General features: G+C 40.8%; 2 protein-coding genes, 1 long non-coding RNA gene, 1 other non-coding gene and 1 pseudogene across 6 annotated transcripts; 3 read left to right on the forward strand and 2 right to left on the reverse strand.

Annotated features, from left to right (window-relative positions):
* Positions 1-28006: 28006 nt before the first annotated feature.
* KDR (kinase insert domain receptor) lies at positions 28007-71374 on the forward strand. 2 transcript variants are annotated; one of them, XM_031434449.2, is made up of 30 exons: positions 28007-28376; positions 32008-32101; positions 34017-34213; positions 37120-37250; positions 37554-37722; positions 38297-38436; positions 39042-39219; positions 40641-40755; positions 40845-41008; positions 42845-43001; positions 44130-44253; positions 44776-44884; positions 45706-46047; positions 48086-48232; positions 48933-49064; positions 51368-51474; positions 51904-52039; positions 52400-52504; positions 53855-53968; positions 54549-54637; positions 55242-55395; positions 57312-57409; positions 59761-59883; positions 60027-60138; positions 60441-60540; positions 60944-61049; positions 62198-62349; positions 67239-67338; positions 67847-67932; positions 69690-71374. In XM_031434449.2, exons 1-30 carry the CDS (start codon positions 28310-28312, stop codon positions 69910-69912), a joined length of 4071 nt encoding a protein of 1356 aa, XP_031290309.1. In that variant the 5' UTR covers positions 28007-28309; the 3' UTR covers positions 69913-71374. The 2 variants fall into 2 exon arrangements, with proteins under 2 accessions (XP_031290309.1, XP_031290312.1); XM_031434452.2 differs by lacking the exon at positions 67847-67932 and having other exon boundaries at positions 69690-69854.
* Positions 71375-95910: 24536 nt separating this feature from the next.
* LOC135322161 (uncharacterized) lies at positions 95911-116357 on the forward strand. 2 transcript variants are annotated; one of them, XR_010382527.1, is made up of 3 exons: positions 95911-96598; positions 114153-114452; positions 114833-116357. It is a non-coding gene; the product is annotated as an uncharacterized LOC135322161 (long non-coding RNA). The 2 variants fall into 2 exon arrangements; XR_010382529.1 differs by having other exon boundaries at positions 114279-114452.
* LOC116148981 (U6 spliceosomal RNA) lies at positions 103379-103481 on the forward strand. Its single transcript, XR_004132629.1, has one exon. It is a non-coding gene; the product is annotated as a U6 spliceosomal RNA (small nuclear RNA).
* On the reverse strand, positions 108601-110063 carry LOC105091597 (mitochondrial-processing peptidase subunit beta-like; annotated as a pseudogene).
* Positions 116358-116694: 337 nt separating the features above from the next.
* Positions 116695-117598, reverse strand: LOC105091596 (ATP synthase subunit ATP5MJ, mitochondrial-like). The gene is made up of 2 exons (XM_064489319.1): positions 117527-117598; positions 116695-116907 (listed from the first exon to the last, which is right to left on the reverse strand). The coding sequence occupies exons 1-2, from the start codon at positions 117596-117598 to the stop codon at positions 116695-116697; spliced, it is 285 nt and encodes a 94-aa protein (XP_064345389.1).
* Between the last annotated feature and the right edge of the window lie 26581 nt (positions 117599-144179).

Raw genomic sequence — 144179 nt, forward strand, 5'->3', positions numbered from 1 at the left:
ACATGCTGTCTGATTCATTTCGGGATTTAGGGTTTAAATGCTGACAACGCAGAGTTGAATATTCAGCTCAATTTGATAAATATTTTTTGAAGACTCCTGTTGTAAGGAGCTGTCTGTATGATTTGATCAGTGTGGACAGCTGGTCTGAATAACGTGAGCCTCCTTCATGATTTTGTCAATGGCTTTTGGGAGGTTTGGGTGTATATTGCTGACACATCATCTTCAACTGTCCAGTTCATTTTCGCCAGGATTGCCTGTTGATCTTCCATTTTTTTACTGTGGAAAATATCTGTTATGATAAATAACTGGCTTTGTTTCCATGTTATTTCCTACATGTAACTCATTGTTATTTAGAACTTTAATTGAACATCATTAAATAGTTTAATGTGGGGTTTCATATTTCAAGCTAAATCAACTTTGTTCAAGGGGGAAATATAATTTTATTATATACTTTCTTTCAGGTCAGATTATTTTCAAATAATTGAATTAGGTTAAATATATCAAATAGGTACATAAACTTGAGAACTTAAAGGGAGGAAAATCTTTCCCCAAACAACTGCATAACAGTTTGAAGGAGGAAAAAGCCCAACATTGTATTTCAAGATAAAGAAGTAGACTTTAGGATAACTAATAATTTAAAGAACTGATCCTATAGCTTGAACTCTATATTGTAATCTCATTATAATTAACTCCAAAGAACTATTTTCTCCCTGTTGGAAGTCCAACTGCATGTATGATTTCTGCATTGTTCTAAAAGTTTAATCATACACTGCCTCATATTACTTCAATTTATTGCCTAATATTATTCTAACAGAAAAGGCAGTCCTTCAAGGGGTGAGGTTGTATGGCTCATTCTTACACACCTCCACTCATGCACAGCACAGCACAGCACTGAGCCCCAGATAACTGCATAATATATATCTTTGACTTGGTTAATGATGCTTTTGTTGTACTGTGATTTGTTTCTGTTGGGCCAGATACTGTTATCCCTAATTTAGCTAAATACTCCATTGTCAACTTAGACTTTTTATAAATTTCAACCTCTTATAAATTACCTTGGACTGTCAGGCTTCTGTAACAATTTCTAGGAGGTTATGACATCCCTTCTTTAATCTATGTAAGACTAAAAGAATAAAGCCTCTTAGAATAGTTCAGAATGCACTCATTGTGAGCGACTGAAGAAATAAAGCTGGAGAAATGCCTTGCAAGTGATGCCCAGACAACATATCCACTGCCCTTTGCTTTGGGTTTTGGTTTGAGGTTCATCTCCTTAAAGGGAGCCATCTTGAATGATATTTAGCTTCTAGTTTCACTCTAGGGAGGGAGAGGGGGAAGTATGAATGATGCTTCCTCCATCACTGATCACTTTGGTGACATAAAAGGATTAAGGCAAGTGTTTTCTCCTAGGCCTCTCACCTATGTCTCTTGTCCCTTCCTCTTCACTCTCCATAAAGCTTATCTTGGAAGCCAGCCACCATTTGCCATGTGACAGTAAGGTGTGTGTAATCCATGCTTTGATGGGTTTGTGTTTATAACACAATACATGGAGTTGTCACTGAGGCAGGAATTGCTTGCTATCAGGAGGGGCATCCTGAACGGGGATTACCGAGGCTGGCCTGTGGTCAGATTGTCTTCACACAGCGTTCTCTCCCCCTTCATATCTATACCTTCACTTCTGAAAGTCCCACTTAGTTTTTGCTTTTGTTATTTTCTTTTCTACTCTCAACCCTTCTGTGCATAAACTTGTTTCATCCCAAGAAAAAAAAGCTCTTCCAATTTCAGGGGTGGCGGGGTAGAGGTGAAAACAAAATGAAACGGAAAGCTGTTCAGATAACCCAGGAGGATTTTAAGACCCCTTTGTTATAACAGTCCTTTTATGTTTGAAATATTTATTGGGCCTCTTCCTGGTCACGATCGGAAGGGAAACGTGAATTGGTGCCCTCGAAGTTGCTCGGGCAGACAGAAGAGTACATGTTTACAGTCAAGATGGTGCTTGATCTTGGAACGACAGGAAATGATTTTGCAAATCCAGATAAACTATTTTATCCTGGAAAGCATACATGCCAAACACAGTTTAAAGTAAACATAAGAATCCTTGCGTTGTGCCCCATGGGTAAAGTGTTGGGAGAAGCTAACATTTCTCCAGATTAAGGACAGTTTGGTGCAACAGTTGTCTCTAAGTGACTTGTTTTGCCTGTGTAAGCTTTTAGATTTCCATAATGGAGCAATGCATAGCAAAATAGTGGAATTTGTTTGAATGATTGAATGAATGGCATAGCTCCTCCCCTACTCAACAACTTCTGAAATTTGAATCCTTATGCTAAAATTTGTGAGCACCTTCAAGTGCATCACGATAGACTTGATCTCTACTTTAGGTAGTAGTTTTGTACTGGTTTGGTACTGGTTCCCTTCCAGATAGGGTGAAGCTGATATCTTAGCTCCATTCTTCTATCTAAGAAAGTTTTTTTTTTTTTAATTTAAGTTTGTATAGAACTTAAATATAGGACAATATTATTTTAAAGTTTATAAAGATGAATGCTATGGGAAATCATTGAGAAAAGTTTTGAAAAAGAAGATTAGGGAGAGGGAATATCCCACCAGATTTTAAAATTTGCTATAAAACTAACAATAAAGCAATGTAGTATTCATCTGTAGATCAGGGAAATGAAAGAGAATCTGGAACATATCCAAGTGTATATGCTCACTTTATATTGTCAAAAGGGGCATTTTTGACTGAAAAAAAATGTTTAATAAATGGTGTCAGGACTTTTCAACCAGGTCAGTTAACAGCATTTAATGAGAATTTACTATGTGCCAGGTACTGTTCTATGATCTTTTCATGTATTAACTCAATCCTCAATGCAGCCTTTTGAGATATAAACTGTTATTATCCCCATCTGAAGATGAAAAGAACTGAAGCACAGGGAGGTTTAGTAACTGGTCCAAAGTCACACAGCTAAGTGGTAGAGTCAGGATTTGAGCCCAGGCAGTAAAATCAGATCATTACCTGGTCCATGCTATGGTATGAAAACTGAAATTCCAGATGGATTAAAAATCTAAATGTATAAAATAACACCTTTATAATATCATTACACTATAAAAAGATAATCCAGAGGACCGGTTAAATAATGTTGAAATTTGATAGACTTTCTTAAGCAAGACAGAAATTCCAGAAGTAACAAAAAACATTGATCTCACAATATTAAAAACAAAACCAAAAATTTCTATTAAGAGGATACTATGAGCAAAATCAAAAGCCCAATGATTACCCAAGAGGAAATAGATTCGCAATACATTTGACAGAAATAGAGTTTGTATCTCTACTCTACAAAGCACTTTTATAATATGACATTTTAAAAAAAGTCCAATTGCAAAATGGGCAATAGATATGAACTGGCAATTCACAGGAGATAGAATGCAAATAGGCAATAAATAGGTAACAGTGGCAACATGTATGGTGCTAATAGGCTCTTGGGGAAACTCCCAGTTGTTCTGTTTGGTTTGGTTTTGGTCAAGGAGCTAAAGTTTTCCTTCAAGTTCTTCCTCCCCCTCCCCCTTTCTGACACCACCCCACCTTCCACCCCTATCACTTTTCAAGATGTTTAAGTTCCTTGTCCTCTGTTCAGAGAGTCAGGACTGCTGGGTGGAGGCTGTTGGTATCTGGGGAGTGAGGTGTTGAAAGTGCACACTTGAGAGCTACCTGACAGTGGTTTCCTGCTGCTCTGTTTCCTGCTCCTCTTAGCAGAAGACGTTTCTCCTTTCCACGTCGTGACCTGGAATCCTTTCCATCCCTTTCTCTACCCCTAGTTATGATGGATCTTCTGTCTCCAATTTCTGCCTTCAAGCCAGAGTCCTATCTAGCCTTTGGGAGAGGAAAAGCAGGCACTGAGGTCTTCCTGTTCTACACTTGGGCCTGAGGCTTCTTTAAGTCTTTGTTTTAGCTTATACTGGGGTGGTGGGGGGTGGGTGGTAGAAAAATAACTATCAGTGTTCAAAAGTACCCGTGAGAGAACATGGAAAACGTGTAGTATCTCACATTTTGAGATATTATGTTGCCAGAAGTCTATATTTTTAACTTCTCTAGTACTCAAGAAATGCAAATAACAATGAAGTGACCATTGGGTGTTTTTTGGCTCATTAGATTGGTTAAAGTTTAAAATATTGATAACATCCAATATAGGCCAAAGCTGGGTGAAAAGATACCCTTATATATTGTTGGTAGAAGAATTGCTGAAACTTCCTAGGAATCGTTAAAACATGTCTGTAACCATTAAAATTTAAATTGACATAAGCTATGACCTAGCAGTATACATCTACCAATTGAGCCCAAAGAAACAAAAGCACCAGGCACATGGATTTACTTACAAGATTATTTATTGCAGGATTTTTTTTTTAATCAAAGGGCTCTAGGCAATCCAAATGCCTATCAAAGAATAACTGAATAAATTATAGCACATTATGTAATAGAATATCATATAGCTACATACAGCCAAGAATATCTTAACTCTAGCAAATAAAACTTTCACTTTGTAAAAAAAATAGTAAGAGTTTTAAGATTATACTGTACAGCATAGGGAAATATTTACACGATCTTACGGTAGCTCACAGAGGAAAAAATGTGACAATGAATATATATATGTTCATGTATAACTGAAAAATTGTGCTCTGCACTGGAATTTGACACAACATTGTAAAATGATTATAACTCAATAAAAAATGTTAAAAAAAATAGTAAGAGTTTTAAATATGGTAAATATGTTTGTTTTGTAAGTGTAAAAAGTATGAAAGATCTATACACCACACTGTTAATTTAAGGCAAGCGTCATAAAGCTCAGTGACTCTCGGGACCGGGCAGACTGTAAATGAAGCAGAGTGGACACTGAAACGTCTGTAGGAGTAAGAAAGGATTATTATTAGTCTTAGGGTCCTAAGAAAGTGGCAGAGGATGGGTTCCAAAGCACAGAAGAAAGGATTATGTTAGGTTCAGAAGAAACAAAAATAGGACAAGAATGGATGCAGGAAGGTTGACATGATAGTAGGAGATGAGGCATTCCAACCGATGGCTTTCCTTTTCCCCATAATGTTGGAATAAAGGGTTTGAAGGGAGTAAAGAAGTCTTGGAGAAGGTTTTCTAGAGAATGAGAAAGAAAAAAGAAGGATTGCATAGGTCCGTTTAAGGACAGTGAGCATTAATTTGGAGTTGAACCATCATATCCTTTTTTCAGATTGGTATGAGCACCAGAAACTGTATGAAAAAAGAATAAAAATTCCTAGTAAAGTAGAAGGTAAGATTTTTTACTTTTCTAGGAGAAAAACTCAAAAGTACCATATTAGGAAAAATCTCAAGAAATGTAAGGAGTTACTTGCTCTTTCACAGTAGAATTTTTAGTTATGGAATTTTTTAAACAGCTTTTTTGAGGTATGGTTTATATACTATGCAATTCAGCCACCTAAAGCATACAATTCGGTGGAATTTAAGATCTTTGCATATATATGCAACCTTCACCACAATCAGTTTTAGAACATCCTTATCCCCCCCCCCCCCAGGAAATCTATACCCTTTAGCCATCATCCTCCCCTCCCCTCCCCCAACTTTTCCATCTTCCCACTCTCCCCTACTCCCCGCCCCCCACCTTCCCTGCCAGCCCTAGGTAACCTTAAATCTACTTTCTGTCTCTATTGATTTGCCTATTCTGGACATTTCATATAAATGGAATCCTACAACATGTGATTCTTCATGACTGACTTCTTTCATTTTGCATAATGTTTTCAAGGTTCATGCATGTGGTAGCATGTGTCAGTACTTCTTCCCTTCTTATTGCCCAATGATATTCCATCGCACGGACACATCACTTTTGATTTATCCACTCATCAGTCCATGGGCATTTGGGATGTTTCCACTTTCTGGCTGCTATTAATAATGCTGCTAGTAGCATTCTTGTACAAGTTTTTGTGGGGACATATGTTTTCATTTCCCTAGAGTACATACCTAGAGGTGGAATTGCAGGGTCAAAACAGGAACTCTAGGCTTAGCCTTTTGAGGAACTGTCAGAATGTTTCCCCAAACATAGAATTTAGAACTAGATGGGATCATAGAAATTATTAGAGATATTTAAGACATCTCTAACTGTAAGTGATTTAACCACAGTCAAAAAGCAAATTAGTGGTAGATAAGAATCTAAATTCTGATCTTTTTATTTCTGTAACTTTTTATATTAAACATTTTAAATTTCTTTACAATGTACTTACACATATATATTGATTTCCATTAATATGATTTTAAACATGATTAGGTATCAACTTTTGGATTTCCTTTCCTTTTTTTATGTTTATCTTCTTCCTCCCTCCTACATTACCTTTGTGCCCTCCACAAGGTAATTAATACCAACAACCTAAAAAAATGCTCTGTCATAGTTTCTCCATGGTAATATAATCCTACACACACACATATGGAATTTTTGTCACTATTTCATAAAAATGGGATCATGTTATACTATTTTTCTGCACATTGCTTGTGGAATTCCATCCAAGTCAACCAGTATACCTTTATTTTTGTTTTAAGTGCCTGCAGAATACTCGGTGCTGTGGATATGTTATAATTTGTTGAGCCTGTCATTGAGTGTTCACTCACTGTTTCTGGTTTTAATTTGATTTGTGAGTGGACAGTGATGCAGTGAACATCCTTGCTGCTCAGGTGTGGTCCGTGCACCAGCAGCAGTGGCATCACCAGGAGCTTTATAGACAGGCTCTGAGGTTCCAGCCCTGCTCCACTGAATTTGAATTTGGATTTTAACAAGATCCCTGGGAGATTCAGATTCACATTGAAGACTGAAGACTGACCTAGTACATATGACCTTTCAGACGAGTCTATCATTTCTATAGTTAGATTCCAAGGAGTGAAATCTAGGGCAAAAGGATATACCTGCTTTCAATTTTAAAAGATGCTTTAGCTGACCGCTTCCTTTAAAGACTGTAGCACATTCGACTTCTACCAGCAGTGTTTGAGAATTTCCTTTTTCTCATGTTCCCATTAGCAGTGAGTGTTGATGCTGAGATTTCAAAGGGAATTTGCTGTGAGAGGAATATTTAGGTTTTGTTTGACTTTTCCCATGTAATTGAGCAAACTATTCATAAGATAGTATTATTAGAATTGTACCAATTTCAAATGCTGGATTTCTAAGTCAAATGATAGAAGAATCAAAATTTCAAAAATAGTAAAGAATGAGGATGCAACTATTGTAATAGAAAACTTCTCTTCTCTACCCTTCCCTGGTGCTAACATGAGGGAACAGGTACCCAGGAGAGTGATCACCTGACACGCTGGATGTTGTACAGTGCCTTGTTCCCACTTTTTGGCAATGTTTTCAGATAAATGTTTGGGAGAAAGGGTAAAATACAGTAAAGGTTTACACACAGTCTGCTCAATCCCAGAAATAATCAGGGAATTGTAAATTAAAGCACCATGTTTTGCCCATCATATTGGAAGATTTTATTTTATTTTTGGCATATATTAAAATATTAACATTGTTCAATGGGAGTAAAGGTGTGGAAAAACAGACAAGCTCATAAACTGATGAGAGTGTAAGTTGATAATATCCTTATAGGGAATGGTACGGCAGTGTATGCAAGACATTTCAGTGTATGTAGCTTAGGACTCAGCAAGGTAGGAATCTGTCTTAGAGAAATAGTCTTACATGAGAAAAAAGACATATTAAAGGACGTCCATTGAAAATTTGAGACCACTTAAATGCCCATCAATAAGGACATGAATTAACATATTTTGCTGTATTGATAATGTCTATATCTGGTCTGGAAAGTTCTACAAGGTGTATAGCTAAACAAAAAAAAAGTCAAGTGTCTATATGAGATATTTTGTACAATCCACTTTTGGAAGTGATCACAGAAAAGGGGTGTGTGTGTGTGTGTGTGTGTGTGTGTGTGTGTGTATCACATCTACATATATAATAGGAAAACACAAACCAACCTGCTAGCAGTGGTTACCTCTGGGTGTGTGTGTTGGCAGAAGGATTGGTGGTTGGAGTGGTGGTGAAGGAGTAACACGTACTATTTCCTAAACAACAACAATGATAATTGTTACCATTTATGGAGCACTTATTGTATGTCCGGCACTCTGCAAAAAATTTTGCATGAATAATCTTAATCCTGACAACCACCTGATGAGGTATTATTGTTATTATCTGAATTTTGCCACTCAGTTGACTGGTTATAATCAGGTAATTTGCTGAGGTGATGCAGCCAGAAAGTTGTGGTGTTGGAATCGGAACCAAAGTAGTCAGACGCTAGAGACTGCTCAGAACCTCAGTTCTATCTACTCATGTATCCATCCATCCATCTATCTATTACCTACCCACCCATCAGCTATGTTTATCTATCTATCTATCTATCTATCTATCTATCTATCTATCTATCTATCTATCTATCTATCTATCTATCTATCTATCTATCTATCTACCTACCTACCTACCTATCTATCTACCTGTCTGTCTGTCATCTTCCATCTATCTCTTCTGCCACACTAAGGTTCTCAAGCCACCAAAGAGAAAATTAACTCAGTTTTCTATTTACATCATTGAGGTACAATATAATTTATGAAAACACACCGAGTTTTTCAGAAAATAACACAATTGACAGATGATGTCATTGGTTCTGATTCTTTATCAGTGTAAGGGAGCATTGCCTCATTCCAGGACATTTGTGTGATGGCCTGATTGTAGCTTTCTGGATGGAATAGAAAATGAGACCCAGGACAATCCATCCCCCTAGCTGGCCACTGATCCACTGAACCAAATATTTCATAACAAGGAGAAGACATCACTGATCCTCTCCCTTATTTTCCTAATGAAGATGCTCTCCTTTATTTCCACCAGAGTGTCTGAGTAGCAGAATTGGTATTGAAATCAGGTTTTCTGACTTTGGGTTCAGTGTTCTTTCCACTACTTTATGATTTGGGATTTATGACACAGCTCTTAACTTCCTGTAGGATGTAACCCGGCAGATGGATACACAGTGCTGACACATTCCTGTATGTGGAGCCCCCAGATTTGTATATCTTTATCTCAAAGGAAAGAAAGGACTGAACAGCCAGAGTTGAGTGACGTTTTATCACCAACCTTAAAGGTTTGGCCACTATGCTTTCCTTAAAAATTATAGGGGTCCAGCGCAGTTCCTAGGGGTTATGTTTAGCTATGTAAATCAACTACTAGCTGGTTTTTACAGAGACTCCCTCCAAAAATTTTGTTCCTGTTGAACAAGAAAACCAGGCAGTGTGGTTAGGTGATGCAGTGGTCAGACAATGGCTGGACATGAAGCGAGTCATCTGCAGAAGACATGGGCAGCCTGATGAAGCACAGCGTTGGGTCCAGGACATAGAGATGGGCAGGATGTCACTGTCAGCTAAGCTCATGTGCAGGTGACTGCCCCTGGACAGAAAAAAAGGTCAAGGGTCAGGAAACATGTGGACCCTGAGGAGAGCAGAGAAAGTATTGAGTCTAAACCACTTTTCCTGATTTTATTCACGCCAAGAGGAAGGCAAAGGGCTGCGTCAACTAACTTTCCCTGAACTGGTGCATCAGCAGAACCGACTGTGCCTCTCCCACTTACCTCCTGATCCCACACACGGGGTTCGTAGTCATCCAGCTGCCCTGTTCGGAGCTCTAGCAGGCAAAGGAGAAGAAATGCCACTTGGATGTCTGGGACTCCTCCATCCTGCTCAAGGCTGGCAGCTGTCACAGAATGTCAGTAACTAACAGAGCATCGTAGCAACATGTTTCCTGCTTCTTAAACCTTTAGCCTCGCACAGTGTATAATCAGTTCTATGAGCATGTGTTGGTTCAGCTTTAGAATTCAAGCTTCTGAATTTTTTAACCATTCATTAGTACCAAAAAGTCAAAATAGTCGTCCATCTACAGCTTGAGGAAAATTTGATTTTCTGTGAGGGAATGACCAGTAACCATCAATTAAAAAAAAAGTCTGTGTATAGTGACCATTCTTCCTGCCTAATGGTTCCTTTTTATAACCCTTTTGTTAATATCCTGACTCACTTTGAGTGGATATCTCTAGGGCATTTGTTGGCAAAGCAGAGTATCTGAAAAACAAAAATGTCAGTGTTACATATGTACATATAGGTTAAACTATTTTTAAAGTATAAATGTGATATGTATTTTTAAAAACTCCACTGGCACAGAAAATAATAAAGTAAAATATAAAAGTCAGCCACCGATCTCACAGGCATCGTGTTGTTGACAATTTCTCACACTGCCTCCTGGACTTGGTTGGTGTATGAGGTGCATTCAGGGGGTACAGATGTCCTTTCTTGTTTTAACTAAATGGGATCATATGCAACAATGCTGCTAGGTGGGCAGTTTGCTCTTTTCCATTAGCAATATATTTAATTCCTCCTTATTGATGGATATTCAGGTTGTTTCCATTTTTCAAAACCTTTTAATCGTCTAATGAATATCCTTGATATAGGCAACTTTGCAGACTTGTGCATGTATATCTTCAAGTTATTACATTTTGGTGCTTGTTACCAAAAGTTTTCAAAAGCAAAGTTTTGAAAACTGGAAACAGCTCGAAGGCAAAAATAATAAGATGTATCCCTAGGTTTATCCTCTTTAGTCTCTGTCCTCAACCGTGACTGCTAGATCACTGAGAGCTGACGATGGGAAAAGAAGAGAAGCAGAAAAGAAATATACTTAGGAAATACGGACAAGGGTTTTCTTCGGTGTTATTTAGTTCAGCTCTTAGGAGAGATGTGACTTGGTAATATTTATCCTGGTAAAGTATTTAGAAGAAAGTGATTTCAGGTGTCACAAAATAAGTTTTTTTTTCTTCTTCAAGTCTCATCACCTCTGAGGTTTTCCAGTTTTTTCTATCCCTCAGTTCTTGTTTCTTCTAAGGAATTCATATGATACTGCTGGCTCTGTAAATTTGACATGCTGTGCATTTAGCCGTAGAGATTTAGTTTCTAATGTACATAGTGTGACTTGCTAGTCTTCTAAACCCCTTCAAGGCAAGCTCACTCCCTCTCTCCGCCCCTTGTAGCACCTCTGCAGCAGCATCAATGCTTTGCAAATGCTAGTGAGTAGTCAGTCATTTTATAAATTAATTTCTCTAGACTCCAGAGCCCTACCTTATTTTTATTCAACACAATCTGATGAATAAAGGAAGTATTTTTTCCACAGCTCCTTCCTAAGGTGGACCAGTGCTTGGCATCCCATTAGCGTTTCCCAATCTGTGTTTCCAAGGTCTGGGTGGACCACAACACAACATTTTGGTAGACAATGACCATGAACCTTTGTTTTGTTTCCTTTCACAGGTCAGGTGGCCTTGGCTGGCACATAAGTAGAAACAGATGTCGAGAAGGGTAAGGAGGTACGTGGTGCCAATGTCTCAATTCTGGGAAAAGGAAACACTTCACAGAGAATAGGTGCCACCTGTAGGGGTGACAGTCTGCCAAGCGAAACCAGTTTGGCTAAAGATAGCTAGAAATAATTCCCAAGGGTATAAGGTAATGTTTGTTTATACATGAAATTAAATGAGGGTGTGTGTGTGTGTGTGTACGTGTCTCTGTCTGTGTGTGTACCTGGTGCTGCACTCCAGTGATGCCTGTTGACCTATTTATGGATTCCAATTGTTGAAAGAACACTTTTTATTTAATATTTGACCTGTTCTGAAGAACAGAGTTGTTAAATTTGTTTCGAACAGGCATAAAAGAAAGAATTTTAAATTTCCTTGTTTTCAACCATCTCACTGAGCTTTGTTAAGCTATCCAGCGAGGATTTGAGGCTTTGAAGAACTATGCAACTTTACACAATGATTAAATATTACTTAAATTTTCCTCCTAGCAGAATTTAGTTACGTTTGGGGGATTAATTATACACAAGGCCATTGGATGGAATTTACTACAAAAGCCCTGTCTCTTTGGGCAAGTTACTAAATGTCTTTGTGCTTGAGCTTCCTCATCTGTAAAATGGGCAAAATAATTGCACACGTCTCATAGGGTTACTGAGAAGAGTGGATGTTCTAAGAAAGTCACAGTACATGTCACATGAGGTGTCATTGGATACTGCTACACTTTGCTACCACTACTGATGCCATTATGACAACCACCAGTCTCCAGTCTTTCATCTTTTTCTCTCCACCTTTTCTCCTGTAATTCACAAAGACCTTCAATAATTTAATGTAATCACGAGATTCCACTGAAATTTGTGAAATATTTCCTAGATATTCCCATATCCATAATTTTCCTTGATGTTACAATTTAAGTCTTGAGGCCAGATGTCATGGGAAGATCACCATATTTGAAGTGACTTGGATCTCTTTATCACTTACTAGCTTAGTGACCTTGGGAAAGTTGCCACATTCTTCTGGGCTTCTGTTTCCTCAACTGTAAATGCAGGTAGGTCTATGAACGAGATGATTTCTAAGGTCTCTTCTGGGAGAAAGTTGAGAGGACTTGGACTATAAGATCAAGATCTAGAAAAAACACTGTAATATTTGACACTGCCAGCTGAACTCAACTGTTAATTTAATTTACCACAGCAAAGGTAAAAATAATCTGTTACAAATGAAACAGCTTAGATCAAAATTGAACAAAATATCCTATAAAATTAATAAACAGGATTAAAGATAAGGAATCAGACTATAAAGTCTTCAATGGCAGAGACAATGCATTAATATGTATCCTTGTATCTCCAGAGGCTAGCCACCTGGTACATGATAGGTATTCAAACAAAGATTGCCAAAATGAAACAAACAGAAGTTAGAGTCAGTATAGCTTTGAACTAAATAATGTTCTGCTTGGATTGGACCCAGGATTTAATTGTGAGAAAGCCTGAAATTTCTGAATATTGAGTCTTTATATTAAAGCAGAAGTTCTTTTGTGGGTGTTGGACCAACATCATCATTATCACATGGGAAGTTACTAGAAATGCAAATTCTTGGGCTCCCTAAATCTACTGCATGAGAAACTCTAAGGATGGAGTCTAGCAATTTGTTTCTTTGTTAGTGGTTTTTAAATAGACTTTATTTTTTTAGAGCAGTTTTAGTTTCCCAGCAAAACTGGGGAGAAAGTTCAGAGTTCCCATATACCCACTTTCCCTACACATAGCCTCCCCGACTGTCAACATCCCCGACCAGAGTGGTACATGTGTTATAATCCATGAAGCTGCATTGACACATCATTATCACCCCAAATCCCTAATTTACATTAAGTTTATTCTTGGTGGTCTGCATTTTATGGATCTTGACAAATACATGACATGAATTCACCTTTACAGTATCATATAGAATAGTAAGTAATCTGTGTTTTAAGAAGCCCTCCAGGTGATTCTTATGCACATTAAAATTTGACAACCATTGCATTACAGGATAGAATTTTTCAAAGCTAAGTTGAAGACATAGCCAAGAAATTAAGATGGTCTTAAACCCACATCTAAACTGAAGCTGTAATTGATTTATCCTACTCTTCTCTAAATACACATTTGGATGCTAATGATTAGTATGCTCTTTAAAAGGATTTGGAAACTTTCAATGTCTAAACTTCTGCTTCCCTCTTTGCTGAAATTTTAGGGTACCCTTTTCTCTAGCATATTCGTTGGGAAGTAGGATAGAGCTGTGGAAAGGACACATTTATTTTATTATTGAAAGTTTCAAGCATATACAGAAGAGCAGAGAAAAGTTTAGTAAATCCTTACATACCCATTGCAAAACTTCAATAATTATCAACTGCTGGTCTATCTTGTTTTATCTATATTCACATTCATTCCTCTCTTCATTCCAAATTATTTTTAAGCAAATTCAATATAATGGTATCTTTTCATATATATATATGTGTATATATATGAAAATATATATATATATATATATATATATATATATATATATATATATATATATATATATTCATTCCAGAAAAATAGAAGAGAAGGGAACACTTCCCAACTGATTTCATGAAGCTACCACTACTGTGATTTAAAAAGAAAACAGAAAATGATATTACAAGGAAAGTAAACTATAGACCAATGTCCCTTTTAAACATGGATTAAAAAATCCTTATTATCAAATCAAATCTTACTATATATAGGAAAGATAGCACATCATGTCCAAGTGGTGTTTATCTCAGGAATGCATGTTTAGTTCAACATTCAAAAATCAATAAATGTGATTCACCAGAACAACTGCACCATTGTCTCAACAGACTCAGAAAGAGCATTTGACAAAATTCAACACACATTCATAATAACTTCCAGTAAATTAGGACTAGAAGGGACCTTCTTCAGCCTGATAAAAGGAATCTATGAAAAACTTACACTTTCATACTTAATGATGAGGGGCTGCTTCTCAAGCATGGGTATGAGGCAAAGATTTCTGCTCTCATCACTTCTATATGCCATTATATTGGAGATCCTAGCCTGTATGAGAAGACAACAGATGAAAAGTATAGATAAGAAAGGAAGAAATAAAACTGCCTTTATTCACAGAAACATGATTATCTACAAAGAAGACCTCAGAGAAATCTACCAAGAAGCTACTAGAACTTCTATGTAAGTCTAGCAAGGGCATAGGTTACTAGAACAACACAAAAATTGTGTTTTTATATGGTAGCAAAAAACAATTAGAAATTACAGTGACATCAATGAACATGAAATACTTCGGGATAAATCCATCAAAATGTGGTCAAGATTTGGATGCTAAAAATTAGACAACACTAGTAAGAGAAATCACAGTCAAACCCTTGAAAATCCTCAGTGACCCCTGTCTCCTGTATTTAAGCACTGGGTGTTAATGTCCTCCTACAGCGAATAGGGCTGAACTGTGTAATGGCATATTGTGGACATGATCATGTATGACTTCCAATTCTAGGTCATAAAAGACACTGTGGTTTCCATCTTGCTACCTCGGATCTGTAGCTGTAAGGGAGCCAGCTTCCATGTCTGAGGATACAAGTAGTCCTATGGAGAATCCCAGCATTCGGTGAGGATCTGCATCCTTCTGCCAGTAGTCATATGGATGGATCACACTAGGGATGGATTTTTCAGCCCCAACCAAGCCTTCACATGACTGCATCCAGGCCGACATCTTGCCTGTAACCTTATGAGAGACCTGGAGCTAGAACAACCCAGTGAAACTGCTCCCACACTCCTGAACCACACTCTGAACCACAAAAGCTTGGCAATAATGAAAGCTTATTGTTTGAAGCCACTAGGTTTCTGAGTAATTTGTTATGTAATAGAAAACTTAGCACAGGTTTTGGTACCTGGAAATGAGGTGTTGCCACAACAAACATTTAAAAATGTGGGAGTGGAATTCAAATGGGGCGATTGGAAGAGGCTGTCAGAACTTTGAGAAGCTTGTTAGTGAAAACCTAAGGAATATTGAAGAGATGATCATGTGACTTTTATCTTTCTGTTCATGTGCTGTATCACAGTACTTGACTTTCATATGTTGAGCCATCCATGCATCCCAGGAGTAGATCCCATTGGTTGTGATGTATGATCCTTTTAATGTGCTGTTGAATTCAGTTTCCTGGTATTTTCTTGAGGATTTTTGCATCAGTGTTCATCAGGGATATTGGCCTGTGGTTTTCTTTTCTTTGTCTGGCTTTGGTATCAGAGTAATGCTGACTTCATAAAACAAGTTTGGAAATGTTCCCTCCTCTATAGTTTTTTTGGGGAAAGTTTAAGAAGGATTGGTATTAATTCTTAATGTTTGGTTTAATTTTTGGTAGATGTTTGGTAGAATTAAATTTCAGTCATGCAAGATGAATAAACTCTAGAGATCTGATGTACAACGTTGTGCCTGTACATAATAATACTATATTATTACTAAAAACCTATGAAGAAACAACAAAATGGTAATTAAGTGAGGTGAAGGTTGTGTTAACTAATCTTATTGTGGTAAAAATTTTGCAATATATACTTGAATCAAACCATCACACTATATACCTTAAACTTACACAATGTTATATGTCTATTGTTTCCCAATAAAGCTGGGAAATTTTTTTTTTAATCTATGAAGACGATACATCTCATGTTAAATGTTCTTACCACAAGAAATTTCTTAAAAAGTAGAATCAAATCTGAAAAAGAGAAAATTGGGGCTCAGCCCAGTTAAAATGGCCATCGTAGCAGAGCTGAGATTCTAATCTTGGTTCATCTGGCGCCAAAGCTCCCACTCCTCCACTACATCACCACACTTCCCCTTCAAACAAATATGGGAAACTGGAAGAGGAAAATATCTTTAGAATAAGCCATTTGAAACTAAATACAGTATGTTACTCCATAGGAAATTGATTCAAAAAAACACAATGGCAGCCTTTACACGTAAGGTTTTATTTTATCCATATATCTATTTATGTACATACATCTAATATATTATATATATTATTTTCTAGATAGCCTATTATATTTTGAAGATTCTTCCCCCTTCACAGTTATAGGTAATATATTTAGAAGGATTTCCCCCTTTTCAGTCATGGGGTTAGTTATTTAGAAGCTTATTATGAAGAAAGACCTATGCTGAAGAATTGAACAGGCATCAGTGAAAAAAATTGCAATCAATCAATGCAAAATTTTTAAAAAGTAATATGGACCAAACCCTGTATAGTGAACTTCTTCACACAATTTTTTTTACTAAACTATTACAATATGTATGTATGGGAGTAATTATATATATAAAAAGAATATCGATGAGATTGTTAGCAAAAGCACGATGACATTTAAGAAGCCTGCCAGTGAGGGTGTAAAGGAAAGTATTATTGTTCACTGGAGGCAGAAAGTTTAGCAGGAAGATTGAAGGTGTTTTCTCAGAGGATTATTCAGTCAACAATTGAGCTTCTAAGACAGTTGGAGGCCATTGTCCCCTAGCAGAAGTCCAAGGCAGAGAGAAACACGTACCTCAAAGATATTTGCAGCTGTGGGTTTTGACTAACAGAGTAAATCTCAGGGAGAGTTGTAGGAGAACTACAAAGTTTATAGAGGACTCTATCAGCAGAAATATTACCAGCTCAGACTGATATCCACTTACTGTTCAAACTTCCTGATTGTTTCACAAGTTTAATTTCTTCCTATTTGTGGTTTGTGAAGTCAGAAAGATTGAAATCCTGGCTCTTCAATTGACTAACGGTGTATAAATATCTGTTAAAGATATTTACTTTTTCTGAATCTCATAGTATTAAAGAGAAAGTGAGATAATGCAACAAAAACATTTTGTACAGCAGGTTCAGAATACATTTCAGCTTTAAAGATGAATTATTATTGGTTACTTAGGGCTTCTCTGAGGCCACGATCCTGCTTTGGCACTCCCATGAAACCCACGAGGCAGCAGGAGTGTTGCAGAAGATCAACTCTGTGCTCTCTAAGCAGGAGAGAGAAGGGCAAGCACTTGGGTTCATATTCTCTTACCCACCTGGGCAAATGAGATGTTAATAAAGACACCTCCAAATTAGAGAGGATGAGTATGGGCTTTCATTGCTTTCTAAAAATCCAAAATTTATCATAAGTTTATTAATATCTACATTATGACTATAAATTACAAAGTATCAATGAAAATACTAAAAAATATAAAAGAGTATGGAGTAATAAATGAAACCTCTTCTGTCTCCCATTCGCATCCTGGTCCGCAGGAGTAATTATTTTTAAGTTTCATGTGTGTCCTTCAATAATTTTTTTTCTGCCTATGTGTATACAAAGTATCCTGTGATTCTTGAAGAACATTTGTCATCCAGATTTCTCTCACTGAGGAATAATCACTGTTAAATTCTGACGTGTATGTTTTTAGTCTGTCTCCTGTACACAGGCACACACACACAGACATTTCCAAAGTTTTTGAAACGCAAGCTCATAAAGAATTGTAGAGATGTTTGTAGTCTGGGGTCTTCATTTTAGACCCTGGAGAATTCTTGTAACTGGATATAAGAGCTAGCTCTACATACTACTCCAGTTCATTGGAATTTGGCTTTTGACTTTAGCAGCTAGGAAGGACGAAACACGACGTTATGTACTAGCTACATTGCGATCAGCAGTGTTTCTAGATCAGAGAAACTGACTTAGATAATTCATCTTTCTTGAAACTCAATTTTGGTGTCTTCCTCCCTCCCAACCTCCCCTAAGTGGTTCTTTCATTCAGAATAGCCTTTAACAAAAAACATAACTCAGAAAGAATGGGAGAGTTGCCTCAATAAACATAAAAAGCTTATCTTCTGTCTGAAGCTATAATTCTTTCTACCAAAATGAATTGTTGTTGCCAAACTGTTGACTTCAGACTCTTACTTTTTTGACATTTTCTTCAGCAGTAGATAGGAACATTTCATGCTGTAAATATTGAATTGTAATTGAAAACACTCTATGGGGGATGCTTTAAGATCTTTTTATGTTATAGGTGTTCTTACTTTTGGAAGACTCACCCTGAATCATGGCAAACACATTAAAATGCACTGCCATCTCACGTTAAATAGATTTTTTTAGGCTGAAAAATATTTAAAAGTATTTTTAACAATTTTGAGTATGCTAAGAATAATTTTGTTCTTACGAGCTATCCTTTTAAAATTGCTCACATATTTTTGTACTCTTTATGAAGCTCATTGTGACGGTACTATACAATGCATGAGAGAGTCCTGGAGCTGTAATGTTTTCATTTCAGAGTTTCAGTAGGATCTTTTCTGTTCTTATGAACAAGAGTTTAACACAATGTTTCTCTACTCTGGCTGTACATTTGAATCACATTCTAACACACACAAATATCTGTTGGTCAACTTTTCCTCCCAGAGATTCTGATTTAATTAATGTAGGCTGGTGCCAGGTACCATATCCTTTTCAAAGCTCCCAGACCTAGGAGATTCTAATGTGCAGTCAGAATTGAGAACCACTATTTTAACATTAATAGATAAACTCTCTAATAAATAAAAATAAGTCAATAAAATAATTTAATAAATTACAAAATAAAGCTAAAATAATAAATATTCAATAAAGCCTATAGTAAAAATCATGAACAGTATATCCAGTTCATTTGCTTCTAAAAAGTCTGAACTTCTGGTGTTTGCATAGATATGTCATAATTACCTTGCTATTAAAAAGTAAATTAATCATTTGCTGAATGAATAGGGATTGCTCAGAAATCTGCCACTTGTACTCAAGCCTTAGTTAACCTCTTACTTAACTAACCTCTCTGAGCCTTAGTTTCCACACCTATGAAGTGGAGATAATAGCAGTGCCTCAAGGAACAGACCTCTGGTACTGTAGCGAGTTTCTGGGTACAGAGTGTGGTGTTAAGCCTCATGGTGTTAAAATCTTCATAAGACTATGTCATAGCCACATGCTAGAAGGGATTCTGCATTGCCAAGTATGGTTATGGAGAATCTTTTCAGTAATTCTTCAAGGTGCAGATAATCAAGACCTTTCTTGGTGGCTAATGACTTGTTGACTGAAGACAGGAGACTGGGTTGAATAATCTCTTAAGGGATCCTGTAGTTCTATGGGTTCCATCTCATGGGAGGGGCAGCTTCAAGGAGTCAGTTGACATGTTGTCTCATGAGAATTATTGTCAGGAGCAAATCCAAATATGATGCTGTATTGGTTCCTCATGGTATATGATTATGAGATGAAAGACATTAAATATTTGATATTGGAGATCAGGTCAGGAGGAAGAGTATTGAGACAGGAGGACAGTTTTGGGTCAACACATGAGATTGATTGATTTTTCAAATATGCTATTCTAGAAGTTCTAGAAGTTGAGCCAAAAGATGGTCAGAACTTCATGATCAGTTTAATATAAGAATAAGCTGGAAAAAACAAATATGTTAGGAAAGAAGAACAGGCAAGATTGAGGGATAATTGGAATTGGAAGGCTGAAAGACAAGAAGAAGCTTTTTAGTGACTGTTTTATCAAGAGGTGTATTTTATTGAGCAACCATGCTGGCACCCTGATCTCAGACTTCCAGCCCCCAGCACTGTGGGAAATAAATTTCTGTTGTTTGTGTGCCACCCAGTCTGTGGTTTCTTGTTATAGCAGCCCAAAGGGACTAAGACACTATCCCTGGTAATCGGTGTAGGGATGAGCAAATGAGATGCAAGGAGATGCTTGCTGAAGACCAAGAATCCTCCTCATTATTTCTCAAGAGCTTCTGGCAAAGAATTTTCTTTTTCTGTGGACAGTGTGGTGTGAGGATATACGGCCATTTTTTTTTCCTACTATGAGGAGAGCCTGAGGACAGAATTGAGAAAAATCACACAGAAAAATGGCAGGATGACACACTGAGATTCTAGATAAAACTACCTGAAACCAGCCCATAATGTACAGCAACATGATCCTATATGTTTAAGCCAGATTGGTTGGTTTTTCTGTTGCTTACAATCTGAAGAATCCTGGCTATTGCAGGTGGGAAAAGAGTCATTCTGATGGGCAAGGGAGGAGCAGTAAGGATTGAGGAGACTTCTTGGGGCCTGGTTTTGAAGGGAAGCAGATAGGCAGATATTGGGGTAAAGTACATTCTAAGCAAAGAAAACATATTGAACACAAGCCTGGAGATAAGAGGGCATAAAGCATTTTTTGGAAGTGGCTAGTAGACTGTGTATGGCTGGAATATGGAATATATCTACGGTATACTAGAAGATAAGCTGGAAAAACAGGAAGCAGGCAAAGAATGAAGCCTTGAACACCAGGCTTAGGATTTGAGGCTTTATGCTGTGTGCAAATGCCAACTGTCAAAAGATAAAGGACAGATGAACCGTGTGTTTTAGGAAGATAACTTTGGCAGCAGAATGATGGATGGATTGGAAAATTCCAGGACAAAGGCAAAATGGTCATGAATCAGGGCAGTCTGATGAATGAAGATAGGGGATAGATATGAGAGACGTAAAGAATGTAGACAGTATTGGATTTGGGTGGGGGAAAAGGGCAGGGGAATAACACGGCTGTCAGGTATGGTGTATAAGCATTTTGAAGGACTCTGCACTTAAGAAGGCTGCAGGAGGCTGTGTAGGAGTGAAGAGCGAAAGAGTTCAGTTGTGTACACTTTGACTTTAAGAGACCAGGGGAACATACACCCAGAGATGTCCAGGGAGGGCTGGAGTCTGGAGCTAGGGTAGAAATCAGAGCTGGAAAGTGCAACTTTGCATGTTTTCCCCATAAGGAAGATGGTTGAAGGCACAAGGGGGAATGAGATCTCTGAGAAAGTCATGACGAAGAGAAAAAGGGATGATGCCCAAAAATAATTTGGAGATTTCCTACGTTTAGAGTTGAGCAAAGGAGCTTAAGCCAGTGAAGCGCATTGGCTGGATGGGTAGGTGTGTACACTGTAACGAGAATCAAGCAAAGACAGATGGGGCGGACCGTGGGATAGATGTGGTGGAGATGCTGGGCAGAGTCAAGATTAAGAAGAAGCTATTATATTTGAAGACAGAAGATGAGGGATAGCCTCTCTCTTTCCAGAATTTTTATAATGTCTAATATTTTCGATGTGTTGCTTTGTTACTAGACTCATTTTCTCCACATATGGAACTTCTATTTATTTGATGTGGTCAGATGCATGAAATAATTCCCTTATGGTCTTTCATCTGCTTATAACCAGCCTGACCAATTTCTAGATAATTATCAGTTAGATCCGAAGTTGTATTTTTTTAAAATCTTTTAAAAATTTCTCTCTGTGTGAGGTGTTCCTTGGTGAGCTGTTCCGCTTGGTTTTATTATGTACAGCAAAGCAGTGATGTATTGGAAATGAATGTTCAAAAACATACAGAAAGAGAATTTTTATTTGTGCCTCAAGGGACTACTCACCAATGTTTTGGAAACCTTAGGACTAAGTTTATATACAAAGAACATAAAACTTTCCTGCTGTCATTGACTGGCTCTCAATGCTGGTGAAACAACATTATGGGGAAACGCGATCTTGATTCTGTAGAACTGTGAACAGCACTGCAAACTAATACCACTAAATTGGAAGTGGATATATTCCTATCTTGAGGGGTGAGTGAGTTATAACAATTCTCTGGGAAACAAAAGCATTTGTTTTTGCACTACTCAGTTCTTTGAAAACTTGATAATCGTTTAGGAGGGGAGATGGTATTAATTCACTGGAAAATGGTTACAATCTGCAAAAGACATAGAAGTGAAATTCAAATCACCCATTTATTGTATGGCACATGCAAATCTTATAAATGCTCTTTTTCTTTTTCTTGGTTACTCAAAATAAGAAAACAAAATTCCAGTCTTAACTGATTAATACATTAAGAACTTTTTCACTCTGTGTCTATGTTGATGTTGTATAGTTGTATTTATTCCAATAAATTGCTTTCTTTTTTTCTTAATGACTATGATTTTTTAAATGTAAGGATACGTTTTTCTTTTAAAAAATTTTTTAACACTTTTTTGTTGTGTGTGTGTGGGGGGGTAGGCAATTATGTTTGTTTGTTTGTTTGTTTGTTTAATGAAGGTACTGGGGAATGAACCCAGGCAGGACTTTATGCATGCTAAGCATGCACTCTACCACTGAACTATACCCTCCCCTCTCCAATAAATTGCTTTCTGTGAGGATAATTGTGGTGGATATCCAAGAGGCCTGTGGTTCTGAGGGAAAAAACAGTGAAGAAACAAAGAACAGAAGAAAGGGAAATAATAATTCTAACTTCATCAATGTGTTGAGAGGAGAGGAGGCACAGAGACTGTGCCAGGTGCTGAGAATACAAAATACATTTGACTTAATTTCTGCTTTTAGGGAGAAACAGTCACATAAGCATAGTCATATTATTATACATGATGTCGTGTAAGTGCTGTGTGTGTATAGGAGAAGGAAAGTAATTTGCTAGCTCTGTGACTAACAAAATAGTCCATACTAATTTGTCTAGGATAAAGTTTAAATCCAGTATTGTTCTAGATGTATTTATTAAGTGTATGACTATTACTTAAATGTGAATTTAAGAATGATTTGTAAGGTACATTTTACATTTCCAGCACATACGATTTGAAACTTATAGATCTTTGCAATAGCTCTATTTAATTAGATGTGTTATAAGTATGTAAAGTACAGAGTACATTTTTATTAAATAAGTATCAACATCATGCATTTCACCATTCTTATTATACCTTAACAACTATCCTTCTAAACTCAACTACCTGCTCTGGTAAGATTTAACCTCTGCCTGTTTCTTCTGGGAGGGTCTCAGTTCAAGAAAGCAATTGAGTGAAAAACTAAGACATATTACATAGGAAGGACATTTAAGCTGGATAATGAAGGACAGAAAAAAAGTTTTCTAAGAGGCTAAAGGACAAAAAAAAAAAAAAATCTACGGCAGAAAAAAAAATACCCCCAGTGCCCCCATTGCACATGTGATTATGTGTATAGGAGCAGCTGCTTTTCTGTGAAGGGGTAAAGGTGAAGCTCCAGTTGGGCTGGGATTCCTGGGGTGGGGTTGAGGGAGAGGGTGATCTAGTTACCTGCCTTGAATTCTGCCCTGATGGTCCATGGCAGAGTGATTGTCTTAAGTCACTCTTGGCCTTCCATCCACCTAGGACAATGGAAGCGATCATCAAGGAGAAGCTGAGGAAGCCAGTGGCATCAACTGACTCAGCCTCGTCCCTTGAAGGAGACCATCCTCAACAAGAAACCGTAAGTGCCTGGAGGGGTCCGTCTCGGATGTCTCTCTCTCTTCTGTTCGGTCCTGATTCTACTCCTTCTAGTTGTGGGACTTTGGAAAAGTTAACTTAAACCTTCAAATCTCATCCCCACTGTCCTGAGATGAAAGTATTGATAGTACCTTCTCCACTGAGTTATTGTGAACATTAAAATAAGATAATCCAAGGAAAATACCTGGCACATAGTAAGTGCTTCAAAAATCAGTTTATTATTATTATTTTAAAAAGCAAAGAATATCTTGACTTTTAACAAATCATTAACTAATGGTGGGAAAGTATACATCGATCGTTTGCAAACACATAAAACAACTTTTTTTTTTGCAAGACTTTTAGGAAGGCAAAGGAACACTGACGTAAGGATAAACAATTTCTTGTCTTCACCCTTCTTCTTCACTAGGAATCACTAATAGTGCTTGCTGCCCTTATGGGATGTGGTAGGAATGAAGCCAGAGATGCAGTGAAGCATTCAGAACAGTGCCTGCTCACAGTGTGTGCTTAGTGGTGTTAGCTCTTTGATTAGTTTCTAACATCCTTCTCTGGATTTTCAGTTGATTATTTAAATTCTCTGCATGCTTTCCACATTTTAAAATTGTTACATTTACCCCTTATGAGATATAACAAAAAACTGTGTGGGCAAGTTGGGGAGAGCACATAGGCGTATGTATTTATAGTAACCGAGATTTTTCCTGTGCAGGTGGCAAGTAATGAAGGTCTGTTTCATGTATTTTACAAAAAGGATGGGGAGCTTGATTTATATTTATTAGAATATAAGACTTTATGAATGAAACCAAACACTGATAGAAACATCCAAGGCAAGCCTGACTTTGTGGTAACATAGCCTTTTTCCCTTGGACATACAAATATGTAAGTTAAAAAGCAGGCACACAAAGAGTAAAATATACATGGGTGTGAAAGGAAGGTGGATAATGAGAGATAAAAGGTACTCATAATCTCCCAGCGCACGATAGTCATGAGTACAATGGGCTATGAAATCCAGCCAACATCTGGCGAGGTAGTCAGGGCTCTGGTCAGTTAGAGCATAAACAAATGCTGGAAACAAATTAAGTGAAGCAAACAGGAGAAAGTGTCATGCAAATTCATAATCAACAAGTGACAATATCTGAAAATATAACAGCCACTAGAAGAGAGAGTTGCTCTGGATTTGTATTTTTTATTTGTAAAAGTTACACTTTCTTGTTCTGACAGAATGTTATAGAAATAGATGAAGTAAAAAGTGCGAGGTCTCATCCACCTGCCTCTCTGCCTCAGGCTTTTCCCAGAGGTAACATCAAGACACCGACAGTGGATAAGTCAGAGGTGTTTTACAAGATCATGCAATACTTTGACTGTAGTTAATTAAAACAGATTTTTTTTTAAATCATGGAAAATTTTAAATGTGTAAAAGTAGAGAGAATAGTAAAATGAAACTTTATGGTCATCATCTAGCTTCCACAATTATTAATCTTTTGCTAGTCTTCATATTTACTTTTTAAGATATAAAGTCCAAAATACTGGTGGTGATAGACCAAAGCTGGCATTGTGGAGTGTAATTTGTGCAGTGTGCTTGGTGATAGGAACAATTTATATTCTGTGTGCACAAAGCCTGAAGAAGCAGCTGGAGAAACAGAGCTCTGCGATTAACTTAAATATGCCCTGGGTGGAGCTGTTGTGAGGATGCTCATTTCTGCCTACACTGCCTTTTTTCCCACCACTGTAACCCTAGTATCTTGTGTAGTGTCTAGCACATAGTAGGTGATTAGAAACTGCTGCTGAAGAAATGAGCCTTACTTGCCTTTCAGATCTCAGCAGCACGTGCATTGTCATATAACTAACCTTTGCAGATGCTTCCTAATGTGCACTGGGTGCTTACTGTGCGCCAGGCGCTTGTGCTCACCAGGTGTTAGATCATGCTTTATCTGCAGAAACTTGTTTAATTCCTGCCAAATCCCTATGAAGAAGGTATTATTATCATCTTTTGCATTTCATAGATACGCAACCAATAAGTTAGTCAAGATCACGTGGATAGGAAAAGGTAGACTTGGGAGGCAAGCCCAGCCAGTGTGGCCACTGTGTACTTAGCACCACTCTTGGCTGCTTCATCCCCCAAATGTGCCTGAATACCACTTATGGGGCACTGAATACTCTTGCATACTTTGATAGGCGGTGATCTTACCTGTAGTGCCTGATTAAGTCACACGAATCACTCCTTTGCGGCGGTGCCAGATAATGGGAGGCGGTTGCACATGGAATAGACTTAAAAAAAACAACAACAGACTTTGTCATTTTTCATGAACACAAGGCACTTCTAAGTGCTGTGTGGGAGAGAATGTGGTAGACTGATTTCATTGAGACCCTGCCAAATTCTGGTCTTGTGGCCATCAAAGATGCATCATTTCCTCCAAGACTTCTAAAGGGGGCTATTACCACAGGCCTGCAGGTTCTGGTTTGCATTCAGAGGAGACACTATCTTCTTAAGTGAGACGTGGAAGAGGAAGTGTCATGAATTGTAAATAACACTGAGAGAGAATTGTTTGGAGATGGAGATGGAGAAAAATTGCCTTCTCCAAACCAGGTTCCATCTCCCTCCCCCTTATCCAGCTTTGCCAGAGCCCATCCTGTTTTCCTTACTAAGTTTACTTGCAGGAAAAGAAGAGTTTCTTTAAGTGTACTTCTGCCCCTGACAAATAAATACCTTCTAGATTAAATATTAGTGCATCTATACAGCGCAACACCATGCCACTACGAAAAAGTACGAGATGGAGCCCTAAGGGTTGATATAGAATGATCTGCAAGTTATATTTTAAAGTGAAAAAAGTCAGCACTTGAGCAGTATTTATACCAAGGCTACCCTTTGTGGGAAAAGGAGGGTGATATACCCATACCTGTATGTGCATAGAGCTTGCTTGGGGAAAAAAGAAAAGGTAAAAGTGCTTCCCTCTGCTGAAGAAAAGACTTTTTATTCAAAACCTTTTCATATAAAAAAATTAAACCATAAATGTTGTATTTCAGAGTTAAAGTCTTTCAATTGCCAACCTGACAAAATAGAAGAGTAAATACAGTAATATTTTAAAAATACTGGAAGAAAAGCAACACTTTGCATTAATGGTGTATTTCAGGAGGAGGAGTTCGGACTAGATGTAGAAATAAAACATTTCTACGTCTTCATCTCCCTAAAGGATGGTCTTTTAAGTTGTCATTAAGAAGCACCTGGAAAGTAAGAGACTGAGGGATCTGGAAGATCCCATTTAATGAAGTTGAGGGACATCTGCTGTCACTTCCCAGGTGTAGGGAGAAATGGAGAGGAAAAAAGGGCAAATGTGGTTAGAAGGGAATCCAAGTTTTCCTCTAAACAGAGCAACGATTCTGTACCTGCGAAGAGAGTTGGAGGTTTGGTCCATAGTGTTGTGGGAGGCCTGGGTATGGGAGCTTTGCTTCATTGCCTCTCCTGTGAAGCCCGCCGAGTCAGGCTTCTTTCCCCTCGGCCTGAGGGGATCTTGGCTGGGCTCTGAAAAGGCCCAGGAAGCGTCACTTTAGGGAATCCTGGTCGATAACACCGCGGACAAAAGCCCTTTCCCAAGCAGACCCTCTCATACGCCGCGGGTTTGCCAGAGCCCTGGTACCGCCAGCTCTCCGGAGGTTTGAGCTAGGGTTTTGGTGAAAGCCGGTTAGGGGCTCAAATTTAAATGCTTTTGGGGCTAGGCAGGTAACTGAAAAACATTTGAAGGCATCAGGTATAAGAGGAAACAGCGGGAACTTTGGAGAACTGGGCAAGTGCATATGCTAACTAAAGGCATTCAAATTCAAGTTTTTAAACGACCACTGTGCTGGCCAAACAAAACACTCATACTGGCCGGAGTCACTGCCAGTTTGCGATCCTGCCTTCGTCTCGGCTCAGTATCCGCTTCTCCCTCGTTGCTTCAACCTGCAGCAGATCCTCAGTCTGTCCCCCAGCCACTTTGGGCGCGCGGGGCGCCGAAGACTGTCCTAAACTTGGGCGCACCTCCTGAGGGCGCAGTGTCCCTCGCGCGCTCCCGCTGTTGCTCCCCAGTACCTCCGGGTAGGGGGGCAGCAACCGACCGAACCTCTGAGTGGATCAGAACCCCTTACGGGCTACATTTTATTTCCGCCAGCAATGGGGTTGGTGCCCCGGGGACGTTCTCCCTCGGGCGACTCCGGGCCAGACGCAGTCCAGGGCAAAGCAGGGAGATTAGGAGATATAGTGGGTGTGGGAAGCACCGGATCCAGGCACCGTACCCGGCTGAGGGGCGGAGCCGACTGCGAAGGGAAGCCCCGCCCCAGCCCCGACCAGCATAGCCCCGCCCCCGCGCTCTAGAGTTTCGGCCCTGGCTCCCACCCTGCACTGAGTCCCGGGACCCCGGGAGAGCTGGAGGTGTATGGTTGTGTTTCTTCTGCCCGCGCGGGGCATCCTTTGCGCGCTGCAGAAGACAGGGAGCTGCTCCTCAGCCAGGCTATCCTCTCCTTTCGGCACCCGCAGACCCCCCCTGCAGCCGCGGCCGGAGCCGGGGCACCCTTGCCCTGCGCTCCCCGGAGTCCTGCGCTGCGGCGCGGGTTCCACCTCCGCGCCTTTTCCGCGGAGCAAGACCAGGGAGAGAGAACCGGGGCCCGAGTTCTGGGCACAGCGCTTGGCGCGAGGTGCGGGATGGAGAGCAAGGCGCTACTGGCCCTCGCTGTGTGGCTCTGCGTGGAGACCCAGGCTGCCTCTGTGGGTAAGGAGCCCACTCTCTAGAAGGAAGGAGGAGAGGTCGGGTGCAGGCGGAGAGATGGGGATGCGGAGAGGACCTGGAGGCCGGCTCTAACTCGCAGTTAGAGCTGGAGAGGTGAAAGTGACTTGACACTGTGTTCTTTCATTTACCGAAGAGGAAGCTGAGGCTCAGTGACTGACCCAGGATTACCCAGCGAGTTGGTGGTCTTGTGAGCCCAGTTCCATTTCCACGACTCTAGTCTCGGACAGAATCCTGGGCGGGAGCGCGTCTGCAGAGCCGATACACCGCTGGGCTCTCGGGAGGCGGGGATGGGAAGAGTCCCGGAGCTGGCAGGCAGGAGATGCCCCCGCAGGCGGGAACAGGCGGTGATAAAATTGTCCGGCTGCGCGCACCATCCTAGCCCGGTCTCGTGAAAGGAAGCCCTGCAGGAGCCGCGCGACCCAGGTCTTCCCCATGGCACCGTGCGCCTCGCTCTGCCTCTGTAGGAATCGAACGAGGACCCAGGTCTACTGTTCCCTTTAGGTTCGAACTCACACACACACCCACTGTATAAGGTGGGGTCCAGGAGGGAAGGAAACTTTTTCTTATTTCTTGGTGCAGGACACCTCTCTCCTTGCAGAGAGAAAGAGAAATTGGGGCTTGGATCCGGGGTTGTGTGACAGCTTCCCAAAATGTCTCCAGGCAGTAGTCACCTTCGTATTTAAAACAGTTTAACATCTTTCAAAGCTCTTTGGTCCTTTTGAGTAAGTGCATGGTCAGAAGTTCACGTTCTGAAAACCTACTCTGAGGGATTTGGTACCTAAGTTTGGCGCCTCTCGCCACTCTCCTTGAGGTCTAAAATTTCAGTCTCTTTCAAGATCAGGAACACACACGGCCTTGAAGTAAATAAATTCCCTTTCTCTCTCTCCTTCTTTCTCTGTCTCATCTTTCTCACATCTCTTTCTAATCTCTTCTGTAGCCATTGTTTGCTGCTTTCTAGATTTCCACTCTTCAGAGGGTGAGAAATGGGAGGGGGTGAAACAGGCAGAAAAAGTAAAATGGTTCAGGGGAAAATTCCTTGTATCAAAAAAAAAAAAAAAAGAATCACCTGTCTTAAAAGAAAAAAAAAAAGACATGCATATACCGTAACAAGATCATCTGTCTATAGTTACTGAATTTTCTTAATAATGACTTGTTTCATCCAGGCCAGCTCCACCAGGGACAGTCATCTGTCCCTGACAAGACCTCTCTCTCCTCCTTTATGGGAAGAGAAAGAAGGTCTGGAACATGTGGTTTGTTACTGTATCCCACAAAGACATGAGTTGCTTTTGAGCCTGGGGTGTTTCATAGAGCAGCAGTAGTAACCGAAATCGGGTTGCCCTGAATATAACGATGAGGTTGCCCTTTTGGAGTGTGTGACTTGCTTAATTGGATTGGGCTATAATTGATGCCATCAAATTCTAGAGACAGAGGCACTGTTGTTTTTCCTTCCTGTCTTTGAGCTGGAAGGGTAATAGTGCACAAATGAATTAATTTTGGTTATGGGATTTGAACATAGAAGAGCTTTATTGAGTAGCAGCGTATGTACTTCTTAGAGTTATTTCTTTAGAACTTTCTGAAGAGCAGACCTCGAACTTGCCAATGAAAATGAATGAAGCTTATTGGAGCAAAAAAGAAATTGAGTGTTGGTCTACAGATATGAATTTGAAGTTACCATTATTGATAGCCTTGTTGAATAGTTTTTTGTTGGAGACATGTCTCTAGAATAGTATGGTGTTGTTTTGGCTCCCGATGAATGGAGAACTTTTTTTTTTTGAACATAGGAAAGTGTGTCTAGAGTGTGAGATTATCTGTGGCAGTGATTTATGAGAGATCTTCAGGAATCTCTTGTTTTGGTGGCTATAGCTTATTTAGAGCTTAATTTTTACCATCATTTTTTTTTTCTCACATCACTGTGCCCAGATAATGGGCTCTTTCTCATTTGGGTCATCATGCAAATTAAGTTACTGGTTTTGACATGTTTCTCAGCATAGGATTTCCCAGTCACGTGTGATATCTGTGCTCATCCAAACAAATTGTTTTCATTTTCCTTTACTTAGACAAAGTGGGAATCCATTATTGGAAGACTCTTCTTTTGCTTTTAAACATTTTGCTTTATTTTTGCCTACTTGGGAGGGGGGCAGTTATTTCCTTTATATTGAAAAGTGCTATGTTGACTAACTGAGCATGACCACCCAGACCAATAGCTATCTACGAGTGGCCCGTAGACCCTCTATGACCAAGTCACCTGAAATGCTTGTTAAAATGCAGTTTTGTAGGCCTAGGAATATCCTGACACATGCTAAAGTTTTCAGAACCACTGCCCCGAGCACCTTACTTCCAATGCCAGTTAGTTTCTGAGATTTACTGCTGTAACTTAATTTTCAATTTAAAAAAAATTCGATATTGATCAACAAATCCACAGTTTTGTCAGGACTTGATTTTGCACCTCTGAGTGAGCGTCTGAGAACACGTGTGATCAGTTGCCCCTTTTGCCTGCAGCTGTTCACACTGGGGTCCGTGGATTCAGTGCTCTGGATATTTACACTGGATATTTGCTCATGCTCTGCTTATTCATACTCTTTTGTATTTGCTAGTCCTCTCTTTTATTTGCACAACAGTGTCAATGCCAGCTTAGGCCTGGAGAGTCATGTGTTCTTAGTGGATGTGAGTTAAGGATCCTATGAAGCTCGGTGCTTACCCAGCACCCATCACTTTTTTAGGTGGTATTTTGAAGATCTGGTTATCAGTTAAGACCCAAGGATGGTGGACAGTTTTTCTTTCGCTGATGCTTTTTCAGCACCTGGTAGCTTTTTGCATTTAGTTGACAGAGAACTCAGTTTTCTTGCTGTGGAGTGACCCATGGTGAGGAATCTGCCCCATGGTATATTTAGGTAAAGATACTTTTTTTGTGTATTCCAAGCCTGGTATCAGGACAAGCTCAGCGCCTTGATTAGTAAGTTGAGATTCCCCAATTGTAATTCATTAGCGTTACTCTAATTCTGTTCTCTGAGGGAAAGTATATTAATATGCATTTGGAAAATGTTTCTTTCCTCAATTCCTCTCACCTAATTTCAACATGCAGTGATTCAACCTTGGCAGTTCAGTTACCAGAGGAAGGGCACTAGAAAATTGATAAAGGCAGATGAGACGTTCCCGTTCCCCTCAAAGTACATAGATGAACTATATAGAAATGTCTCTAATAGTATTCATTAATCAGCAATTTAGTCGAATGTGTGCATCCTATGTTTTATAAGAAGTGTCAGTGGGTCCTTTCCCAAGGGAGTGAGATCATCAGATGAAGGTTCATTTGGTTTCAATGTCCCATATCCTTTTGTAAGACCTTGAAGTTGGCAATGCAGGAAAACAGGAACTCCACCCTAGCTCCATGAATTGCAGAACTGTTGTGTTGGTTTATGACCATCTGCCCATTCTTCCTGTTATGACACAGTTGGTGAACTTTTACTGGGAATGGTGAAAAGTAAATTCACAAGTTTTACACAATGAATTGCTGAAGAAGCCTTTTAAAGTATGGAGTATGCGTTGTTTATGGAAGGTGTTTCCTATTGGGTCTGACTCAGTGGCAATTACATTCATTTATTTAATTTGTTTCTAGGTTTGCCTAGTCTTTCTCTTGATCCACCCAGGCTCAGCATACAAAAAGACATCCATACAATTATGGCCAATACAACGCTTCAGATTACTTGCAGGTAAGGATTCCTTTTAGATTCAGATTTCCTGTGTTAAATATTTCATTGTTTATTGAAGGAAAATAATTTCCGTATGCAGAATTGTAATAGAGTCATAGTAATTGTTTATAAGTACTGAGGTTTCTAAGAAGCGATGTAATAATTAAAAAATGAAAAAGGTCTTCTCCCCAAAAATTCTATACAATTTTGCTGGCATTTTTTCCCTGCTACCCCCTGCCAACCCACACATGCACACATGCACATACACTAATAACCAGTATAGCACCTGGAGTATAGTATGTAGTACACAATACATGTTGAATAAATAAATGAAATTGAGGATGTACCCTTAGAGTTAAAGAAGTTTGGGGACGTATTGTTTATACTCAGAATGGCTCTTGGACATCTGTTCAGCACTTTTCAAGAACTTTATTTTATGGTAAAATTCTGATCGTAGTAGCAATTTAATATTCAGCCATTAATATTACTGAACGCATGTCCTGCTGCAGGTTGGTGTTCCGGCATGTCTGTCTCTCACTAGCTAGCAAGAAGTCATACTATTGATTTTTGCTAACTGGGGAAATAAGCCTCTTTGACAAGAAGAATTCTGCCTTCCAATTTAACTGTTAACCTTCCAGCCCCTACCTCGGGAAGAAAAGTAGGACCTTAGGGTTTCATGTATGAGTATGCATGACAGACGCAGAGGCTTCTCAGGACCAGTGAGGTTTTGGCAGAGATGGTGGGTGGAGAGTGCTGACGTCCACAAACAGCCCTAGGAAGCTTGTTGCCATTGTTTATGCCTGACAAATGCCAAGTGTTCAACACAGTGACACAGATCTATTTTAGCTTGCCGAGTGTAAAGGATACTCTAGTCCTCTTATCCAGGGTTGGTCACCAATACCCAGCCCTCGGGAAAAAGCACAGTAACAGGTGCTGTTTCCCTAGCTTTGCTATTTCAAGATGTGTTTCTCAGTAGATGTTCCTCTAACCCACCCTTGACAACAAAGGTTATTTAAAATCCCCCAAGATTCCATACTCCCTTTACATCCCAAAAAAGCTATGGAGTATGTTAAAAGTGACTTCATTAATGTAGCTGCAACCTCATGGACATTTCAAGTTCTTTAAAGAAGGGTCTATGATGTTACATTTTTCTTGATGTTGACTCTCTTCCTTGGGGTTTTGTAGAGAAATGCTGTAATAAAAGTAATCTAGGTTTTGACGTTGTCCTCCAAAGTTTCTATGAGTCTCTTAGATAGTTGCGTCCCCTTCGTTCCTCACTTCACCTCTTACTCTCCTGATTACCCACTTTTATCAGGCTTTTCTGGCTTCCTTGCCATTCCCCTCATGATCCAGATAGGCACCCACACCAGGGTCTTGACATCTGCTGTTCCCTCTGCCTGAAATTCTGTTCCCCCCAATATTCATACGGCCTAGTGCATCAAGCCTCCAGAACTCTTCACTCTTTTCTTTGCATCTTCTAAATTTTCTCCATAGTACTTATTGCCACCTTGTACACATTTTACTTACTTTTGAAAAATTTCAGCTTTATTGAAATGTACTTATTTTTTTTTTTTACTGCTTGTCTCCTCCAACTTGACTGAGGTTCCATGAAGACATTGGCTTTTGTCTGATTTGTTCACTGCTGTATGCCATTTTTAACAACATTTGGCACACAGCCCATGCTTAATAAATATTTATTGGATGAATGAATGAGTTATAATGAGTAGAAAACTCGAGAATCCCTATAAGTGATTTCTGAAGCCGAGCCTCTGACTTTTTGTCATTCATCCATATAACCTGTCATTGTTAGTAGAAGGCTGTGTTTCTGTCTGTTGAGGCGTTTATGTAAGTTTGAGAACCAAATCTTCTGTTTTCTTGGAAACAGCCTCCTAGTGAGGCATTTCACATGAATATTTGCTTGGAATTAATTTTTCAGGGGAGAAAGGGACTTGGACTGGCTCTGGCCCAACAATCAGAGCGGCTCTGAGAAAAGAGTGGAGGTGACCGAGTGCAGTGAGGGCATCTTCTGTAAGATGCTCACAATTCCAAAAGTGGTCGGAAATGATACTGGAGCCTACAAATGCTTCTACCAGGACACTGACATGGCTTCTGTTGTCTACGTGTATGTTCAAGGTAAGTGGTTAGATGGAATTCACTTCCCCAGTTGATTTACCGGTTACAAAACACAATGGGTGCAAAGAAGAATCGAGGACAACAAAGTCTCGCTCTGAAGGCTCTCTGCCAACAGGAATAAACAAAATTCTTCTCTCCCAAGGCTTCCTCGGAGAATAAGACTCATTGATTTGTTCTGGAGCGTGGGCCCCATTACTTCTCTTTTGCCCAACTCGTTGGGTTCTGATCTTTGTTTCTAAGGGAAATCTGTGTTCACAATTGGCTATGGGGATTTATAAGAAGCCTTCTGATGTTTGAGGGAAGAAAAAAACAAACCCGAAATCCTTGAAAAGGAAGATTCAGGGGTGAATTATGGAGAGGTTTCTGTGGAGAGATAGGTTATCTACTGCAGAGTTGGAGATTTCCCCAAGAATGCACAGGGATTCAGCCAAGGGCTCTGGAGTTTTTTGTACATAGGAACCTTTCTTCCCCCAACGTATACGTCATAAAAAACAATTTCCATACACTTGTGCAAATGAAGACCTTGCCTCAAACGGCCTTTCAGGGACAGTGTTTCTTTCCTTTGCTGGTGTGGTCTGAGATCTTGGATGATATGCCAAATCTTTCTAGAATTTGCAATTTGAGATTGACACCGTGGAGGCCAACTTAATATCTGTGTAGGGTAAAATACATGTCACATATATTTAGTATTTATAATCTGAATTAGTCTTTCTTCTGTGTTGCAAAAATCTTACATTAACTTAGTTTTCCTGGAAAAACTTGGCTTAACTCATGAGATACCAATCATATAATTTTGATGAGTGTAGGTGTTGCTTAGCATTTCACTTAGATATACTCAATATTTTCTTTTCAGTAAGGATAAACTTTTTAGACATTTTATTTATACCTTTCTATACCTCTTTACATCCCAGAGGATTTGAAGCAGGTGAAGATGGCTTAGACTTTTTTTCCAGAAGCATCTTGTGCAGAACAGGAATTTCATCAGCTTTGGAAAACACACTCGCTTGTCTCCATTTACATTCCAATGTGCAGTATGGTTAGTGCAATGGAAAGGTGGAGGCCACATCAAGATAACGTATGTCACTCCCGGATTGCACAGTATTTGAGATTTATTTCTACCCAGGGTGAGCACAATCCAAGATAGAATTCTGTGGCGTCCTCCTCCCTTCTGCAGAATTTGAGAGACATGGCTCAGATCTTGGAGAATTTCTGGCTCCTTTTGATCTGACAGTCTTGGGAGATCAGGCTTTCTCAGAAGATTGCAAGGATTTCCTGCTTTTAGGCTGTCTGGAAATACTACAAGATGAACCTCTCCCATAATATCTCGTTATTTCCTTCTCCCCAAGTCAGGAAACCTGGAGACATGTGAAAATTCATTTCGTGAGTTGCAGTAAATATTTTATTTTGAGAGGATGGGTGGTTGTTTGGGTTTCTTTTGTTTATTTCCTTTTTTTTTAGGATACCGAAATAGAACTGATTGACTGAATAGCTTTAGTTTGACGTCAAGGGGTTAATTTAGCTTCCCAAGGCTTGCTCTCTAAGCAAGTTCTGTAATATTTCACAGCATGTGGATAAAAAGATAGGTAATATTAAGAAGTAGCGATCTCCAGCACTGTTTATTTGTACACTGCCTGTCTTTGGGTATACCATCAAATTCTGCTTCCTGTCTAAGCCTAATGTTCTAGGAGGTGAGCTGTCTAAGATTTTGGTGGTGAAGTTTAACAATGGAAAAGAAAACACTGAAGTATTCCCTATGGACAGTCCTTTAATATCCCCTCTGGTCTCCACCTTACTTCCTGCATCTTCTGACCCCCATTCCCTCCAGCAATGGATGGAGCCAGGAAGTGGGTCTTGGCCTCGTAAGATAATGGCTATGGCATGTGGTGGGCTGGATTGGCTGCCTTTCTGTGCTTTCCAGCTGGGAAGGAAATCAAACTTCTGCTGTTGCAGGGAATTAGCTGCTTTTCTCCCCTTTGGTTTAATTAACTCTTTCTTCACTTGGACCAGCCATCCTGAAGCACTCTGAAAATGCTTGGTCAGGGGAGTTGGGGATGGCAGTAAGGACAATTGTCTCTCTGGGATTTCAAGCATGACTTCACACCAACTCTATCTCTGGGGAAAGGAGTCAGCAGCCTATTAACATCATATGAACAGTGTTTGAATGAATCTCTCTCTCTTTTTTTTTTCTCAGTCTTTGCCATGGTGGCTTTTCAAGTTTTTGTCATTGAAGGTATTGATGACTGCTGACTCTTAAATACATAACTATTAAACATGAGTTTATGAAGAACCTTAAATCTAGTCTTCACAATCTTAAAGTACACAAAGCTTTCTCTTGAATAATTGAATTAAAAGTTGTTAGTTACTTCTTTATTTTAAAGATTCTTTGGGGACCATTAATCTGTTTTTGTGATGTTTACATTATTTGCCTAAAGAGAGAGAGCAGGAATTTCTTTAACATCAATAAAACTCAGTAGGTAAACTATACAGATTTAACTTTAAATTTACTCCAGTATTTATATATAGTGTATACAAAAATGTATGTGAAAATGAAGGTGTATGCACCTTCATTTTGAAAAAAACTAATGATTAATCTGCCTAAGTGTGGAACCTACAAAATATAATCTGCTTGTTGATAACCCTTGCAAAAGAAGCCAGTCTCATTCTAGGGACTTTCTTCCAGATTTTTTACACACACATACACACACACACACACACACACACACACACACACACACACACACCCCTCTGTAGCATCCTTGGAGCCAGATATCTACCAGCAGACCTACCTGTGGATTCCTTTCCCTGGTATGAAATATCATTCCCCATGAGGCACTTCTCTGTTAGAGTTATGAACCTGAAAGATGACCAGTAATGCCATTAACTAGCAGAATTACATTTTTTTCTAGATTACAGATCTCCATTTATTGCTTCTGTTAGCGACCAACATGGAGTTGTGTATATCACTGAGAACAAAAACAAAACTGTGGTGATTCCTTGTCTGGGGACCATTTCAAACCTCAATGTGTCACTTTGTGCAGTAAGTTAAATCGTCTTTCATCATCTCTTACGTTTTCTTAATTTTAAGCTAATATTAAGATGGGTAGCCTGTTTATAACCTTATGTACATATTATTATAATACATATTATAGTACATACGTTATATATTATATTTTATAATATTAAGTCAGCAATGTGTTGTAAAGATCCTTTAGGAAGGGTCAAAATGACAATAAATAAAACCAACTTGCCTTTTAAAAAATTACATGAATTCTTTAGTGTTCATGGTTTTTGCCTTTGGATAACACTTGATTGAATATTTGATATTTCCTTTTCTACCCAGAGGTATCCAGAAAAGAGGTTTGTTCCTGATGGTAACAGAATTTCCTGGGACAGCAAGAAAGGCTTCACTATTCCTAGCTACATGATCAGTTATGCTGGCATGGTGTTCTGTGAAGCAAAAATTAATGATGAAAGTTACCAGTCTATTATGTACATAGTTGTGGTTGTAGGTAAGAGGACAGTTCCTTTCCATATCATTAATATCAGACAGTAAAGCTTGGCTTACTGTATTAAGATCCTGGAGGACAAGGGATATTGAAAAATATATTAATTCACGGTTTGGTGTTAGGCAATTCATTACATCTGCTCTTCTCTACCCAAGAAACCTATGTGCAATAGAGTTTTTCCTCCATTCTTACCAAAACCAAGGATGAAAAAGAGTACTATTATGGGATCATATTTTATGGAAAATTTAATGTTCAGAGCATTGCTTGGCATCAATTTTAATTACACCTATTTTATGAGAAGTTCAGTGACTTCCTAAAGCTGGCCCCATTGATTATCGGCCACTCAGATTTTACAGCTTTTCTGTTCACTGGGCTACAACATTTTTGAGATCCCTTCAGGGCTGCGTTGTAAATCTCTGTAGGCCAGTTTCCTGGGAGTTACCAAGGACTGTGGAGGCCCTCAGGGAAAAATGATGTGACACATTTTGAAGCTGCATCATTTCTGAAAAAAAATGTGTGCCAAGTTATAGATTTGCTTTCCCTCTTACTTTCTGTTTTTCCAATTTACTTGCTCCAGGGTACAGGATTTATGATGTGGTTCTGAGCCCCCCTCATGGAGTTGAGCTGTCTGTTGGAGAAAAGCTTGTCTTAAATTGTACAGCAAGAACTGAGCTGAATGTGGGAATTGACTTCAACTGGGAATACCCTTCTTTGAAGGTAACACTAACAGTTCAAAGCCAGATCTCTAAACACTTTGATAATAAGCTCCAACAAAGTTTGCTTGAGACAAATAGGGACCTCTCTGGCCAGATGAAATGTAAGGGCCTTAACTCACAGTAACACGTACACGCACACACACACACTTTAAGACCATTGCAGAACACACCCATGCAAAAAAAGCTGCAAAGCCAAGAACTCTGTCCAGGCCGTGAAGATTAGTTTCCTTTAGGTGATTACATCTTTCCAGGTTGCATTATTTCTCTGTTTTCCAAAGTCCTCGATCTCTTTTCCATTTAAGGGAATTTTTCTTTAAGAGGTGACGTGAAACACACTTCTTAAACATTGGGCACACTTCCTTGTGTTTCTGTAGTTCATTTTTATCTCATTCCCATTATGTGAGGCTCTAAAATTCCTGGTTCACTTGGTTGCATTTATTTCATCTGAAACCAACTATATTTGCTGTATGCATGATGTTAAGATTTCTGAAGTCCCCTTCATTAGTGTTCAAAAGAGTTCACCAAGGGCCAAGACTTTTGTGGGTATCTAGAAGCTATTGGGTCATGTTATGCTGGACTTTGGAAGTTCAGTAAACTCTTTTTCAGCATCAGCACAAGAAACTTGTAAACCGGGACCTAAAAACCCAGTCTGGGAGTGAGATGAAGAAGTTTTTGAGCACCTTGACAATTGATGGTGTAACCCGGAGTGACCAGGGGTGGTACACCTGTGCAGCTTCCAGTGGCCTCATGACCAAGAAGAACAGCACATTCATCACGGTCCACGGTGAGCTGAGATTTCGTTTGGAATTACCCTGTACCTTGAAAAGTGAGATAATTTAAATACATTTAGGTCAGCTAGCAATTCCTATTTTGCTCATTCAGAAGGTGTTTTTGAGCTCTTGCTAGGAAGGCCGCATGACCTAGAGGTCAAGAGCATAGCTTGGGTTCAAATCCCAAGTTTAATTGATGAGCTGAGCTGATAGAGTAAGTGCTCACTACATATCACTTATTGTCACTGCTATGATTATTATTACTATAATAAGCTGAGGGTTATTAACTAAGATAGTTTTTACATTTTTATTGAATTGCAAGGCAGAGAGACTTCCTTGAATAAGCCTGAACTTTGCAATTGGGAAAACCTGTATTTAATTACTTTCTGTGGGGCTTGGAGGAAATAATTTAATTTCTCATTGGTTCTCACTGACATAAATGTCTCAGTTTAGATGATAATTTGTATGGCACCCAACTTATAGGCCCTGGTAAGGATTTGGATTTTATAATATGGGAATGCACAGGGAAGTTCTGAGCAGAGAGACATGCTCTGGCTTATGTTTTCATGGAATTACTCTGTGTGTGTTTTTTTGAAATGTGCAATACTTTAGGGGAGTAAGGGCAGAAGTAGAGACCAGCTAGAAGACTAATTGCACTCATCTAGGTGAGAGATGGTAGGCGGCTTGGACAAGGGTGGTAGAGGTGGAGGAGGTGAGAAGTGATCTGATTCCAGATATATTTTTAAAGATAGAACCAATAGGATCTGCCAATTGATTCCCTGACTGTGGAATGTAAGAGAAAAAGAATGGAAGATGACCTTTGAGTTTCTAGCATGAGCAACTGAATGAATGGTAGTTTTGTTAACTGACATAAGGAAGGTAAGGTGGAGAGGAAGATTTGGGGACACAGGGTTAGGTGGCTTCACTTGGAGATGCCCATTAAACATTCAGATAGAGATTTTAATATGTTAACCTGAAACCCAGAGTAGTCAGGGCAGGAGATGTGAATTTAGAGGAATGTACTTGATACTTTAAGCCTGAGATGAAACGAAGGTGTAGATGAAGAGAAGAGGTCTGAGGACTGAGTCCTGGGGCACGTGGGGCGTACATTTAGGGTGTCAGGGGAGCAGAGGGAAAGGAGCACCTGAGGACCCCCAGGGGACTTAGAGAAAGTTTCACAGAGGAGCAAATGCTTGAAAGCAATCGGTAGACCTGCGGAGTGGACTGGGGGAGAAGAAAGAGCTAACGCGAAGACCAGAGGTGAGGGAGAAGCTAAAGTGTGACCTATAGAAATGTGGTTTGGGGGCTCTCTGAGCTGCAGCGACTTGGACCCCCCAAAAGTCTTTGACTGCTCACTTGAAACGAAAAACTAAACCCAATGACTATTTAAAAGAGTTTGATATTTATGAGAAAAAATATTTTAATTCTCTTCCAGAAAAGCCTTTTGTTGCTTTTGTAAGTGGCATGGAATCTTTGGTGGAAGCCACAGTGGGAGACCGTGTCCGAGTCCCTGTGAAGTACCTTGGTTACCCTCCCCCAGAAATAAAATGGTAACTACTGGAAATACATGTAAAGCAACATTCCCATGAAAACAAATCCTTAGATTGTACTAATTCTTGGGATTTTTTTCCCCCCATAGGTATAAAAATGGAAGACCCATTGAGTCTAATCACACAATTAAAGTAGGGCATGTACTGACTATTATGGAAGTGAGTGAAAAAGACACAGGAAATTACACCGTTATCCTTACCAATCCCATTTCAAAGGAGAAACAGAGCCATGTGGTATCTCTGGTTGTGAATGGTAAGTCCATTCAGTTTTCCTTCTCTGCCCCTAATCTATTATAAAGAGTATGATTATGTCCTCCTGGACAGCCAACCCACCTTTCCTTTGGAGCCTGCTCCTGCACACGCATCATGAGGGCTCCTGTGTACAGAAATGATCCAGAGCAGTGAGGCTGAAATGGAGTGTAGGACAGCGTGCTCTAGGTATGTCTGCTTAAGAGGCCATGTGATTGAACCTTTTGGTGGTCAAATGTGAGACTAAAGGAGACGGTACAGCCAATGGCCAAATGCTGTGAAATAAGAAGGCTGGCAGGGATGGTCATCAAACTCAAGATGCACTAACTTTGCTCCCATCCATGGAATTGGGCACGCAAAAGTGTATGACTCTTCCTGAATTTTGCAGAAGGCTTTGAGTTTGATTTGGGGATTGATGTATCCATGATACACAGACAGATTCCAACTCAGGAGGCTTTTGCAGGCTGACATTGTTGGCTGGTGGGAAATGTTTTAATTTTTTTTTTCAGCAGGAGTCTTGGATCTGACTCTGAAGCTGTAAAGTGGAGATATTAAGTTTTTGATTTAAGAATGATTTGAACTTTATTTTTCCAAACTGAAGAATGTAAATAAGTGTTCTGGGTGGGGGAAAAGGAGCATTATGGTCAGGTAGGTGTGGGAGATGCTAGGCTGATGGATATAGGATATTGTCTTTCTCCAGGGGCAGAGACATAGCATAGAGCACCCCATACATCCATTAATATCCTGCTTCAAACACAGTTGGGGAAATGCTTCTCTGTAGGAATTCTTTGTTTTTCCTACTGGCACGACAGATTAAAACTTTAGGATCTTCTCATGTGACGTTAAGGTGCTTCCCCATAGATCTTGCCAAGCTCTGTATGTCTGCTGAGCTTGGTTTCACTTCTTTGCTAGGACATCAGCCTCGGGAGTATTTTAAAGATAACAGGTTCCAGAAATGTCATGTAGAAGCCACTTGGGTGTAGGAGGTTGAGGGGGTGGAGAGAAGCTGGGGAGCTGATAAGTAGGGTTAGGAGAAGGAAATGAACAAGAAATAATGATGTGAAAATGGACAGTGAATAACTCCATTTCATTCATCCAGGAAGTCACTAAACATTTGATTCCCCCTAATATTGACCCTGCTCCCTAAAACAAACATTAAAAAGAAGTCAAGTTTTGAAAGTATAATCTGAGGCTTTAGGTTGATCATGATGGGAAAATGGTTTCACATTAATGACTTTGGAGCCAAAAAAAGAAAGAAAGAAGGAAAGGAGAGGAGGAGAGAAGACAAGGAACGGAGGGAGGGAGGGAGGAAGGAAGGAAGGGGAAGAAGGAGGGGGAGACGGAGAAGGAGGTGTGGTGAGTGACCTTGGGCAAGTCATTTCACTTTTTTGTTTCATTTTTCTCATGTGTAAAGTGGAGGATAATAATTGTGGTTTTGAGGGTTAAATGAATTAACTGATGTAAAACACTTAGAACAATGGCCAGCACCTAATACATGCATTTTATTATTCACAATTATTTCCTTTCTGGAGCCTTGCCCGATCTTGTGAAATTGGGAGGACAAGGAGAGCTGTCCCTATAGTGTAGATGAGAAAATGTGTGCAGGGTGGTGACACTTGCACAAAGTCACTCAGCTTATTCATTTATTATTATTATCATCATGAGGCTCACTCTGAGGATCACTCAGAGTGTCCTGTTTCCAAATCTACATGTTCTTTGAAAAATCAGATGGGGGCAGAATCCTGGGCTTGGAAAAACACAGGCTTTGGTTGCTGAAAACTTCTACTTTCCATTCTTCAAAGCTGATTGACAACTCAAAAGCTGTCTTTCTCATCTCCAGTCCCACCCCAGATTGGTGAGAAGTCTCTGATCTCTCCTGTGGACTCTTACCAGTATGGCACCTCCCAAACACTGACGTGCACGGTCTATGCCGTTCCTCCCCCAAGTCACATCCGGTGGTACTGGCAGCTGGAGACAGAGTGCACCTACAAGCCCACGTGAGTAGGGCTACACCCTCTTTTTGCTGCACTTTTGCATTTTTTCTATTTATTTGTTCATTTTGTTTTTTAGATTCCACATATGAGTGATATCATACAGTATTTGTCTTTCTCTGTCTGACTTACTTCATTTAGCATAATGCCCTTCAGATCCATCCATGTTGTTGCAAATGGCAGAATTTCATTCTTTTTTATGGCTGAGTAGTATTCCATTGTGCCTGTGTATATATGTGTATACACCATATCTTCTTTATTCAGTCATCTGTTGATGGACATAGCCAGGCTATCATATGACTCCATTCTAAGTCAAGAAGGCTCTCTCAAAGAAGGGTATTCCTCAGGTGGCACTCTTAGTCTCCTTCCATCTTCTCTGTGGCTACATTTATAGGAGATGTCATTCCTTGAGGTATCCTGCTTTGAGCTTAGCTAGCTCTCTCTTTAGGTTAGCCCCAATTGTACCCCTCTCGAAGTGCAGTTTCTTTGCTCACTTTGTTAATTGCCAGTCTTTGGTCTTTCTCCTTGTACCAATCAACCAGTGAATACCACGATCTCCTTATCTGTGAGAAGGTCCATCTCAGAGGAAGTGCTGAAGGATGCGAGGGAGCGATAGACCTCGGAGCCTCAGGCCCGGCTTATCACGTCCTAACACAAGGCCAGACATCCTTAGGAAAAACAACAACAACAAGTCACCCACCACCACCCTAGGCAGCTCACTTCCTGTTGTTGTTTTTGGGATGACCCCTTCTGGTTGCTTCCTCAGATGCTGACCATTTCCCACACAAAGGCCACAGTCCCAGGGAGATCGCTTTAAGAAGCCCAATGGCTTCTCAGTTTCCTTGCCTGCCTTTGAACTAAATTAACTTGAATTGTCTTGTCGATCCAATTTATGAATGGAGGTTTGTTCCCAAAATAGCTGCTTCCCTCCCGTATCCTGAATGAATCTACCTAGAACCTTTTCCTTCACTGCCCAGGCCTATTTTTAATTGGCGCCAAGTCTTGTAGCGGGGTAGGGTGCACTGAACAGTTATTTCCAAGAACAAAATACCAAAGTCTGGCTCTTTCTTTGCTATTGAGGTGAATTTTAAGAAAAATTAAGTCACGATATCATCTGTTATCTCTTTCTTATAGCCAAGCTGCCTTAATGACAAACCCATATAGTTGTAAAGAATGGAGAAACGTGGAGGACGTCCAGAGCGGAAATAAAATTGAAGTCAACAAAAATCAATTTGCCTTAATTGAAGGAAAGAACAAAGTGAGTTGGCAATTCTTTAATTTGAAAATCTGTCTCTCTTTCACGGAAGGTTGGAGTGAAAGCAGGGTAAAACAACATGTGAGGAGCATTGGAGACTGATCAGCAAATAAACTGGGCGATAAAATGTTAGCATATTAAGTCAGTTTGAAAAGACCACTGACTTTTAGAAGCACCATTGGCTTATTAACGCCTTATCAGAGCTAGGGAAGATATATCTGCCATTAGCCCTGTACATCTATTGTAAGGTAATTCTGAGTTTACAAACATACACATGAGAAAATGAGTGTAATGTTGTATTAAAACACATGCTTTATTTCCTGGTTTCCAAAGCTCATTTTGTATGATGTGTGAGCTGCTGCAGCGTAATTACAATGGCACGGATTTGAGCGCGGTCAGTGCCGGAGTAGGAGTCGGGTAGGCAGGCCACGGCGGTTGTGGGGACGCTGAATTTTAGTCTGAATGCATGTGCATAAACACAGCCTCCATTGTTTATGGCCTGGGATTTGTTTTTTTTTTTCACAGACTGTGAGTACCCTTGTTATCCAGGCAGCCAACGTGTCTGCTTTGTACAAATGTGAAGCGGTGAACAAAGCTGGGAGAGGAGAGAGGGTTATCTCCTTCCACGTGACCAGTAAGTCCGGCTCTCCCTGGGAGTGGGCTGTCTGATACTCTGTCGTCCTGGCCATTCCCGTGAGTGGCACGACTTTAGGAAGGGGACTTGGATGGATAATCGATGCTTTTGTTCATGAATTAGAACTCCTCAGCTCAACGTGAAGTCAGTCCATCTGACTGCCCAGGAGAGAGAATATGGTTTCACATCTGCTTCTGAACCTCAAGTCCCATGTCACATTTTTGTCTCCATCATCAGAGGCTAGCACAGTGCTTGGCTTATTGAGGTTCAGCCAATATTTATGTGCTTGCTGCTGGGCACTTGACGAGTGAGTGTCTTGGAAGCAGTTGTAATGACATTGGAGTGGTGCCCTCCCAAGTCTGCCGATTTTCTCTGTTCATCTTTCATTTCGTGGCTAAGCTTTAGCTGACCGGACAGGATAAAATATTGCAGTCTAGGCTAATTCACTGTAATAAATATAGCTTTCCTCTCAGTGAGTGTTAGGTATTCATGAAGAATTAATTTTTGATATTCCATGTTATAATTATCTGCTTTGAATTTTGTTGGATTTCAATAAAATCTTATAAACCATGTTTCGAGCTCAAAGTGAAGATTTGATAAATATCTGAGGAATTAATTTACATTTCCAAATAATATAGTTTCATCAAATAGTACATTTTGAAACCTAACTGTCCAGTTGGCTGTCTTCTTATATTACATTGTCTGGGATTGCTGGAGCTTCACTTCTCGTGGGGCTTTATCACAGGCTGAAGGCAACAAGAAAATAATAGCATGCTGCCCAAGTTAAGTCACTATCTTCTAACAGGGGGTTTACCTTTCAGGGGGTCCTGAAATCACCTTGCAACCCAGCACCCAGCCAACTGAGCAGGAGAGCGTGTCTCTGCAGTGCTCCGCGGACAGAACTATGTTTGAGAACCTCACGTGGTACAAGCTTGGCCCCCAGGCTCTACCAGTCCGCACAGGAGAGTTGCCCACACCTATTTGCAAAAACTTGGATGTTCTTTGGAAAATGAACGCCACCATGTTCTCTAATAGCACCAATGACATTTTGATCATGGAGCTCCAGAATGCATCCTTGCAAGATCAGGGAGACTACGTCTGCTTTGCTCAGGACAGGAAGACCAAGAAAAGACATTGTGTCGCCAGGCAGCTCACAGTCCTAGGTAAGGAGGTAACTCTGGACCACCCGGAGATGGTTGGAAATCCTTAAAGGTAGTGTTCAGGGGGCTGTGTGAAGATTGTCTGCTAGGAGCTTATGAAGTAGACTCGTGAACACTTACCTTACTCACTGAAAGTCCTCGAGGCACGAGGAGGCTCATCATGATGAAGTGATGTATTAAAAAGAAAACAACACGGTTCTTTCCAACCCTGATGGTGGGGTAACTCACTATTTTCTGCAAGGGATTACCCTGAACCAGGTCAAGTTCTGCCCTATTCTTGGGCATCCATTTATTTAAAGAGACACATATTTGTGGAATGCCCACCATGAGCTAGGAGGGTGCTGGAACTTCACAGTGGGGAGTAGGTGGGGAGGGTGAGAACACAGACCACCACCAGCCTGTCGCAGTACCGTGTGGTCTCTGTGTTCTTGAGGACAGGGGTTGTTTTCTGTTTTACTTCTTGGTTGGCTCCAGACACAGTGGTACAGATTAGGTGCATGATAAGACATCTGCTGCCAGAAGAGTGTGGTGATGGTGTTGCTTACCACCTCTGAGAGCCCCTGGGAGGGGTGCCACCCTCATTGCCTGTACCTCTGCCGTACAGCTCAGGGTCAATGAGATGATCATTTTAATCAGCAGAGAGCTTTGTAAATTCCACATGAAGCCACCCTCTACACCTCATCTAACCTTGCTCCTTGCACAAAATCTATGCAGCCATGGCTCTGTCTCTGAGAAAATTAGGCAAATTTGGGGAGTTTCTCTTTTTGCCATCTCCTTCTAATTTTTCCTCTCCTTTGTTTTCTTACCCAGTTTCTGGGATGCTTATGTTCCGGTTTTTCACTGTGAAGAAAGGGAACTGCCCAGATAAAGTAATTTATACTTAAGTTTTAGCGGAATAATATCTTCAGAGGCTTTGGCATATTTTAAGAGGTATCTTCCGACAGCCACTAGGATGGATTTTGCTAGAGTTAAGACTCAGGTGGCAGAAGAAGAGATGTTTTGGGGTGAAGTCATCCCAGAGCTCTTCAGATCACACCACATATATATGACCATGGTTTTTCTGTTCACCTTGGTGACTGGTCTGGTTTCAAGCTAATGAAAAAATTCCAACAGAGATGTGAAAGAGGCTGCGGGCTTGCCATGCCCAGGAAATAGTGCTCACGATGAGCTAGTTTGCTTTCATAAGGACTCTCAAGTTGTTTTCCAAAAATTATTCTTAGAAATAAACTAGAGTCCATTTGCTTAAACCCCAGTGTAGTTCACTGTCGAGGTATTCTCATTTTGCTAAATGTTGACGTGGATTTCTTCTGCAAGATTCCTTTTGATGTTTGGACAAGATATTTCTACAGCACTTTGATGATTTGTAGGAAAGGGGTAAATCTAAAGCTGTCCTGTATATTTAAACAAGGACCCATGGGCTTTGTTTTCTTTACATCTTTGACTTTCCTTCAAGTGTCGTTTTATTTAGAGGAAATAGTACTGGACTAGTCTTTTCGGCTCATGTAAATCTATTATGAGTTCATCTGTTTACTTAGAGGGACTTGGACAAGTTGTTTAACCCTCCTTCATCTGCAAAATCAGGCTAATGCTGCCTACCATAGGACTGATGGTGAGCAATGGAAATAGTATGAGTTTTTTTTTAAGTACCAAATAAATATAAAGCCTTTTTTTGTTGAATTACATTGAGGTTTTGCACATTCTGAGAGAAACATGGCAGAATTTTTGGGTGTCATTGGCTAGGATTTATTTATTTATTTCATGGGCAGGAAGCCCATATGACAACTTTTATTTTGTGGTGTGATTACCAGCTCAGGTCACTAGTATGAACGTTCAAAGAAAGGCAGTGATCTGTCTGAACTGACTTGTTTCACTTAACTTCAGTGACCAGGTTGATCACAGTGACCAACCTCTGCATATTTTCAGCTTAGTAAATCAACAGTTTAGTAAATGGTTTAATAGTTTACTGACACTAAAAGCACTTCAAAAGTTATAGCTAAATGTTCTATGATTTTTTTGGTTTTTTTTTGGTGCCTGTGCACAGAGCGCATGGCACCCACAATCACAGGAAACCTGGAGAATCAGACAACAAGTATTGGTGAGACCATTGAAGTGTCCTGCACAGCGTTTGGGAATCCCCCTCCACAGATTACGTGGTTTAAAGATAACGAGACACTTGTGGAAGACTCAGGTGAATTGAGCATGTCTGTCTCTCTTTAGTTGCAGAATTTTCCTGGAAATGTTGTCTAATATCCATATTATTTCTTTTAAAAATTATTTATTTTTATTGAGGTATAGTTAATGTACAATATTATTTAAGTTTCAGGTGTATGACATAGTGATTCACAATTTTTAAAGATTATATTCCATTTGTAATTATTGTAAAATATTAGCTATAGTTCCTGTGCTGTACAATACATCCTTGTGGCTTATTTATTTTATACATAGTACTTTGTACCTCTTAATCCCCTACCCCTGTCTTGTCCCTCCCTCTCCCCTCCCCACGTTGGTCACCACTAGTCTGTTCTCTGTATCTGTGAGTCGGTTTCTTTTTTGTTATTTTCACTAGTCTGTTGTACTTTTTAGATTCCACATATAAGTTATATTATACAGTATAAAAGCCATATTATTTCTTAATTTGTTTTAGGTAGGGAAAAAAAGCCATCGTAGTGTCCGTGGTCTGGTTCACTTGGTGGGAATCCAAATATTCAGAGCCTTGTTGAATTCTCATGGAAGCCAGGGGTGCTAAGTCAGCAGCTGATCCTCTGTGACTCTTTGGATTTAGATAATAGCCCAAGATAAAGGACATCATTTATATTTTTAAAGTTTTTCCCTGCAAAACTCCACCAGACCACCTCGTAATAAAAACCATCATTATCCTCCTCGCTTAGGCATCGTGCTCAAAGATGGGAACCGGAACCTAACTATCCGCCGGGTGAGGAAGGAGGATGAAGGCCTCTACACCTGCCAGGCGTGCAGTGTTCTTGGGTGTGCACAAGTGGAGGCATTTTTCATAGTGGAAGGTCAGTGGGAATTCACGGGCACATAAAGTGGTTTTAAAAAAGTTCGCATGTATGTTACGTACACTCGTATACGCTGGGCAGGACCATAGCCAAATGGGCAGGTTTTAATATTCTTTGTAAATTTCCTAGTTTAAGTATATATTATTTTAACCAGAAAGCATGATTAATGTTATTTTAATTCTGCTTGCATCACATTTCTATCCCTGCAGTTCTCAATGTGGAAAAATTCTCAGCCAGGCAGGTGGAATGCCCTCCTTTCAGTGATTCGTTCTCCATTTGAACGGCTCAATTAACTTGTTGTGGAAATTATGCCTCTATATCTATTAGGTAGAATTACTGCCTAGTCATGAAAATCAGTGCTATCCAGAGAGTCACAAGGGTTCATAGTTTTTGTTGGACTAAAGATAATTTAAGATTCATTTGTGAACAATAGACCATTGCTTCTCTGAAAATGAAAAATTTGAGGTTCTTATCTAAATGTGTATGCAAGAATGATGTGAGAGTCCTGACATATTCTCAGATGGGAAAGGTAATTTGTGACAGAATATTTTATCTTCAAAAGTATATTCCTATGTCTTTTTTTAAACTAACCTACCAGAGGCACAATGAAAACAGTATTGTGTGGGTGAAGGAATGGTATGCAGGGAGGGGAGTGAGAGGGGCGGTGATGGATGGAGGAACTGATGGATTTCTATGAACTCATCCTAATTTGTCTCTCAAAGTCTAGATTTCAGTCCCTTTAATCTGTCAAATCTATGTTGCCAAGTACTGCATCTCGATACCTTGACTTCTTTTCAAGTTCCATTTCATCAGCTGCACTTGCAAATAAAGATTTCAAATGCATGAAGTAAATAAAGATTTCAAGTGACATGGTGGTTTTGTCACTTTCAAAGTGCTTCATGCTTTAGAGCAAATCCGGAGGGAGACTTCCAGCTCCCCGCTGTGCCCTGCCTCAGCTCCGTTAGCTGTCTGCAGCTGGTGACCGAGGCTTAACTAGGTAACCTTGGCACCGACGTTTTATTTACTTCTCACCAGAAGAGAATACTAAGAAAGTAAAAGGTAAATATTTAATGATGCTGCTAGGTTCACAAATGTTAATATGGGAATATTAATGCACCAGCTTATATAGACAGTCGAATCTTTGAACTTTTTTACTATGCACAAACGGACTTTTAAATCTCTATGTATAAATAGAGAATTACTTCAGTTATACCCCCAAGAAACGAAATCTACTTCCAAGCAAACTTGGTGCTCGTCTCTCAACTGTTCACTCTTATTTTGCTAACTAATTACTTGTCTTCCTGCCTTCTTGAGGCCGCCTGGGCCACTCTCACAGCTTGTGGCCCCGGTTTGATTCACACCGCCCTCATCCGATGGGAGGCCTTAAGTGGCCATTGCTTCTTTATCACTGCTCTGCTAATCACTCTTAGTTGAAAGCCTCCTCTGGACTTAATTTTTCCCACTTAGAGCTGTCCTCTGGGGTCCTGAGCATCTGCAGCTTTCCCTGCTGACCTCTAGCTTTTTCTCTTCTCTTTCCTTTCTTGAGTGGTTTTAAACTCATATTGCCAGGGCACGTGGGATGTACTCACGTCAGCTCTCTTTCCTCCCCGAGGTTCCTGCCACATGAGGACAGTGCAGTGTAATGTTATCTGGTGTTGGACAGACCTTGTTTAACTCTTGACCATTCCACCAACTTGCTGTGTGCCCTTGATGAAGTAGCTTAACCTCTCTGAGCTTGCTTCTCCACCTGAAAAATGAGGGTTGTTGAGAAAACAAAGTGATGTATTTAAATGTGACATATTTGAAGTAATGAGCACCTAGTGAGTGCCTGGTCACCCATTGCTTTCTGGCCAAAGTACTAAATTTATTTCCCTACTTGTTGTCTTAATCCTTCCCTCAAACTCCATACAAATCAAAACATAGACTGTCAGTGTAAAATCAGACATTTATTTACCCCAAATAGAATACTTTTCTTCTTTATAGAACGTGATCTGTTTTCTTTCTGTCAAAGTGTGCTCTTCTCCCAAACACCTTCTGTTTGTCTTTTGAGACATTAATATTTCTCTCCTTAATTACTTTAGAATTATATATTGTTGGAAGTTTTCATGAGCAATGTCTTGCAAACCTTTAATTATCCATTAAGAATACTGTAAACTCCATCCAAGTTAGAGGTGTGTGACTGACTGTCTAGGATTTTCCCCACTTGGTAACATTGAGATCTTGCATTAGTGTTGAACTTTGTCATTCTGTATCAAAGGGTATAAATTTCCATTGTTGACGCTCATTCAATTGTGTCTTCCCAGGTGCCCAGGAAAAGACAAACTTGGAAGTCATTATTCTAGTGGGCACTGCAGTGCTTGCCATGTTCTTCTGGCTACTTCTTGTCATCATTCTACGGACCGTTAAGCGGGTAACAAAATAGTTTCCCTTCTGTCCCATGCACGTTGGCTTTCATGATTAATGAAAGCTGACTAGGGTTCTTTGGGTTGGTTCTTCCCATTGTTGTTGGCTCAATAGGCACAATTTTATTTCTATACAATAACATTCTTGCCCACTTTCTTTTGCTTGGACCACTGGGCTTTAATTGATAGAAGCAACTAGAGAAGAAATGGGCTTGGACTGTCTAGTGTAATTAAGATTTAAGAATTTAATTCTGAGCTCATTTAGGGGTTGAGGGGACACTGGAAGCGGGATTATAATAGGACTACTCTCAGACTCCATGAGCCATTTAGAAAATGAGACATTAAGAATGGGGCTTCTATAAACAACAATAACAAGCACACAAAAACAACAGCCAAACAAGAGGCTGTGTGTGACTGGAAGGAGTAATGCTTTCCAGGCCAATGGAGGCGAACTGAAGACGGGCTACTTGTCCATCGTCATGGATCCAGATGAACTCCCGTTGGACGAACACTGTGAACGCCTCCCTTATGATGCCAGCAAATGGGAATTCCCCAGAGACCGGCTGAAACTAGGTGTGTTTTCAAGGAATATTAATTTGATACTGGGTTTACCAGGCCATCTCTTCTACTTTTAGGATGGTGACAAATCTAGTCTATTTAAATGTCAGATTCCGATTCAGAAATATTCATTCCATCTCTTGATTTTGAGTGATTATCCATTTAGTCACTTAGAAGTAGGAGCCCTGTATAATCACCCATTTTGGAGAGTGAAGAGGGAGGTATTAAATCATTCAGCCGGGACAAGGGTGTCAGCTGGACCGTCCATGTTAAACTGGGATGTATGTCACTCTGTCAAGCTGGAATCTCTGCCTGTCACCTTGGTGGTGAAATAGTCCAAGTCTGTTTTGTTGTTCCTGTCTTTGTTGACTCTAGGTAAGCCTCTCGGCCGTGGTGCCTTTGGCCAAGTGATTGAAGCAGATGCCTTTGGAATTGACAAGACAGCAACTTGCAAGACAGTGGCCGTCAAAATGTTGAAAGGTAAAAACAAATTTATATGGTGATATATCCTTCTATCTGTTTCACCCCATCTCTAAACATAATGAAAGGTTTGTGTCAGTGGCTCTGTGGCTAGGTGGGCCCACTAGCCAAGCATGCAGCCACACTGTATGTTGCTGTTGTGCAAACTGGATAAAAAATTCCTCTTTTATAGCCTCATGCCAGGGTCCACAGCCTGGCAAGCAAAGTTGAGAATGGATTTCAGCTCCTCCACTGCCCCACCTTGCCTGGGATCCCTTGTGCAAGACACAGATTGTACAACTGTATTTAGTGGCCTGGCTATAGGAAAAAAAAATACCTTGGTTTCATCAAAATTGTTTCTTAGCATACTATGGTACATTAGTAGGATAATTATAGACCATCAGGAAACAGAAAAATAAATTTGATATAATAAGTAAAAATAGTAGCACACACACACACAAAAACCAGCATGTTCCCTAGAATTGGAACATGTAAAAGAGGGTCACATATAAAAGATAATATGCAAACTAAGAATGGTTGTGCTGGGGAAAAAAAAGATTATGGGTGACATTTTGAAATTAAAAGTTGCATAAACAACTGTTAAACCTAACAGTAATGGGATTCTGGTCTTGCCATTTTAATCTGGGGAGGTGATGCGTATAAAGCTCTTGGCTAGAATTGTGACGTGCTTTCATTGGTGGACACAGTGCTACTGACCCTTTGCCAGGAGTCATGTGCCTTTTGAAGCCATCTCTCTCCTTTTGCTTCCTCTCCCTTGTGGCTGAGGGGGGTATGTAATTTTGAGGTGGCTCATCAAAGCCTGGGGTGTGGACCATGTCTGTGAATTAGAAGGAAGTGTAACACTCTGTGCAGGATCAAACTCACACTCAGCCTCATCAGCCTCATGTGCCAGCTGGCTTTGCCAGCTGGCCCTTGTTAAGTTTCCTGCTCAGCCTAGATTGGTGGGAACTTCAGCAGAGCCCCTAACATGTGAGGGAATATAATACATGCTTATGAGGAAGCACTGAAATAATCAGGAGCTAAGAAGCACAGTCAACCTGATATGAGAAAATCCGGTTTTGTAAAAGAAAATCTGGGCATGATTTCATCTGCAGATGTGTTTTCCACTTTGTAAAAGACCTCACGATGGCTTCCTTCAAGTAGCAGACATTCTGGGGGCACTTAGAGTAAGAATCTGATTTAGAATTAGAAAGTATAATTTATATTTGCGTTTTAATGTACCTAGTCTGTAAACTGGGTTACAGTGGTATTACCCCTGGAGGGGAAGTTGCAGAGATGCATGCAGTGGGGCATTATCCTGCTAAGGTCAAGCCCACATGTGTGATTTCCCTCTTTGTTCTGTATTTGTAGAAGGAGCAACACACAGCGAACATCGAGCCCTCATGTCAGAACTCAAGATCCTCATTCATATTGGTCACCACCTCAATGTGGTCAATCTTCTCGGTGCCTGTACTAAGCCAGGGGGTGAGTGTCTGTGGATGGTTCTGGTTGCCTGGTTTTGGCGTCTACTTCTCTGTTAGTATTTGAGGGAAACCACCCAACTCCCATGGCCTTCATTCCCTTCCCTTAGGATACTTTGGCAGATTCCTGGATATAAGCATATTTCATGGAGGTTTAAGGGGTGCTGTAAATTATTCTAGAACTTCCTGTGAATTAAAAAAAATGCTACATCACTATAATACAGTTGTCTACTTTTGGAATAGGTGTTCAGATGAGAAAAGAGAACTTCCCCTTAAAGTTGAAAGCAAAAGACTTGAAGAGTAGTTCACTCTAAAATGGAGTCATCTTAGGGGATTGTGTTGAAAAGCAAGTGGGTGGATTTTCTTCTGAAATGTTGGTTAATCTTGTTGTGGAATCACCTTTTGGAAAAAGAAAAGCTACAACAGAAGGGAATTGCAACCAGCTGATTTCTCTGATCCTATTTCCAGGGAAAGGTTGTAGCCTCTTCTATGATTATTTTCTGGCTCATTGATGTATTAAGCACTTGATGAGAAACATGAGTGAAAACACATTTTCACTTCTTGGCACACTGTGCTGTCCGCAGGGCCACTCATGGTGATTGTGGAATTCTGCAAGTTTGGAAACCTATCAACTTACTTAAGGAGCAAGAGAAATGAATTTGTTCCCTACAAGGTATGTCATTTCCTAACTCAACTGTGGCCACGTTGTACACATGGAGGAGAACTCAAAAGTTGTTCAGGTTAAATTTTTTCATTAAAATTCTGTGAAGAACTTGTGAGGAATCTTTTCACATCACCTCTTGGCTGTTGTCACATCCTCTTTTCCCTTCTGGAGGACATGTACTTCTCATGTGTTATCTTTGTGACTCTAATCTCCTGACCCGTTGTGGATGATGCCTAAGGAGGGGGAAGGTGGGTGTGATTAAGGGACAGGAATGACAGGGGAAGGACAGCTCTGGGTTGTTCTGTCTCTACCCTGGCCATATTTGGCCCTATGGAGTGTTAATCCCTCTCTCAAAAGCGGCCTAATGTTGGAAGTGTGTCTGAGTGAAACTTGAAACAAGGCCCTTAGCTCTTCAAGCTAAAAAGCAACCAGGCTTTAGGGAAGAAAATCTACTACGTAGAACACTTACCCAAAATTTCAGCCCAGAGGTTCCATGGTCTTGAACTTTATGTCCCACTTGTCTTCTTTTAATAGTTATAATTGTTTGTATAGTTTACTACGTTTTAGAGATTTTTCTGATATTCAAGGAGTTTGCTCATTTGCTTCATTTTAGAGTAAAGGGGCACGGTTCCGGCAAGGGAAAGAGTACGTTGGGGAAATCACCGTGGACCCTAAACGCCGCCTGGACAGCATCACCAGTAGCCAGAGCTCAGCCAGCTCTGGATTTGTTGAGGAGAAGTCCCTCAGTGATGTGGAGGAAGAAGAAGGTACCTGCCACTGCTTCTTCCACACCTAGCGCGTGCTCTTGTGGGAACAGACAAGGTGACAGGGTGTTATGAGGAATTTTGTCATAGAAAAGTCCACAACTACCTAATATTTAAAAGAGGCCTGAATTTCTAGAATCCTCCATTCAGCCTCCCCAGAGCTGTAGGGTGGAAGGCCGACAGAAGCAGCAGGCCAGGTTGAGAGGCAGAGCACGGGCAGCCTGAGAAATTTCTGTCCCTCAGGAGAGCTAAGCAGTTGGCATTGTCAAACCAATGCTCTTCAAGTTTTGGGTCAGCACTTATCAGCAAGAGAGGCTCAGTGCCATCTTCCGGACGGGCAGAGGAGGCTCACTGGTGGTTGCCAGCCTCCCTGTCGCCCACGGAAGTTCAGCCCCACACCGCCTGCTTCACCAGCACAACAGAAGCCATCCACGTAGTCACACCCAGCCATCTCCCGGGCAGCGCAGGCATCTTTTGTTTCTGCCCCTCCCCACGTGGCTCATTAAGTCTTCCACACTTCTTCAGAGGAGTCTTGGTAAATCCACTTTTCCTTAGCCCGTTATGCTTCCCCTGATGCTTCAGTGCTGTTTATGACGGGAGCTGTGTTCGCAGCCTGACTTTCAGGACCTCTTCCAGCTTCAGGATACACTGCATATCTGCTTCCCGCAGAGGGAGCAGTGACGGTGCCATGGAGGGAGCGGTGGGGATTCCTGACACCTGGCCCTTCTTGAAGTGTGAGCTCGAAAGAAGAAAAACCATGAAATATTGGAAGAAATCCGCTTCGGTTTCCTTTGACACAAGGCCACAGAGAGAACTTAGAATTTGACTTCTCCCCCATAGAAGCTGAGCAGGCAGTGTGAGGCTGGAACTTGGTCTGAAAAAGCGTGGGGAGGTTGTGTAGACCTCACATAACTGGGCGCACGCTGAGTGGAGCCAGCTCTGCCCCATCTGCTCTCTCACAAAATGGCAGTCATTGAGCTGGAAACCCAAGGGACTGAGGGAGTCAATTGGAGTAGAGGGGGTGTTGACCTGGGATTTTGCCTCCATTTCTTCATCTGGAAAATAAAGGGGTTTCATTCATTAGTCACGAGAGCCCTCCACCCTAATCACAGAAAATCATTGAAAAAAAGGTTCATAAACTTTTTTAATACATACAAGGTTATTTTACAACTGAGTTTTCATTTACTCTGGTATTTGTCTCCAGGAATGAAGCCATGTCTTATCTTATCTGAAACACCCATTAATGTCTTAATGTTTATTTGTACCAATTGCACGGAAGTAAATACCACGAATTTACGTAAATTCATCTCTCGCTCTGTCTTCCTGTCATCTCATTCATATCCTTGAAGGAGAAACAGCATCCTTACGGGCCAGATTTACTGTGCTTACAGCACTTTCTCAGCTTGAAAGTGAGAGAAGTAAACATATTTCTGGTATTTTTAGTTATCCGTTGTAGATTATGGTTTGACCTTTCGCCTTTGTTCCAGGACAAAGCCTGGAGAGAAAAGGTTCAATGACCCTGAATATTGTTGTCTTATTTTTAGAGTTCTTGATATGAAACTATTGTTTATCCCTCTGGATACATGAAAAAAAAAAAAAAACAGTTTACAAAAGCAAATTTGGAAAAGCCCTCTTTTACATCTCTGTCGTCTGTGACAATTTTGCCTCCATTTTGCCTCCTGGATTTTTTCATCCAATTTGGCAAAAATGGAAAAACCAGTATTTTTGCTAAGGGGTCTGATGAAGGCTAAGGATATACCAGGATTCAGCATATTTACAGGAGATAGAAACATTTTCCGGGTGCTTCTACTTCCTGAAATTTGACTCCCAATTTTTAAAATGAAGATTACTCTCTCACACTTAGAAATACATAGTTTCTGGTCAAAATACCAATCTCTGTCCTCCTGTACTTCTGACAGTTCCTGAAGATCTGTACAAGAACTTCCTGACCTTGGAGCATCTCATCTGTTACAGCTTCCAGGTGGCTAAAGGCATGGAGTTTTTGGCATCACGGAAGGTGAGACCATGCATCCCTTCACGGCACAGATTTGGAAGTCAGATGTCCAGTTAGATGTCCATCGACGTTTGCTTGGGACTGCAATTCATTCACCACTCCTGGGACTATTAAAAGAGCGCTACTGAGGAGGCCCCATTTCTGCTAAATAAGAGGGTATTAGAATGTCATGAAATTAATTCATGTGATGAATACTTACTGAGCATCTCCCAAGGGCAGGCGGTGTTCTCAGCACTAAGGATACTGTGTGAACAAGTAGGCAAGACTCTCCACCTTCATGGAGTTGACATCCTAGTGGGTGGAACAAACAATAGAGCAAGTGCAATGCCTGGTGGGGTAGATGGGAGTGAGCGCTGTGGAGGAAAATAAGCAGGAAAGAGTTACAGAGTAGACAGGAGTGGTATGTTTGTATGTTCGTATGTCTTTGTGTTTGCGTACGTCAATTTTAAACAAAGTGGACGTGGAAGGCTTTAGGGGAATGTGACATTTGAGTAATGACCTGGAAGAGGTGAGGGACGGAGCCTTGCAGATATCTTGGCACAGGAGAGTCTCCTTTTAATTTATTTTACATTCATCTCCATCCATCAAAAAGTATTTGTTAGTTGTATAATTAGAAACCAGGAAGGACAGGCTTTAGATGAGAGCGATTAAAAGGGCTAAAATTAGAAAAATGGGCCAAACAAAGGCTGAGGTGAGTACGTGACAAGTTACAAACATTCCAAAGGTTGTAAACACTGCGGAGGGAGCAGGTCACCCCCTGGAAAGAGTAAAATGGATGGTTTGACATCAAACCAGACAAAATTCAAATTAAGTTACAGGAGAAATTGTTAGTTGACAGAAGGCATTTGCTGCAGCCTGCTGTGGGAAGAAAGACTTAAAGTTCTGGTTTCTTTTCTAAATGAGTTGAATCCCTTACCCATTTCTTTTTCTGAGGTTTAAAGCTTTTCACAACTTCCAGAGTCTCAGGATCTCAGATTTTTCTGCCTGGGAGCGCTTGTCTTCTCTCTCCCAAAAGGAAGGGAGAGACGTAGGATCTTATCGGATTTTCCCAAAGAGAAAGGCCCTTCTTGAAGATTCTAATTTTATTTTATTAATATTATTTTTTAGGGCCAGAGTCTCCCATTTAGGCAGGGTTCCTTTGATGGGAAAGGGAATAGGGGGTGGGGTGGGGGGCAATCCTGTAACTTCCCTTGTATCTACTATCTGATTCTTTTTTCTCTTTTCTTTTCTTTTTCTGTCGTTAAGGGAAAGTGCAGCTTTTATTTCAGGGCACCAGTCTCATATGATGTCACTTATATGCAGAATCTTTAAAAAATGGTACAAATGAACTTATTTACCAGCTGATTTCTTGAGTAGCACCAGGTTGCTGGCTTGAAAAAGGAAGCTCTTTGGTTGGGGGCAAAGTAGAAAGAACTGTGCTTTGGGGAAGCTCCTGTCGCGCTCAGTCATGCCAGACAGTGTGCTTTTGAACGTGCCTCATTCAGAGGGCAGTGCTATACAGACGCGCAGTTGGAGGCGGGGGATCTGCTATGCCTAGCTCGCTCAGCACTCCTGCACTGACTTGAGTTTTCACCATTTCTAAAAGTTCCCCTAGACTCCTGTGCTCTCATAAATCTTTCAGGTGTAGGAAGTCAGATGAAATTAAGGGATACAAAAATAAAAAAAAAAATAAGAAGAAGAAGTTAAGGGATACAGAGAAGAGAGAAACTGAGGAACAGGCAAGAATAGAAGGAAAGCCAAGGAGAATTTGGTTTCCCTTTGTAGTGCACCAGAGAATTCACTTGACAGGTGAGAGGCTGGATGTGCTTTAATCGACATCTCTGACAATCCAGCACTTTGAAAAGAGGATGAGCACCCCCTGGGAACTGTTTCTCAGAGCTGGTCCAGCTTCAGTTACATATGGAACGGAGAAACCGACAAAGGGCACCAAACCAAGGGAAGCCCCTTGCTTCTGATTTCCATGCATTCATTCAAAATAAATCCCACTCTGGGGCCTCCTTAGGATAACACGTTTTAACCGTATATGGTGCCAGGCAAAAGGGATGTGTGGATGTGACCAGAAACACATTCTTAATTGTGTCCAAGAGAAATCTATTTATGACTCCATCATCAGGCTATAACTTAATTATTTAATTCCAGAGTCGTGGGCTGTTTATGGAATAAACAGATGTGTGTCTCAACGAAACTCACAGATTTTTTTCCTGAAGTGTTGATAAAAGATGTTAACCCAGTGCTTGTTAATCAGTTGGTTTTCTGATGTGGGTTTTTTTATTTTTTTAAAGCATGAGGTCACAACAGATGTAGAAGAGATCAGCTATGCGAGCTAGTCCTAACGTACACGATTCTTTTTGCAGTGTATCCACAGGGACCTGGCGGCACGAAACATCCTCTTGTCGGAGAAGAACGTAGTTAAAATCTGTGACTTTGGCTTGGCCCGGGACATTTATAAAGACCCAGATTATGTCAGGAAAGGCGATGTAAGTTTCAAAGATGTACCCAGTGATCTGTTAACTTGCAGAATTCAAACTTCTCTTAGCAAGCTGTGTTCAGAGACAAAGGAAGTTTTTTCTTCGGATATTTGCTGAGTTGGGTTCTCACCCCTTGTTCCCTACGCCCATAGGCTCGCCTCCCTTTGAAATGGATGGCCCCGGAAACAATTTTTGACAGAGTGTACACAATTCAAAGTGACGTGTGGTCTTTTGGTGTCCTGCTCTGGGAAATATTCTCCTTAGGTAAGTCTCTTCTCTTTGTCCCTCCATCCATACCCAAATAGAATGATAAATGTCTGTGGCTCCAGTGTGCTTTTTCCCTTGCCTGTATTCCACCTTTATTGGGTGAAACTTACTTGGAGGCTTTGGGTTGTAAAATGTAAAAAAAAAAAAAAAAAAAGAAAAGAAAGAAAGAAAGAAAAGAAAAGCAAAAAGAAAGGAAGGAAAAGAGGTATGTATGGGAAGAAGGTGTTCAGGAATCAGGCTCAGGGCTTTCTGCAAGAGAAAAATCCAATCAGTCATGTCCCATTCCTGTTTTATTCTAGGTGCTTCTCCATATCCTGGAGTAAAGATTGATGAGGAATTTTGTAGGCGATTGAAAGAAGGAACTCGGATGAGAGCCCCTGATTACACCACACCAGAAATGTAAGACTTTACAAGCATGTTCCTATCCTCCTTCTTTGCTCACAAAAATTTGCCCTGCTGAGAAGACTCTCTGTTATATAAACCTCCTTCATGGCCCAGTTTGTGTCTTACTTCTCCCTTGAGGTCTTCTTTGATAATCTCAAGTACAGAGTCATCCTTCTTGAAATGACAGCACTTTATCTATACCAGCCAGTCAGTTTTTATTGGATGTTGATTTATAATGTTTCCTTTTCTCGACACACTTGATGCTCCAAGTGTAGGGCTCTGTGTCTTACACATTTTCATATCCCTATTTACCATCACAGTGGACTTTTTAGAAATGTTTGCTCATTCCCGTGCTACTTTTCAGCATCAGATCAGGAGGAAGGAGGCAGTTAATGACATCAGTGTTTTGCTTCTCTAGGTACCAGACCATGCTTGACTGCTGGCATGGGGAGCCCAACCAGAGACCCACGTTTTCAGAGCTGGTGGAACATTTGGGGAATCTGTTACAAGCTAACGCTCAGCAGGTTTGTGACCTCCATCCAAGAAATTTCTACGAAGAGTTCTTAGGTGTCAGGGGCTCCTCTGCTGCCTAGACCTTCTCACAGCCACCACGCCAGCCTCTCAGCCACTGCACAGGGAGCTACAATTCTTCCCAGTCGGAGCAGTAATGCTTCTCTAAAAGCTATAATTACCCCTTTAGAGAGATGAGATCCTACTTCAAACCTGGGAGCTGATCACTTTTATTTTTACCAATGTGTATTTTGGTAACCAGTAAAAATACATACTGATGTATCCATTTGATAAAATATTGATGTATTTTAACTTTAGAAGAGTGTATCTCATATTCATAAAAACCAAAACCAAAACCAAAACCAAAACCAAAACCTAGTTGATACACCGGGTATCTCCAGTGGACAGAATTTCAAGGAATTTTAAATACATTCTTCAGGCAAAAATACATTTGAACCCTGCAAAATAGGTGGCTTTTTCCTTGGTAAAATCCCAGGCTTCCATAACTTCCACTGGAGGATTTTAGAGTTGTAGCCTTTCGCATTAGGAAGTTTTTAATCTCTAGTCAGCACCTCTTACTACAGTGAATAGAAACCAATATCCTCCTGCTTTTGACCAGCTGGGGGACAATGGGTCAAATCTGTCTTTATCAATAAACCTTCCAAACATTTAACGGCATCAAATTGCCCTTTCTTTCTTTCTCTTGATGAAATAATGTTAAAGTTGTGCAGCCTTTTCTTGGAAGACCCATTTCCCTGCACATTTATTGCTTTTCTTTGAACTGTCATCAGTTTTCCCATTGTCTTGGAGTGTAGAGGCTAAAACTGGATGACATGCCCTTTCAAGGACCTGGCTTCTGTCGACAGGACTTGGTGAAGAAATGATTTCCCAGCTCCGCATGTTCGTTGTAGCCATCTCTCTCTGTGGTCCCCTTACCCATCTTGGTTATTGTTAGTTCCTTTAATATCCTTTCATATACACGTCCCTTTCAAGTGCCCTTCTGTTTTTGACAAGCCATTTTTAAAGTCATCTTAAAGTTTTGCCTTCAGATACAAAAGCCACGTTCCCCATAAACAAGAAGCCCCCATGGCCTTTGTTTTCCATGAAAAGGCTCTTGAAGGACTGAAGCCATAACAACAGCGCTCTGTGTTTGTTGTTTCAGGATGGCAAAGACTACATTGTTCTTCCCATCTCCGAGACTTTGAGCATGGAAGAGGACTCGGGCCTCTCTCTGCCTACCTCACCTGTTTCCTGTATGGAGGAAGAGGAAGTGTGTGACCCCAAATTCCATTATGACAACACAGCAGGAATCAGGTACTGTATCTGGTCCACATCCCCCGGCGGGGTGGAGAGAGGGCTTCCAGGTAGTCTTGGGGAGGGGGGTGGAGGAACGGACATTGGATAAAGCTGCTGCATTTCCCTTGCACATTTAACCTTCACCCTGAGAAGTGCTCCTTGAAGAGGGTCTGGGTAGGTGAATCTCCCTCCATCTGTGGTCCACATTGCTGCTGAAGCTCTTCCTTTCAGAATCCTAGGCCCTGCAGCTGCAAATAACTGGAATGCCACAGTTTGTTAATCTCCAGCAAAAGAGACCAGTTTTACAAAGACATCTGTATTTAAATTATCCCCATGTACTCTTTTATTAATATGAATTAAATGGCTTAGGAAAGATTCAGGAAGGAAGAGTTCTTTGCATCTATGAAAACACACTTCTGCCTCTCTGGCTAGGATACAGGATGCCACGGGGATGCGTCCTGAATTAGACTGGACAGTGCATCTTTAGAAGCCCCTCCCAAGTCTGATTTTCAGCATTTTATTTGCATAATGGAACTTCTGGGCTTATTTAAAACATATGTATTGCAGTGTTTTTCTGATAAGTAGCGGGGTTTCTAAAGGCAGCTTTCTTTTATTCTCTCCCAGCACCTGTGCATAAGGAGAGAGTTGAACTGGCTTCTACAATACGGTATTAAAATTGCCTTTTACTAAGCCTGGGACTACTTCACTTTGCTTTGTTGCTGTTCCCACCCCTTTGGGTGTTTTCCTCCTGCAACCGGACCCCTGACAGCGTGGGCCCAGCCTGGCCGCTCCCTGCCGTGTGTGCTGGGGCTGTAGGGAGGGGCACAGGGCTCCAGCACTTGGCCAGGTTGCCGGGTGGCAGGTGGGAGTCACCCTGGAGAGTTGGGCTCATGGAGGCACACAGAGAGGACAGCAGGGACACTGTCATGAGACAGGAGAAAGCTCCAAGCGGTTAGAAGCCAACTAGTGAGCTGCCCATTCCGTTTGTGTCAAGAACTTTCAGCATTTTCCCAAGAACTTTTCCTTGTGTTATCAGATGTAGCCAGCACTGGGCAAGGTAGAAACTGTTATCTTTTATGATGTGGATGTTAAACATGAGGCTCAGATCAGTTACCCGGGGAGAATACAACACTGTGGTTAAAGGTCCAGATTTTAGAGTTAAAGAGAACTGGGTTGGGTTCCCAATCTGCTCTTTGCAGCTGTGACCTGGCACAAATCTTCACTATGAGCCAGGCCAGGATGCTGGTGTTGTACAAAAATGAGTACTTTGAGGATTACATAGTATAATGAATTTCTGAGTGTCTGGCACCTAGACACGACTCAATCAATGATAGCTATTAAATGAGCTGTTAAATACACATCCCTAGGATGAATCCAGTTCCTCTGATACCTAACTCCATACCATGGAGGAGGCCTCAAAGAGAAAAAGTAATGAAATGAAAACCCATCATTCCACTCCCACATTTAAAAAGTCCTAGTTCAAGTTCAGCTGGCCTTCCAGCATGGTAATGATTCCCACAACACCATTGCCTTCTGCTTTATCGCAATGCCATTTGATCATGAGCTATGTTTCTTGGGTTTTCTGTGACCAGGTGGGGTGAGGACCCAAGCTGGCAGCCTCTTGGCTCACTCGGGCGCTTTGCATATGGTGCCGAGAGTCGATGAAGTCATGCGTGTGTAATGGAAGTGCCAAGTGTGAGGCTGGCTCTGCAACAGGGCTGCTAGCATTTATCCCCAGAAGCGTGGACAAATGTGACACCACCCTCCCAACACAGGCCTGGCTCTGATTTTCTGTCTGTGATTTTCGAATTGGTCTTTCCAGTCCAGTTTCTCTTTTATCCAGCCATAATTTGAAAAATAAAATGGAAATCAGAGCCTTATGTCTGCTTCCCCACTTAACCCCCTCCTCCTTTCCCCCTTTTTATAAAAATAAGAGACCACGGTCACATTTTAATCATCTGGGTTAAATGAAAGGCAAGATCGAGGTGTCTGCACACGGCACATTTCATTTTGATGCTCTCTTGTGGTCCTGCTTCCCTGGGGAGGAAGAGGTGAGGCTGGGGTGACTCTCAGGGGACTTGTTCACTCATCTTTCACATTTCCCGTCAAGGAGAAAAGCCAAGGAGTCTCTCACTTGCTTCCTCCTTATAATTTTCAGTTTCATTGTGTTATAAATAGAGCTGGACAGAGACATCACAGTGGGAGCCGACCTCATGATTTTTTGCCCCTTTAAACTATTTTGAAAATATTTGTTCAGCATGTATTTAGAGAAGAGGCTGAGTGGTAGGTGGGGGAAGGGTGAGGAGGAAGGCCCACTAGTGTCTAGACTTAGCTTCGTCTCCAATTTCCCCTGTGGATCAGCTCTAGCCCCAGGTTTGCATGCTTCTTGCAAGAAAACACACCTTTATTGGACTCGTCTTTCTTGGAGGGCAGTTTGGGGACCATCTGCGGTTGCTCCACCATTTCTCCTGGGAGTTTCACCTCCCACTCCAAGCAGCTTATCAAAGATTTCTTTTCAGTTCTCTCCCAAAGAAAGGTTCTGGCACATAACTTTTTTTTTTTTTTTTTCATTTTGGTTAATTGCTAGTGATGATTTAAATGGTCCCTGTAGATTGATGCCTGAGACGGCCTGTTGGCTAGATGTCCCTGAATTTGGCTCTCATATTAGACTGCTTGAAGTGAAGCTGTCCTTTCTCCACCCTTTGTCTGTCTCACAGCCCACGGTCCCCCTCCCCCCCCCCCCCTCACCGCACCATCAGTGCACATGTGGGTGAGAGCAGGGCTGGGCGCACACTCGGTGCTTCATAAAGACTTGCGTAGTCATACCCACTGCTCTCTTCTTCCTCCTCTTCCTGATGCTTGTCCAAGGGAGTCCATGTGGAATAAGGTGAAAACAAACAAAGCCAACCCCACGTGGGCTTCAGAGTCTGAAGACTTAAGTTTGAATCCCTGTTCTGGCCCTTTCCTCCCTAAGGCCTAGCTTCCTCATCTCCAGATAGGAAATAATAATAATAATAAGCCCTGTTTTGTAGTTTTCTGAAGAGCAGATGCAACGATGTCCATGAAAATGCCCTGTCAACTCTGAAGGGTCAAGCAGTGTTGGGAATTACTGGGCTCAGAAAGGAAGGAGCTGGCTGTTCTAGGGCAGTCGCATGACTGTCCCAGCTCACCAACTCCAGCTGATGCTACATCCCAGATACCTCTGGGATCTGTCCACTCCTCCAGACCCTGTGGGCATCACCTTTCTTTAGTCAGGCCACTCCTCCTTCTCCTAGAGTAGTGGAACCACCCCCTCATGGGTCTCATGGCCTCTGGTCTTACCCTCCTCAACCCAGAGTCATCTTTCTAAAGGGCATAGCTGACTTTGTCAATCTCCTGCTTAAAATTCTTCAGCGGCTGCCATTGCCCTCAAGATAATAATTCAGATATTCCAATAGGTGATTTTGGATAGGCTCCTTAGCCTTTCTATGCCTCAGTTCCTTATCTGAAGTTGGGAGAATAATAGCCACCCCTAGAGAGGCCCCGTTTGTGGGGATGCATGAGACAGTGGTTGAGGAGCACCTAACACAGTGCCTGGCACGTGGGGGAGTTTCAGTAAAGGATTCCTGGATAAGTGAATGAATGAATGATTGACTGTGGTACCAATACATTTTGATAGTCACCACTTTCAGGGACTGGACGTAGAAGTAGGTGCTTCTCTCTTCTTGTGTATCATGTTCTCTGTCCTGTGGAGTTTCCTGAGTGAGGACATCACTGGTGAGCCTCACTCTCTTCTATGTAAGAGGAGGAACCAGCCTCCTGGGGCAGGGGAGGGAGACTGGGCTTCCGTTATCGAAGTACACTGGGTTAAGAGTGAAGAGTGAATTTGCTGTCCTTTCCTGGGAAAGGACTTCCTTCTCTCCACTTGGGCTGATTTTAACAGAATCACTCAGACTCACCCAAAGCCACATGGCAGGGAAGGAGCTCCCCTAGGGAACAGGTGATGTGATGTCTGACAAGTCCTGTTCTTTGGACTCCTGAAAGAAACTGGTACCCTTTGGAATGCAAAGGAGGAAAACAAGCTTTGATGGCGTGTCGCTCTAAGACCCACTTACCATCCACCATTAATCACGTCAGTCATCCTCCAGGTATCTTTGTGAGTAAGGGAAGGAAAGCTATTGCCAGTACCTTTTAAAGATGGGGCAACAGAGATATAGAAATAATTAATGACTTTCCCAAATCTGTGTCTTCCGGGGTAGACTTAGAAATAGACAAACTATCTCGCAACTCTCAAACTACAGCCCCAACTCTGTGAGCTGAACACAGGAGACTGTGAGACTCAGCCCACCTCCGTTCCACCCCGTAAGCTTCTGTTACATGGAGAATGAGAAGATTGTCTCCAGACCCTTTTGGGTTCAGCATCCTTCACTGAACCCAGGTGAGACTCAGTGAGCTCTGCAGGTGTTTCCTCTGGCCATCTTTCATTGAATGGTTGCTCTGTGAGCATTGTCTAGCACAACTTGCCTAGGAGATGGCCAGAGAGATGTGCAATGCTCGGTAATATGCAGGGAGCTCAGTGGAGGAATCGCAGGCAATCAGGAAGCCAAGCAGAAGGCAGCTGATCTTGAGTCTGCTTGTGTTGTCTTCAGTCCAGACCTGGACCTCAGAAGTATGATTCAAAGGAAAAACGGCTCTTCTAGGCCCTTCAGTTGTATTATACTTTTAAATGGACTTTCACAGGAAATTAAGCCTTCAGTGTGTGTGCAGGCAGAGAAAGATTTTTGTTTGGTTTGGTTTTTCTTTTTCCAGAGGATGTTTTGAAGGTGGCTATTAAACTTGTGGTTGAAAGATAATGAACTTAGGTATCTCTTGTGGGATCTGTAGCCAAATATACCACCACTCAAATATAAATATTTGTTCTTTTGCAGTCAGTATCTGCAGAACAGTAAGCAAAAGAGCCGGCCTGTGAGTGTAAAAACATTTGAAGATATCCCGTTGGAAGAACCAGAAGTAAAAGTAATCCCAGATGTAAGTACATCTTTTAAAAATAGTCTCAGGAATAATACAGAAGATGAAACGTTAGCTAGATAAATATTAGCCTAAGCATTAGAGTCTTGGAGCCTCGTTATAAGGCTGTCCTTGAGGGCGTGTGTCAAGGGGTCATTATAGACATGGAACTTCTTGGGAACCCTTGGTTTTTCCATAAGTGAAGCCCCTGGCAGAAGGTTCCAGACAGTCCAGCTTCATGCCCACTTCCACTCAAGTGTGAATAGTATCCTTGTGGAAAGAGGGAAGGAAATGGGTCTTCTCAGCTCCTTCATCCTAAGTGCCTCTCTTCTTCCAGGCCTGGGTCTATTTCTTGGAAGCAGTTGCTTCCTCCTGTAGCCTGCATGGTTCTTGGGTCACGATGCCTTTACCTCCCTCTACAGAACTTTGGAATGTGGTCCGATAGATGGGTTAGGAAATCAGTTTAATTAAGGAGTTGGTCAGTGGACAAGCTCAATCAACTGTGCCATCTCATTGTCTCTTAAAAAAGGACAACCAGACGGACAGTGGAATGGTTCTTGCATCCGAAGAGCTGAAAACCCTGGAAGACAGAACCAAATTAGCCCCATCTTTTAGGTAAGGCTCAGCCAAAGAGAAAAGACAAATTTCCGCAGAAAGTTTTGGAAGGCACTTAGGACTTTCAGTGTAGGTTCAGAGCTTTCCCTCTTTGTGTCTGTCCGTTGGGCAAACTGGCATCAACCTAAGAAAGAGAGGAACCGAATCAAATTAACTGGCAAGTCTAAAAAAGGAATCTGAAATCAGAGGATTTGATCAATTTTTATGAGGATTTGTGAATAGTAGGGAATTTCTGGGCATCTTTACTATGGTTAGTGGTTTGTGTGGTACTGGCTTAAAACAAAGAGGTCATTGGGTGTGATCCTTAACACTACCGAGATGATTGACATCTTTGCAGACTCTGAAGAATTTTGAAACTTGTACAGAAATGGGTGCATCTGTTCTTAAGAAGTATGATGTATAAATAAGCCAATATCTATTTGTTTAAAGTAATTAAATACTATTGACTGAATTATTAAGTACTTAATTGTGGGGAAAATACTAAACTTGGCTTTGAATATAATTTCCCCCATGTAGTTCCATAGGAATTTGTAGTTGTTTTGAATAGATGTACCTGCTTTTAACTTAACAAATAAATGAGACACTGTGTTTGTAAGAATAATAATATACAGGGTAGTTATTTATTTGCTAGCAGGTTTACTCTAGGTGAGAATAGAAAAAAAATTTGATCTACTTATAATCTAACTGTTGGATAATATGGGACCACTCATGGCTATTGAGTGATGCTCGTGTAAAAACAACCCCCAAAACATTAAAACACTTCATTGTACAATTTTATTACTTGCCTTGGGCCCAAAGTAAGATATTGTGAGAGCCAATCATATTTCACTCATTGATTCAAAGTATATTCTTTCAGTAGTGACTGTGTACCACACCATTATTTGAGACTTAAGTCCATTTGATTCAGATTTGATTGAAAGAAAAAAATGTATTACCAGTTATTTGAAATAACTTTTAACCTGTATATGAGTACAGAGTTAATAAAATCCTTTTTTGCAATTTTTAACATGAATAACTTGCTAAAACACCTATTAAGAGGGAAAAAACACCACACTTCCAAATGGCTTAGGGTTCATACAACCTACACTAAACTACAAAAAGCTTTTTTAAGCTTTTTTCTAAGCTTTGACGTGATTACCATCTGTCACGATCCCACGCCATTGAAAATGTTCTCTGGTTGCTGCTGAGTGATCCAGGTTCTCATTCCTTCCAAAGAATGTGGGTTTGATGAGTAAAGAGCAGTTTTGACATGTCTGGCTTGATTGCACACACATGATTTGACTTATTAAAGTTGCTTAAGAATTTTATTAACACCATCCACATGCCTTGTAATCCCCTAATCGACAGTGGGGGGAAAGCACCAATGGACTTGCAGAGCATCCCAATTTCCTTTCCCGTCATGAAAGAGCCCTTTGGCTCCTATCGTTGTATACAAACTCGTCAATCTGCAAGGCTATAAAAATGTTCCATTGGTTGGAGCCTTTGCATAACTCGGGAGAACTGCCTTTCATCTCATCTCATGCTTGAAAGACTTGGACCTGAATAAGGGGACTTATCTGAAACTACAAATTCATGCTGGTACCTGAAAATAGACATTGTCTGAGTTAACCTGATATGTTGACTAACAAGTGGGAGAGATAGGGGCTGGTGTCTCCAGGAAGATTACAACCCACACGGGGTTGGGGATGGGGTTAGGGTAAGATACAAAAAAACCACCTTCTCTCTGCCAACTCACTTAGCTGCCCTTTCTTCCCCAGTGGACTGATGCCCAGCAAGAGCAAGGAGTCTGTGGCATCTGAAGGCTCAAACCAGACGAGCGGCTATCAGTCCGGGTATCACTCTGATGACACAGACACGACCGTGTACTCCAGCGAGGAGGCAGAACTTTTAAAGCTGGTGGAGATGGGACCGCAAGCTGGCAGTGCAGCTCAGATTCTCCAGCCTGAGTCTGGGACCACACTGAGTGCTCCTCCTGTTTAAAAGGAGGCACTTACATCCCCCCTTCCTGGAAATCACATGAGAGGTGCTGCTCAGATTTTCAAGTGTTGTTCTTTCCACCACCAGGAAGTAGCCACATTTGATTTTCATTTCAAGAAAGGAAAAAAAAGAAAAAAAAGACCTTGCTGAACTGCAGGGAGCCAGTCCTCTAGGCATTTCCTGAGAAGATGCTTGTGACCTAAGAATGTGTTTGTGTCTTCTCCCCTATTGTTGACCTTATTCTTTTTTTTTTCATTCATTTAAAAAGCATGTATCATGCCCCCTACTGTGGGTCTCCCCGTGAGTTACAGCAAAAGATGTTCAAGACATGGCGTCATCGTCCAAGAAGTAGCAGTACCTGGGGAGTCGACACCTGGACGATAAATCAGGCAATGGAAGTGCTTTAGGTGTTGAAGATGGGAAAGACTTTTAGGGCTGAGTCCATGTAAGAAGCTTTGTTTAGGATGTGGGTCCCAAGCCACGTGTTACATGGCGGGTTTGGACGGATGGAAAGGAAGATGCTGGCTGGCTTAGAGAGTGCTGCGTGCCTGGTGCTGGCTCTGGTGGGGTGGGCGTGGGGTCTGTTAGGAACCGTCAAGGCTTCAGACAGGCGACTGGTTTTAGAAGGTTGCGTGCTCTTCCCACTGGGGCCAAATCAGAGTTCCTTGCGCTGTTTCCGACTCCTAATGAGAGTTCCTTCCGGACTCTTACGTGTCTCCTGGCCAAGCCCCAGGAAGGAAGTGATGCAGCCCTGGTTCCTTGTCTCCCAGGCTGATCCTTGATTCAGAACTGCACAAAGAGAGGACATGCAGATGGAAGCTCCCTGGCGCGGCGAAGGTTTCTGGCTGTATAAACCAGCTCTGGCTTCTGGACGGATACGCACTTATCTGTCCTGATGTGACACGTCTGAGCCTGAATGCAGTAGGTCTGTGTCAAGCTGTGGTGTCAAAGCTTTGGGAAGGATTTGACTCTTGTTCCTTCTCCCATCTCCGTGCCTCCCCGCTCCCTTCAGTATTTTACTGAACCAGTCAGTATTTTAGAACTTTGGCCTCTACACCCTAGTAAAAGCCAATTTGGTTTTGTTCACCCTCCGAGTAATTATTAGCCAGATTTCACAGTTATTGTGTAGCCAAAGTTATAACAACATCTTGTATTATTTAGACTTTTAACATGTAAAGCTGTTTCTACTGGTTTCTGCCCTTGTTCTTTCCTTTTTAAAAAAGAAAACGTATTTTTCGTTTGGTACCATAGTGTGAGATGCTGGGAACCATGACTATAAAACATGCTATGGCACATATATTTATAGTCTGTTTATGTAGAAACAAATGTAATATATTAAAACCTTATATTATATATAATGAACTTTGTACTATTCACATTTTGTATCAGTATTATGTAGCATAACAAAGGTCATAGTGCTTTTAGCAGTTGTTGCCATTTTATTAAAAAAAAAAAAAGTGAAAAATGAAGGAATCCCTTTGCAAGATTGCGTGACTGTCCCTGTCACTTCTCTCATTTCTAAGCTGGAGGTGGGGGACTCAGACATCATCTCCAGGTGGCTGTTTTTTATTTTCACTGGTTCCCTTATTCTTCTGATAAAGGATATTTTCATAAAATGTTTATATACTTTATAATCCAATAAACATATTCTTAGTAAAAAAAAAAATACAATGGTATAATACTATCCCAACTGTTTTGAGGGTGACTATTTCTGGCTTGAGGTGTAATTGCTTCTCCCCTCCTCTTCTGCATTACACAAGTAATTCATGCGCATGCCCACTCACGTTCTATTCCGAGCACTTCTGAGATTCTGAAAACATGGACTGAGAGACACGTGATAGGTACTCTAACAGTATTTGTGGCCCTGGAGGAATCCCTGGGCCTCTTAGAATCACCAACCATGAAAATCAGGCGGTAAGAGATCCCGAGACAGGGGCCCGACCTGACAGTGCAGGAAAGTGTGGGGCATATTTATTGTTTTTGATAATGTTTATGCTGTCCGTACAGTGTCCGAACCTCAGATCCAACACTGCCCTTTTGAATGATCACTTTTGCCTGAATTCAGTGAGTGAAATTATCTAAAAATCATTGGCACCAAAAAGTAGTCCAACTCTTTGTGGGATTTTTTTTATACAAGCATTTGAAGTGTTTAAATATTCAGAGGATAGGCCTATCTTTTATTATTTTTTTAAATATCTCCTAAGTTTTTAAAATCATATTGGTGAAAGTCTTCCCAATTCTTAAGCCCAAATTCTAAATTATCTTCCTTCTTCTGATACGCTTAAATCCATTGGGGATTTATTTTTTTATATGGAGTGAGGTAGGGATCTAGCTTTGTTTTCCTCAAGCAGTGGTCAATCATGGCAGCATTGTTTATTTCTCTTTTCCCCTGGGTTGGAAAATATACATTGTAGCATTTTCAAACCCTGTCATCTCCCTGAGACATTCTGCACAGCTTTATGATGGAAAAGAGGGTAGCTCCAGGCGTATGTGCTTCCTGGGGCTGCACTTACAGACTGGGGCACTAGCTGGAATTAGCAGAGTAGGGTCTTCTGGCAGATGTCATTAAACTGTGCATCAGGCCTCTTGGTCCTATCTTTCCCATTTCCCTGGAACCAGTGTTGTCCAGTGAATGAACGGAAGAAAAGTCTAAGCTTTTCAAGATGGAGAAGACCTCACAGAAATACAGAATTTTCTTCATTTTAGGAAAAAGAGATTTTGTTGCTCATAACAGCCCCTGGCGCTGTTTCCATTGCCAAGAATTTGGATTCAGTTGAAACTTCGCACTTTATAAAGAAATGCTTTCGGCAGCTCAGGCAGAATGATTGGAGGTGAGGTTTGGCCCTCTCCTTCTGCTCTCTTCTGTCTTCCACACCCCTCTCCCCCTTTCTTAGCTCCTTTTCACTCCTCACTTGCCCCTGTATCAAAGAGAAGTTTGTGGTTTATTATTTTGCTTTTTTCTTTTTAATGGAGGTACTGGGGATTGAACCCAGACCTCGTGCATGCTAAGTATGAGCTCTATCTCTGAGCTATACCCTCCCCCACTTTGTGGCTTTTTAAAGTGCTTCCTGCATGGTCTTATTTTCAAAGCTTTCACTTGGAGGCGTTTGGTGTGTTTTAGGTGAGGCCACACTGTCTCCCCTTGGCTCCTGGCCTCTCTCATTCTGTCCCTTGACTTGCCTTGTTCTTCTCCCTCCTCTCAAACTCCTCCATCCCTTGGCCTTCTGTTTCTCTCTTTCCACTACACTTCCGCTCCTCTGAACCCTCCCACCTCCATGCCCAGCAGCCTTTCTCCTCAACCACATCACAGACGAGATGAGAGCTATGGGAGGTTTAAGTTCATTACTCCCCAGACTAACTTTTCCTATCAATGCACATTCCTTTGTCTGCTTTAATGAGAGAAGAAAAGTAACAATCTTAAACCCACAACTTTGTACTGAACCCAGTTTTCCTGTCTCCCTTAGTATGTCTTTCTTTCTACCTCTCTCAGATATTTATCACCAAGGTGATAAAATGTAGGCAAACCCAGAAAGCTAAAGCCTTTCAGAGAGGAGCTCTTCACACCCATCTTCCCGCATCTGTGTGCCCTCTTCCCTTAGGGGCAGTAGGCACGTCATGTCCGTGCTTTCAAGTGAGTGGTGAGCGCAGATCAAAGGGGGTTCTAACCTGTTTTTATAAAGTGCATTTTCTACATGAGTCTCTCCCACAGTAAGGGTTTAGATCTAAGCAAAAATCTGGGCAGCCTTTGTGAAAGCAGTTTTAAGTCCAACTCTTTTGGGGAAAAGTTATGGAATGCTCCTAGGTAATAGAGGTTAAAAAGGTAAAATAAAGTCATTTACTCTGGTTTCGATCTGACTGGAGAGAAGTAGAGGAATCTGGGGGGAGCCACCCAGACAGAAATGTCACAGCCAAGCGGGCCCGAAGTTCTGGAGCTAAAGGAGTAGAACAGAGCAGGCTCAGCTGAGGTCTGAGTCAGAGATAAGAGCTCTGAATTAAGGGAAAAAGTAGTCTAATGAAGGCTATTGATAAGACAAGGATTACAGTAAACGCTGACAGCTATCAAATGAATGTTATTGAGAAGGCGTCAAGTTGTATCTTAGATTTTGTTTTCTTTACAACACAACCTACGACCTCCATGTGACTTCTTGACACCTGTAAAACAACATTAGATTCAATAGCTTCACTCATAGTTTTTAGTTTAAAAATAGAAGAATGAAAATATATGGTTTAATTTGTTAGGTTAGCTTCACCTTTTATTTATTCTTAGGACTTTAGAACCTGTGATCAGTGGACTTACCAGTAACCGGTGAGAGCACACGGCCACACTTCAGTGGTTTGAAGCGCTCACCTTTTAGATACAATGGAAAAGGGCAGGGAATCAGAAAGCTGAAATTTGCTCCAGTTTTGTTCCATTCTTTGCTCTTTGCTCTCTCCCTTCTTCAAGCAGTGACATTTCCTGGGAATAAATCCCTGTGAGTGGGTTGAGTTCTTCAGTGTTAAAGATACTCTCACCGACTGATCTCATTTGCACTTCAGAGGAATCGGGTATGAAATGACTCAACACGAGCCACTGTATAGGGAGAAGTTTGGTGCGAGCCTGCTACTAGGTGTGAAGAATCTCTTTAACCTGAAATGACTTCTGACAAAGAGGGTTGAAAACATCCCATTCATTGCCACCGAGAGAACATAAATGGAAATGAAAACCCAGACGCAAAAGCAGAGAATTCAGGCTAGATCTACAGTGAGCAGCAACATTCCACATTCAACCCCCAAGCTACTGGGAGAACCAGCAGACAGGATCCAGCAGCACATACTGGGCAGAAGCAAGACCTTCCATGGAAATCAAGTACAGAAGATTCAGCCCTTAGCATTAAACTTCCAGCAAGAAATATTTATGTGTTTGTTTATATTTAACTGTACTCTAAAAATGCTTCAGTGTGCCAGATACTCTTTTGTAAAGAGTTTATTAATATTGACTCATTTTATTAATAGGGGCCTTAAAGCAAGATGGAGGCATCACAGTGTAGACTGGGTGACAAGCCAGAGTAGGAGATATAAAAGGGTCCTTATTGCTGGTTCCTACAAATGCTTGTTAAGCATTCACTAAAGCCAGGCACCTTAGCTGGCCGTGGTCAGAACTGTTTTCTGAGCTGCATAGGTTAAGAGTTATTGACGGAACCATAGAGAGGAGGAATCTCAATCTTATACCAGAACTCTAGATGTCTCAGGGCTCCCCCTTAACAAGCTGAGCATAGTTCTCATTACTGACTTTATTAGTCGTTCTTGAATAAAGGGCTGAGTTCAAGAACCCTTCAAGGTATTCTAAACATAGATTCCACTGTGGGGGGACTTAATTTGGCTTTAGAGTCAGGATGCTCAAGTTAAAAACCAAGTAGGACACCCTCTTACAGAAGGTTGAGGAAATGAGGCTTATTTTTGTCCGGTTCATCTCATGTTGAAAAATGTACATTTCACTTGTAAAGCAAGATGAGACTCTGACAGTGCTTCTAGAAGACTTCCGTGCTGGCAGGCATTGTATGGCAACCCAGAGGAATCCTTTGTTTTGTCATAAGGAGCATTGTGTTGACCTTTATACTATTGTCCTACATTTTAAACTTTTCTGGTGGGTAAAAATCCAAAGTACAGAAAGAATACATTTCATCATTGTCACTAGTTTAACTAGGATTCCTCAGTAAGGATTGTTTTATGTAATGACTTCCCCTTGGGCATTTCAAAATGCTATCAGGTAACCTGCAACATTTCACAAATGCGTCTGTTTTACAAATCAAAGTTTTCTCCTGTCTAAACCACCTTGAGAATCTTTTAAGCAGCATATACTTGAAGTCAGTAGAAATGAATTTGCTTTTAGTTCAGTCGCCATGACTAGATCATGACATATTGCTGTGCTTTTCCCCCCTCCCCCTCTTAGTATGGTTGGCGAATTGCCTTGAGGACCTGTCATGAAGAGAGAAAAAAAGACCCCCATTCTTTGCTTATCACCACATTCATCAGTAAATTTCAGTGTTCGGCCCAGCTTCATTCTTGTAGTCTTTTGTACTGCTGGAGAGCTTACTGCTTCTTTGACTGAGGAACAAGACAAGAGGTTGTTGTGCCAGAAACCATTCCTGAGTCAGATCTTATAGAATTAGTTCATAATGTTCACTTTTAAAAAATGCCAGTAAGTATTAATTTTGGATGACGTATATATGAGAGCATGTTTAATCATGATAATAGAATTTTTAGATAGATGTATATTAAGGATTCAACTGTCATTATATTTCTCTGTGTCATGATGATGGACATTAGAAGAAGCCCTGCAGTCACTCAGACCTGAGTAGGTTAAAGGGCAGAGAACTAATGTTGATTGTCGATCATCTACCATATGCCAGGCATTCAGCAAGGTACTCATACATTATCTCATTAAATCCTTGCCATGGGCGCTCGTGTTAGGTGTTATTCTCACCATGGTACAAGTGAAGACTGGCAGTTAAGATTTGAAGCTCCTGCAATAGGCAAGGTCATGCCAGGATTGAACACAGTCTGCTTACACACTGGGGACGTGTTCATGTTTGAGATAGGAACCAGGATGGGATCCTTTCTCCTGATGGGGGGCAGTGAGCTGACTCGTCTTCTGAGAAATCAACCAACCAAATAAAAGGTACATGTGAAGGTGGCCGGGTACCTTTCAGTGTCTTAATAAGTGTTGGCTTCAATAGCCCCATCTTTCAGGCAGCTTTATCTATAAGACAAATCCACTCTGACCAAATGTGAAAGCTTAGTGTTACAATAAACATCTGATTGCAAGGGGAAGAAAGTGGGTCACTGTCTAGTAGCCGTTTGGTCTTGTGCAAGTTATTTAACCTCTTTGAGTCTTACTTTCCTCAGCTGGATGAGGATTAAATGAGGTATTTATGGAAAGCACCCACCACACTACCTGGTAAGTGGAAAGTATTCACTAAAGGTAACTATTTTTTTATGATGATGCTGGTGGTAGAGAAGTTAGGTTTATAACCTGTTGAATAATAGGTAGTTCTCAAAGATTGTTAATTAACTTACCACTGACAAACTGGGTGGAGGTCTCCAGTGGAATTCTCTGCTGTCCCTGGTCCACTAGGTTTGAGGACTGTCATGAGGACTCACGGCATGAGGAATAGTGGCTGGATGCCATGTTCCTGGGAGGATTGTAGTATGGCAGAGTCAGGATTCAGAAAAGTGCCCTGGTCAGGATTCAAAGGCTGACTCCAATAAATTAATTTGATTTTTCTGCACAAATTTTGGAATGGAGCACCATGGCTTAGCAATAGCTTTAAATTGGTTAATAAATGTCAGTTTGCTAAAATCAGCTGGACTGACCAATCTGCTAAAAATAATTTTGTCAGATGGCCAGTTTGCCCAATGATTAACTCATCAAATTAAATTTATCAATAGACCTCAGACTTTTAGAATCATTTATAAAGTTTACGTCAGTTTGTATTGAAGATTTCTGTGAACATGTCATAGACTGATTTTCGCTCATGTCTTTCATTTTATGGAAAGTTCAGTTTTTCAAAAGTTGGTGGACATAAGCTTAAATCCCATGAATATATTTAATCATTTTCAATGATTTATTCAAATTCATCAATTTCAGCATAAGATTGTATTACATATTTGCCATTTATATGTAAATTCCTTAAAGAGATCCAAATTAATCCCATCGATATGAGATGCTGAATTTTTCTTACTAACTGTCAGAAATTCAAAATTAAGACATATGCCAATTGAAGCACTGTTGAAATGACATTCAAAGCAATCAGAAGAACTCAAAAGTGGCTGGAGCAATTCCATTATGCTAAGAATGTTAGCTTCACCAAGACAAGAATTTTTGTCTATTTTGTTCACTGCTTTATCTCCAGTGTCCAGAACAGTGTCTGGACAAGCACGGGCATTCAGTATCTGTGGAATACAACAATACACTCGGCCAGTCGGTAAACAGCATTTTAGCTCATTGGCTCTCAGCAAATTGATTTTTGGCATTTTAGTCTGTTTTCCTGGGTACCAGCAAGAGCAAAAAAAAAAAAAAAGTCTTATGGGTTTTTGTTGACTGTTTTTTCAGGGTATGCTGGAGTTTCCAAAGAGGTGAGGGAAATTTTACTTTGTGTAACCAGATAAGTATGTGTAGATCAGGGGAGGGGGCTGTCCCACTGTCTCCAAGCTGGTCACACCAACTTGATTTTGACACTCCATTCTTGCAACCACACCTAAGAGAGAACAAGCTGCAGCAAACCCGGGAAGGTGACCAGGGTGGCCTTACATAAAGAATGGCTGGGAAACTGGAACTAGTTAGACTGGGGAAGATTTAAGGGAATACGCAAGGGATCTCTTTTAGTATATGAAGGGGCTCCCATGGAAAGTATTCTGACTTTCTTTGCTGTTCCCAAAGGGCAATTGGACCAATGGATAGAAACCATGGGAATGGCAGACCCTGGGGCATCTGATTTCCCATCACATGCCCATTCCTTTACGCCTCACAGATTCTCCCTTCCCTGGAGTAAGTGGAGATTGTTCTGTAAGGCTGTCGGAGAGGTGTTAAGGAATTATGAGGAGTTGAGGACCAAAGTACCAGTGGGATCAGCTGGTCTCCAAGTTCCCTTTCAGCCCAGAATATTAGAGACCAGGAAGCTGGGCTCTTGAGTAAGACAGACCCATGTTTGGATCCTGGCTCCACCATATACTAGCTGTGTGATCATGTGCAAGTTACTGACCTCTCTGAGCCTCCGTTTTCTCATCTCATTCATAAAATGGAGATAACAGCAGTACACATCTCAAAAGGTGGTTCTAAGGATGATTTAAAGTAATGGATGTAAGTGCTTAGCACAGTGCTCAGCATATAAGCACTCAGCATTCCCTTACCTGTTATCATGGATCAGTGAAAAAGAATGTACTGTGTCTTCCTTTCTTTTTTCAAGAGGTGAAAAGCAAGGTTTCAGTCTCAAATCGTTCAAGCAGACACTTCGAAGAGCTCACCAAGTTCTTCTGAGGGCAGGGAAGTTACTATTATTATTTTTTTTGGTTTGTTTTCAAAATAGCTGCTTCCACAGATGACGCCCAAATATATACACAACACTTCAGTATTTGCCGTGGACTCCAGACTTCTGCTTTGTCCAGGGGCCTGGGCGGCCTGGAGACAGGAAGAGGTGCCGAGACACAGTGGCCGAGGAGCTGGAGTCCAGGCTGGGGCGAGCAGGGAAGCGGCCCTGTGAGTCACAGCCTGGGAAACTCCAGCAGGGCCCCTCTGGCCCCCGGGCCCCTTTACAGTGGGCTGCAGCCCTCCCCCAAGGGATCCTTAAGACGAGGCCTTTAACTGAGTTGTTACAACCCAGGGAAAGAAGTGTTTTCAGTGCCTGTCAAGGCTGGGAATCCCCCAAACCCTGAGAAGACTGTGTGGGAAGTGAGTTGCTTCTCCCACCTCTGTCTACCTTGCCATCTCGGCAAAAGGAAACCAGTAGTGTTGATTTGTTTCCTTGGGGGTTGGAGGGGCTTGGCTAGCTCATGAGTGAAAAAGCCGTCTTACTACCAAAACAGTCCTTCCACAGCACCCTGGAGAGGGCCAAGGCTTCACTTTGACTCTGGATAAGGTGCCCAGTCGTCTCCTGGGATTTGCAAGCTCAAGCTCCGTGTTGCATGAAGGTCAACAGAGGAAGCCCTGGTCACCTGCAAAGAGGAGCTGATGTGGGTCATCTTGGCCCAGACTTGGTCTTTGACAGGTTTATGGAGGACAGAAGGCAGGGAGGAAGCCTCCTCCCTTGGCTTTGGCCTCCCAGCTGGTTCAGGTTGGGACTCTGTTCAGGCCCCTCTTCAGGCCTGCAGACTGATTAGGCCCCAGGCTTTCCTGGGGTCACTTGGCACCAGCACAGGCCCTCTCCCATCTGGCCCTGATAAGGATCTCCCCCTCAGAGATAAGGAGCTGTTTAAGGGAATCTGAGGAAGCCCAGGGTTTGTTTCCGTAAAGCTGCACAATGTAAAGTGTAATCCCTACAGGGGTGTGAGTAGCTGTTGAGCATATTAAGTCGTGAGGAAGGGGCGTGTGTGGCTGGTTCGTCAATTACGGTGAGGCCCCCCCAGGGGGGACCGCGGGCAGGTATCTCTTCCTGCCAGATCATGATAATGATGACTGATGATGGATCAAGAGGCTGAGCTTTCTGCAGCATCAGCAGCCACTAGGTTCCAGAGGAGGAAGGACCTGGGTTGCCGGGGAGGAGGGTGGGGGGGTCCATTTGTTTCCCTGATAGCGGGAGGGCGAAAGAGTCATCTCCGAGGGAGGCTCTGAAGAAGTCCTACCAAAGCTCCATACAGCAGCCAGTCCACTCAGTGTTTCCTGCTAACACAGGTTTGGTACAGTGGCATGAGGTTGCCACCTGATCTCGGTGAGGCCAAGCACCCGTCCAGAACAACCAGGTGGATGCCCGACAAGGCATACATATGTGTCTGTTACATATCTGTTACCCAATGCAGTTCTCATGACAACCCTGTGAGCCGGGTACTAACATCATCACCAGTTTACAGATGAGGAAACTGCGGTTTAGGCAGGTGAATTTATTTGTACAAAATTGTACAGTTAGTAAGAAGGAGTGCATCCAGGTTTTAAGCCCAGAAGCTGATTCAAGTGCTTAAACTCATAGTCAATATTTTTAGGACTCGTTAGGAACACCTTGTCATTAGGCTTGTGGAGAAATCTGTCAGTCTTCAGACTCCAATCAGTATTAAGATCAACCCAAAATAAGATGCATTAGAAAAACAGGCTGGGAGAGCCCATTACAATATGCTCTTCTCTGCCCGCTCTCTTTGTCAGCCTCGTTTAGCCTGACCTTTGTAAACTCATCTGGGGCTTTTCTGTCATAGTTAACTTTATGTTGTTTGGGAATTTTTGAGATGGCATCAGAACAAAGCAATCAATGAAAACACTTGTAATTATGTCTCTGAGTGTCTTCAAATTTTATAGAGACACGGTTTCTCAGGCAAATAGCCAGCAGTTGGGATGGGATGGCGAGGAAATCATTGCAAGTTAAAATCCTGGATTTTTAAGCAAAATCTAAGGAAAGTCTTTTTCCTTTGAATTAGCCAGCTAGCACTCCAATAGTCAGGCTCTGAGGCTTTTCTGTGCTTGGCAGGAGAAGATGCTTAAGGGTGAGCGATTGGCCAGTGACATTTCAGCGAGGTGACGTTCTTTCTCTTCTGGTCTCCTCTATGCATCTTCCAGTCAGAAATACTTGAACACTGACAAGGTCTGATCTGAGAATCCGACATGTATCCCCTGCTGAGGCAAATTGTGATGTGACGGCTTAGTGATGTAACTGCTCTCTTTAAAAGGATGTTGGCCACATTTTCCACCCTCTGATTTGTGATGGCCAATTCCTAGAGACTGATTCACCCTATGTAGAAGCTCTAATGATTTCTCTTAAGTGACATCTCTTGTTCATTAAAAGTTAGTCTTAAGCTACTGCTGACCTCCACTGCCTGCTGGGGTTCTTAGTCCACAGTCTTCCTTAGATCCTGCACTGTATGTAAAGTCCTGAGTCCATCCGAGGGGACAGTATGACTGCCTTGAGCATTTAGCGAACCAGATAATGGAGTCTGTGCAGTAGACTTAGGACGACAAGAACATAAGTGGCTTTGTGGCCAGCCGGAACCAAGTGGGACTGGAGGAGAGAGTCCGGGCGAGGTTGAGACAAAAACACAGCTTCCTCCATATCTTATCAACTGCCATTTTGTGTGATTTAAGACAGCCCAGTATTAAATTTTTTAAAAAAGTGTGTGGGGTGTGGAGCGGAGCAGGCACTAAACACCATGGTACTCATTTCCAGAGCTTTCAGGAGATAACGTCCACCAAGAGCTTTGTGGGGACACTTAGGGTAGCCTTGCCCAGAGGCGAAATGATCATCACAAAGTGATCTTTACATTTCCTGATAAAACTCTCCCTCTTGCTACCAGCAGAAGCTGATGAGCATCAAGTTTGAGCTAAGCACTAAAAGCAGCAGGGAGTGTTGAGATAAACCACCACAATTATTAACTTACTTGCTGTTTAATGGCATGAAAACCATCAGTAGTGTGGTGGGCCTGACCAGGTTCCCACAGTGACCCTGCCATCTTGCGGGCCCAGCTTACTAAGTTTTACTGGCAGCCCGCAGCTTGCGTAAATTGTACAGCCACCCCTGGGAAGGGTTAGTCCCTGAAAGGTGCAGGGCTGTCCCTCCTCAGACCAGCTTGCTTTCTAGCGCCAGGATGGATAGAGTGGTGGGTCAGTTTGAAAGTTGTCATTCGTATTTGCGGTTCTCTGAATTTTTTTTTTTTTCACTTTGTATCTCATGAGATACTGATATCCCCCTTCTCCTCCCTCTCCATTGTACCCACCAACTGTGCAGACACGGTGCTTTTGATGGTCTGTATTGAGAACTGATGCTCTGGCAGATTTAATTTCCAAGAGCTTATTGAAGTCTTTTAAGCAGGTCCTATTTATAACAGCTTCCTTACTAAGAATGATTTTATGAATACACTTGCATGAAAAAAAACTTTTTGAAGCTTCTTGGCAACTTATAAAAGTGGAATATGTAGATCCTAGTGCCCCAAACTTTCCACAATGTACCAACCAAAAACATAAGATATTCAAATATTGCTTTCATTTGATAGTTATACCTAAAGTCAACACTGACTGAAATACAGTGTAACTGTTGTATTAAAGATAACTCTTCACAAAACATTCTTTGAAAACACAAAATAAAAATTTTGGAATGATTGAGTAGATCCATTCACATCCTTGGTCCTTAATGTGTTACGAATGTGCAAAATCCCATGGAACAGGCTTTGGATGGGTTTTGTTAGGTCCCCAAGAAACAGACATCAGTAGTGGTGCAATTTAGAGGCAAAGAACTCAGCCCAGGAGGAACCTATGTGGGAAAACCCCAAAGCAAATCCCTGCCTTGAAGATTTAAGGAAAACAACGATGGAGATGTCTGCAAAGATGCATTTACCTGTCAAAATGCTTTCAGGTGCAGTGAACAGAAAACTCTGACTCAGATGGTTTGACCCTGAAAACCTTGGCTTGACCTTGGAATATCCTGGGGTTCAGTAGTTTTTGAACTCCCTAGCAATTCTGATTCACAGTGAAAGAAACACTGGTTTAAACTGAAAACAAATGTATGACCCCACACAACAAGAGTTGGGTGGTTGAAGCCCATGGTTTTGCCATTGAAGCACTGGACCGTGTGCCTGAGTAAACTGAGTTTATTATGAAGGAAAATCAAGTCTGGATGAGGGAGACCGTTCACTGTGAGTGATGAGGTGAACTGGAGTGACTTGTTTGGTTTTATCTTTCTTTTTACTGCCTTTTTTTCAAGTCATAAAAGTAATATATGTTCCTTGTACAAAATTGTTAAAATTCAGGAAATTAAAATCACTTATAACTTTGTACCTAACATTATTCTTATTTGGTTTTAACCATATATATTTTAAATACATATAATAAATAATTTTATACATATTTAGTATATATGTGTATATTTAGAATATATATAGAGACTAAATGTTAATAACACAGAGACATGTATTTTGTATATATATGTGTGTATATTTGTATGTATAAGTACAAATAGATATATAAGGATATAATGGGATGTGGATATATATGGTGTTTTTTTGCATAATGATATGCATGGGGAGGAGGTAATTAGGTTTGTTTATTTAACTATTTATTTATTAATGGAGGTACTGGGAATTGAACCCAGGACCCGTGCATGCTAAGCACGTACTCTACCACTGAGCTATACCCTCCCCCTTATGCGTGGTGTTTTGTAGATCTGCTTTTTCACTATAAATGTACTGTGAACATTTCCCCGTGTTAGTAAATACTCTTCTAAATCTTGATTTTTGGTGGTCACATAGTATTCCATTATTAAATGTATGATAATAATCAGTCACCTGTTGTTTGACATTTGGTTTTTACCCATGTTTGTTACATTATGAATATCAATTTATTAAGCATAGTGGTGTCACTTTTTTCTTTCTTTTAGAGATCTATTCCTAAAGGTGGAGTGGCAGACTTAAGGTTAAGAGTATTTTTAAAGCCTTTCATAACTGCTGCCAATATCAAGTGATACGAGTGGGGCAGTGCCTCAGGAAAGCAATTTAGCGAATGTATCTGGTCAGTTGTATCAAAAACCTTAAAAATATTTATATCCACTAATCCTGTTCCTGGGAATTCATACAGAGGAATTAATCAGAATTAAACAAAAGTAGGAGAAGGCTATCTTCACTAAGATGTTGCTGGCAGCATCCTTTATGACAGAAAATGTTTGGAAACAATCTAAATACTTTAAAAAGATATTACTGGAAGGGTTGCAGATTACCTAACTCTTATTTTTCAGATGTGGAAAACAAACTTTCTGAGAGTTCAAGTGACATCCTTAGGATCACATAGAAAGTTGAGGTGTTCTGACTCTCATTCCAGATTATAGCAGGAAACTTCTAAAAGTTCAACTTACACCTCTCAAAATGTGAAACTATTTTCAGAATGAATATTCAACTCTTAATGATTTAATCTCTTTTTGTGGAAATAAAGTTTTCAAAATATGATTTAAATCTTTTTGCACAAGTATGAAATATTCAAAATATACTAATCCTACAAAAGTTAAAGTCTTATGAGACTTCAAGGCACTGAAGAATTACGTATGCTATCTGAGCTTTATTGTGCAATGCCTACATGATACTATTATTTTTAAAATCAGGAAACATAAAAATAATTTTTATGTAAAAGGTATACTTAAAAATAATGCTCTATAAGAAAATCTGTCTGTTCTGAACAAAGTAAAACATTAGTCATTATTTCTAGTTTCCTCTTAAATGACACAGGAATGTAGAATGCATTAATTTAAAACTGTTCCAGTCTTCATCTTCCATATTAACTAGAATTTAAATTCTCTAAGATTAGTATTTTTTAAAAAAGTTATTATTATTTAGATTTAATAATATATTTACCAATATTTTGTTTAGTGTTACTTTATGCATTCATTCATTTCTTACTTCTGGTTTCAATTTTTTTCTTGCATCCATTCTTTTCTATGAGAATTCATGCATTAAAAACTTCCTCCACCTCTGTTAGTCTAAAGATGTCTTTACCTCACCTTTGATTTTGAATGATTGTCCAGCCAGTTATACAATTTGTTCTTAACAGTTTTTCATAATGAATGTATTATTCCATTACCTTCCGATACCTTTTGTTGCTGATGTCTACTGTCTAACTGCTGTGTCTTTGGAGATAACTGGTTTTTCTCCTTTGCAGCTTTAAGATTTCACTTTTTGAATATGATGTTTGTAGTTTTATCACAGTGAGCCTAGGTGTAGATTGATTTTTATTTATACTGCTCAGGACCTGGTGTGCTCCTTCATCCTGAGGTCTCATTTATTTCTTCAACTCTAGAAAATTCGCAGCTGTAATCTCTTTGAATGTTGCCTCTCTTCTGCTCTCCGTTCTCTCTGGAATTTCTACGAGACGGACTGGAGATAGGGGATTTTTGCTCTACCTTCCAGATCTCCTTGATTTTTCTTTCATGTCTCTTATCTTTCGGTTCTCTCTGTGGCATTAAGGTAGTTTACATTTCTGTGCTTTCTTCTCCTCATCGGTGACTTGTGGCTCAAACAATCCCCACAAACCATGAACAAGTCAAATGGGTTGCGGTAGGCAGCCTCAAAGATGATCTCCAGTGATCTCTAAGGAGGAAAGAAAGAAGAAGGAGATGAAGGAGGAAAAGGAGGAATAGGAAGAGAGAGAAAGAACGAAGTCAGCATTCCTAACATTTTCTTTTTAAAGACATCTCTGCAAGTCCAATGTACAACAAAAATGTTCCAGACAGTGTGTAGCAATGAAGAATACCCACGCCTTCTGTTTGGAGATTTAGCCAGAAAAAAAGAGAAGGCCTGCTGTCCACCTATTCCAATATATTAAAAATGTTTTTTCTTAATGGTGAATATGTACAAAATAGCTCAAAATTAATGTTTTAAAGCATTAACTGAGCAACAACATGGATGAAACCTATGATGTACTGTTGTAAGACAGATGTAAGTGACAAAGGGATACTTATGGTTAGTGCTTGTGGTCAAAGTCCATTTATATGAAGTCCCAAGACAGGCAAACCCAAATTATATTGTTTTGGAGCATGTACATACTTATTAAAACTACAGAAGTCAATCAGGAATTTTTTTTTTATCACTAAAACTTGGAGAGTGACTAACTCTGATGAGGAAGCAGGGGAATGTGATTTGGGAGAGTCATGTGGGGACTTTCAGGAACACTGACTACATTCAATTTCTTGAATTAGGTCATTGTTCTCAGAAGTAGATCTCTTTTGGGATTTGGGTCTCAAGATGGATATTAGCTTTATAATTACTATTTTAACTGTATGTAGAAATCTTATGCACTATTCTGAATTATGACATACCTTACATTAAAAAGAAAATATATAGGAGTTTGATTTAATTTTTATTTTTGATCAATTTCTGTATCTAATGATATGCCATGTGTTTTCCAGAATAGATCTCTGATTTACAATACTGAACTTGTATAACATGAGAGTCTATTTGCAACAGCTTGACATTTTGACGGTGACCTAGAAATCACTTGTCCTAACTCTGACCCATGTATTGGTAGATACTCATTTCTAAACAAGGTCCCAGCTAGCTAGGAAGGTTTTCAACATGGAGAAGAGGGACACTGACCAGGAGTGGTGGATCACACTGAAGAGAAAGTTTAGCTACTTCCTGACTCTGCAGGGTGAGCTTCTTTCCCAGGTCAGTGATTCCTCTGTCCTCATATGGGCACTATTCTTGTGCTATTGTTTAGGGATGGTTGTGATCAGAGCAGGATCATGTATACACATCCAGTGTTCAAACAGACCTCCACTGGAGAGAGCAACAGCATTCAGGAGTGTCCATTAGGGGTATGGAGAACAACAGCCCCCTAGGAGTAGTCCTTTCATGAGAACAGATACTTTGAAAAAAAAAAAAAGCAAAACAAAAAACCAAGAATAATAATGCTGGGGCAACTATTTCTACTAGAGGTAGGAAGAGCTTTCTGGTTTGGACAGTCTTGTATTTACTAGAGGGTGAGGAAGGAAGAGGCCAAAGGCCAGGGAGGATGTGCTTCCTTCCTTCTTTTAATTGTTTAGGCAGTTACTATACACACACACACACACACACGCACACACCATGGTCTACAGTTGGTGTTTGCCAAGAGCAGATTCTCCATAAATGCACACGGGGAAAAGCGTCCTAACTACATGATAGTCTCCCACATTTATTTCTGTGGTATTCTGCACAGAGCACGTGCACCTTAGCCTATGATAAGTGTTGTAAATAAGCTTTGGAGCCAGGCAGCATGTATTTGAATGCTTTGGGTCTTACTAGCAGTATATCATTTGGTAAATTGTTTATCTTAGCTAAGCACGGGTTTTCTCATTTTCATGTTTACCTTTCAGGATTATTGCAAGGATAGGCAACAAGGTAAGGCATTTAACATGGTCCCCAGCTTTATAGTACTCGCTCAATAAATAGTAGTCACAGTTTTGGTTGTTCTTTTACTGGAAAAACATATTAACCATTTGGACAATGATATAAAATTCTATATTTAATCAAGACCTTGCTGGAAGTTGTTTCCACTGATGCTGAGTAGAGAGGGCAGTTGAAATGTGTGGATAACTTATTCTGAAATTTATTCCAGGATTTCCAACAAGAGAGAACATCATTTATTCATTCATTTGTTCAACAAATATTTAACCAGGCTTTACTTTGTGCTAGACACTGTACTAAAATGCTGGAGATAAAATGGTGAGCGAGAGAAATAGGTTTCTGCCTTCCTGGAGTTGATAGTACAGAGGACTTTTTCCCCCATGTATCCTTTTTAGGGCCACAAAGAAAACATTCTTTGAGCTAGGTAAGAATGATGAGATCCTCTGAGATGTCCATTTGGAGATCTTATCCTCCGAAATGGCCTCTCGGTCTGAGTGTCTTTGGAAGCAATGCTTGCTGCATTTGGGCATCCCTTGCTGAATCCCAAACAGGCCACTCTAGCCATGAACAGGCCATGGCAAATTCAGTCAAGGAAATCTGCAACTTCAGGAACCTGGACATTTCCGACCTATTTTGGAAGGATTTAGAAACCACTTAATATAGATATCCTGTAAAATTCCATTACTACTGGGATCTTTGTTTAATCAGTTTTTATAGAAGCATTTTCTTCTGTCTATAGAGCAAGAATCATAGCAAAGAAAAAGGAGAAGCTCCCTGACTACTCACTCCCTGCCTGCCTGCCCCTCTTCCACTTTTCTAAAAATGAAAAAAATGGCTCCTTTTTAGAAAAAAATGGCTCCTTTTTAGAAAAAAATTTTCCCAGTATTTTAATATGAAAAATTTCAAGTTACAACATAGTTGAGAGAATTTACAGTGAGCAACACTACACCCTCCACCTAGAGTCTACCATTAACATCTAATTTGCTCTATTGCGTATCTATTTTTTTATCTATCCATCCATTAATGCATCTTTTCTTTATTGCATTGCAAAGTATATTGCAAATATCAGTATGTTTCTCTATAAACACTTCAGTTTACATGTTTCTCTATAAACACTTCAGTTTAAGTAGAGTTCAGAATTTGTTTGCAGTTTTTTCTTCTGAAATTAAAAATGTAAACAAAACAAATCTTTATCTATCTATCTACTGATTTTGACAGTTCATAAACTTGTGTAACCCAAATGTCTTTCAGGACATAGAACAGTACTATCAGGCCTAGGAATTTGTTTGATGCCCTTCACAGTCAATCTCTGCCAACTCCCACCCCCACCAAACTCAACCACAGTTCTGATTTTTTTCCACCATAGATTAGTTTACCCTGTTCTAGAATTTTGTATAAATGGGGTCATATAGTATACACTCTTTGTGTAAGACTTTCCACTCAGCATAATATTTTTGTTTCAACCCTATTGTTTTGTGTATTAGTGGTTCATTCCTTTATATTACTGAGTAGCATTCCTTTCTATGACTATGCCATAGTTTATCTATTTTCCTATTTATGAACATGTGGGCTGTTTCCAGTTTTTGGTTTTTATAAATACAGCCACTATGAACATTCTTGTACGAGTCCTTTGTGAACATCTGTTTTTATTTCTTTTGGGCAAATACCTAGGAGTGGAATTGCTGGGTCAAAGATAGGTATATGTTTAACTTTCTAAGATATTGTCAAACTGTTTTCCAAAGTGGATGTACCATTTTACAATTACTCAATAAATACATAAGAGTTGAAGTTGATTTATATTGGGGATTGGTAAACTTTTGCTGTTAAGGGCCAGAGAGTGAATATTTTAGGCTTTTTGAACCATATGGTCTCTGTTGCAGCTACGTAACTCGGTAATGCGAAAGCAGTAGTAGACAATTTATAAATAAAGCAATGACTGTGGTTGTGTTATAATAAAACTTTATTTACAAAAACAGGTGGTAAGCTGGCAGTAGTTTGTCAATCCACCTCTGTACCTTCACCAGCATTTGGTGTCAGTCTCTTTAATTGTAGCCATTCAAGTTGGTGTGAACTAGTAAGTCACTGTGGTTTTAAGTTGTATTTCCCTGATGACTAATCTTTTATAAAGTGTTTGCTTAAGTCTTATGCCCATTTTTAAACCATACTATTGATCGTTGAGTTGTAGGAGTTCTTTACGTTCTGGAAGCAGTCCTTTGCTAGATCAATAAATTGCAAATAATCTCTTCAAGTCTGAGGATTGCCTATTCATTTGCTTGGCAAGGTCTTCTGACGAGTATAGATTTTGACTCATAAAGTCCAATTAAGCACTATTTTCCTATGGTTAATGCTTTTTGGGCACTGCCTAATAAATTGTTACTTACCCCAAAGTCATGTGAATATTTCTTGCTTTCTTCTGGACGCTTTATAGGTTTTGTTTTTATATTGAAATATACTATCCACTGCAAATCACTTTTGTGTATATTGTGACATAATGAGTGAGATTCTTTTCTCCCCATAGAATTATACAGTTGGTCTAGCATCATTTGTTGAAAAGATACCTTTATTGAAAATCAGTTGACTCTGTATATGTAGGTGTATTTCCCATTCCTTTTGTTCCATCAGTCTATTTGTCTATCTTGACACAAATGCCAATACCATATTGTCTGCGTAGGGCCTCCATTATCATATTGAATAGAAGAGATGAGTGCAGACAACCTCACTTTGTCTCCAACCTTCAGAGAAGGATCCAATATTTCAATATTAAACAATATGTAAGCTTTAAATTGTTCATAGGTGCTCTTTATCAGGTTAAAATTTCCCTTCTGTGACTAGTTTGTGAAGAAGTTTTATTTTTTCCCAAGACTTGACATTAAATTTTGTCAAATACTTTTTCTGTGTCTATTTATATGATCATATGATTAAGCTCCTTTATTTTGTTAATGTGATGATTTATACCAATTGATTTTCAAATGCTAAAACAATCTTGCATTCTTGGAATATGCCTCACTTGGTTTTGATGAATTAAAATTTTTGTATATTGTTGGATTCATTTGCTGGGAAAGAATATTTGTGTCTAGCTTAATGAAAGATACCGATCTACATTTTTTTTCTTCAAGTATTGGTATCAAAAATGTGGGAAAGGTTTTAATTACAAATTCAATTACTTTAAAAGATATAAAGTAATTTAGATATTCTATTTCTTCTTGTGTCACAGCTTCTTGTGAAAAAGCTGTGTTTTTCAAGGATTTGTCCATTTCATCTAAATTTTCAAATTTATTAGTATGAATACATTCATGTTATCTCCCTATTTTCCTCTTAATAATTCTAGAATTTGAGCAATGTGCCCTCTTTCAAGTCAGGTATTGGTAATTTATGTTTTCTTTCTTTTTTTGCTGACCATTTTGCTAAGAGTTTTTCAAATTTATTAATCTCTCTGAAGGACAAACTTTTGTTTGTGTTGATAGACTCTATTATTTATTTTCTATTTTATGGATTTTATACTTGTCATTATTATTCCTCTTTTCTTATTTTTCTCTTTTTTATTTAGCTTCTTAAAGTGAAAGAATAGCTCACTTATTTTATTCTTCCTTATTTTTTAATATGAGTATTTAAGTGATTACTATTTTTCCAAAGCACTACTTTAGCACTGATTTTGAAATATTATATTTTATTGCCATTTAGTTTAAATATTTTCTAATTTTCCTTGTGATTTATTCTTTGAGCCAAGATTATTTAGAATTCATGTTGCTTAATTTCCAGATATGGGTTTTTTTTTTCTAGATGTATTTTTGTATTGATTTCTAATTAAATTTCATTGTGCTTAAATAACATACTTTGTAATATTTCAGTCCTTTAGACTTTATTAAGACTTGTTTTATGGCCAAGACGTAGTCTATCTTAGTAAATATTTGATAGACGCTTGAAAAAAATGTATATTCTATGGTGTTGAATTTAGTGTCCTATATATGTTAGTTAGCTTTTAGTGTTGATCAAATATTCTATATCCTTACTAACTTTTAGTCACTTGTTCTATCAATAACTGTTAAAATCTTCAACTGTAATTGTGATTTTCTTTCTTTCTTTGATTCATAATTAAATTTTTGCTTTATAATTGTAAAGCCTTACTATTAGGCATATACACATTTAGGATTTGTTTTGTTTTCTTGATGAACTAAGCAATTTATCATTATGAAGTATCTTTCTTTATGTGTAGTAATACTCCTTGTCCTAAAGTCTACTTTACCTGACATTAATATATTCACTCAACTTTCTTATGATTAATGTTTATACATTTTTTTCATTCTTTACTTTTACCCTGTCAATATCTTTCTATTTAAAGTTTCTCTTGTGCAATACTATAAAGCTACAGTAATCAAAACAATGTAGTAATGGCACAAAAACAGACATATGGATCAACGGAATAGGGTAGAGAGCCCAGAAATAAATCCACACACCTAGGGTCAATTAATTTTTGATGAAGGCACAGAGAAAAAAATGTGACAATGAACATATATATATGTTCATGTATAACTGAAAAATTGTGCTCTACACTGGAATTTGACACAACATTGTAAAATGATTATAAATCAATAAAAAAATGTTAAAAATTTTTTTTTTGATGAAGGAAGCAAGAATAAACAATAGAGAAAGACAGTGTCTTTGACAAGTGATGTTGGGAAAGCTGGACAGCTGCATGTTAGAACATTCCCTCACATCATACACAAAAACTCAAAATGGCTTAAAGACTCAAACATATGATAAGACACCATAAGTCTCCTAGAAGAGATCATAGGCAAAACATTCTCTGATATAAATCATAGCCATGTTCTCCTTAAGCAGTCTACCAAACGAATAGAAATAAAAGCAAAAATAAAAAAATGGGACCTAATTAAACGTATGAGCTTTTGCACAACAAAGGAAACCATAAGTAAAACAAAAAACAGTCTACAGAATGGTAGAAAATATTTGCAAATGATGCGACTGACAAGGGCTTAATCTCCAGAATATACAAACAGCTCATACAACTCAATAACAAAAAACCAATCCAAAAATGGGCAGAAGTCCTAAGCAAACATTTCTCCAGTGAAGATGTACAGATGGCCAATAGACACATGAAAAAATGCTCAGTATTGCTAGTTATCAGAGAAATGCAAATCAAAACTTCAATGAGGTATCACCTCACACCAGTCAGAATGGCCATCATTAAAAAGCCCACAAACAATAAATGCTGGAGAGGGTGTGGAGAAAAGGGAACCCTCCTACAGTATTAGTGGGAATGTAGTTTGGTGCAGCCATTATGGAAAACTATGCAGATTCCTTAAAAAACTGAAAATAGACTTACCCTAGAATCCAGCAATCCTACTCCTGGGCAAGTATCTGGAGGAAACTCTAATTCAAAAAGGTACATGCACCCCAATGTTCATAGTAGCACTGTTTACAACAGCCAAGACATGGAAGCAACCTAAATGTCCATCAACAGATGACTGGATAAATAAGGTGTTGTGTACACACACACACACACACACACACACACACACAATGGAATACTGCTTAGTCTGTCTCATCATCCAGTGACGAGAGCCTGTATATGGTGAAGATTCAGTGGAGATTTGGAATAGAAGACTTGAGGCTATTTGACCTTGAGGTCTCAGATTGCATTTGTGGCATCAAATAGTGCTCCAGGCAAGCATCTTCCCTTCATATGAAGATCATTACTAGCAAGAAACAAGGAGGTGGCCATATTCCAAAGACCACATGTATCCCATTTCCCCAGAATGATTAAGGCAAGCTTCCATTGCCTTCTAAAAACCACCTGCCAGATTTTAGGGGCTGTTTTATTTTCCCTCTCTTTTTTTCCTTTAAATAAGATTTCTTCAAAAGGGCAAGCATTGGTTGGCTTGTAGTTTTCTGTTTTCTAACCCAGGCTGAAGACAGGGAATATGACTAAAATTTGTTTGTTGGGGATTTTTTTTCAATAACTGGCTTGTATGTTATTTTCTTTCTGTGCTTCTCTGAGCTATTTTGTATTAAAAGCCAAATAGATGTTTTTTACAAGGCAAAAAAATGTGTTTTTAATTTCAGATTTTACTTGTTCATTGAGAACTCTCAGAGTTGCCCACACTCAGCCTCCAGAGATTTGTCACAGTCCAGGTTTTTCTACCCAGGCAGTGTTTCCCACAGAAGCTTCCACTTATGAGTTTCTGCTCCAATAAGTTGTGACTCTCTGTATTCACCTGTTTCTCCAATTTGAGGTCATAAAGGGACTTTCAGCTGAGCATATTCGTAACTTAACACATAGAAACGTTCTCTCTCCCCACCCCTCTCTCTCCTGCTAGAGTTTAGGATATCATGATAAAAAATTATAAAATATTTTACATAAAACTGTATATAACATTTTTTATATTAAAAAAATTTGAATACCAATATTAAATTCCTAAGGTATCATTTCTCGTTCAAGTGTGCATTTTAACAAACTAACATCCTATTTTATATCATATTACATTAGATTTCTTTCATTGTTTAACCTTTGAATGTCTGTTATTTACATAATCAAAAATGTAAAAAGCCTATGAAATGAGGTCATTGCTCAGGAGAAAAGAAGATTTGGAGGTAGCATAGATGATTGTTTTCAAGTGTGGAAAGATACAGTGTGCAGAAATCAATGCAATATCTCTTTGCCACTTCATCCGAAATCTAAAAAGAGATGTCCGTTAACCTCACTGAGCTGGGACTTAGCATACCCTATGAATTTTAGGTTGCCAAGGGGGCGAGGGATGGGAAGGGACAAACAGGGATTTCAAAATTGTAGAATAGATAAACAAGATTATACTGTACAGCACAGGGAAATATATACAAGATCTTATGGTAGCTCACAGAGGAAAAAAAATGTGACAATGAATATATATGTTCATGTATAACTGAAAAATTGTGCTCTACGTTGGAATTTGACACAGCATTGTAAAATGATTATAAATCAATAAAAAATGTTAAAAAAAAATAAAGTATGAGCATCAGTAACATCTTCATCACTGTAACTTGAAAGGACAAGGTTCTTTGTTGGGGTGTATCCCAGGAAACCAAAGGGAGTGTGTCACATCCCTTAGCCTGGGATATGACACAAATGATGCACCGTTGCCAAGGTGAAATCTATAGGTAAGGCCATTATGTATTTCTCCCGGTATAAAATTACTGGAAAAGACATTCTTTTCTTTCTTTAAACAACACAGGTGGCAGTTTGAGGCTAAGTTAGGAGTAGTTGGCTACTTAGGCTATTAGCCCAGAGGAGCTTGAAAAAAAATTCTTGAAATCTCGGTCCGGAATTTGTCTCTGATTCCCATGCTTTTCTCCTATTTTACATCTTTAATGAGCATGACATCAAAGACTTAGTATTTGCCTCAAAACTGCCCCCAAGGCATTGCAAGTCCTGAAGAAGACCTGAAAGTCTCTTTGACTTCCCTCATTAGACAACCCAATGTGTATCCTTGGGGAAGGCCAGCCCCAAGGGACCAAACTCAGCCTGCATCCATGACTCCAGAACTGGTTCCACAGTTGGGCTTTGTCTATGGGTCAAGAAAGTAGTAGAAAGTGTGGAGAGACCATGGAATCTGAAGCCAGAGACCTGGATTCAAATTCCTACTCCCAAACCCATTAGCTGGGTAGCCTTAGGTAACTTTTACCTTTCCTGCTCTGCAAAAAATGGAAGTAACAGTATCTTCCTTACATGGTTGTTTGTGATAATTAGATAAGACATTCTGGTACTGATAGAGTGCTGGTGCTCTATAAATGCTCATTTCCACCCCCCACCCCTTTTCCTCTCAGCCTCTACACAAGTTATGGGAAAGAGGGGTGAAAATCACCAGCTCCAGACACAGAGACATCAGTGACAGAAAGGTCCGTGGAAGTGAACATTATGCATGCTGCATTTTTATTCCCCTTTATTCTTCATTAATCCTGCACTGTGGTATGGAAAGAAAGAAGAAAATTATGTTCTCCTACTGAGGATGGCCACTTTTAGCTGAATCCCATCTGTTTTGCAAGATTTCTCCGAGCAGAGAGCATCTTGCCCCTGCTTTTCTATAGGATCCCGCAAGCTCCGGGTGTACTCGCTGCAGGGTAATTGCGGTCCATAAGCGTCCTTGGTACCCTGCTGAGGCTGGAGCCTGGGAAACATTCATGGAAAAAAACAATCAGGTTGACAATGCCAAGGTTATAACAGTGACTCAGGCTTTTCTCAGTCAATAGTAAGCCATTCTCCACACTAGCCTGAAGGGAAAGAGAAGCTATATGAGGAAGGTGGTTCGGAATCTGAAAGCAAAGGATTTCTGATATTTATATACACAAACTTTTTACCCCCCAGGGGTTCACACGGAAATTCAAGAACAACACTGCTATTTGGAGAGCTATTTCGGGAATCCACGCATCTCATGGACATTTGGATACAAGCTTAAGCAGTGGTGTGCTGGTAAGCTGGCTCTCTGGGTGGGAGTGAGGGACCCCAGCTGTGGCACCTGCTGGTTTCCATGGTGTAAATACTGCCACCAGGGTCAATTACAAGCTATGCACGTGACATCACTGAGTGGGGAGTTGGGAGGAACCCTGAATAACCGGCTTGCCTGAGGAGGTGCCACGGCTGTGGCACCACCCTGAGCCTGGGGCTCCTGTTCAGTGATAATAGCTATTGGCAAATTCAACCTTTGTTGAAAACAGACATCATCGAGTTCTAGAATTCACTGCCTCTTGCTCGATGGCCTGCCTTTTAGTCCTCCCGCTTTTTGAAGCAGCTCTGTAAATGTCACTGCTGGGGACCCCAGACACTTTGACTTAATGAAGATTGATGTCTTCATTAGATTTGGAAAAGGAATGCTGGGACATTTTATTACCTGGTGGCTGGTGCCTAGTACTCTCTGTTCCGTGGCCCATCTCCCCCACCTCCTGTGACACATTCCTGAAAGGGCTCCAGGAAAAAAATATTACAGCCTTGGCAGATCAGTGTTTTCTGATTGTGCAATGTTCTTCCTGAGAAACCCCATTCTCCAAAGGCAGTCATTCTGAACCAGGACCAAGAAGTCGGGGTACAGGCTGGCCACCGGGAGGACAGCACAGGGGGCCAGATGGTGGAGAACCAGGACAGAACAAATCTATGGGAGGCGGCATCCAGGTCTGTTTCATCAATTTTATGGGTTTTCAGAAATTGCATCTTGAAAGAAGGAATTAAAGGGTGTTTGTTTTTTCAAATACTCCACTTTTGTTTTAATTATTTTTCACACCTTGTAAAGCGACTTCACCACCATTATCTCATGTGTCCTCATAGCAGGCTGATGAGATATAATAATAATATTGTTAACATAATAAATATAACAACATATTATGTATAACATATTACACTGGTATAATATGTAATATAATAAATATTAGTAATAACATGATAAACATGATTATTTCTCCTTTACAGACGAAGACACTGAGACCCAGAGAAGACAAATGACTTGCTTAGGGTCCTCAGATGTTAATGAGAGCGGAGGTACTTGAGCTCCCTGTGTCTGAGGCCAGGCTAGAGCTCCCTCTTTACCAGACTGTGTGTATATGTGACGACTGGAGGTTTCTATCAGCTCTGGTTATGTAATCACATGTGCCAGGAGGAGTCAGAACTTTCAGGACGTTTAAACAAACTTGAAGTCATGCTGTGATCCAAGGAGTTTCAATGGGCTCCTGGAGGTCAGATGTTCTCCAAGGTAGTTCAGTAACACCTCACTTATTCAGGGCTGGCAGGGAAGGAGATAATCTGCAAAAATCAAATCTTACTAATTGTTCACATATCTGAAGCTTCCAAATCTCGAATGAAATCTTTTAAAATTACATGGCACATCATGCTGTGTTCTTAAACATAGGATGCAAAACAGCTTGTTTAACTTCTTCTCGTTGTAAATCTCAACTTTTTTAGACTTTAATTTACAACCCTCTAAGGCTCCACCAGGTTCCAGACTGCTATACTTTTTGGAGTTCCTGTTTCTTTTTTACTTCTATTGGAGAGCTGACCTTTAAGCACCTCTGTACCCTCTTCCGTCTTGCTGTTTCTAACTTGTTAAGGAGTGAATGCAACTGATTCAGAGAGATTTGTTGATCTAGTAGGAGGAGATGGGTTTTAAATAAAGGTTTGCATAATCCTTCTAGGAGTAAGCACTTTCTATCATCTTTACTTTTCAGGATGTGGTAGGAGCTTTTGTTGTGCTGCTCAGATCCTTTTACCAGCCCAAGTTCTCTTGTCACTCGGCTGCTGAGAGGGTTGGTGACAAATGGCTTTGCAGTAGGACCCTTCTCTGAAGACTCGCTCTTAGTCCACTGGAACTGCTCCACACAGAAATGCCTGAGAGGTTGTCCCCCTACCTCTGGTGTGCTTGCAGCCTACTATTAATACGGGAGTATAAAAACCCCAGCCCCTTTGCCCCCAGGAGGGATGATTCCGTGAGGCCACCCTTGTCCCAGAACTTCCCATGGGGTTGGACTAAGGCTGGACTGTAGCTCAGTCCATATCTTGCTTGGCTTCTCCCATGCCCTGTCTTGCTTCCCTCACTCTTTGACAAGGTGTCCCTAAGACCACTTTCAAAAGACCCAACCTCTGATTCCAGAGACTCTAATCTAAGATGGGCTTCCCCTGCTTTCCTGCTTTTCATATTCTTGGCTATATTCTGGAGACGTCTTCCTATCCCTTCCTAACCCAGCATTTAGAGAGAAGGGCAGCTTCATCACGAAATAAAGAATGCATAATGAGAAAAAAATTTGCAAACGGTATATTAGAAATTTTTTAGGTTGTCAAACTCTGACTTAAAGCCTACCTTATGAGGTATTAGGGTCCTAGAATACAGATATAAAGGACACAGCTTCCCTTCACCTCATCCTTTTGAGAAACTCACAGCCTGATGAAGAAACCAACAAGTGAGTTAGGACAATTAACATGTATCTTAATAAATGCTGTTATTGAAGTCAGAACTCATTTATTCATTCAAGAAATATTTCTCAAGCATCTACCATGTGGTAAATTTTAGGAGTCTAAACCACCCAGAAAAAAGGCTGGAGAAGACATGATAGTTTTTACTTTGGAGATGATACCAGAGCTGGTTCTGGTAGAGAGAGCAAAACTTTTTACCAGGTGAAAGTTAGGGGAGCTGTTCATCTCGAAGGACCACGACCTGAAAGGGTGTGGTGTTTGGGGGCACTGGGGAGAAGCTGACCATGGCAGGAGATGAGATGGCAGAGAAGAAGGCAGGGATGGATGTGAAGACCTTTATCTGCTGGGATAAGAAGTTTGAGTTTTACCCTGTAGGTAATTTGAAGCCAAGAGAACCTTATGAACTAGGAATGAAGCCGCAGCCTGTTCAGCAGGAACGTGATTGTCATCCACTGGGTGAACTGGGTTGGGAGAAGGGTGGGTCTTCTTAAGAATGAGTCTTCAGGGAAGGGTCCTGCTGCAAAGCCATTGGTCACCAACCCTCACAGTATGACAAGTGCATGCTGCATTAGGCTTTCGTATGCAGTGCCCAAACAGCACAACACCCCTAATGACCTGTGACATCACAGCTTAGATATGGCGCTTGTGGCCAATCCACGTCTCTGCCAGAAAGAAAATATACAATTCCTGAGTTTTCACTCTTGAAAATTTGATCTGTAAAGAAACTGGAAATTCTCCTCTGAGCACTCCTTGTGTTAGGGTTGGTTAGCTGTCCATATATGACTTGGTAGGATCAAGACGTAACCAAGAGAATCTCTGTCCCTAGACCCTATCCATATTCTGTCATCGTTGCCTCAAAGGCCGCCATGGCAGCTCCATCCCTGTGACTCATCTGTCTCTCCTCCAGCCTAGGGGTAAGGAAGGAGCATGGGAGAGGAGAGGACAAAGAAACAAGATTGTGGGCTGTCTGTGGCACAGTGGGGATACCGACGTAGTGGGGATGGGGAAGGATGTGGAAAGAAAGGGAAGAGGCAGGAAGTCAGAGTTTGAGGGAGGTAATAAATACACATTATCTTCCCTTCACAAGGCTGCAGTGGGCAGGTGCTCGTTGCTCAAATTTACATAAAGATCGTGTCTCTTGATTATTTTATTATGGGGAAAATTGATTTTCAGATTAAGCAATTCCTGCCTTTGTTCATATTTCCCCTAGTAATAATAACAACAATAATGATAAATATACATTGTTTGAGTACTTACTATCTGCCCAGCAATGTGTTAAGAACTTTGCCTACATTTATCTCTCTAATTCTTCCCCAAACCTAAGACGGAGGTATTAGCATTCACTTATAATGGGAGAGGAAAGTAAAGCCTAGAGAGGTTACTTAACTTGCTCAGAAACCCACCGTCAGCGAGCAGCATGCCCAGGTCAATCTGCTTCACTGCAAAGTCGGTCCTTCAGCTCTGTGCCACGTGGCTTTCCCCGCACAGCTATTTGCTCCTTCCTTCACCATTTCAGATGCTTTTTGTCCTTCAAGACCTATTTCCGGTTTCCTTTCTCCACTTAACTGATTTTACTGAGCACCATCCTCATCCTCTGTGGAGCTTTTTCACACTGATTACCTTCTTTAAACACCTCTGAAGTCTTTTAAAAATTAAAAAAAAATTTTATTGAAATTTTGTCAGTTATAATGTGCCAATTTCTGGTGTACAGCATAATGTTTCAGTCATATTTATACAGACATATATTCATTTTCATATTCTTTTTCATTATAGGTTACTACAAGATATTGAATATAGTTCCCTGGGCTATACAGTAGAAACTTGTTGTTTATCTATTTTATATATAGTAGTTACTATCTGCAAATCTTGAACTCCCAACTTATCCCTTCCCACCTCCTTTCCCCCTGGTAACCATAGATTATTTACTATGTCTGTGAGTCTATTTCTGTTTTGTAGAAAAGTTCATTAGTGTCTTTTCTTTCTTAGATTCCACATATGAGTGATATCATATGGTATTTTCCTTTCTCTTTCTAGCTTACTTAGGATGAGGTCCATCCATGTTGCTGGCAAATAGCATTACTTTTTTATGGCTGAGTAGTATTCCATTGTATAAATATATCACAGTTTCCTTATCCAGTCATCTGCTGATGGACATTTAGGTTGTTTCCATGTCTTGGCTATTGTGTATAGTGCTTCTATGAACATTGGGGTGCATGTGTCTTTTTGAATTAGAGTTTCCTCTGGATATATTGCTAGATCATATGGTGAGTCTGTTTTTAGTTTTTTGAGGAATTTCAATACTTAAACACATCTGAGTCATTAAAGTAGGGAGCAAATCTTATTAAGAATAGATCTGTATGATTCTTTAAAAGTTTTCAGTGGCTGTATTTAGTTTTCTCTCCAAAGTTTTTAAACCATGTCCAGGTCAAGATCAAGTCTTCTGGGTCCCCATCTTCTCAAACAGCACCCAACACGGTGTTGGGTAGATGTGTCAGGAAGCCCCTGACTCCTAACGCATCCAGTGGGCTGTAATTTTAAGGAAGAAGAAGTGCATGTGTGGGTCTGATAAGATCTGAGTGATAAGTGGAGAAGATGCCCTAAGAGTGACGCTCAGCTATGTTTACCATTTAAATCCACGGCGGCAAGCCAAGATAACTGTTTCAGTCTGTGGACAGAAGTTCATGAAGATCTTTGCTTGACAGGTCAGGGTAAAAGGTCTCTTTCTTTCAAAATATGTGAAGGGGCAGGAAACGTGTGCACCAGGTGTTTTGTGTTCATGGCTGCCTAGGAAAGATAATTCTGTCTGCTCAATAAGAACATTGTGCTCTACACACCAGGTTGTTTTTCCAGCAGCTATTTTCTGCCTATAAAAATGAGCATCGCTGGCTCTTAACTTCTTTCTGCAAATCCCTTGGGCTACAAACAATAACAAAAGGTATCTTATATTTATACAAAGCTGTCCTCAGAAAAGCTCAAGGACCTGAACAGAGTTTGTTTTTATATATAAGAGTTCTTATATAATCCCCAAGGGGGAAAGGAGCAGAGGGTGACAATTGAGTTTGGAATGTTGTCAGTCCCAGCAAACAAAACGGAAAAGTGAGGCCCTACTGCAGGACACGCTGACGGTCATGGCCAGGACAGGAAGTCCGTCTTCCTCACTTCCTGTGCAGGGTGCTGCGCCCTGGGCCACACTGCCTCGTTAGAAATCCGAGAACCTGGAGGAGAGGACAGGAGGGGGAGGCGTGGGAGAGAAAGCCCAGCCACACCGGAAGGGATGCTGCCTCTCCCTGCCTGCAGGGACTGTTGTTTCCACTGGTCAGGGCTCTGCCACTCCCAGAGTGAGTGTCCTTGTCCTTGGTGGAACTGATCCTGGGGAGAATTTTCATCACCCTCATTAGCAGGGACAGCTGAATCACGGTAGATTTCAGAGGTCTGGGTGGTTTGGGGGAGGAGGGCCATCTGAGCAAAGGGTATTGTGTAAATATTTATTGCACACTTGGATACAGTGATCACTAAGGCATACACTCTGGACTCAGTAAGTGCATCATACACGTGCAGGAGAGACACACAGGATGAAAGGATCTAAGAGTGCCAAGTGAATGCAATAATGGAAAAGCAGTTACTTTTGATTGTGAATTTGAGTCAGGACTCCATGGGCCTGGGAGGGGAGCACTTTGGCTGGGAATTTGAAGGATAAGCAGGAATTTTTTTTATTTTTGTTGAAATGTAGTTGATTTACAATGTTGTGTTAATTTCTGGTGTACAGCATAGTGATTCAGTCATACATATATGTGTATTCTTTTTCATAACAGGTTATTACAAGATATTGAATATAGTTCCCTGTGCTATACAGTAGGACCTTGTTGTTATCTATTTTATATATAGTAGTTTGTATCTGCTAACCCCAAACTCCTAATTTATCTCTCCCCACCTTTTCCTTTTAGTAACTATGTGTTTGTTTTCTGTGTCTATGAGTCTATTTCTGTTTTGTAAATAAGTATCTTTTTTTAGTTTCCACATATAAGGGATATTATGCGGTATATTTCATCTCTTTCTGGCTTACTTCACTTAGAATAACTATCTTTAGGTCCATCTATGTTGCAGCAAATGGCATCATTTCATTCTTTTTTATGGCTGAGTAGTATTCCATTGTATAAATATTCCAAAACTCCTTTATTCAATCGTCTGTCAATGGACACGTAGGTTGCTTCCATGTCTTGGCCATTGTATATCATGCTGCTATGAAGGAATGGTTTTAAGGGATATTGTCTACACTGCATTGAGGATGTACCTCTCTTAAAATCACCTGGGGAAGCTTTCAGGCCAGTCCCCGTCCCTAAATAGTTGGATTCAGTGATCTGAGTGTTGCCTGGGCATTAGTATTGTGGAAGGGCTCCCAGGTGATTTTTCTGAACAAATAAGATAGACAGCCACAGAAAGAGCATGGGCTTTGGAACTGGACAGCTTTGTTCTAACACCTGGTAACCTTGGACTAGGCCCACTGTGAGGCTCCCACAGCTGCGCCGTTTCTTCCCACTTCTGCCAGTGCCAGTGAAGAAACTGCCATAGGAGAGTCCCTCCCCTTTGACAAACTTTCCTTGACTGAAAAACCTTAGATTGGGAATCAGGAAATCTGGACTCTACCCCAGCTCTGCCACTGAGGTGCCACATGAGTGTGCTGGGTCACATACAGAGATAGAGCAAAGACACAGACAACATGCTAGGTACTCAACGCATCTCCAGGTGTCAGTTTCCCCATCTGTTGAGGTTTTTAGGGCAGTATTTATAGGTCATAAACTCTATTTGACAGGCCGTGACCAGAATCATTTTAAAAGAAAGATGTAAACCATAATAGAAAAATAGAGTGCACTGCATAGAAGAGGGCAAGTCTTGTGACATGAAGTTTTGTTTCAGTTGTCTATACGTGTGTTTATGGGGTTGTAATGTAAAATTCATGTCATGCTGTGGGTTGTAAGTTAAAAAGCTTGAGCGTGCTCACTGGTGGTACATTGCTAAAATTGGAAAGACACAGGGAAGATTAGCATGTTCCTGGTGAAAGGGTGACATGCAAACTCAAGAAGCATTGAAGATTTTTTTTGTAATATTATGTGGTTTTTTAGTACGCTTGAAAGCAAGAGTTTGAGAAACATGGGATTGGATGCTCTCTGTGAACCCCTTCCTTCTGCTCTGTAGCCAGTAACTACTCAAGCCTACCGTGAACTCACTTTTTTGGTAACGTCTTTTTACTTACCACCATGTAATTCTGCCTACCATTTATGTTTTTAAGAGGGAGGCAGGACAGTGTAGTGATTAAAAGCACCCTATTGAGTTAGATAAGTCTATGTTTGAATTTAACTTCTTCACTTACTAGTTGAATGACCTGGAAAATATGCCCAACCTCTCTCAGCCTTGTCAGTCTCAGACCACACCTAGGACATGCAATGGTTATAAGATTAAATAAGATGCTATGAAGGTCTTAGCACAGATCACCTTGTTCACAGAAAGTGCTTGGTGTAAGACAGCAATTATTATCTGACCTCTGGTCCCACCCAGATTTTAAGTACAGTCTGCAATGTAGTGTCTGGCATATACAAGATCATAAATACTTTGCATGTAGAAAACCAAGGATTCCAGCCTCAAGCAGCCGCTAAAGCTGGAAGGCAGCCATTCTCCATCAGCATGCCCCATTACCATCCAGGTCGTGGGAGGAGAGGCAGGGCGGTCTGTGTATCCTCTACCCACACGTCCCCTTCCCCCTTTTCCTCTGACATGAATGGCTGGACCTGGGAAGGCAGATCTTGGTTGTGATTTGCTTCAAGGACCAAAACAACCGTGACATTTCAGTGCCATCAAAACCAACAGACAGATGGAAACTCAAGATCAGCTGTCTTACAAACATCTACCTGAGATGGTTTCAGACAGAACCACGAGACAAAGAAATGAGGAAGAGCTGGTGGCCAGAACACTGAGAAAATGGGGGTAAGATTCAGATATTACAGCAGGAAAAAAATGACTATCATCCAACAGTCAGCAAATAAGCAACTCACTAGGTCCTATATGCCTCATGAATAGTCTGGGAATCAAAGTGTTGTTTTATAAATGATTCATTCCAGGAAATACTCACTAATCAATTGCTAGGGCTTCTGTGTAATAGTTTCCCAGATTTATAGGTGGTGATCATGTGAACTGGATCATTGACTCTAGAATGAGATAAACAGCAATGCTGGTAACCTAATCTGCTTACTCCAAGTAGCTACAAAGAAATTAGCTGCCCTGAGTGGAAGCCAGCACATTACGAAGAGTGAAAAGAAACCCATTCATCATGAGGGAGCCTCACCCCCACTGAGGCTCCCTGGAGCGTTCAGCTAAGCTGAGAAGATGCCGATGGAGAAGAGGATGATGACCCATACATAGATGTAAGGGGACGGACGAGCGGAGGGGAGGGAAGCCTCGTGAGATGGCATGTGAGGAAAAAAATGGGCCTTAAAATGATAGAAATGATGAAAGCACAGTATTCCAACGACTACACAGATAGTATTGCAAAGAATAAGACTGTTGAAAGTAGCACTTGGTGGGGAGGGTGTAGCTCGGCGACAGAGCACATGCCTGGCAGGTACAAGGTCCAGGGCTCAATCCCCAGCACCTCCATCAAAAAATAAATAAATAAGCCGAATGACCTCCCCCCAGCAAAATTTTGAAAATTAAATTAAATCAAAATGTTAAAATTTTAAAAAAGAAAAAGAAAGTAGCACTCAATGCTAGCTTGTGTTTTTTTTTTTTTTTTCCTCTGGAAGAAAATTTGGTTTGTACTTGTACCGTGAAAAAGAAAAGAAAATGTATGTGAATAATGTAGCCCCACCTAAAAATACGCTGCTAACACAATGGTTTTTCAGGAAAAGAAAAGGCAAGGATGCCTGGAAATAGCTGCATCTAATCAGCCCCCATCCCAAGCAATCAACTGAAGTCCAGGAAATTCCATATGTAACCAGAAGAATAGACATCCTGGAGCTTTTTGCCACAGTTAAGATTAGCGGAAACAGACCCCCATCAGCTCTAGTAACAAAGAAGAATTAAAGGTGAAGAAACTGCTGTGGGTCCCTGTGCCTCCCTTCTGGGGAGGTGGTGGCCGTGGGGGCAAGAAGGATGGGAATGAGGACAGAGGCAGCCGCCGTGGTGGTGCCGGCAGCCTATTGTTCTGAAACCAGCCCTTCAACAGCAGCTCTGAGCAGGGAACGTAATGAAAACAGCAGTGGCTAGGGCTCAGCTTATCCTCCTGACTTATCCTAACAATCGTTAAAAACGTTTGTTAACATAGCAGTGGTTTATGATGAGCGCTTTCGGGGTCTTGTTTAAGAAATCCTTCCTTACCCAAACGTCATAAAGATATTCTTCCTGTATTTTCCTCTAAAAGATTAAAAACGTTCCCTTTCACAATGAGTCCCTCCTTCTCTATGGAATTGAAAGCCACAAAAAGCACAAACCAAAGAGGAAAAGACGAAAACATTTCACTTCATTAAAATTCATAACTTCCACTTGCCGAAATTATCATAGAGTAAAAAGATAAGCTGCAAACCTGGAGAAAATCTTGACATCACACCTGACAAAGAACTAGAATGCAGAGCATATAAAGAATGCCTGCAACCTGTCACAAAATGTCCAACTATCATGATAAGGTAATTCACAAAAAGAACTATAGATGACTAGTCAAGATAGTAAAAGATTCTCAACTTCCTTAGTAATCAGGGGCATGCACATTAAAATCACAATTGAGATATCATTTTAAATCCACTAGATGAACCAAAAAATTATGAAGTCTGATAATACTAAGTGTTGGTGAGGATGTGGAAAAGCAGAATCATATACTATGGTTGGGCTTTAAAATAATACAACTAGGCACTGTCTAAGGCAAGTGAAGATTATATCTCTGTGGCCCAGCAATTCCACTCGCAGGTGTGTATCCTACAGAAACTCTCACACAGGTGCATGTACAAGACCATTAATAAAAAGAAGCACAGTCCATATTAGCAAAAATGCAAACGAAGCTCAGCAGCATTGTTTGGGGATACCTACATTGCTGGCTACTATTTTTAATTAATTATTTTTAAAATTATTTTTTCTTTAGTGGAGCTACTGGGATTGAACCCAGGACCTTGTGCATGCTAAGCACACACTCTTACCACTGAGCTGCACCCTCCCCCGGGCTACTATTTTTTAAAAAGCAAGAGATGACAAACACAGCATTCAGGAAAGTGGTTATTTTGAGGGGAAGGCAGGAGGATGGGAAATGGGGAGGAGGACACAGTTCGTGTTGATGGTACTGTTCATGTTGGGATTCTTCTGTTGGCCGTGGCTTTGTATATATTACACATGTTCCACTGTAAGCACAGAATATTACATAATAAACTGCTTTTAATTTGTTTTAAAAAAGGGTGAACAAAGAACAAAAATCTCTAAGGGCTCAGTGCCAAGGAAAACATGGGATCTTGGTAACATTAGTCTTACTAAAATAAGATGGGAAGAGGGGTCACTCAAGAAGCGACGGATTGCTCTCTGTCCAGGAGGGTCTGCATAATTTATGTGGCCCTGGAGGTCCTCCCAGAACATGGGTAGCTTGCCCAGTGACCAGGACCTGTGCCCAGGGGTCACACCCTCTTGCTTAAGTTGGCAAGTGGCCTGGGAGAGCAAGTGATGATCAGTTATGGAAAAAACGTTAAAAAAAAAAAATCATGCCACTTAGTACCTGAATGTCATATGTGGCTGGATGTATTTTAGATAATTTCCCATGCAGAAAACTGAGGGCTGTTCTGGGGCAAGGCTTTTTGGTCTAACATTGGGATATCCTATTTTCCACCTTGACTGCATGAATTTGACATTGACCCAAAGCTGTTTTTTCAACAGTTGGCATTTTGAATTGTTATTTGAAGCTCTCGATACTCGGGTCTTGGCACTGCTGGACTTTGTAACCCTAGCACTACTCAGATAGCTGCAACCCTTTTTTGGTTGTTATTTCTATCTTTAATATATTTGGGTCTTACCTATTATCCCAAAAGGATTATAAAGTTAACCAAATGGCAGGATTTTCTAAAGCCCTGTTTTGTTCATCCTTGCTGCCAAAAACTTGGCAAAATAAAGCCTTAATAGGTATTTTATTTTGAAAGAATTATGAAGTCACAGTAAATTGCAAAAATAGTAGAAAAGCCCCATGAACTCTTCACTCAGTTTTCCCCAGTGATTACATCTTACATAACTATGGAACACGGTCAAAACTAGAAAACTGACACTGGTGCAATGAGTGCCCTCCAAATCCATCCACGTTGCTGTAAATGGCGAAAGTCTGTTCTTCTTTATGGCTGAGTAGTATGCCATTGTGTATGTATATGTATGTGCGTGTGCGTGTGTGTGTGTGTGTGTGTGTGTGTGTGTGTGTATACCGCACCCTCTTTATTCGCTGTTGATAGACACTTAGATTGCTTTCCATATCTTGGCAATTGTAAACAATGCTACAAATAATAAATAAATTGTAAAACATTGGGGTGCCATGTATCTTTTTGAACTAGTATCTTGAGTTTTTTTGGATGTATACCCAGGAGTGGAATTGCTGGATCGTATGGTAATGTCACTCTAGATTGATGATTGTTTCCTCTCTGCTTAAAAAAAAAATTCTATTACATTCTCATTTTCATAGTGCCTATTGGGAAACCAGGTGTCAATCCAATTTGTTCCTTTCTCAGTAATGTGTTTTTCTATGGCTGCCTTTAAGATTTTCTTTCTTTTCCTTTTCATTTTCTTTTATTCTTTTTTCTTCCTTTTCTCTCGTTCTCTTTCCTTTCTTTTTCCTCCCACCCCCCCCTTCATTCTTTCTTCCCTTCTTTTGGTATTCTACCATATCATTACAATATATCTATCTAGCTTTGTATTTCTTTTCATTTATTCTGCTAGAAATTCATTGGGTTTCCTAAATTTGAACATTTCTTTGTAAATTCACGAAAATTCTTAGTCAACATCTCTTTGAATGTTGCCTTATTCTACATTTTTTCTATTACCGCTTTCTTGAACTCTGATTAGATATCTGAAGTATAGCCTCCATGTCTTCTTTTCCAAATATACTTCATTATAAATATTTGTTCACTTAAAAAAATAATTTATAGCTTAAAACTTGCAGATATCTCTTTTATTAATAAGTATGTTCAAAATATTTTGACTAAGAATTTAAATCAAAACCAGCATATGTTACTGCAAATCCAGTTAAAATCTCGCTCAATGGAACCAACAGCAGCAGTAGGTGAACTCTTACCATAAACACGTTTGGTGCACACCGCTTGCCCTGTCTCAGCATCTGCAGCATCAGTTCCTGCTTCCAAGTTCGGGAATGGGAAGTCTTCTATCACAGCATCGCATTTGCCTACCAATCTCTTCACCATAAAGTTGAACCACAGAGTTGCAAAAACATATTTTGTTTTTGGAAGAATTTTTGTGCAACTCTAATTCCAGTGACACTCATACAGAGTCACATCTAGTCTTTCTGAACAACATGGAGCATGTCTGCAACAAGGGCTGATGCACGGCTCATATAGATTCCCCACAATCCTGCATCTTTGTAGGAAATGTTGAAAAGACTTCAAGCCGTGGCAGAGATTGCCACGACAGGTGAGCTGGGCTGGCTTCCTAAATATACATTCAGTCCTCCTCTGAAATGGCAATCATACTTGCCAATCAGTGTGTTTGCAACTGTGAGAGAGAGTGTATCTGGATATTTCCAGCCAACAGCTTCGACGGCTCTTGCAAGGTGTGTCAGAGGCATCTTGTCATCCCTCAAAGGAATCTCACTTCCTGTGAATTGGCAGGGAGGTTGTTATTTTTCCTTTGTGTGTGGACAAAAAGTTACCAAAATGAAACTTGGCTAACTTATGCTGTTCATCATAGGAGACTCCTCCAGTTACAGCAAAGACTATTTTTGGCCCCTTGTTAAAAAATGTGTGCTTATACAGTTCACTAAGTCTTTATAATGTATAGATTTACATTTTCAGTTGGTCCCCAAACTGTCCATCCAGTGCGGTATTTTGATAAGCTATGGCATGACAACAGTAAAACACAGCTTCTTGTAAATTGGCTTTGACTTTGCACATCTCCCTAAAGATTATCCTATACTCATATTCTGTCTCTGCTTTGTCCAATGTACTGTTTTATGTTATGTCAGCAAGAATGTCTACAGCTCTTGGCAAATCATTAGAGAATTCTTTGGCATAATTTATGGTCTACTTTCTGAAGGTATAGGCATTAATGTGAGCACCCATGTTTTCATTTTTATGTTCCAGATCTAATTTGACTCTCTTTTTGGTGCCTTTCAAATCTCTGTGTTCCAGAGAATGAGCTGCTCTGTTATTCTTCTTATTTTCATATCAATTTCCAGCATCAATCCAGAGCTTAACTGTGCATACTGACAATTTGGAGTTTTCAGAGGCCACTCTGAGTTCATTTTCCAAATATGTTATTCATGTTTCAAGAACATCCAGAACAATATTTATAGTGGCTTGTGTATTTCTCAGTCTATTCTCTCCAGTTATGACAACACGTTGGTCCCTCTGATCAGGAGCCTCTCAGTGAAACCCAGAGCCAGCGCCACACCCCGGGCAACAGCATGGCTTAGACCTCCACTGCTACCATCTTCTCTCAACATCTTTTAACTTTTGTTTTATTTTTTTCAGTCTCTTTTTCTCTCTGCTGTATATTGGGTAACTCTTAAGTTTTTTCTTCCAGCTCATTAATTCTCTCTCCCATTGTATAGATTGCTGCACCCATCCACTTAATTTCTAATTTCATTTATTATGTGTTTTTTTTTAACTGGAAGATCTATTTGGCTCTTTTTTCAAAATCCACCTGATCATATTTTATAGTTTCTGGTACCTTGTTATACTCCAAATATTCTCTTTTTTTTTTATTAAGCTCATCAAACTTACTTAGTCTGTATTTCTTAATTGATAATTCCAGCATCATCCATTTTTGCAGCTATAATCCTGTTATTTGTTATTTCTACTTATCTTCACTCAATTGACTTGTTTCCTCCTATGTTTTATAATTTTTATATTCAGAGAGTTTATAATTACCTGAGGGAATAATTTGAGGCCTTTATTTAAGGTATATTTCTCCAGGAAAGCATTACACATCTTGAATCAGCTTAAATAAAATTCTAAAGTTGAGTATCTGGGGACAACATAGGTAGTAGGAATTCTACAATTTGGCTCTAAACCTTCATGAGGACCATTTGTGAATAGAAACTTTCAAGATATACTCTACTTAGAGGCAAAGTTGAGATAAGAAAGTTTCTGTACTCTTTTCTTTTGTGGGATAGATTTTCCTCTTTTGGTTTACCCTCGCATGAAAAATGTCAACTTCTGGGTCTTGAACTATTTATTTAGAGATCTTTTTCTGTCTTCACCTGATTCAAATCCTAGGCATTGTCTCCCCCTCTTTGCTTGATGCCCATTAAAATAAAGGCTCTAGGCCACCAGTGATAAGTCAATGACCACAGGGACCTGTTTCTTCAGGGTGGTTGCCTCTGAAGATTTGTGCTTTCTTGTATTTTTAGCTTCCAGTGATTCCCATCATTTTGCTGACAGTTTAGACAAGCATTTTAACATCTTTTATCCATGCATTTTTAGGTGTTGTGAGACAAAGAGGTTCCTCACAGTATTTATTCTTTAACATTATGGGAAGTTTATGTTTGGGCACTATTTTTATGTTTGTTGTTTTGTTTGTTTACACCTTTATTATGGTATGATTCCTGTACAGTAAATTACACATATTTCATATGTACAATTTGACGAATATTGATAGAGGTATCCACCAATGAAACCACCACCACAATCAAGATAGCTAACATTTCCATCACTCCCCAAGAGGTGCAAATTTTGAATTCTCAATTTATCCTTTCTCACCCCCTTAATCCCCTGATAACTATAAATTTGTTCTTATGGTTCTCATATGTCTGTGAGTCTGTTTCTGTTCTGTAGAAAACTTCATTGGTTTTTAAGTACTCGAATTTACAAAGCTTCCACTGTAAGGTAGGCTGAACTGGGGAACTGATGTGATCCTCATCACTGCCCCTACCCTGCCAGGTAAAAATCCTCTGCACACATCAGACTCAAACACCAAGTTACTATTTTACCCCCACTGTAGCATGGCTGCTGCCCCAGCACAACACTAGCTAACCTCTTCCAGTAGAAGATAGACTGAACATAGAGAAAGAATGGCATCCGGTTCATGGATAGGCAGGCACCCAGCATGAAGTACTTATTTTGAGCTTTACAACAGCCTAATGGAATGGGTAGCACTGCTTTCATTTTGTAAGTAAGAAAACTGAACTTCAGTGATGTTAAGTAATTCATCTGAAGGATGCAGAAGTAGCCAGAATGTTCTGAAAGATCACCCAGGCACATCTTCCTAAAGCAAGCCTTCAGAGGACCTGTGGATCAACCATTTACTCACTCATCCATTCATATGGAAATTCACTGAAGAAACCTTTCTTGAGAACTTTGTATATGACACTATGCTAGACGCTGACCTACAAAAATGAGTAAGACAAAGAGCTTGCATCCTCATATGGGATGACACATTATTATATTATAATGCAGTAGGGTACATGATAGGGGTTATGAGAACATTGGGAAGGGCATCACCACTGAGACCAGCTCATGGGTAGTTTTGGGGTAGAACAAGGGAAGGTGGTTGCTGATTGATATGGGTGATGAAATACAAGTAGGAACATCTGTAACAAGTGAACGTGGAGGAGTCTTTCTTCTTGGAATTTACTTTTCATGATCTGTTGTCCTTTTTTCTAAAAAGAGGGAAATAAGGGCTCAAAACTATGGTCTTTAAGAAGGATTTATCCTTCCCAGTTACCAGGAGCAAAAGCTGTTGCAGTCCAGGATCAGCTTACTCGCTGGATGGGACAGATCAGGGATGGTTTGGTTATCCAGCTTGTGGCCTTTTCTGAAATTAAAATATCACACGGGGAAAGACTTGTCTGGTACAATTGCTTATTTTTTTTTTTAAAAGGAAAGGTAGTATTTATTTTATTTTGTTTTTTTTTTAAGAATTTTTTTTTATTGAAGTATAGTCAGTTTACAATGTTGTGTCAGTTTCTGGTGTACAGCATAATGTTTCAGTCATACATATACAAACATATATTTGTTTTCATATTCTTTTCCATTATGGGTTACTGCAAGATATTGAATATAGTTTCCTGTGCTATACAGGAGAAACTTATATATCTATTCTATATATAGTAGTTAGTATTTGCAAATCTTGAACTCCTAATTTATCCTTTCTCACACCCTTCCCCAACAGTAACCATGTTTGTTTTCTATGTTTGTGAGTCAGTTTCTGTTTTGTAAATAAGTTTATTTGTGTCTTTTTTTTTAGATTCCACATATGAGTGATATCATACAATATTTTTCTTTCTCTTTCTGTCTTATTTCACTTAGAATGACGATTTCAATTGCACTTTTTCTTGATCTTGCAAGTCCTTATATCAGAAGCTGTAATCCAATTTTCTCAGACTCCATCTCCCTACTGGCCAACAAAGGTTCCATGCTGGGTCTTGCAAAATTAAGCTATAAGCTTTTCTACCACCAAAGGTTGGAATCTAAGCACAGATGTCAAAGTTAATCCCATTACCCCAGGCACTCTTAAACCCCCTAGAAAAGTAGATTTGTCTTGCTGCCTTTTCTAACGGTGAGGAATTTTCCTCTACTCAGCAACTTTCTTCATTTTGTTGGTTATACCTAATTGGGTTTATCTTTGTCTGAACCAGCATGATGGACAGACCTTTTGGCAAATGTTCTGTGTTTTTTTCTAGGGCTTAAAATGTGGGTCATAGACACCGCTAGAGACTAAATATCCACTGGGAATCTTTATCCCACTCTACCTGTTTTTTCTGAAAACAAAACTGTCATCAGTGACTCTGAAAACAGAACCTGGAGCTTTAAGGATGTTGTAGTAGTTACATGATATTACAGCCAAACTGAGTATGCCCAGTGGTGTTAATTGGGGTCATCTTCCAACATGCTTTTGAGGTCTGTGATTGCTACCCCTACAACCTAAGTCTCTTAAAGGCTGAATGCTTCTCAGTAGTCCAACTGACCCCTGGACTTTTAGATAACTCACTTACCATCGTAGCTGAACATTTAATTTGTGATTGGGCTCTTTCCTAACTAAACTTTTGTTGAGTGATCTCTAGTGAGTCCCTTTTATCCATAATTCTTGGCAGTACAGTTTAGACAGGACAGAAAGACTTCTTTCATATCCTGACTATAACACTTTTTCGATGTTGACCTTGGACAGCTTACTCAAACTCCATTAGTTTCTTCATCTGCAAAATTGGGACAATAATGTTCATCTCGGAGTTTTGTTGGAGGACTAAATGAAATAATGTATGTAAAACATTTAGCACAGGACATGACTTAGAGTAAGCACTCAGTAAATAGTAGTTATTGTTCTGATTTCCTTACAAACTAGGGCATCATGTCCACAGTTCTACCAAGAATGGGTTGCCGACTATTGCCAAGGAGAGAGAGACTACAGGTTTACATTCAAGATTGTATGGAGAGCAAGAACAAGCAGTCAAACTGGAGATTGGTAGACAGATTTTGTACACTTATCTCTCCCCAGTCTTTGGCAAATGCTTTACTATATTGCAAGGAACGTGAGACACAGGGGAAGACTGACAGAAGGTGAGTTAGACTGAAATTGTGCAATTGTTTTGCAGCTCTGGTCCTCTCTGTTGCCACAGCCCAAGCGCATGATGCGCCATTATGTACAGGTCTCTGCTGCCTGCGGCTCCCCTTTGCTTCTCACCCTATGACTCATGAGATCACTGTGCCTCGTGTGCTAGGAGTTGGATCTTAAAGCACCAAGGGGAGCTGCTGGTGTGCTGGTGAAGGAGACATGCCAAAGTGACTGTAAGAGAAGACCAGCTACATTAGTGAGCCAGATGCTGTGCTGGGAACCTAAGGCAACCAGGACCACGAGAGAGCATCTCTGTCCTCAAATTTCACACCACAATCTGGTGAGTGAGATAGACAAACATGCAGGCGATACCACTGCAGAGCAACGAGGGCCACACAGGTTTCAGCGTACGGTTCTAGAAGCCACAGCTAACCCTCCTGGAGGTCAGAGACAGGGGTGCCAACGCTGAGAAATAAAGGTTTAAAAAAGGAGTCAGCCAAAAGAGCAGACGTGTGTGCACATGCATGTACGCACCCCTGTGTGTTTAGTGGGGTGTAGGGTGGGGGCAGGAATGTTGGGAAGAGACAAGACAAGGAGAATTTGGGAAGTGCTTCTAATGTGAAGATGCACTTCATGGGGTGCTCGGAGGAGAGAAGAGCAAGGCACATTTGAGGAACTCTTTGCCCAACTGCTGCTGACGCCTCTCTGGTGTCTTCTCAGGGGCTCTGTCAGCGGAAGATACCCTGGTGACCTGAACAGCGATGTGGGAGTTTCCTCCCCTCCAAAGACCTCGCTGGGAGAGACGAGTCCTTTTTCACTGTGTCTCTCTGGTATTCCTTGCTTCTTGTCTCCCATTCTCCTCCATCACCTCCCTGAGTGCTTCCACTGCGACCTGAGGCTCGTCAAGGAGTTCTGCAGCCTGTGGGACTTTTAGGGAACAAACTCCCAGCGGTGGGCTTCGTGATGCAGCCACCACCTTCCTCGCAAGGTGCACCTGTTCGCCAAGCTCGCTGTCCGAGCGTTCTGTTGTGTTCAACCCTGACTTTGGCCCTGGCCCCTAATCCCCAGGGCCTCTTGGCTGGTTTCCCTCGAAGGAAAGGTTGTTCTTTCAGCTCTTGTGTTCAGAAAAGAAACCAGAGTGCTTTCTTCCTGCAGTTCTGTCTCAGATCCTGATTGAAACTGTTTTACAGTCCCCTGAATCCTGACAAGGAAAAACATCCATTACCCACTACTCACAGAAATCTCTCTGAAACAAGAGTCAACCTCCCTTTCTCTCTCTCTCTCTCCTCTCCCACCCCACTCTCCCCTCTTTCTGTCTCCTTCTCTTTCACTCTCCATCTGTCTCTTCCCTCCTGACCTGCTCCCCCCACCATGAGCAAAAACTCCCTTGGCCGTCCCACACTTCAACTTTCAAAACTTTTACAACGATCATTCCCAAGTTTCCTAATCTCTCAGCCTTTTCTGTGCAATCCCAGATTTGTATCTTTCCAAAAGTGTAACTAATATTTATTGAGAAACTAATATATGCCAGATGCTTTCTATATATATGAACTCCTTGAAAAACTTATGGGAAGTAAATGTAATTAAATTCCTTTTTTTAATGAGAAAATTGAGAGTCAAAAGTATAAAGTAATTTGCCCAATATCATCAGCTAGAGTGTAACAGAGATTTCAGATCAGGTCTGCCTCAAAAACCTATGCATTTCCTTTTGTATCTTAAAACTTTTTGCTGATTACAAAATGTTTATGTAGAAAAATTCAAATACAGAAAGAAAAAGATGCACGCTCCTATATTCTTATATCCTAACTCACTGTTAATGTTTTATGATTGTTGCCCTGCCTTTATCTTATACAGTTTAAATACATATTTATAAAATTGGCACATATATATGCACGTGTATGTTTTTTTCCAGCTTAACTGAGATATAATTGACATATAACATTGTGTAAAGTTAAGGGGTAGAATGTGATGATTTGATATACATACATATTGTGAAATGATTACCACAATAAGGTTAGTTAACACATCTATCACCTCACATAATTGCCTTTTTTGTGGTGAAAATGTTTGATCTCTACTTTCCCTGCAACTTTCAAGTGTACAATATAGTGTTAACCATAATCATGCTGTGCATTAGATCCGCAGAACTTAGTCGTCCTAAAACTGAAAGTTTGTACCCTTTGATCAGTATCTCCCCATTTATCCCAACCCCCAGGCCCTGGTAACCACCATTCTAGTCTCTGTTTCTGTGAGTTTGATTTTTTAAAAATCCATATAAAAGTGATATCATACAATATTTGTCTTTCACTCTGTGACTTATTTCACTTAACATATATACATATATATTACACATATACACATAATTTTCTACAACAAATAATTTTAAGCTAAATTATACCTATTTATACTTTTGTCAGAAGTATATAAAATCATCCTACTGAATCTCTCTTTTTTTTTTTTTGCGTGGTTCTCACAGGTATGTTTATTCATGCATGAGGGCAGCGGCATGTCCACAAGTCAACGCGATGTCTCACGTTCCCAACCAACACGGCCAGACTGACGTTCTATCCGCATAACTCTGGTTAATGGTGACCATGAGCAGGTGCAGGACTGGGAGCTTTCAAGGCTTTACTTCTTTTATCAGCACTCCCAATTTTATAAACAATGAAGCCCAACAACCCCACTCCTACCCAAATCTCCTGGTAAACTCGGGTATAGTAAGGCTTCATGGGGATCCAGACATTCTTAATAAGGCTTTGAAGCGTCTCAGCGCAGCACCAGTGGCTCCTGAACCTCTTCTAACAATAACTTCTTGAAAAATATTTTGTCACTTGTTTGTTGATAAACAATTGCATTGCTGTTTAGATGTGTAATTTTTGGACTCCTACTAAACTGAATATTTTTCAAATGTTTATTGATCATTTATATTTCTTAATTTCCTTATTTTTAGAGCAAAGATTGGCAACTCCAGCTCACGGGCCAAATCTGGTCTGCCGTCTGTTTTGATAAATAGCATTTTATCAGGACGCAGCCATGCCCTTTCATTACGTGTTGTCTGTGACAGTTTTCATGCCTTTCCTTAGAGCTGGTGATTGTGACAGAAACAGTATGGTCTGCAGCACCTAGAAAATTTACCATTTGGACCTTTACAAAAAAGCTTGCCACTCCTGCTCTAAAGAATGACTCCTGTATTGTCAATCTCCTATTCCCTTTATCTTGATTTTTCAATACTTTTCCTGTGAGTCTCAAGTTGATTTTTTTTCCATGCTACTTATCCTCAGTAAGAGATGTGTCTAGACTAGGTGTCTGTCAGTAACTGGGATGCAGTGATTTCCCTCAAGAGTCCGTGCTGATCACTAGCCTTCTGGCTGAGCGCTTCTCAGGTCTGCAGAAGAGTGATTGCACATTTAATACCTCATCCCCAGTATCCAGCTGGTGCTTATGTAACCGGCTCTGAGGTTCCAAGAGAGGATTTTCTATCTCCATCCGTAGTTTCTTTCTCTGATACAAATCATTCACAGAAAGACCTCATACTTTCCTCTTCCAAGCATTATCTTGGTCTTTTTCCTCTTTCATCCACACAGAGACCGCTGCCCATACGGAGGCAGTGTGCTGCAGAAACAGGAAGGACCCTGGAAACATTCAATTCCAGATTTAAATTTGGGGTGGAAACTTCCTATTTAGGTAACACTGGTAAAACTGCTTTGCTTCCCTGAGCCTCTGTTTCCTTTTTTATAACCTCACATATTGTTGAGAAGATAAAATAAGGTAAGAGAAAGACACTGACACAGCTGGTTTTCCTTCTATTTTTATTTTAATTGGGGAGAAGTACTTCTATGCTCTCATGTCAGCATCTCACCCAGTTTTTTTTTTTTTCAGTAAAGAGCACCTTGAATTACCTTCTGACAAAGGTCCCTGTACCTTTCATTGAGACCGAAGAATCTGACCTTCATTTTAATGAGTGTTGGTTTTAAGCTTCTTTTCACGAGTGTCTCTGATAGGCTCTGACTAATTAGATAGGGTCTTCTTTGATGACGTTCCAGAAAACCCTTCTTCAACAAGAACCATCCTCCTGCCTCCCTTTTGTGTATTCCTTGGAACCTGCTGTCAAACCCTCTCGTCATTCAGTCTTGTCTGACGCAACTTTGTTTTTCTGAGAACCGTGAATGGAGATCCTGCAGCTTCTGCTTTTCTGTCTGCCTCTGAAGGTCTCATCTCTCTCATTTATCTCCTTGAGCTTAGAGATTTCATATCCTTCTTTATTCCTCTTATTTTGTGGCCATTGATTGAACTTCATAGCCCAGTGGTAGTCCTTGGCCTGGAGAATCACGTGGCGTCCTCCAATCTTTTGTAAATGCTATAGCCATTTTATTGGAGTGTTCAAAATTTCCCCCTACTATTGGAAAGTCGAGGTTCCTATGAAACGTTTCCTAAGCTGAAATGGCATAAAGAAGCAATTACCTTAGAATACGTCTTGCTAACGGAGGCACAGAGATGAAACACCGATGCTCACAGACACAGCTCAGAGCTATGGCAGCTGGGTGCTGAGATGCTGAGTGTAGATCCTGGGGAGGGAGCTTGGCGGTGCTGCTCTCACTGCTCAGGTGCACGCTGCCTCTATAACGGCTGTTGCAAAACCAACGCCGAATGGTCTTTTCACTTTTTGCCTTTTTTATTTTTTTTGTAATACTGAAAATCCTTTGTGGATTTCTTTTGGTTAAATAAAGCAGATACTAATGTAGGTCTTCCATAAAAGCCAAGTGGAGTAAAGTGAACTCTCAGAAAGCAGGGGATCCCTGTACCTGAATAAAAGCCAGGGCTCTGTCCACCAAAACACTTGGGATTCTAGCGTGGTCATAGCCTCCCTGGGAAAGGCCATCTTTCCAGCTTCCTGAAATGGGTTTTAGTGTGTCTTCTAGTCTTCCATCCAACTTCTCCAAGCTAGAATCTTAAACTGTGTGGGTCCTTCCCTTTGTGATCAAGGGCATTGAGTGCATTTGGGAAAGCTGACCCACAGTCCCTGACCCTGGATTACAAAGATATTGTAAAGGTGAAACTTACGTACTGGAGGATTTCCAAAGCAATATGGAAGGTCCATTCTTTCTTGGCCAGTCTTGTTGATTTTTCAGGAAAATGAGCCATTACCACAACCTTTCTCATCCATGCCATTATTTGCTAACTCTCTGTCCCTTTCAAGAGTTAAATACTCAGAGTTTTATCTCCTGAAGTGGCCCATATCAGGCTATGGAGTACTTTTTGTTTCATCTCAACTACCTTCAGGAAAATGACCCATGACACTACCCTCAGAGGCATTCTTTTTTCTTGTAAGTCCTATTGTTCTCAATTACTTTAAAGTTAGTAACTAGTGGAAGATTATTTTACAGCTTCTGTGAACAGCATCTTAGCTATGGAAAGGCTTTTAAACATAGTCATGGCTTCCTTTTTTTTCATCTCTAGAGCTGCCCTTCTGTTTTCTGAAGTTACTTTAAGGATCATCTTTCAGAAGGAAAACAACCTGGCATATAAACCACTTCTGAGCCTGTTTATCCAGCATGAAGAGTGAGGACACTAATAGGCATGAAAAAACAATTTCATGGGTATTAAGCTGTCGTTTCAGGCTTCACCTTCAAGGAATCAGTGTCTTGGGCTGCCGCTGAAAAGGAGATGCTGAGGCCAGAGCCTCTGGGGAAGATAAGAGGCTAGACTGAATATTACAGAATTTGTTTTCTGAAGAAATATTTAGAAACATCTACCCTTCACTTTTCATCTTTTCACCTGCACACCTGATTAAACATCTATAAAAGTAAGTGCAAAGCTGCATAACCACCACAGTGAGGACTAGAGACAACTGTAGTTCCTGGAGAAGGGAGTGAATTGAGGCGGGAGACAAATGGGGCAGCCAGAGATGTGTCTCCAGAGAAGCCTGAGAGGATCATTCTGGAAACTCCCCAGTCTCTGGACTAGGCCAGGAAGGTTCAAGCTGGGCCAAGAACTCATAAATACCACTGGTAAGTGAGTGAATCATTTAATGAATGAGGAAACTATGCACGGGCCTCAGGGTTAAAGGTTAATGGGCAGGGTTTCAAAAACAATTTCATTAGGCACTAATAGATTACAACTAACATCTTGTGTCCCCACATTAAAGCAAGAGACTGGTTCAAATGAACTAATGCATCTTGGATTTCAAAATTATAAAAAAAAAAAAAGACATGAATAGGAGGCTGAGGAAAGCTGAAATCTTAAGATAGAAATAAAAGAACCGCAGACTATGTGGCATACAGTAGATATTGGGAAGTGAGTTGCATCTATGTTGATCTTCCTGAAGAGACAGTGGTTCTGTAGATAGTGGTTCAGGGAAGGAGCTTGTCTTTGTCTTTCTGTTCCTCACAGGGGGGTAGTTCAATAAATAAGAGTTGTATCCAACTCAGCTCAATGTTACATTTGCACTATGGTTGTACATCGTATATGCAGAAAAGAAACCAGTGAAATTGTTCACAGTGCTGAGAATGCCCTATAATGGATTTAACTCACCTGTACCTTCAAATTGAGAAAGAAAGGGGGAAAAATGAGGCACCCGTTGCTTAATAAAATTAAGGTATATATTTTAAACACCTGGAAAGAAATCCAACTGTTTTGTTGTACTCCCAAAATCAAGTGGAATGAAAATGAACTGCCAACCACCACCACCAGTAGCAACACTAGTAGCAAACGCTCAAGAGTAGAGACACTCTTCCAAATATTTTACATATGAATGTATTTAATCCTCATGAAACTCTGTAAGATAGGTACTACAGTGGTCTTCATTTTATAGAGAAAGAAACTGAGACATGGATAGGTTACGTTGCTTCCCGAGGTCATAGAACCAGTGAGTGACAGAACCTAGATTTGAATCAATACACTTAAGCTCTTGACTCTGTGCTGTGGACCCTCACTTTACTGCTCTACTCTGGTGCTGGGACATGACCTGGAATAATGTTGGGAAAAAATGCTATAGAGAACATTACTAGTTACTTAATAGATAGAGAGCATTTCATTCCATCTTGAGTATTAAGGGAAGCCTTTCTAAAGGAGGCATGATGCGAGTCAAAAGATTAGTTGGATTTCAGCAAGTGGAGAAGGAAAGAGGCCATGATGGATGGGGTGGGTCTGCACAGCTGGATAGAGGAGATGAAGGAGGGTGTTTCAGATGGGAGAAAGGAATGAGAAAGAATATGGAGGAAGAGTGGCTCACGGCCATTGGGGGAAGTAGTGGATACACTAGTCTGGCTGGAGAAGACAAGCATAGCACTGACGCAGGAGATAAAACTGGAAAGATATAGATGATGGAAGGATGCACTTGCTCCCTTAAGGCGATGGGATGCTATGGAAACTTCTGAGCTAGTAAATGGCATGGATAGAAAATCTTTCTGGCTTCCTCTAGATGGAAAATGGGCCTCCAGACTTGGAAAACCATCCTGTCCAAGGACTGAATTTAGTTAGGAGTTATACTCAAATAAATATAGAGCATGGGTTTCAAAGGACAATTACACTATTTTGTTTACTTTCCTTTTTCATATGAAAATACTATTGTAGGTCCTGAGAGGATATTAATGATTCAAGCAAACACAAATAGCCCTGTCCTCATGCAGTGGGAGAAGACATAGTGCACAAGAGAAAATAACTAAGAAGAATGTAAGAACATTGTTACTTTATTGCATATTTGAAAGGTGCTAAGACAGGAGATCCTAAAAGTTCTCATCACAAGAAAAAAATGTGTTTAACGAGATAAGGTGATTGACGTTAACTAGACTTATATAGTGTTGATCATTTTGCAATGGGTACAAATACCAAATCATTATGTTGTACACCTGAAACTAATTAATGTTATATGTCAATTATAGCTTAGTTTTTTTTAAAAAAGAATGAATTATGTGAATGCTCACATTTGTGTGCCAAGTTTCTGGATAATGACACAGACTTGTAAGAATCTTAGTAAGAATTATTAGTAAGAATCCCCCTTCAATAAACCTTATGAGAAAGACCACTCTACTGACTATAGTATAAAAAAAAATTTATATATATATATTTTTATATGTATATAGTCTACTGACTATAGTATAAAAATATATATATATAAAATATAAATATATAAATATAAAAAATATATATAAAATATATATTTATAAAATATTAAATAATGACAAAAGGAAGAGAGAAAACAATAAGAATGGGAGGGGGATAAGAACAGGAGGGTATTGAATTTTGGACAAGATTTCCAGGGAAAAACCTGTCTAAGAAGGTGACTTTTGAGTAAATACTGAAAGGAGTTGAGGAGGGAACCATGTGGATATCTGGAGGAAGAGCTCTCTAGAAAGAGGGAAGAGCAAGTGCAAAGGTCCTGAGGTGAAAGCATGCCTAGAATATCTGAGGAAGGAGGTGGAGCAGCCGGAGTAGAGGGAGTAAGGGTGTAATTAACAGAAGGTAAAGTGGGTGAGGCAAGTGAGAGGTAGATCACAAGGGCCCACCTAGGTCATAATAAGGACTTAGCTTTTACTCTGAGGCCACTGTGGTTTTGGAGGATTGACACAATCTGATTAATGTTTTAGTGGAATCAGTGTGGTTAGCATGTTGAGACTAGGCCATGAAGATGAGCATGGGATAGGAGACAAAGGCATAAACAAGAAGACCTCTTAGAGTTTCCATATGATCCAGCAATCCCACTCCTGGGCACATATCCAGAGAAAACTCTAACTCAAAAAGACACATGCACCCCAATGTTCACAGCAGCACTATTTACAACAGACAAAATATGGGAGCAACCTAAGTGCCTATTAACAGATGACTGGATAAGTAAGTTGTAGTGTGTGTATATATATATACTAACTACTATATATAAAATAAATAAACAACAAGATCCTACTGTTTAGCACAGGGAACTATATTCAACATCTTGTAATAGCCTACAATGAAAAAGAATATGAAAAAATATATATATATAACTGAATCACTATGGTGTACACCAGAAACTAACACAGTATTGTAAATCAACTATACTTCAATGAAAAAAAAGACGTCTTAAGAGTCAGGTAGTAGCAGTGGAGTGGGGGTTCAGTTTTGAATATATTTGTAAGGTTAGAGCCTATAGAATTTTCTGATAGACAAGATGTGAAGTGCAGCAGAAAGAGGAGTCAGGAAAAGCATGATGGATTTGCCCAAGTGACTAGATAATTGGAGGAAAGACATTTGGATTATTCTTTTTGGTAGTAGGAGATGGAGAGCTATCAGGGGCTCAGTTTTAGATGGGATAGGTTGGAGAGTTCTTTTCAACATTCAAGTAGAAATATCAGCTGGAAAATAGATGTAAGATCTGGGGCTCGGGGAAGGGGTTTAGGCTGGACACATACACATGGGAGTCACAGCACATGGATGGTATTAAAGCCATAAATGGGATGAGCTCACCTAGGGTGTGAGCATCCACAGAAAAGACCCACGTATGGATCCCTGGGCACTGAACATTCAGAAGGGGAGGCTGAGGAGAACCAGCAAAAGAATCCGAGAAAGAAGGCCAGTAAGGTGGGAGGAAAACGAAATGTGATGTTCCAAAAGATAAGGAAAGGGTTTCAAGGAGAAGAATCTCATCAACTGGATCGATGCTTCTGATAGAGCAAGTCAGATGAGGGCAGAGAGATGAGCGCTGGACTCAGCAACGTGGAGCCCTTGTGACACTGGGAAGAGCAGCAAAGGTCAAAAGCAGAGAGCGTGCTGAGTGGGCTGAGAGGCTGCACCGCCTGCGTTGTTTTAGCAATGCCATTCTCTTGGCTTGGCATCTTCTTAGGTGAGTACCTGGTGAAGAAAATGCCCCTTTTAGAAATAGTGCTTCCATAGTGTTCTGCCTTTGCATGGCCTCTATCATGTGTTCATTTGAGGATTCAAGTAAGGTTTTATTGTTGTTGCTGCCAGTAAACTCATATTGATTGAAGCCGCCTTTGGGCAAAGGCGTGGTGCTGGGATGGGGGGTGGAGGGAATTCAGAGAAGCAGAGATAGTACTCCAGTGGTTGCTCTGGTGCCTATCGCAGTTCCCCTTTCTTCACTCTGGAAATGTGCTTCGCTGCGGTGTGGACAGAGCTGAGGTTCCCTCACCCCCAGCAGAGAGTGAGCAGGTGACCTAGGCTTGGCCAACCAGAGTGCTGCCTTTCCTCTGCCGCAGCGCTTGGTTCAAGGGTCACAGCCACCATCACCCCAAAAGCTCCGCCCCGCAGCACCTGCACCAACAGTGTGCCTGGCTTGCGGAGGACCGCGCGGTGAGTGGCTGGAATGGGGGAAGTTTTCAGCTTCCCCACGAGGCCCCAGACTGGCAGTGTCCCTGAGGCAGAAGGCCGCGAGCCCTCCAGCGGGCAAATGGCAGGCTCCATCAGCAAGTGGGAAGTTGTGACTGGAGAGAGATCCCTGGCAGAAGGGCAAGTCACACCGGGAACCTCCCTTTCCGACTTGGCCCCCCACAGCTGACTCGGTCCTTCGTTGGAGCGACCTGGAGGACGGCCTGGCTGTTTTGCATTATCAGCACCTTTTACAAAGCCGCATGATAAATGACGGCCTGTTTCCTCACTGCTGTTTTCCAGCGCACCACAAAAGGACATCACACTCAGCAGTCATGCTGGGCCAGAGCTCCCCCCGCCCGCACCCCCCACCCCCCATGGATAAGGTTCTCCCCAGAGCATGATTGATCACAGGAATGGCAGGACTCCAGCTGAAGTTGGGGAGAGAGGAAGGATGGGCAGTGGGATTAAAGTGGATGGAAAAGTTAAAAGACTGAGAAATTTTTATTTTTGCAACGTGCCCCTCTGCTAACCATTATTTCAAAGCTTCCTGAATGGAAACGAATCAGGAAACAGCAGTGGGACTAGTAAAATCGTACTGGGGAACAGCTGGGGATAGCATTGGTGATCATTAATAATACCACTATAGTGTGGGACCGCTGGTCATACATCAGCTTGGCTAATACCCTTTTTTCTCCCGACGTCCCCAAGTTTATTTATTTATTTATTTTTTGGGCAATGAGAGTGTAAGTCAAAAAGTTAGATGACTTGCCCAAGGTCATCCACGCTGGATCAAGAGAGAGCAAGAAGTTAAAAGTATGTTCTTGTAATTTCGTTTCTTTACGCCCCCTGGACTGGATGGGCTCAGAGTTCCCGGCTGTGCCCTTCTGTTACCCTCTCTGCCTGGGGGGCTTCGACTCATTCTGTCTCAGCTAACAGGGCTAACAATGTTTCTTTCCACACTAAGCCAGAAGATGAATGTCCTAGAACTAATCCCCACTGCTTTTTCTGGCAATTGACCTGGTTGACCTGGCCTGAAAATTGCCTTAAGCAAAAGCACTTCAGACCTTAAAGAACTTATTTTCTTTTATTCTCCTCTCCTTCCTTTGTGGTAGGAGCTTTTGTCCACCTGGTCTTCAGTTTAAAAAAAGATACACATTGATTTGAGCTTCTCTTTCTGCTCATTTGCTCATTCATTCATTCATTCATTCATAACTGAATTTATAAAGCATCAGTATTTATTGAGCACTTACTATGGGTCAGTGCCATGCTAAGTTCGGGAAGGACAGTGGCCCCACCTAATTAGGGGGTTCAGAAATTTCTCCTGGAGGAGGGACTGATGAGCTGGGACTTGAAGGATGAGCAAGGTTTAGCCAGGGGAAGAGGGGGCCAGAAGAGTATTCCAGGATGACAGGTACACACACCGGGAGGCAATAGGAAGCAGGACCCCTCAGAGAAATGCCCAGGTGTTCATTTAGCAAGAAGGAAGATTTGGAAAGATAGACTATAGGTGCATGAAGGCTGTTAAGGTGCATTGACTTTTTCCCCCAAACAGTAGGAAACTGGGAGGGTTTTAAACACACATGCTCCATCTCTCTCTCTCACCCTAGAACCCTAATGGCTATGGGAGAAAATCAAATGTTTTTTGATAAATACCTGAGTTCCCAGCCCCGGTCACACCCACGCCTCTTTACCCGGGAGTGTGAATTCCCCCCAGGACCTCTGACTACAGTAAGCAGCCTGCCTTGGTGGAGAGAGGAGGGGGAAGTCCTGAGAGGTACTGATCCATCCCTTGGTGAGATCTAATTTTAAGAGTGGCCCCGACCAGAAAATGGTTAAGAGAACTCCAGTGACCAAGGCGATCTGAGGAAGGGGATTAGAGGGACAAGCACGGCCGGGAAGGAACAATCCTAGAATTCTGTGATCCACGGCCAAATTCCACAAGTGCTTCAGAAGGAACCAGGCCACACTCATAACTGCTGGGGAATCAAAACACAACAACCCTCCTTGTCTCCTGCTGACTTGTTTTGGGTGTGCCCTTGAGATTCCAGCCCTGATTCTCCACTCAGGGAGTGGTATCTTGGAACATGCTCCTTTTCTTTTTCTTTTTCTTTTTCTTTTTTTTATAGAAGTATAGTCAATTTCTGGTGTACAGCATAATGTTTCAGTCTTACATATACATACATATGTTCCTCTTCATATTCTTTTTCATTATAGGCTATTACAAGGTATGAATATAGTTTCCTGTGCTATACAGTAGGACCTTGTTGTTTATCTATTTTGTATATAGTTGTTAGTATCTGTAAATCTCGAACTCCCAATTTATCCCTTCCCGTCCCTTTTCTCCCCTGGTAACGGTAAGTTTGCTTTCTATATCTGTGAGTCTGTTTCTGTTTTGTAAATAAGTTCATTTGTGTCTATTTTTTTTCCAATTCCACATGTAAGGGATATCATATGGTATATTTCTCCTTTTCTTAATGTGTGACCTTGCCTTTTCACCCCCACACACTCCAGTTCCAAAGAACTGCCTCTGTTGAAATCATTTTTATCATTGCTCCTGCTGCTTCAAAGCCATTCCCTCTGCTGCCCACGGAGAGTAACTGTCTTGTCCAGGCCTCCCAGGCAGTGGAAGAGAGCGAAGCCAAGTCTTACTGTTCAGGAAGCATGATGGTCCTGCCTCAGGACTTTTGCTTGTGCTGCACATCAGCCTGCACTCTTTCTCGAGATACCTGCCTCACAGGTATCTTCGCTTATACATTACCTTCTTACTAAGGGCCACTCTATCTTATTTAATATCACCCACCTGCCCCAGCCTCCTTACCCTATTTTCCTTTTCCTCTCTTCTATGCATCTATCTGATAATACACTATGTAATTTACTTATTGTTTACTGTCTGTTTTATCCAAGTAGATTATAAGCTCACCGAGGGCCTGGTGTGGCCTAAGTGAATAGGTGTTCAGTGGGTGTTCACTTGGGGGTTGGATGCCCTCTCAGCAGGATAATGCATTACTTTCTCCATTATGACTTTCAGGCTACATTGGCAGAGGTCACTAACTTCATCAAGGTGCCTGTATTATGCACAGTTACTGTCCCCCCTCCAGGGCCCTCCGAGTTATTCTCATATTTACCCAATTCTCCTTAGACACAGAAGAATGAAACAAAGGATAAGGAATCGATCTCTGATACGCATTAAGCATCAAGAAGAAAAGGCTTGATGCCCACAGGCCGAAGCTTTTTGTAGAAACAAATGCTTTTACAATGGGGGCGGGTGGAGGGGCGGATCCCAGAGCCCTGAGAACTGTCTGTTGGTACGAACTCTCATGAAGTCAGGAGGTGGCAGGCCAGCAAACACTGACCACACTCCAATCAACAAGGTCAGCGAAGAATTTACATGCAGGAAGTCATCTATTTTTAATATTGCAATTGCTTTCCTGTTTTCCTTTATTCGGTATGTTACCACGGGAGCCCCATTCCAAGAGATTTGTTTGAATGCTTTCCTCTCCTATTTTTCTTTTTTAAATTTGGATGCAGCCTGGTATTTCCAGAGAGCAAATGTGCTCCTATTATTTAAAGAAAACCGGGAGGTTGGGTCATCTGTCAGGCTGAACAATGCTGGACTGATGTAAAGTGCGAGGGTCACAGAGGGGGAGATTCTAAATGTTCGGGCTGAAAGTGAGCTCTCTTCAGGGGAATGGTGTGAAAGGGTGGACTGCAAGCAGAGAAGGGTTGGATGTGTGCTGCCGGAGCCATCTCAGCGAAGTAGGAGGTCTTTTGCCAAACAGGCAGTATTTGAAGTGAGTCCCCAGTAGTCCAGCCCCAACCCCGGTCCTACCTCACCACACCCCCATGGAGCTACAGGGAGACATTCCTTTCATACCCAAAGCAGTCCAAGCCCCTCCTGGATGTATTTTTCTGGCCAGTTATCTGTTGCTATTCAGCTGAGGTCTTGCAGACTTTGTGTTTTCCAAACACCATAATGGCAAAATTTCACAAATGTTTGATTATCAACCTTGTTTGCTTTATCCTTTCATTAGCCCTTTGTGGTGCCCGGATTGGCAAAGCCTGGGGGAACAGAAACAAAAGCAGTCAAGAGCTTTTTCTGAACACAGATTCTTTATTAATTACTGCAACTACTGCTGAGCTACATCTGGGCCTGGCAAATGCCGTTCACTGGGTCCCAAGTCCCCGAGACCATCCTCCCTTCTGTGTGGCTGAAGGACTTGGGTTGATGAGTTGATGAACTGTTGTTGGTTGTTCTTGCTGTTTGCCCCCTGGTCTTCCCTCGGCCCCCGGGCCCTGGTTACGGCACTTCAGCTCTGCTGCAGCAATCCCAAAGAAGGCGCTTCCCTCTCTGAGAAGCGGCCCTGGACTTCCTGCCCTGACCTTGCAGATGTTTCCGTAATTTCTCCTGGAAATCTCGCTGGTCCCGTGCCCCTGCAAGTCCTAGATTCTTGCCCCCCATCTCTTTCTATGTCCCTTGTTTGGTGTCCCTGAGTCATATTCAGATGTCCAGTGTGGGTTCCTTTTTGCCTGTTGCTGCCTCTACTGATTTTTCTGATGATTTTGGCAGACTCTTAAGGGAAATGGCTTCATAGAACAGAAAGGCATCTTTTACAAAGATGAGGCTTAACAGGCAACTAAGACAGAGACAACCCTGAGTTTTTCATATTCAGAATGATTTCAAACATTAACCCATGAACCCAAATGGAGTTGTGCAATGAGCAATGCTAACCCCATATTAGAAAAGAGAACCTGTCAAGGTTAAGGAATTCATTGCAGGTCAGGGCAGAAGCCCAGAAAAGAACTCTCACCATCAGTACCATCTCCTGCGCAGGAGTTATGTTTTAGGAAAACAGTGCATTCCACTTTGCAAGAGTCAAGCAAATATCCCTTTGTTCTAGACACTTAGGACTGTTGTCTCAGGCATCCATGAGCTTTGACAAAAATTATTTGAGCCAGAATTGGCTTATTAGTATCCTATACCTTGTTGAACAAATAATATATATAATAAAATATGAGCTTAAAATTGAATAGCAGGGTCAGAGAAATGTAAATTAGAGTAAGTGCAGAATGAAGATGAGAAAACCAAAAAAAAATCTTATCAATATAAAATAATCAAGCAGGAAATTTACCTCAGAGCTTCCTGATGGCCAAAGCAAAGAAAGAAATATGGTCATTTACACAGATGTTATTATCCACAAGGGAAAAAATACTCTTTCTTCAGGAAGCAAAGCATTTTGCTCTTAGTTCTGAAGGAGTTGTCTCATGCAACGCTTCAGCAAATGAAGTAACACTTTCATAAAGTTATCTATTTCAGCATGTGTCCATGAAGTGAAATCTTGGGTAGTTTGCAAAATCTCTGTGAAGAGCTGTTTTCCATCATATCCATCCATTTTTGGACATCCATCGCCCATACCTGGGCACGACTGAAGTTGACTCATTTCTATAAATGTATCTAAAGATTTCATGTGTGAATCACTGTGCTAAGTGCTCTGGGAATATAAGATTTTAAAAAAGATATAGTCTTTGTCCCCTGGATCCATAGCCCAGTTGAGAGGGACACAGAAACACCTAAATAATTCTCATACAAAGTAGCTTGCTATTGTAGTCAGCTATGACGGAACACCACAGACTGGGTGGCTTAAACAAGAGACATTTATCTCTCACAACCTGGAGGCTGAGAAGGTCTCCAAAATCAAGGCACCAAACAATCCGCTGTCTGGTGAGAGCCTTTCTGGTTTGCAGATGGCCGTCTTCTTTTCATAGGTTCATGTGGCGGAAAGCAAAGTGAGCGTAAACTCTTCCAGCTCTTCTATAAGGGCACCAACCCACTCGCGAGGGCTCCCTCCTTGTGACCTACTCACCTCCCAAAGTGCCCCCCCTCCTGATAGCATCACACTGAGGGTTAGGGTTTTGACATACGAATTTTGGGGGGTGCAAATATTCAGTCCATAATATTTGTGTTTAGGGTTGTTATAAAGTGCGAACAAAGAGCTGTTGAGCAAGTTCATTTTCCAAAGAAATTTCCAATACTTTTTTGATACAATTGTGTTATAAGGCTAGGTCCATACCTTTCTGCAACTACTCTGCAATGACAACAGCTACAGACCCCAGGACTTTCTCTGACTGACTTGGTAAGAAACGTATCCATCCCTAAACTGACCTCTCTGGGCAAGGGTGTGGTGCTCTCTGCAGGCCACATGCCCACCCTGGAACCCCGACTGAGATCAGGGTGGGGGGATGGCCCCAGAGGAGGTGTGGGTTGTGGTACCCAAATAAAGGCTGCTGGAAGGCTCAAAGCCACAAATGTCCACTACCTGGTTTTCCCTTCTTCAAACACGTCCCCTTTTTGCTAGCTTGGATAATTTAGATTCTTCTGAGAGTCCTGCAACCCAGATTCACTTATTATTTCTAACCAAACTCAGGGGAGACACAATGGACATCCATCACTCACTTTTCTTATTATTGGGAGAGAAAGAGTTAACTGTAAGGAAGCAGAAGTTCTGCTTCCTTGTCTGGCTAAAGCAGCTTAATTTATAAAATGTTCCCTATCACCTCACTGCTGTTACCAAGGGAGCTCAGTGGAAACCCTCCAGCATTTGTGTAATTCCTTAAATCCTGCCCTCATATTAGCCACCAAACTCTACTTGGGTCATTTGCCCCCAGGAGAGCAAGACTGAAGTACACCCTAAGAGCCTCACTGTGAAAAATTAATCAGCTCGGTGTGAATTATGGCATAAGATGGAGGAACACTCTCACACGTAGCCTGGTGGGACTTGGGGCCACAACTTTGACGTGCATTCTTTCTCTTCTCCCAACCTGGATTGGACGTCCACTCTTACTCTGTTTCACGCTCAGTGTGAGGGAGGACAGGCAACTGGACAAAGCTCGTCGGAGGAGATACACCCCTCCAGTTAGATCATCCGGTCCTGTCCTGACTACCTATACCAATCAGGGGAACGTAGGACAGTGGCACAGACGGTGTGGAACAAGAGATGGTACTCAAATATCACTTTGCCCCCAAAGCCAGTCTATGCTGCTCGTGGAATGTCATCATTGCACTGCATGCTTGAGATGTGTTGGCCGTCGCACCTTCATACAGAACAGACTTAGCTGCCTAATCCTGTTAAGCAACAAGTCATTTTCTCCTCATCTCCAAAAACCAGCCGAAAAAGTTCCCCAAAGATATCGCTTTGGACCACAAACTCAATATGTCTATGAGACTTCCATATGACCAAAACCTCAGAATCATCTTTGTTATCTCCATTTGCTGTGCCCTATCGAATTACATATCGGTCTGTTTATCAACCTGTCTTCCCCTCAACAAATATCTCCTGAGCTCCTTCTATGCAGCCAGCACCAGGCAAGACACTGGGAATATGATGGGGAGGAGTAGCTGACATGGTCCCAGCCTCATCAGGTTCCTGTCTGATAGAGGAGACATGGTACCCACAAAATCATAGACTCAAATAAGAAATTATAACCAGGACAAGTGCTAAAAGAATAAGCTCAGTTGATGCTTCTTTCATAGTTACTCCTGAGTTTATTTTTTCTCTCCTTCACTGTGGCCATACACCCTGGCCAGGATTTATCATCTCACGTCTGCATCTCTGGTGTAAATCTCTGTTCTACTCCTCCACTCAGTGCAACATGAGCACTCCTCATCGCCAACACGCCTGGGACCTTTTTGCCTGGGTGCCTCATTCTTTGAATTGTCCTTCCTATTTGATCCACTCAGCTTTTTTTTTTTACACTTTAAATATATTACAAATTTATTTGTCAATTATGCCTCAAAGAAGCTGAAAAATAAACAATGCAGAAAAATGATCAACTAAATATTTTGCATATCTTCGCCTTTTTTTAATATTAAGTTTTCAAAATCTAGTGCGAACTAGCTACATTTCTTTTTTTGTTTGTTTTCGTTTTATTTATTTATTATTATTTTTTTCCCACTCACCATTGTTCTCTCTCCAAATTCTACCACTCTTTAAGACCTGGCAGAAGTGTGAGCCCTGCTTTGAATCCATCCTGTTATCTCCAGCTAGAATTGAACTCTCGTTTCTCCCCCCCAAGAAGCACTCCTGGTCCACATCATTTTGGCGGCATGTCTTAGGCACTGCAGCCATGTGTGTGCTGCTTCTCTCTTGTTAGTCTGTAAGTGCCTGCAGGGCAAGGAGTCCATGTAGTGGTCACTTGTCACTATTTTGGCTGTACCAGCATCTAAAGACCCTTTCCATATTTTGGGAATTGAGTCTTTGTTAAAGACCTACCCCCCACACTTACTGTAAAAATCCCCAGGCGTTCACATTCCCAGCCTTCTTTGTAACTGGGGTTTGGACATGTGACTTACATTCTTCCAAACAGATGCCCCAAATGGACAGCTAATGATGCAGAGCAGCCAGGACATCAAATGCGCCCTCTGGCGGAGGCTGCAGTCCGGCTGTGTTGGCGGTGTTGGTGGCACCTTCTAGTGCCTCTGATGGTGGAGTCAGTGGTGATGATTTCCTCACTAGATTGAGTCTGGGAAGTGACTTGAGGCTTTGTCCCTGTTGGCATAACCACATCTCCCCAAGAGCCTGTGAGCTACTCAATATAGCCTTTTATGAATCCCTGTCTGTTTAACTCAGCTGCAGTATATCTTAGCCTCAAAGATACTAACACAGAGCCTCAGTCATTGTAAGAGCTTTGTAAATATTTGTCAAATGCATAAATGAATGAACCTATTATTGCTAGCTGTAACAGTCTGTCTAAGACTGTGTCTCCTCATCCATAAAGGGACTAATAATTCCTAACCCAAAGGGAGGTTGTAAGAGCTGGATGAGATAGTGTATGCATAGCAACTAAGCATAGTAAGTAAGCAATAAAGAGTAGCTTTGGGTAGAAACAGGGATCTGATGATCGTGATAACAATAGATCAATGAATGCTCTCTGCTTGCACAGGAGGGGAGAATTTGAGAAAATTCTGTCAGGGACACGTGCTAAACTTCTAAACTTGCTTCATATTTACACATTGGTTGCCTTTGTGTTTCCATGAAATCCAAAGGTTGTATGCCTGGGCTTGTCACCTGGCTGGACGAGTGGATGCAAGTCCATGTGAAGACCCACCTGAGAGTGTCCCATAAAGCAGGTGCTTCTTTTGACATCACTGCATCACCGTGAGAGCCTTAGAAAAAGCCAACCTTTGACGCAGACGTCAAATATCAGGAAACCAAGGTTAAAGAAGACCAAATCTTGAACTAAAAGAGGACATTTTTCAAAGAACCGGAGCGCCCCTTGGAGGACAATGGAGGAACTTGAAGAATGAAAGAATGGTCAGCCAACTAAGTACCTGCAAGGAAGAGAAAGCAAGAGTTCAAGCAAACAGCAAGTTGAGAACAATTTCCAGATGACAGACAGTGAGGAAGCAAAAGCAGATGGCAACCCAGCTCTGAAACCAGTTTCTGAAAACAAAGGACAGTCTTAAAAATGTGCAGTACAGCAAAGACTGCTGGTCAAGTATCTGTCCTTCATATCTCTACCTAACACATTTTCATGCCCAGGGTCAGTGTTTTTGATATTTTGTTCATCATGGATTTTTTTTTACATTAAAAGTTTGACTTTTAAAAAGTATGGTATTTAATATGATATCACTCATATGTAGAATCTTAAAAAAATAAAAAAGAAGACACCAATGAACTAATTTGCAGAACAGAAACAGACTCACAGACATAGTAAACAAACTTATGGTTACCAGGGTGGGGGGTGGGGAAGGGGATGGGACGGGATAAACCGGGATTTTGAGATTTGCAAATATTAACTACTATATATAAAACTGATAAACAAGAAGTCTATTCTGTATAGCACAGGGAACTATTTTCAATATCCTGTAGTAACCTATAATGAAAGAGAATATGGAAACAAATATATGTATGTACATGCATGACTGAAACATTATGCTGTACACCAGAAACTGACACACTGTAAACTGACTAAACTTTGATAAAAATTTAAATATGGTATTTAAATATGCTTTATTTTTATTGCTGCGTTTTTTAGGTTCTTGTTAAATTTTTCTCTTCATTTGCCTCACCTTGGTCCTGGCTGTGCTCATATCAAACTGTAATTGGCAAATATTGCCACATATGATCACATTCATTCTTCACAGCATGCCGACAGGTAGGAAATGCGAGACCCATTTTATGATGACACAAACAGAATCACAGGAAGGTTAAGTATCTCGCTGAGCTTCAGGCAGCTAGTTGAAAATCTTTAACCTGTTCAAGGTGAATTTGAACACAAGCTGCATTCTTACAACCAAAATGAAACTGCTGTCTAGGACAATAATACAAAGGACAGCCCTGGGGATCTGGTGACATGGATTGAAATAAATAAAATTCATTCTAAGAAGTATTTTAATTGAAATTGTGATCATAGGATGCTAGAAGCTGGATAACTGGAAGGTTCCAAGGAATTACTTCCCAAGGAGTATTTGACACATGACTCTTGAAAAGTCACATTGAATAAAATGACATTCTCTACTCCCCAAAAATATCTTTTTCAACAAATTCTTTAAGCCATCGGCTCTATTTGGCCTGCAAACTAGTTCAAACCCCTACCTGTGATCTCTTGGTGCATCATAGCGTTAAGTGTTCATTTCTTCCTTCTTTGAAGCCAGGAACTGGTTTCCCTTGGATACACACCATCAAAGCCATTTTTAATTAAATTTCTGAGAAACTTGGCAGAATGAAGGAAAAACATCTGACTGGACAATCTTCATGAGAATAATATCCATAAGTTCTACAGAAAAATTGTTTTCATTATTTCATAATTATAGCTCATTCTCACACACATGCTTATCTACAGAGAGCTTTTGGGAGCACACAGACAATACCCTGAAAAAACTCCAGCCAGTTGGACTTTGGCCGCAGGAGGAGACATCCCTGACAAACCCTCACGGCTCAGACTTCAGCGCGGAAAGCGTTCGGGGAAGACAGGGCTCCCTTGCAAGTGCTTCCTTTGCAGTTGCAAAAGTCCAGCATTTTAGTGGGGAGACTGGTGGATAAATCTGCCGTGGAAGACCTCAGAAAAAGGACTTAACTCTTTCACACATGTGCTTTCAGTCTAGGTTTTAGTGATGCCAAGAGAGTTCAGAATTACTTGCGGATTCTCCTGTGTCATCCAATTTTTATTGCAGAGTGAGGATCTCTGTCACTTAGGGGAAAGCATGAGAAGTTTGTTGTTTTTTAAAAGAAATTGTTGTGATAGGGACACTCTCTTTAGATGTCTCAGTAGAATTTACTATTATTAAATACTCTTGAAAAACATAGGTAAGTGTTCCCAAAGGGAAAGTCTTGTCTGTGTGAAATGTCCCCAGTGGACAGTTCATTATTTATTTATTAGACAAATAATAATTGACTGATAGTGCAGGAAGTGGTCCAGGATCTGGGGATTTAGCAGTGACTAAGGTAGGCAAAATCCTGGCCTTCTTGAAGCTAACATTCTAAGGCAGAGACAGACTATAAGAAAACAAAACGATTGACTAATAAAATTTCAGGTACTGATGAGAAATAATGAGTTAGGGCCAGAGGACAGAGACTGATGGGGTGGTGGGGGCAGGCTACTGTGGGTGGGATATTCAGGGAAGACCTTTTCGAGGACATTTAAGCAAATATCTGAATGATGTCAGTGGATGAACCATGTGAAAATTTTTGGGAAGTCTTCTAGATGGAAAGAGCTTCTAGAATGTGAACCCCATGAAAGTAGAAACTGTGCTTTGTTCACTGTATCCCCAGACACAGTGCCTGACACATACTAGGCATTTCATACATCCTTATCCAGTTTTTGCCATGTAAAAGCTTTAATGTAGGAACCATTGAAAATAGCAACATGGCCAGCGTGGCTGGAGCTGAGGGATCAGGGAAAGGGTTAGGTGTGAGATGTCCATTTTTCCAGGCATCATTACATATAGAGCCTCTATTTAGTCTCAGAATTGCCTGGTTTGGATAGATAAATTATATGGTCACTTTCCTAACAGGCTATGGGTAGGGAGTTTGAGTGTAATTGTGATGGGAAGGCAGCAGAAGACTTTGAGTAGGGGAGCAGGGTTATTCCTTTGTTAAAAAGATATTTTCAATACACACCTGTAAGAATGGCCGAAATCCAGAACATGGATAACAACAAATACTGGCAAGGATGTGGAGCAATAGGAACTCTCATTCTTTGCTGGTGGAAATGCAAAATACTGTGGCCACTTCGGAAGACAGTTTGTTGGTTTCTTATAAACACACTCTTACCATATGACTCAGCATTTGTACTTTCTGGTACTTACCTAAATGAGTTGAAAACTTATGTCCACACAAAACCAGCACACAGAGTTTTATAGCTGTTTCATTTATAATTGCCCAAACTTGGAAGCAACCAAAATGTCCTTTAAAAGGTAAACGAACAAATAAAATTTTGGTACATTCAAACAATGGGATATTACATAGTACTAAAAAGAAATAAGCTATCAAACCATGAAAAAACATGGAGGGACATTAAATGTATATTGCTAAGTGAAAGACGCCAATCTGAGAAGGCTGCAGACTGTATGGTTCCAACTCTATGACATCCTGGAAAAGGCAAAACTGTGAGATGGTAGAAGGATCAGTGGTTGCCAGAGGTTGTGGTGCAGTGGGGAGATACACAGGCAGAGCACAGAGGAATTTTAGGACAGTGAAAATACTCTGTTTGAGACTGTAATGATGGATACATGGATACACGTCATTATACATTTGTCCAAACCCACAGAATGTACAACACCAAGAGTGAACGAGAATGTAAACTGCGGACTTAGGGTGATTACAATTGGTCAATATGTGTTCATCAGTTGTAGTAAGTGTACCATTCCAGCGGGTGAGGGGGGAGGGTTGATGTCGGCGGGGGGAGGGGGAGGCTATGCATGTGTAGAGGCAAGAGATATATGGGAACGCTGTACTTTCTGCTCAATTTTGCTGTGAGCCTAAAGCTGCTCTAAAAAAAATGCCTTTGAAGATGTTAGTGAGGCCAATCTAACTATATCAATTTATCATCATCATCATTTATATTATGACAATGATAATACACTATTAAGGAAATTTTTACCTCCAGGAAAGCAAGGATGATTCAACATCAGAAAATCAAGCAATGTAACTTACCACATTAGACTAAAGGAGAAAAACTATACAATTATTGTAATAGAACCATAAAAAGCACTGATAAAATTCAATAATTATGTATGATTAAAAATAAAATACTCTTAGAAAATCAGATCTAGAAGGAAATATCCTTATTTTAGAAAGGTCATATGGCAAATATCTACAGAAAACATTATGTTTGATGGAGAAATTCTAGAGGAACCCACCTAAGACTGGGAAGTAGACAGGATGCTCACTCTCACTGCTGCTGTTTAACTTAATATTGGGAGTCCTGGGCAACTGCCCTGGAAGAAAAGAAATTGAATAACAGGCAAAAGGATTTGAAGGGAAAATAAGTAATTGTCATTTGCTGTTGACAAGATCATCCATATAGAAAACCATTAGAATAATCAACCAACTATTGGAACAGATAAGAGATCAGCAAGGTTGCCAGATACAACTTAAAAAATCGGTAGTGTTTCTCTATATCAGTAACAACTATAGATATAAGAAATGTATTTCTTAAAAATAGGATATGCTTCATAGCAGAAACAAAAAGGATAAAGTTCCTGGGGACTAATTTATCAAAGAACACTTAGCGATCTCTCCGGTATGTGGGTATGCAATATTCATCTGATGGAATATTCATCAAGTTGCAAAAACAAAATCTATATGAAGGTTATAAGTACACAAGCTCCTTTAAAGACTAGCTAGGAATATTCTGAAGAGAAAAGGACAAGAAGGGGGAACTAGATTTACCAGAAATATAGAAGTATTATAAAACAACAGTTATTGAAACAATTTTATTAAGAAATGACTACTTAGAATCTCAGTGGAGAAAACATGAAACTGTATTAAGAGATACAAGTAAGATGTGAATACATGAAGAGTGATCCCACGCTCCTAAATGGCATAACTTAATAAAGATGTCAGCTCTTAGCAAAGAAGTCCATCAATTCAATGAGATCCCAATGAAATTCCAGCCAGATTTTCTTTTTAGAAACCCAACAGTTTTATGTAAATCTGATAAAGGAAGTTTAACGACCCATGAGTAACCAAGTCAACTTTAAAAAAGAAGAGCAAAGAGTGGAGGAATGGGGACTTGCCTGACCACAAAGTCACAGTAATAAAGTGGTACAGGTCTGATGAAAGAACAAATAGGCCAATGAAACACAACGGGGCTCAGAGAGAGAACTGTATTCCTGCCTAAGACCACATACATGGGTGGACTCGAGCTAGATCAAGACGTAGATACACAAAGGGTAAAGACGTAACATTAATAGAAGACGGATACATGGAGAATATTCTTGTGACTCAGAGATGGGAGCAAACTTCTCAAACAAAAGCCCAAGGCACAAACTATGAGGCTAAAATTGATGGTTTTGATTACATCACAAATAAGCTTTTCTGTTCAATGAAAATAACCATTGTTAAAGGTCACAGAGAACAGGTAGGGAATTTGGGAATTCTGACAAATATACAGTCAGAAGAATCAGGGGAGGGTATAGCTCAGTGGCAGAGCATTTGTTAAGCATGCACAAGGTCCTGGGTTCAAGCCCCAGTACCTCCATTAAAATTTTTTTTTTTAATTTGACTTATAAGAAGAGAAAACATAAAAGGGTATCCGGTTATGATGAGATACTCAGCTCACTGAGGTTTGCAAGAAATGCAAATTAGAACAAAAGCTATCCTTTTACACACATTGGATTAGCACAGATTACAAAGCAGGAGCTCATGCTAAGTGCTGTGCAGAGGTGAGGATGTCATGTCCTGCTGGTGGGCATGTGGGCTGTTGCAGCCATGTTGGGTAGCCACTGGCCCAACTTGGTCGCATTAGGATGAAGCCTATCCTCTGACCCAGCCATCCTGCTGGGGAAGCCAGAGGTTTGTCGTGGGCAGGGTATCTGGGTGTCCTTGCCAGAGAAAATCTGACTAAGGTCCATAAGGGGACATATACGACGATGTTTATTGTTTTTCAGGGAAGTGGAGGCCATTAGGGGTCCCTCACTGGGAGGACGGGGGAAGCATTTGTGGTGGATGCTCTCTGGAGAGTATCATATAGTCATTAAACGAGACTTGGTATAAGTGTAGCAACATGAAGAGACCTCAAAACCAGAGTGCTGAGTGAAAAAGTGAGAGACGGAATGAGGCATACAGTGTGATATGATTTGCATACATTAAAAATATCTGCAGACTAGATATCAATATTTGTTTCACGAGAAATATATAATTACACACATGCCAGAAAGGTATGGAAAGGAGCCCCACAGCTCAATGGAGATGATGCATCATAAGCTGAGGATTTTAATTCGAGATCCAACATTAAATGTACAAAAAAAGGAAGGGGAGGGGGAGGAAGGTGGGAAGGAATCAAAGTGGAGGGTGACTCTGATCCAGACCCTCCTGCTGCGCCAGTCGGTGTCTGGTGAGGCTGTCTTAAGGGTGGTCTCAAAGAAGGTGGTCCCAGGACTTACCATACACGGCTGGCCTCTGGGAAATTGCTTATGGAAGAAATAATTGGAAAGGGGCATTGGGACAGATCTACGCATGGAAGAGGCCAGGCAGAAGGAGAGTGTGGAGGCTGGGTGGTCAGAGGTGGATGAGCAGTTAGGGAATCCTGTTTACCTTGTCAGGTGCCAGGACCACAGTGACTTCCACATAGTCGTGAACAGAGATGTGTGCAAAGTTGATCTGTGGGATCCAGCCAGGGCATCTAGAGATTTAGGAGGGACGCCTCTGGACCAAATTCTGCAGATGCAACGTGGTGCTGAGGACACCACTCACCACCGTTCACGGCTGCTGGCAGCCCACACTGGTTCAGAGGGGCCCAAGCTGGCCAGATGGATTCGGGCTAAAAGGTATATTGTAGATATAAGTGAATTAAAAGCATAAAGCAAGGCACACAGGTGCATAGTTAAGGGAACTAAGTCATAGTGAAAGAATTAATTAGGTTGTATTTGTACTGTAATACTTCCCTAAAGGGCCTGAAAATCTTGTAAAGTCAGGCTCCAGGTAATGCATTGAAACAATTCTCTGATTTATAAATATTTATAGCCAATCTCTGTCTGTTTTGATTTTTGTATAAAGAAAACTACTACACATTACTCTTAAGCCTCCTTTTAGGTATCTGTATCTATTACTTCTGTTTCAGAAGCAGAGGATTTAAAAATTTTTCTTAACTCAGACCCCTATATTCTAGTCTATGCAGCCCTGTAATAATTTATTTTAATTATTCATGTTATTGGTCTTTGAGGACCAGTAAGTACTCCGCATGTCACCATGGAAACCAGCACAAGTGCTGTCAGGTTCTATCAAACTTCTCCATCTAAAATCCTCCTGCTGATTTGACCGTGGAAGACTGGAGACCCAGAGAGTAGCTGGCATGAGTTCCAAATATAAGGCAATGATCCCAAGAGTCTCAAAATGTCCCTCGGGGATGTCTGCACACATCGGAAAGCAGAGTGATCACAGATCTCATAAACGGACTTTTCCTCCTTCCACGGCGTGGTGAGAAACCTCCTGTCTGCGCCTAGATCTTACCGGCCTACCTTTCAGGACAGGTGTGGATATTCAGTAGGCGAACTCTGGGGCTCCATCTTTAGATGGATGCCTTTTGTGGGGACTGTATAGGGAGCAGGACTCAGACTCAGTGCAGAGTTGGAGAGAGAGCCTGGCAACTATCGAGCGGGGATGGAGACGTGTCTCCTAAGTAACTCAATAGTAACCTCCACTTACTCGACTGTTGCAGGAGAGAAATGTTGTTCATCTCAAGATGACTTTTAAGAAACAGAGCGCTAAACTTTATGTAAGATATTAAAAATGATCCTATGTGCAATTACAAGACTCATATGCCGTCAGCCTTCATAGGCTCCTTCCTTCCAGCCTCCTCAGCACTTTATCTGTTCCTGCAGCTGCACCAGGGGTGTCACGGATGGATGGGGCCATGCCAGTCTGGCCCGCTGCTCACCCCCCATGGCCCAGCACAGGGCCTGGCCCACAGGAGGCCGAAACGAGTTGAACAAACCTGTGAATAACACCTGGCTATCTGTCTCTCCAGTGGGCTATTGATTCAGCAGTCTTCATCCCTCTGAATTTCTCAGACCAGTGACATTTCCAAAACCACATTTCAGGACCCACAGAGTGGGTGTCATTAACACTAACAACAAAACAACAAAGTAACACACAAACAGCTCTATGGTGATCCTCACAGAAGAAAGGCTTTTCTTCACTTTAGAAAGATAGAAAAGATCTAGTCTAAGAGTGAAAGCAAATTCTGTAAATTCAACATATTTTGCTTTTTGAAAACCCTTTACAATGTCCTTCTTTCTCTCATTTCCTCACAGACCAGTGCAGCCTTGTCATGGATCAGGACTGGTTCTGAGACCAGTGTTTGGAAACCGGATATAAATGACCTGTTTTCCTAAAATATTATCAAGAGTAAATCATTTTCTCCTTTTCTATTCCTGCCTAGCGTCTTACTGACTTCTAGTTTTCAACATCAAAAAAATTTTCCATTCCTTTTACTATAATAAATGAAATCTACATACCCCTCCCCTATAATGTACCTGTTTGCCTAAAATACTCTCAGTTGTAACTGTCTCCTTGTTCCTTTTCCCCTTGTGCTATCACAGTCTTGACATCTTATGAGAATGGCTTTAAGAGGTTAGGTGTCCCCTTATCCTTGTCATCTTCGAGACTCACTGCTAACATCTGGTATTCTCATAATTCCTTTAATTCAAGGAGCTTAACGTGCTCTGTATAGTGCCTCTAATACTCTAGTAAAGCATTTTTCTACTAACGGAGGGGGAGGCAGGCATTTTGTATCAAGGTGACGTGGGTGCTGAAGTTTTCTAACAACTTCTCCCAAGATGCAAGCTTCTCCTCCTTGGAGACTGTGAAGTTGAGGGATAGGTCATGGTTGCCTGGGGACTCTTGAATATGAAGTCCTGGCTCCATTATCCAGAGGCATTTTGCTGCCTTTACTAAACAGCTTGGCTGAAAGGGCGGGGGAGAATCTGTCCTTCTGGTGGTCTACATTATCGCAGATGAGACTGTCTTCAAGAATATATTTGCTTTAACGTAAGATAAACTTATTGTTCATTGTAGGGACAGGGCACCATGAAAGGCATTATTCCTTCCTATAAAATTACTTTCACGATGCCTGTAGTCAGAGTTTTGCATTTCCTGGAAAGGGTGAACGTTCGCTGGCTGGCTCTTTCCAGGCGATGGCAGAAATAGCAAACTATGCAAAGACCACCACCTAGCGTCCGACTTTGAAATGACTGCTGCACCAGAAGAGACCACACATGCTAAGCTTTCCTCCTCCCTAATGTGAGAGTCTATTTCGTTATGTGTTCCACTGTATTGTGTGTTCTTTTTGATCTTTGCTTTGAAAGTGAAATTGCCCATAACCTGTTACCAATATTGTGTATGTTTTTATTGTCCAGGTACGTGCATGGGCACACAATTTGCTTTTACAGGTTTTAAGGGAGGATTGACTAACGTGTGAGTTAAATACTCCTGAAGATTGAGCCTTCAGGACTCAGATTTCACCACTTCCAAGACGTCTTCCATGATCTTTCCTCAACCATATTCTCTGCTGGGTGGTCACCCCATGTGCATTTAAAACAAACAAACAAAAAAAACAGCGTACAAATGGTAGCTCTTGTCGCTGGGGACTGTAATTGGCTGTTCACCTGTTTCTCATCCAAAAGGGCGCGCATTCCTCAAGGGCAAGCATCGGGTCTCACGGTTGGTATTACACCTTAACCCGGTACGTGGAGATTCTCCATCCGAATCTGTTGAATGAAATGAATGAATGAATAAATGAATAAGGTTTTCTAAAGAAGATTCAAAGGTGAGGCTGATTTTTTTCCTTGTAACTCTCAGCTTTCTTCTGCGCTCAGTAAAGCATTCTAGCTTGAAAGAGCTGAATTTAACAAAATTTAAAACTCTATGTAAGAACTTGGCAAGATCATCAAAATCCTGACTTGGGGGCAAAAGCTTGAATTCCAAGGTGAATGAAGCTCTGATGACAGGATGCATCTGCCTTTCGATATCTGATTCTCGGCTCTGTCTAGTACTTTACAAGGCGGGGACTAACTGTTTTTCTCTTATACCACAGTCCTAATCAGCCCCGATCTGCTTTAAATGTGCATCTGTTTGTTGGCAGCAGGGACCGGAGTATCAGCCCGCAAGAGGAATAGAGACGGGGAAGCCTGGCGAACGGGGAGCTCTGCCTTAGGAATGTCCAGGCCTCCTTCCTGGAGACCCCCTGCTGATCTGAGATAAGTTGCTATCACTCTCCCAAATTAAAAACCTTAATCTTCCTGTTCCTTAAGAGAGGCACTCCTTATCTAAGCTGAAGGTAATTAATCCCATGTGTGATATTGGATAAAGTTCCCCGATCCTGATTAGCAGGAGTCCTGGCGTCTCCAAAATACGATTTGGGCTGTAAAATTGAGATAAATCACAACACGGATTCATCAGTGGAAGACCATGCCCCACGACTCCCCTTACAAAGGCAAAGTGGTTGAGAACAGGAGAGCTGGACTCATATTCACCTGACCTCAAAACCTGGCTCTGTTGCATATTTGCTGTACAGTTTTGATAAAATTATTTAAATTGCTAAACCTGTT

The sequence above is a fragment of the Camelus dromedarius genome, chromosome 1 (genome assembly GCF_036321535.1).
Source record: "Camelus dromedarius isolate mCamDro1 chromosome 1, mCamDro1.pat, whole genome shotgun sequence".
In the NCBI taxonomy this organism is placed as follows: Eukaryota; Metazoa; Chordata; class Mammalia; order Artiodactyla; family Camelidae; genus Camelus; species Camelus dromedarius.

What these genes read in the sequence shown, in the direction of transcription:
- KDR (XM_031434449.2), top strand. Translation starts at nt 28,310, where the DNA reads ATGGAGAGCAAGGCGCTACTGGCCCTCGCTGTGTGGCTCTGCGTGGAG. An exon ending in TCAATGTGTCACTTTGTGCA is followed by an intron (nt 37,251 to 37,553) that starts GTAAGTTAAATC and finishes TTTTCTACCCAG; the next exon opens with AGGTATCCAGAAAAGAGGTT. An exon ending in AAATTAGCCCCATCTTTTAG is followed by an intron (nt 67,933 to 69,689) that starts GTAAGGCTCAGC and finishes TTTCTTCCCCAG; the next exon opens with TGGACTGATGCCCAGCAAGA.
- LOC105091596 (XM_064489319.1), bottom strand. Translation starts at nt 117,598, where the DNA reads ATGGAGATAGAAAATCCTCTCTTGGAACCTCAGAGCCGGTTACATAAG. An exon ending in AGCTGGATACTGGGGATGAG is followed by an intron (nt 116,908 to 117,526) that starts GTATTAAATGTG and finishes TATTGTTAGAAG; the next exon opens with AGGTTCAGGAGCCACTGGTG.